The sequence below is a fragment of the Ostrinia furnacalis genome, unplaced genomic scaffold (genome assembly GCF_004193835.3).
Source record: "Ostrinia furnacalis isolate ACB-3 unplaced genomic scaffold, ASM419383v2 OfSCF1653, whole genome shotgun sequence".
NCBI classification, from domain to species: domain Eukaryota; kingdom Metazoa; phylum Arthropoda; class Insecta; order Lepidoptera; family Crambidae; genus Ostrinia; species Ostrinia furnacalis.
Window position 1 is genome coordinate 304935 of NW_021131892.1, and position 144179 is coordinate 449113.

The window sequence follows — 144179 nt, forward strand, 5'->3', positions numbered from 1 at the left end:
CATTTCGATCCACCGTGCACAGATATGGATTCGGACAATTAAAAACAAATGAACGAGGAGTGAACGATTGAGTAATATATGTATAGCAAAATAAACTTTAAGGAAAGGGAATATGGTCGGTTTACAAATACTATTTAAAAATGCAGCATCAGCATGCTCAGTATCATTTTGAGAAATAAGATTAAATATTTTAATTATAATATAATTTTATAATGAATGTCATAGAAAATAATTAAAATTTTCATGGAATGCATTAATGCTTGAATCTCTTGAAAAGCATGAATGGGAAAATTACTTCGAATTAATTTCTTTGAACATGATTACATTCACAGTAAATGCAGTACACTGAACGCACTAATAAATATGTCAAAGGCAGCTGTGATAACCCTACCGAATTAAATCGAATCCCGATTATTATGCTATCTCTTTCACTCTCGTTTCTCCTGATATATGACTAATCTATTTTTACTAAAAGTGACAGTATTTTAACGTACTCTTGATTTTAATCAACGAATACCTGCAGTAGAAAATATTTTCCCCTTGATTTCATTTTCAAAAAGTAGGAATTATTTTGTATTTATAAAGGTTATTGAGATTTCGCAGCTGTTGCGAAAAATACGGTGATTATGTTTTGAAAAGCGACTGCTTCATTGCTGTTCTTAAGACTCAAGACAACGATGGAGTATACAGCACAGCATTTGGAATATGCTGTCTCAGTATTCTATAATGGAGAGCAAGCAGACCGAGCTAAAGCTCACGCGTGGCTCACAGCTGCCCAGAGGGTTCCTGAAGCATGGAACTTCGTGTGGGAATTACTTCAACCCACTAAGGTACTGAACATACCATGCTTCCTAAATGGTCAAATCATTACATCGTTTTTCTGAATTTGCATGGAATATACTGTGATCAACATCTTATAGCAGTCCACTGCTGGACATAGACGAAGGCCTATGTGAACTGGTGATGACCAGTATGTGCTATTTATCCTGAATCCATAATCAATAGTATGATTAACCTTAACTATAACTTCATTATGTGCACAGGGAACCGAAGTTCAATTTTATGGTGCCACAACTCTTCATACTAAGATCCTTCGATGCTGGAGTGAAGTGCCACCAGAGAGCCACGACGAACTAAAAGAAAAGATATTGCAAGCGGTCTTTGCTTATTCAAAAGGCCCTAAAATTGTTACAAATCGACTATGTATCAGTGTAAGTACAATATTATTTGATGATAAAATACATTTGTTTTGTTATGCTATAAGTATTGTAAAAGGTTTTATTTTATGCAGAAATACTTTTAATATTTTAAAAATACCCTACACCTACAGAGTCTATTTTTTATAGTAATTTTCAATTATTATGATTAATATTTTTTTCAGTTGGCAGCATTCATTCTGCAGCAAGGCACAACAGACTTGGCCACGATATTAAGGCCCTTGGCAAGTGCAGAGAGCACATCTTTGCTTCTAGAAGTACTTACTGTGATACCAGAAGAAGTAAGAATTGCATAATACAATATCTTAACCCACTTGTTACGTTAGCGTTCTTTTAAAAGAACGCTAGTTTTTACATAAGTATTTTTACTAATGTGGGTAGTGTAAACAAAAGATGAGGTGTGTCGCAGTACTGTCCAAGTCTTATAAGTACACAGACGTAAATAACTATTAAGTTTTGGAGCGATTGTTTTGAGATAAATTTATCATGACTGATTTAGGTATGTGATAGAAAAAGTGAATTCCGTAACAAGTGGGTTAATCAATATTTGGACACATCAAAAACATAAATTTATTTGATAAGACTATGAAAATATAGTATTATTATAAAAACAAGCTTTAAAAGTAAATTTTTAATAATATAGTTTTTTTTTTCTTTCAGTATAATAGTATGACAATGGGATCAGCCCTGAGAGCTAAAAATCGTGCAGCGCTGCAGCAAGCCTGTCCTGCTGTTTTAGATGACATGCTAAGATACTTGCAAACTGTTTACAAGTAAGTGAAACATATTTCTGCTCTGTCAGTCTTATCAATAACAGTGGCGTAACTATACCATCCGAGGTCCATGGCAAATTCTGTGCATGGGCCCCCTCAGGTTGGGAGCCTATGGCATTTTGCCACCCTATAGTTAAGCTTCTGATCAATAAAGTATTTAAGTTTGCTAATCATGACTAAGCTTTTGATGATCTTCTGATAAGCTGAATCAAGCAAAGCCCTCTGGTTCAAGCAATAAACTTCAAAATACCCCATTGAATAAAAAACATTGAGTCTACAATGACAGAGAAATCCATAATGAAAACATGCAATGGAACATCTCTTTTATAAATATTAAAAAAAAATTGTAAAGGATATTTCTTATCTGTTACAGTGACTACAGCAAGGAACCACCGTCAGACGAGATTATCCAGTCCTGGCAGAACGCAGCGACGTGCGCTTGTAGTTGGTTGACGCTCGGCGGCGAGGACTCGCTCGAGAGAGGCCCGGGGTCCCTAGCCGATCGCATGCCCTTGTGCCGCGCGCTGTTGACTGTTGTTCATCTGTTATATTCGTGAGTAAATAGTGCAACAGGATTATCTTCTTTGTAACATGTACTTGTACAGTTTGTACAGTCGACAGCACGTCAACGTAAACACTGCGGTATCTTACGTAGTTGCGATAGGGGCGACTTTCCAACGAAAATGTATAGTCTGATGTACTGTCGGTCGACTGTACCACAGTTTATTGAGGCGATCATTAGATGTTGTTTCCTCATCAGCCAGATAGTTCAGCTTTTATAAAATAACATAGGTCTGGTGTTCACTGGCTCTTAGTTCATGAGCGACATAGTGCTAGCTAGATTATTGACTGGCGGCGATACAGAATAGTTTGACTTTGACCCTAATGTTTATCTATACCTCGCAGCATCAACGAGCGCGTGAGCGACGTAGAGCTAGATGCGTGACTGGCGAGAGTGCGAACATTTTTAACTTTGACCCTAACGTGTCTATACTTTCTCTCCATACCTTGCAGCATCAACGAGTGCGTGAGCGACGTGGCGCTTGACGCTTGCGAAGCGTGTCTAAAGCCTGGTCCGTGAGCACGGACACAGCAATATAATTACGCGCGAGCGATAAGGATGGGTAGCTTGGGGTCATTGGACAAAATTCTACGTGCTCACGGACCAGGCTTTAGCGGCGGTACAGAATAGTTTGACTTTGACTTGAACCCTAAAGTTTATCTACTATACCTTGCAGCATCAACGAATGTGTGAGCGACATAGCGCTAGATGCGTGACTGGATAGTGCGGAAATGTTTGACTATGTATTTAATCCTATGTGTATTTACCTTGCAGCATCAACGAGTGCGTGAGTGACGTGGCGCTTGACGCGTGCGAAGCGTGCCTAGCGGCGGTCCGCGCGGCGGGAGGCTCGCACGACGCGGCGCGCTTCCCGCACACGGCGTTAGAACTTATCGCTGAGCTGGCAAGCCTCGCCGCGCCCGTGATACAGCGGGATAACGTGCCCAACTCTATTAACGAGGCAAGTGTTAGCGTTCGTTCGTTCGCTCGTTTTAGCCAAATGACGTCCACTGCTGGACAAAGGCCTCCCCCAAGGTTTTCCACAAGGAACGGTCCTGCGCTGCCCGCATCCAGGCTCTTCCCGCGACCTTTACTAGATCGTCGGNTACGGCGCTAGAGCTTATTGCTGAGCCGGCAAGCCTCGCCGCGCCCGTGATACAGCGGGATAACGTGCCCAACTCCATCAACGAAGTGAATCGACCTCCGAAACCTCATCATCATCATTTCAGCCATAGGACGTCTACTGCTGAACATAAGCCTCCCCCAATGATTCCTATGTTAATCGATTGGTAGCCTGCGTTCAGCACCTTCCTGCTACCTTTATGATGTCATCGGTCTACCTTGTGGGTAGATTTCCCACGCTGCGTTTTCCGATACGCGGTCTCCACACAGAATCTTGCTGCCCCATCAGCGTTCTGCGTACTATTTGCCCTGCCCATTGCCACTTCAGCTTGCTAATCCGTCGGGCTATGTACGCCCGAAACAATCATTCATTTTTGTGGGCAGCTGGTTTTAGAATCGCGCTGAAAGCACGCTGATCGTCGGCGCTGACAGATCAAATAAATATGTATGTAATTAAAGGATGCGTTCCTGAGTGATGCTGATCGTTCAACGTCAAATCGTAAGACGTCGGTCCTGTTAGATTTCAGCTGTCAATGCCTACGATCAGCGTGCGTCTTATCAAGCACATCATCATGGCCATCAGTCTTTTAGACTCCACTGATTTCCAATTTGTTATAACTTGCAATCCTTTACATTCCTAGCGAACCATAGGCGCCGTGATAGTAGAGCTCGGTAGAATGGTCCGCGCTGAGACTGTTTGGTTTGTTTTTTTAAGACTACCTACCGACTTTTATGAAATAATAGTTTAGATATTTTATTATTTCTTTGTTTTTAGCGAAGCTCGTGTCGTATAAAAATGTATTAAAATGTTAGTTTCTCAGTAAGTGAATCAAATTTGTATTCTTATGAGAAATAAAGTGTCTTTAACCATAGATCGTCCGGTGTGCCTTCTATTCAAAATCTACACTATTTACAAACAGGAGCTGCTGTCAGCGCTGATCACGTGCTGCGTGGCGCTGAGCGAGTGCCACTCGCAGGCCATGGTCAAGGCGTGCGAGGGCGCCGGCGGCCTGGGCGCAGGCGCGGCTGGTGCGCGGCAGATGATAGAGCTGTTGCTGGCTGCCCAGGGAGCGCCCGGACACTACCCGCTGCACGAGAACAGGTCCAACCTGGTGTTCGGCTTCTGGTACTCGCTACAGGTAAGATGACGTCACGCTTACAGTGGTTTCTAAAGGCTCCTCCCATTGTGAAGGCATGGGCGCGCTACAGATGATAGAACTGTTGCTAGCTGCGTAAGCGCCCGGACACTACCCGCTACATGAGAACAGGTCTAATCTCGTGTTTGGATTCTGGTACTCGCTAAAGGTAAGATGACGTCACGCTTACAGTGTTTTCTAAAGGCGTGTGAGGGCGCCGGCGGGCTGAGCGCAGGCGCGGATGGCGCGACAGATGATAAAGCCTGGTCCGTGTGCACGTAGAATCCTGTCCAATGGCCCCAAGCTACCCATCCCTATCCCTTGCGCGTAATTATGTTGCTGTCTCGCTCGCACACTCACTGCAGGCGCCCGTCGCACAGTCGCGACAGCAACATAATTACGCGCGAGCGATAGGGATGGGTAGCTTGGGGCCATTGGACAAAATTCTACGTGCTCACGGACCAGACTATAGCTGCGCAAGAGCCCGGGCACTACCTGTTGCACGAGACTAGGTCTAATCTCGTGCTCGGCTTCTGGTACTCGCTACAGGTCACGCTTACAGTGGTTTCTAAAGAGAACTGTAATAGAACAGTTGATAGCTGCGCCAGCAGGAGCCCAGATTCAACCTGTGATTCGGCTTCTGGTACTCTCTACAGGTATGTACCTAGAAGGCCATCACTTTAGATAGTGTCTAAAGGCTCCTCCCATGGTGAAGGCGTGCGAGGGCGGCGGGCGCGCGGCTGATGATAGAACTGCTGCTGGCTGCCCAGGGAGCGCCCGGCCACTACCCGCTGCACGAGAACAGGTCCAACCTGGTGTTCGGCTTCTGGTACTCGCTACAGGTATGCATCTAGAAGGCCGTCATACTTGAGATAGTGTCTAAAGACTCCTCCCATAGTGAAGGCGCGGGCGCAAGACAGATGATAGAACTGTTACTGGCCGCCCAGGGAGCGCCCGGCCACTACCCGCTGCACGAGAACAGGTCCAACCTGGTGTTCGGCTTCTGGTACTCGCTACAGGTATGCATCTAGAAGGCCGTCATACTTGAGATAGTGTCTAAAGACTCCTCCCATAGTGAAGGCGCGGGCGCAAGACAGATGATAGAACTGTTACTGGCCGCCCAGGGAGCGCCCGGCCACTACCCGCTGCACGAGAACAGGTCCAACCTGGTGTTCGGCTTCTGGTACTCGCTACAGGTATGCATCTAGAAGGCCGTCATACTTGAGATAGTGTCTAAAGACTCCTCCCATAGTGAAGGCGCGGGCGCAAGACAGATGATAGAACTGTTACTGGCCGCCCAGGGAGCGCCCGGCCACTACCCGCTGCACGAGAACAGGTCCAACCTGGTGTTCGGCTTCTGGTACTCGCTACAGGTATGCATCTAGAAGGCCGTCATACTTGAGATAGTGTCTAAAGACTCCTCCCATAGTGAAGGCGCGGGCGCAAGACAGATGATAGAACTGTTACTGGCCGCCCAGGGAGCGCCCGGCCACTACCCGCTGCATGAGAACAGGTCCAATCTGGTGTTCGGCTTCTGGTACTCGCTACAGGTATGTATCTAGAAGGCCGTCATACTTGACATAGTGTCTAAAGACTCCTCCCATAGTGAAGGCGCGGGCGGACTACAGATGATAGAACTGTTGCTAGCTGCGCAAGGGCTCGGGCACTACCCGCTGCATGAGAACAGGTCCAATCTGGTGTTCGGCTTCTGGTACTCGCTACAGGTATGCATCTAGAAGGCCGTTACATTTGAGATAGTGTCTAAAGACTCCTCCCATAGTGAAGGCGCGGGCGGGCTGGGCGCGTGTGAATAAACAATAAACAACTGTGATATAACAGTTGCTAGTACCGAAGAACAGGTCCAACCTGGTGTTCGGCTTCTGGTACTCGCTACAGGTATGATGACGTCACGCTTATGCTAGTTTCTAGAAGCTCCTCCCATTGTGAAGGCGCGGGCGCGCTACAGATGATAGAACTGTTGCTAGCTGCGCAAGCGCTCGGGCACTACCCGCTGCATGAGAACAGGTCCAACCTGGTGTTCGGCTTCTGGTACTCGCTACAGGTCACGCTTACAGTGGTTTCTGAAGAGAACTGTGACAGAACAGTTGATAGCTGCGCCAGCACGAGCCCAGATTCAACCTGTGGTTCGGCTTCTGGTACTCGCTAAGGTATGTACCTAAAAGGCCGTCACATTTAAGATAAGTGTCTAAAGGCTCCTCCCATGGTGAAGGCGCGGGCAGGCTGGGCGCGGGCGTAAGACAGATGATAGAACTGTTGCTAGCTGCGCAAGCGCCCGGGCACTACCTGCTGCACGAGACTAGATCTAATCTCGTGTTCGGCTTCTGGTACTCGCTACAGGTATGTACCTAGAAGGCAATTAAGATAGTTTCTAGAAGCTCCTCGCATGCTGAAACCGTGCGAGGGCGCCGGCGAGCGCGCGACAGATGATACTAGAACTGTTCCTAGCTGCGCAAGCGGCGCCAGGGCACTACCATGAGAAAAGGATCCAATCTTGTGTTCGGCTTCTAGTACTCTTTACAAGTATGTACCTAGAAGGCCGTCACTTTAGATAGTATCTAAAAGCTCCTCCCATAGTGAAGGCGCGGGCGCAAGACAGATAATAGAGCTGTTGCTAGCTGCCCAAGGAGCGCCCGGACACTACCCGCTGCATGAGAACAGGTCTAACCTGGTGTTCGGCTTCTGGTACTCACTACAGGTATGTATCTAGAAGGCCGTCATACTTGAGATAGTGTGTAAAGACTCCTCCCATAGTGAAGGCGCGGGCGGGTTGGGCGCGGGCGCAAGACAGATGACAGAACTGTTGCTAAAGCCTGGTCTGTGAGCACGTAGAATTTTGTCCAATGACCCCAAGCTACCCATCCTTATCGCTCGCGCGTAATTATGTTGCTGTCTCGCTCGCACACTCACTGCAGGCGCGCGTCGCACAGTCGCGACAGCAATATAATTACGCGCGAGCGATAAGGATGGGTAGCTTGGGGTCATTGGATAAAATTCTACGTGCTCACAGACCAGACTATAGATGCGCAAGAGCCCGGGCACTACCTGCTGCACGAGACCAGGTCTAATCTCGTGTTCGGCTTCTGTTACTCGCTACAGGTCACGCTTACAGTGGTTTCTAAAGAGAACTATGATAGAACAGTTGATAGCTGCGCCAGCACGAGCCCAGATTCAACCTGTGGTTCGGCTTCTGGTACTCGCTACAGGTATGTATCTAGAAGGCCGTCACATTTAAGATAAGTGTCTAAAGGCCCCTGGTGAAGGCGTGGGCAGGCTGGGCGCGGGCGTAAGACAGATGATAGAACTGCTGTTAGCCGCCCAAGGAGCGCCCGGCCACTACTCGCTGCACGAGAACAGGTCCAACCTGGTGTTCGGCTTCTGGTACTCGCTACAGGTAAGAAGACGTCACGCTCATGGTAGTTTCTTAGGATTCTCCCATAGTAAAGGCGTGTGAGGTCGCGGGCGCTCGTCAGATTATAAAGCTGTTGCTAGCTGCGCAAGCGGCGCTCGGACACTGCCCGCTGCATGAGAACAGGTCCAACCTGGTGTTCGGCTTCTGGTACTTGCTACAGGTATGTACCTAGAAGACCGTCACAATTAGGGTAGTTTCTAGAAGCTCCGGCGGGCTGGGCTTGGGCACAGTGTGCGCCAGGCAGATGATAGAGCTGTTGCTAGCTGCGCAAGCACCCGGGCACTACCTGCTGTACGAGACTAGGTCTAATCTCGTGTTTGGATTCTGGTACTCGCTACAGGTATGTACCTAGAAGGCCATCACAATTAGGGTAGTTTCTAGAGGCTAGGCGCCGGCAGGCACGCGACAGATGATAGGCTAGCTGCGCAAACGGCGCCATCTAACCATCACCATCCAACTTGGTCTTCTTGGTTGGCTTGTGGTACTAGCTACAGGTAACTAGAAGTCACAAATTCAAATTCGGATTATTGATTTATTTTTTTATTTTATTTATTTTATTTGTTTTTTCCCAGGATGACGTCCTATTCGTGATGGAGGACACCAAGAAAGTGAGCTTCTTCTGGCGCGAGGTGTTCTCGCGACTGCTCGACGCGCTCGTATGCAAGTCCGAGGCGCCCGACGACGCTGCTATGTCACGTGATGACGTCGAACTGCTGCGTTGCTATAGACAAGACATCGCTGACACAGTCGTAAGTGGAATTTAACCGTTACCTCTACTTTCAAGGTGTACCTTTTCTAGCGCCAATTGTACACGCAAAATTCTTAATTTCAACCTAGTAGTCTAATAATGGACGTAAATTTCCACCAAATAATGGTTGAGAGCGTCAATGATACGACGATTTCTGATTTCTTGTGACTTTACGCCGACATATTTTATAATCAAAGATATTCTGCTGATTCGTCTTGCTAGTGTCTCCTATTCTTTGGGTTTGCCCTCATACTGCAGGCTTAGCTTAGGATGCTATATGCGCTAATAGCATTGGAATAAGTCAGTTGCTTCTCTCCCCAGATGTACTGCTTCGGCATCCTAGGCGACTGGTGCTGGTCGCGCGTGGAGGCGGCTCTGACGTCATCCGAAACGGAGGCGCGGCGAGAAGCCGCTTTACACGTATTCGTGTCGTTAGCTGACGCCGCACCACATCAACGCGCGCCACAAGGGCTGCTAGCGTTACTACAGCAAGCAGTGCAAGCGGCGCATACCGCAAGATCGACGCAGACGTTGCACACTGCGCTCGACTGCCTCGGTAAGTGACTGCGGTGACGTCATCAGAGACGGAGGCGAGAAGCCGCTTCACACGTGTTCGTGTCATTGACTGACGCCGCGCCGCATCAACGCACGCCGGCGGGGCTGTTAGCGCTACTACAGCAAGCAGTGCAAGCGGCGCACACCGCAAGATCGACGCAGACGCTGCATACTGCGCTCGACTGCCTCGGTAAGTGATTGCGGTGACGTCATCAGAGACGGAGGCGCGGCGAGAAGCCGCTTTACACGTATTCGTGTCGTTAGCGGACGCCGCGCCGCATCAACGCGCGCCACAAGGGCTGTTAGCGTTACTGCAGCAAGCGGTGCAAGCGGCGCATACCGCAAGATCGACGCAGACGCTGCATACTGCGCTCGACTGCCTCGGTAAGTGATTTCGGTGACGTCATCCTAGACGGAGGCGCGGCGAGAAGCCGCTTTACACGTATTCGTGTCATTGGCTGACGCCGCACCACATCAACGCGCGCCACAAGGGCTGCTAGCGTTACTACAGCAAGCAGTGCAAGCGGCGCACACCGCAAGATCGACGCAGACGTTGCACACTGCGCTCGACTGCCTCGGTAAGTGATTGCGGTGACGTCATCAGAGACGGAGGCGCGGCGAGAAGCCGCTTTACACGTATTCGTGTCATTAGCTGACGCCGCACCGCGTCAACGCGCGCCGGCGGGGCTGTTAGCGCTACTACAGCAAGCGGTGCAAGCGGCGCACACCGCAAGATCGACGCAGACGCTGCATACTGCGCTCGACTGCCTCGGTAAGTGACTGCGGTGACGTCATCCTAGACGGAGGCGCGGCGAGAAGCAGCTTTACACGTATTCGTGTCATTGGCTGACGCCGCACCACATCAACGCGCGCCACAAGGGCTGCTAGCGTTACTACAGCAAGCAGTGCAAGCGGCGCACACCGCAAGATCGACGCAGACGCTTCATACTGCGCTCGACTGCCTCGGTAAGTGACTGCGGTGACGTCATCAACAAATACAGGCCGCTTCACACGTGCCCATAACGTAGGACAATGCCTCACTCGATTACAATTTAAAAAAAACGAATAATACCCCAATATAAGGAAAAAAATAATAAAAACTATAACAACTGTTGTAATACAACAACGTGTCATTTCCAGGCAGTTACGCGTCGTGGCTGAGCTCAATACCGGGCGCACGCGGCGCCGAACTCGGTGGAGAATGCGTACAAGCCGCGGGCGCCGCTTTACAGCGCTGTCCTGCGCCTGCAGCGCTCGCATTACGAAAGCTCTGCTCAGATTGTACAGCACCTGCGACCGCTGTGGCTTCGGATATCGTACAAATTGCGCAGACGCATCTTGAAGTAAGCACTTAATCTACTCTAGAGGTAACCTCCTGTACAGTGTAGCGTTGCCCTGCGCCTGCAGCGCTCGCGTTACGAAAGTTCTGCTCTGATTGTACCGCGCCTGCGACCGCTGTGGCCTCGGATATTGTACAAATTGCGCAGACGCATCTTGAAGTAAGCACTTAATCTACTCTAGAGGTAACCTCCTGTACAGTGTAGCGTTGCCCTGCGCCTGCAGCGCTCGCGTTACGAAAGTTCTGCTCTGATTGTACAGCACCTGCGACCGCTGTGGCCTCGGATATCGTACAAATTGCGCAGACGCATCTTGAAGTAAGCACTTAATCTACTCTAGAGGTAACCTCCTGTACAGTGTAGCGTTGCCCTGCGCCTGCAGCGCTCGCGTTACGAAAGCTCTGCTCTGATTGTACCGCGCCTGCGACCGCTGTGGCCTCGGATATCGTACAAATTGCGCAAACGCATCTTGAAGTAAGCACCTTTAGAGATATTCTTTCTTAGCAACAGCCCAATAGTGCAGCCTTACAACTTTTGTTCGCGCCCGCTGCACTCGCCTTGCGGAAACTGTGCAGGTTGCCCGGCGCAAATTGCGCAGATGCATCTTGAGGTAAGCACCTAGCACCTAGTCTACTACTCTAAACGTAGCCGCTTTACAGTACAGTCTTGCAGCGCTGACTTGCGCCTGCAGCGTTTGTGGTCTCGCATATTTTGTACAAATAAATAATAATAATAATAAATGCTGTCGCTTTATAGAGAGACTGCGATTATATTCGCACAACCCATTCGGTTGCTTTTTGACACACGTAATGTCACGCATACGCGTCTATTAAACTACATACTACTACCGCACATATACATACAACTGTATGATTAGCGTGTACCAAATTGGAACATCCTATAAAAGCGGGCGCAAGCGCAGACGTGTGTGGCGGACGACTGGACGGGGCTTTGTGTATTATCTACGCACACAAAGACAATGCGTACCCAACCGGTCTGCGATCGCGATCGAACGTCGAGTCTTTCGTCATCGTAGTGCGCACTCGCTGAAATAATATTTTGTATATCTGAAAGTGTTGTGAATGCTTATACTAAAACGTTTGTTTTTATTTGTATAGAGAACAATAGTGTCTAGACAAACCTAAAGAGGATTTAGGACGCTATTTGGATCAAATATGTAATTGCTCAATAATGAATAATAAATAAATAAATAATCGCATGCGTCTTCCGTTTCCGCAGCGTATGCCACAAAAAGCAACCGTGCGTTGTAACAGTTAATTTACCAACAGATGGCGCTGCCTCCTGATATTTTTTTTGTTTTTGTTAATATCATAGTCTGTTAGCGCTTACTGATTATACTTTCCTTATGCAGCAGAGCGAGCCTGGCAAATGCGACGTGTGGGTGGCGCGACAATTGGCGGGAGCGGCAGGTGCTGTGTTGGCGGCGTGCGAGCCTAGCGTAGCGGCCGCGTTGCTGCGGGGCCCGGCGGCTGCGCTGCACCGCTTGCTACAGGCTCAGGTAACGCTTATTACAGTTTGACGATTATAAAGGAGCAGCCATTGCAGCATGTAGGGGGCGTGGCCACGGGTTTGGCTGGCGGAAGCAATGGGCGGAGCTGATAGCGGCCGTAGGCGGAGTCGGTGGAGAACATAAGAATGATTTCATACAAAGTAACATTTACCCAAAATATTTAGGCTTTAAAATTGTTTTTATACGTTTATCTATGTTTAAGTAAATGTTCAAGTACCTTTATTAACTCCAATCATATTTCTTCAATTCATTATTAATAAACTCATTCAAACGTACCTGAAGCCTAGGTGCAGATCACCGATTTTTTATCTGCCGATAGTTTAGTCGGGCAGGCCCAACTATCGGCCAACTAAATGTTGATGGTCTGCGCCTAGGCTAAAACTCAGTTTACCATGAACCAATGTTTTGTACCAGGCTCTGGAGCCGCAGCGGTCCAATGGCTCAGGCGAGTGCGCGGCGGTACTGATCGAGGCTCTGGGCGCACAACCAGCGCTGGCTGACGAGCTGTTTCGTCTTCTACTGCCTACGCTAGCCGCACTAGCACAACACCCGCCATTGGTCGAGGTGAGCACTCTTATTGCGAAGACACAAGGTCTAATATACCACGCCGCAGCGGTCCAACGGGTCGGGCGAGTGCGCGGCGGTCCTAATTGAGGCGCTGCGGTGGTCACACTTATTGCAGCGACATAAGATCTAATGTCCATGCAGCCAGCGCTGGCTGACGAGCTGTTTCGTCTTCTACTGCCTACGCTAGCCGCACTAGCCCAACACCCGCCACTGGTTGAGGTTAGCGCTCTTATTGCGAAGACACAAGGTCTAATATACAACGCCGCAGCGTTCAAAGGGTCGGGCGATGCGCGGCGGTGCTGATCGAGGCTCTGGGCGCACAACCAGCGCTGGCTGACGAACTGTTCTGCCTACTGCTGCCTACGCTGGCCGCGCTAGCACAACACCCGCCGCTGGTTGAGGTTAGCGCTCTTATTGCGCGGATATAAGGTCTAATTTACCAAGCGTTAGAACCGCAGCGATCCAACGGGTCAGGCGAATGCGCGGTGGTGCTGATCGGGGCGCTATTCGAGGTGGGCACACTTATTGCGGCGACATAAGATCTAATGTCCATGCAGCCGGCGCTGGCCGAAGAATTGTTCCGTCTAAAGCCTGGTCCGTGAGCACGTAGAATCCCGTCCAATGACCCCAAGCTACCCATCCTTATCGCGACTGTGCGACGCGCGCCCGCAGTGAGTGTGCGAGCGCGACAGCAACATAATTACGTGCGAGCGATAAGGATGGGCAGCTTGGGGTCATTGGACGGGATTCTACGTGCTCACGGACCAGGCTTTATTGCTGCCCACGCTAGCCGCACTAGCCCAACACCCGCCACTGGTCGAGGTGAGCACTCTTATGAAGTGAGGACATAAGGTTTAATTTACCCGGCGTTAGAGCCGCAGCGATCTAACGGGTCGGGCGAGTGCGCGGCGGTCCTAATTGAGGCGCTGTGGTGGTCACACTTATTGCGGCGACATAAAATCTAATGTCCCATGCGACTGGCGCTGGCCGACGAGCTATTCCGTCTACTGCTGCCCACGCTAGCCGCACTAGCCCAACACCCGCCATTGGTCGAGGTGGGCACTCTTATTGCGCGGACATAAGGTCTAATTTCCAATTTATAAACTGCAGATATTAAGTCTAATTTTCAGTATATTTTACGCGGATGTCAGGTCTAATTTACCTCTATTAACTTTCAAAAGCCGTGTGGTTCTGGCTATACAGAGAAGTAAATAAAAATCATCAAGCTACTCCATCCCATCTGGCCAGTGTGAAGCGTAAACCATGATTTGGCCTAGATTCATTTACCATTTGCTTGTCGTAAATAAGAGAGGGTCTTCCTTCTGCAGTGGAGACCAATATCTCCTTACATTTCTACTCCACCTAGATGTCAAGTTCAGATCGTAAAGTTGTATCTTTTTTCTTGCAGCCATTGTTCCAGATACTGAAACACACCGTGTTGACGTTATCAAACGAATGCAACGCTGTGATAGGAGACATAGCACAACTCACCATCACTAGTTTCAACACACAGCCGTGTCCTACAGGCCTTGATGTCGTAAAACTGGTAAGGCTTTCAGAGATTATAACAAAACTGATTATAAATAAGAATTTATATTTTTACTCAAGAAGAAAATAGGGGGTTTCATTATTTGTTGTTTGATGATTGTCGATGATGGCATTTACTACGCTGCGACCGTTACGTACACGCATGGGGTTAAATAACTTAATTTTTAACAGGTTTTTTTTTCAATTAGAAAGGTTGGACTTTGAGAATGTCTTTTTCATCGGTTTTATTCCTATACATTATACTGGATTATAAAGATAAGGCGGTTATCACACTGCGCCGCGCTCCGCCTCGGAGCGCGTGATTTTCATATAAAAAATCACGCGCGCGGACGCGTTGTCAGTGTGAAGTGCCGCGCGTGTTTTCTATACAAACTGAGGTACTTGCATACAATGATTAAATCTGTCGCCCCGCGCTCCGCGGCGGATCGCGGCGCAGTGTGATAACCGCCTAAGACCGTTTACCAAAACACCCTTTGCAGTTCACCAGCCGATCGACTGAGAATAGTTGCTTCCCAACAGATAACCATGATCCACGGGCGCGAGTGGGCGGATGCGGGACGGTTATTACACGCGTGCGTGGGCGCAGCGGCGCGCGCGGTATTACGCGAGCCCAGCGCCGCGCCTGAATTGGCTGAAGCGCTTTTTGCGCTGTTGCACACGCTTACTAAGAAGCGCCCGCAGTGCATGGACTGGCTTGAAGATCTACTGCCTGACTTGGTCGAGCTCGGTGAGTGGTTATAGTATAGGAGCAGATGAAACTAGGCCCCGCCCTTCTAGCGAGGAGAGACTGGACATGGACTGGCTTGAAGATCTGCTACCCGATCTGGTGGAGCTGGGTAAGTGTCTTTAGCGTCAGGATATGCCCCGCCCTTCTAGCGAGAAGAGTCCCGCATAATGGGACTGGGAAATCAGCCGCGCGAGCCATTACGCGCCCGAGATGGCTGAAGCGCTACTGCACACGCTTACTAAGAAACGCCCGCAGTGCATGGACTGGCTTGAAGATCTGCTACCTGGTCTGGTGGAACTGGGTGAATGGTTACAGTATGAGGAGCAAATGAAACTAGGCCCCGCCCTTCTAGCGAGGAGAGTCTGCGAGAGCCCGGCGCCGCGCCTGAACTGGCTGAAGCGCTGTTTGCGCTGCTCCACACGCTTACTAAGAAACGCCCGCAGTGTATGGACTGGCTTGAAGATCTACTGCCTGACTTGGTCGAGCTCGGTGAGTGGTTACAGTATGAGGAGCAAATGAAACTAGGCCCCGCCCTTCCAGCGAGGAGAGTCTGCGAGAGACTGGCGCGCGCCCGAGCTGGCTGAAGGGCTGTTTGCGCTGCTCCATACGCTTACTAAGAAGCGCCCGCAGTGCATGGACTGGCTTGAGGACCTACTGCCCGATCTGGTGGAGCTAGGTGAGTGGTTATAGTATAGGAACAGACAAAGCTATGCTCCACTCTTCTAGCGTGGAGAGTCCCACATAACGGGACTGGCAAATATGCGGCGCGTGCGCTTCTGCACGAGCCCGAGCTGGCTGAAGCGCTGTTTGCGCTGCTCCATACACTTACTAAGAAGCGCCCGCAGTGTATGGACTGGCTTGAAGATCTACTACCCGATCTGGTGGAGCTGGGTAAGTGTCTTTAGCGTCAGGATATGCCCCGCCCTTCTAGCGAGAAGAGTCCCGCATAATGGGACTGGGAAATCAGCCGCGCGAGCCATTACGCGCCCGAGATGGCTGAAGCGCTGCTGCACACGCTTACTAAGAAACGCCCGCAGTGCATGGACTGGCTTGAAGATCTGCTACCTGGTCTGGTGGAACTGGGTGAGTGGTTACAGTATGAGGAACAAATGAAACTAGGCCCCGCCCTTCTAGCGGGGAGAGTCTGCGAGAGATTGGCGCGCGCCCGAACTGGCTGAAGCGCTGTTTGCGCTGCTCCACACGCTCATTAAGAAGCGCCCACAGTGCATGGACTGGCTTGAAGATTTGCTACCCGATCTGGTGGAGCTGGGTAAGTAAAACCAGCATTGGCTAAGCTCTTTTAGCGAGGAGAGTCCCGCATAATGGGACTGAGAAAGCAGCAGCGCGCGCGGTGTCATGAGAGCCTAGCGCCGCGCCCGAGCTGGCTGAAGCGCTGTTTGCGCTACTTGCGATACAGCACACGCTTACTAAGAAGCGCCCGCAGTGCATGGACGGGCTTGAAGATCTGCTGCCTGATTTTGTCGAGCTGGGTAAGTGGTTATAGTATAGGTGCAGAGTCAGACGAAACTAGGCCCTGCGGGCGGTGCAGGCGCTGGCGCTGGCGCTTCGCCCGAGCTGGTCGAGGTGCCGAAACTAGCGCGTGTGACGCGCATGCGTTTGACATAGGCTTTCAACCCGGACGGTGGACGCACGCCGCGGGGGTTTATTTCCAATTTTCCATACAATAATAGGCCCACTGACGCGACGGGTGCCCACCACGGATGAATACCGTGTACGCGCGCAAGTTTTTAGCACGTTTTCGCACACAAGATTTTACAAGTTACGTTATACTCACTACATTTCGCGCTTCAATGAACGCAACATGCTCACACGCGCGTGCAATCTCGAATCGTTCTAAGCGGTTGGCGCGTACTGAACGCGTCTTCGTTCATGCAAGTTTCACGTATTTGTATACCTACGTGGTAACAAAAATTAACTTAGCTAACTAGCTGGTAAAGAATGCCACATGGCATTAAGTTCTCCTTTTGTACCGCTTTTTTGTGTGCAATAAAGATTTTAAATAAATAAATCTTATTGTACGGGCGGGAGGCAGTGGTTGTAAGGCACCGCTCCCGTGCCCGGGAATGCGGTCAGGAAGGGAACTAACTCCCTAGTGAGCCTAGAGTCCCTATTCCCTAAGACACTAAGTCCCTAGAGCCCTAGCCCTGCCTAACAATAAATACTTAGACATAATAATGTTTGATAGGAAGGAAGCTGTGCCCAGGTCGCCCAGGGCAGCAGCGTTAGGACGGCAGGTAGGCGGCGGGGACCCGCTGCCAGCCCGGCAGACTCACCGGACTGATCATAGCGACGGCTAAGGTTGTCTTGGCCGCAGCGGGGGGAAATGAGACACAACGACGGACGGTTGATATCTGTTTATTGTTATGATTCTATTGCTATTTATACATAAGTTATTTACTGTACACAATGAAACGTATTTGCTAGTGTGCCGTCGGTGTAGAGTGCCGACGGTGCACGTTGAGGGTTCATGGGTCGCCCGGCGGTCGATGCTGACGGTGCAGCAGGATGTACGATCGTACTAGGGCACTATTTAAGTTGTGAGCCTCTACAACATAACGTGTTGTTAGACGACATCTGATACTTTTAATGAAAAGTTTGACATTTTTGACTACAATCTTGTTCAAAACTTTTTATCATTTGAGCACGTTTTGTATTATTAACATTGAATTGAAAATTATCTTGACTACAAAAACATGGAATTGACTTGCGGAAATTTTCGCGCGAAGATTTATTATGACTTTCGACGTGGTTAATCAATACAAAAGTGAAGCGGTCAGCTAAATTTCACTTTTGGTGATAAAGATCTGTCCTTTACCATTGTAAAACGCTAGTTTAACAAGTATAATATTGTATGTCATTGGCTCACCAGTGAACTTTGCGAAAGTCGTCCAAAATGACTAATAGTGGCGGAAAACATTGATGTTGTCAGAAAAATGGAAGAGAAACCTCGTCATGTGATATATCGTAGGATAGAGATAATCCTAGGCATTAATTCCACTAGCAGTAATAAAATATTGTATGACCATATTATGGTTAATACGTTTTTTTCTTGCTGGATGTCACAAAATTTTTCAAACGCTCAATAGGATGCTTGTGTCGTTTAGTCCTTGGAAATCTTTGATAAATACGTTTAAAAAGGTTTAAAAGCCGTTTCTAAAATTGTGACAGTTGACGAATTAAGGATCTATGCAATGATCCTGAAAATAAACAGCTATCGACTATGGAGGTGGTTTAAGATGAACCAATTCCAACAAAAGTCCCATGCGCTCGGAACACTTTGAAACTTACGGTCGCCTATTTTTCCGAAATATCCGATTATATGACAGAAACGTCACTAAAGAAATTTAGAATGGTTAATTCGTAACAGTAAACAGCCACTTTTTTTCCAAAAGTCTTCAGTTTAATAAGGGAAACTGACTTAATAAGGGAAGCGAATCGCCATTCGTAACGAAAATGTGAGCTTTTACACGTCTCGTCAAACAACTGACTATTTGAACACTCAAAATATGAAATAAACAGGTCCAACGCTACAAAATTCTTGCTTGGAATCTAAACACTTCTTTTGGTACCCATATATTAAAATTAAATGCATGAACAGCGATTTATGTAGCCAGAAGCAACTGTCGGTGCGGTCAAAAACCATGTTTTGGAGGTGCCTCAAGCTGAGTGGAAAAAATGCTATGAAAAGTGTTTCGGACACATTAAAAAGTACATAAATCATGAAAGACAATACCAATAAACGCAATCAATACCATTTTAATAATTAACTACTTTGTTTTCATAGTTAGGCTCACAACTTAAATAGTGTCCCACGCATTTCTAAAAGTTGAATCTGCAATACTCCAATGTAAAATCGCTTTCGTATTCTGCAGCGTGCGAGTGCGTGCGCATGTGGGAGGCGCGTGCGGCGCGCGCGGCGTGCGGCTGGCTGGCCGTGCTGGCGCTGCAGCGGCCCGCCGCGCTGCAGCCGCGCGCTCCAGCGCTTACAGCTGCCGCGCTGAGATGCATCGGTGAGTTTTTTTTTGTGTTGGTTTTTCTGCAATCAGTCGCCAGACTATAATCAACCCACCTAGACAAGTTGCACTTTTTGATCGAATCGAAAATCGAATCCGTCATAACTCCATACAAAAAAAAGCATTTCGACCATTTTGCGACTGGTTTGCGATTATAATGTGCACTTTCTAGACCCATCGATGTGTTGAATGTCTTTTTATTATTAAAGAGCAGCTAGCCTATGCTAAGCTGTCTTCTTAAATCACGTAGTTTCTTTTTAGCCTTTTAACCACGTTGTAATGAGAGGTTGTCGTGAGTTACTTAGCTAATTTATTTACTTCAGTGCTTTATCAGAACATACCCTTGGTTTGTTGTGAAACTATTATAATTTAACGATAGTTCAGCAATTTGCGTGTGCGTCTCTATTACAAAAGTAATGGCACCGTTTGTCGCGATTCTTTCCATTTAGTACTTATTGACAAAAGATAATATCGATCCATTTTATCAAAATTATATTTATACGCTAATCTTACTTTTTACTCTATCGGCACATATAGTATGATAGACAGATAGATAGATAGAAAGTCCAAACTTTTACTCACTTTGAATCAGCGCGGTTTTCTTTAAAATGCCATAATACACCGATAGCGTTTTCTGCGCCGCTTGCCGTTCGTGCTTTTTTCGACTTCGTCTACAAAGCAATTAAAAGTTCTAACCCATAGAGATATAGAGAGATGCCTATTAATGCGTTGAGTTCGAAACTCAAGTGTCGCATTAGAAATTCACACACACACAAAGTAATCAAAATAATTTCCAAGCAATGTGACATTATGACGTCGCTGCTGTCATCATTGCTTTTACGAGCAATGTGTTCTGTTTTTGGGCATATTGCTGCGACATCGGCCCCGCCCCCTTATCACATCTCCCTTTAGTTTCTGTGATATGTGTTCTAACCTATCGTTTGTGCACGTGCAGGCGGCGCCACTCCGCGCAACCACATCGAGCCGCTAGCGGAACTATTATTGGCTCTGAACCGCGCGCCGTGGGCGCTGGGCGGCGACCTAGGCGGCTGGCTGCGCGCCGCGCTCGCCGGCGACGGCTTCCCAACGCACCACGCCACGCCTGCCAGCAAGACCGCCTTCATCGCCAACGTCGTCAAGTGAGTGCGCGGTACTAATGTAACACACCACTTAATATAGCACGTATAGCACGCGCCACTCCACGCCCGCCTTCATCGCCAACGTCGTCAAATGAGTGCGCGGTAGTACTATTCTACTAAGTACTACTAAAACGCACACAGCAAGCAAAAGATTTGTCGGTGTACCTCTTACGCACCACGCCACGCCCGCCAGCAAGACCGCCTTCATCGCCAACGTCGTCAAGTGAGTGCGCGATACCATTCTAACACACAACCTAGTATGACACGTATAGCACGCGCCACTCCACGCGAAATCGAGCCGCTAGCAGAGTTGTCAGCGTCGTCAAGTGAGTACGCGGTACTATTCTAACAAGACCGCCTTCATCGCCAACGTCGTCAAGTGAGTGCGCGGTACTAATGTAACACACCACTTAACCTTAAAGCGGGCGCGCGGCGTCGAATCGACCGCGCCTAACACATTTTCGTTCATAACTTTTTTTTACTTGTTACACATATTTCTCATTTTTAGTAGCCTGTCGTTTGCTCATTATGAGTGAAATAAAAAGCTTATCTCAGCTCTCCGCGCTTTTCCCACCCCATGGCTTGCTGTTGTTTTAGTCGCGGCGCCGGCGTCGAAAGCACGCCACGCGCCTGTAGTCGAAAAGGTTACGCGCGACTCTATGCGATATTACATTTCTTCAATATAATTGAATTATGCTTGCTATTTTTTCTTATTAAATAAGTCGTAGACTGCTAGTACAAAGTGAAATAACAGAGGCATTACTAAGAAAAGATGAAAAAGAGAGTGAATCGGAGCTCAGAGACCAAGCTAAACTGAACCAAAATTATAAAATTATGTTTTATCATTATTTTGCCATTTTTATCGTTTTTACCAGGTATATGAACTATTCTGATGTATTTTAAAAGATTTTGTGTTCCAAAATTGGTTATTGATCCAAATAATATATTTGCGTTATGTTAATTGATTAAATAATTGTTTCTTTTACTTAATTCTAATTATTTATGACTTTAATACAATCATAATATATCTGCGTACAAAATAATAAATGATTTTTTGAAAATAAGTGCTTTATTTCTCAACTAGACCCTATAGGTCTTTTCGTTTACGCGCGACCGCTGCCGTTACAAAAGACCGCGCGCCCGCTTGAAGGTTAATACAGCACGTATAGCACGCGCCACTCCACGCCCGCCTTCATCGCCAACGTCGTCAAGTGAGTGCGCGGTACTATTCTACTAAGTACTACTAAAACGCACACAGCAAGCAAAAGATTTGTCGGTGTACCTCTTACGCACCACGCCACGCCCGCCAGCAAGACCGCCTTCATCGCCAACGTCGTCAAGTGAGTGCGCGATACCATTCTAACACACAACCTAGTATGACACGTATAGCACGCGCCACTCCACGCAACCATATCGAGCCGCTAGCAGAGTTGTCCAGGTCGTCAAGTGAGTGCGCGGTACTATTCTAACAAGACCGCCTTCATCGCCAACGTCGTCAAGTGAGTGCGCGGTACTAATCTAACACACCACCCAGTATGACACGTATAGCACGCGCCACTCCACGCGACATCAAGCCGCTAGCAAAGCTGTATAGTGTCGTCAAGTTAGTGCGCGGTACTAATGTAACACACCACCCAGTATGACACGTATGCCACGCTCCAATCCACGCGACGACATCGAGCCGCTAGCAGAGTTGTCAGCGTCGTCAAGTGAGTGCACGGTACTGTTCTAACAAACCCACCCTCTGTGACTGTGTTAAGCAAAACATTTTTTGGTACACGTTTTATCTTACGCACTACGCCACGCCCAAGAACTTCATCGCCAACGTCGTCAAGTGAATGCGCAATGCAATTCCAACGCTGGGTGCGTTAGATTAGAACCAGTGCGACTGCGCGACAACTAACTGCACAATAATGTGTTATTTGCTTTTGTGCAAGCAAAACAATAACTGTGATTTTCTGAATAAAGAAAAATAAACTAAAACATCTCAACAGCGACCCACACATAAGTCCGGAAGGCAGCAATAGCCTTCATTGCAAAATGCTTCTATCGATATCAGTGCGAGGCTGCGAGCGTGTACGTGTAAATGTTACATTTATCACTGCGAGTGATGACATTGACATGACATTTGAATAATTATTCACAATCTGACTTATTTGTTTCAGGGAGAAGTGCAGCAAGCGAAGGCTATTAGAAACAGTCCAAGAATTCTCGTTAGTTTGCCGCGGCCTTATCGGCACGGAGTACGCGCGGCAAACCCTCGCTTCCAAACAGCTCGTGACCTAAAACAAAACTAGTTTTTTATTGATCTCTTTTAATGGTTTCAGATCAGAAACAAATTCACTTATTTTGTACATTTATTATTAGGTTGACTATGAAATTGTGAATATTTAAATAAGTATCCTATATTTTTCCTGAATGACGAAGAATTGAAAGAAAACTTTGGAAATAGTTTTTTGTAGAAATGACGTAGTATCCAATAAGCAATAGTGTATTATTTATACATGTCGCTTTAAAGTATATTGTTTTATTACTATTTAATAAGTTATTTTAGAATACGTGAAAAGAAATAAAAGAACGTATTTAAGAATTTATTTGTTTTATTTGATGTTATATCAATCAAAATGATTAAATATTTTTGTAACATTCAGACGTAATATTCGTGATTAATATTTGTGTAAAACTAATCTACTGTTTTTATATATTTTTTAATTTACAATCAATTACACATATACCAAAATGAGATCATATAAATATATTTTTGTAGAGTACCGTAAAAACATCAATCTTAATTTTATATGGGCACTAAAATAAGCATATGCAGATCCTGGGTGTATCCCACATTTTCATAGAAATTGAAACACACAATGGGAAAAATGGTTTTAACATAATTAATTATATCCTATAAGTGAGAACGTATTCACAATATGGTGCGATAAAGGTGGGATAGGCGGTTTAAGTTCCCTTGTGGCGCTTATAACACTGACTTAAGACAAGGAAATAGTAGGATACACCCCAGTCGATGCAAACAAATACTGACTTATTTTATTACATACGAGAATGAGACGTTATGATGCGCACAAATCATAAGTACTTTTTTACCATTTACATCTATTTTACTGCTTTTTCAAAATATGCCAAATAGGGGACTATTCTCAGATAATTCATTTAAAAATCGGTAATGTATGAGACACTGGCTCATTATCCGTGATGTCGAGTCCCCTATTAACGCATGCATTCGTCATATAAGACGAATATTCACGTTATAAAAGAATATTCGCATTCGCACTGATCAATATAGCATAATCGTATGACACTTTTCTTAACTTGGACTTCGCCATAATTTAATAGTTGATTAAGATCATATAATAAAATATTAAAATCTAGTTCTTCTAAACGCCAACTACATAATAGGTATATGAATATTGTATAATATAATCTAATAACTAAACTAAAGCCTTATAACAGCTCTAGACACTTAGTTGAATAACTATAGAAATTAATCATCTATTGTTCACTAATCATAAAACGGCTATTGCAAACTAACAGCTGTTACATAATAGCTTATATGATAGTTATGTTAGGATCTTCTATCCTCTTTGGTTATATTTACAGTTACTCATTAAAAAGGGTTAGTACTTACTGGTTTTATATTAAAACAAGTACCTGATTCAAGTGTCTTAATGTTAGTATGGTTTTCTTATGCACACAAAATAAGGTCTTACGGCCAAAATCTTAAAACATTGTATCTCGTAGTCGATAGAAAAGTTTTTGAAATAGCCTACATTTTATTTAATATCGAAAATCTAAGTGGCCCTTAGATTCACTATTCCATTAAGATGTTATAAACTTAACATTATCTATTAATAAAAATTTAACAAATTCCGAATTTTTAAACGAAACGATATAAATTAACATGCGTGTAAAATAACATTATATGGATTTCTCTATTTACCAATAAATCGATGATGATAATTTATAGCCCGGGTGCATGATAATAAAAACTTATTTGAGACAGGCAGGACAGTTGTGAACTGCTTTTTCTATTATTTCATAAAATACAATTAACTAAAGGCCGTAATATACGTGCCAGTACTGTGAACGTAGTTACTTTAATGTGTTTTAATAAGATAAACGGCTAGTCAGTCTCTGGCATGCGAGAAGAATGCAAAGATTGGATTTTCTGACATGCAATATGCGTAATCAAGGTGTTACAAACGACATACGTGAGCAATGAACGTACAACCGTAAAGATGAAGGGTTTGCTGCTTACATTTCTGATAAAATATGTTATTCAAATACACTTTAAAACCGTCGGTTGCGCTGGCACATAACTCTAGCGAGAAACACATGCCATCAACTGACATGCAAGTTGCAAGTTACTATTCCATTATACTGGCATATTTATTTTGGCCTATCCCAAGGCGGACGATGCACAAGTTTTCTGTCTGACTAAATTATACAGTTAACTTGTCTAAAATATATGACAGTATTGAACTTATACTAAAAGTTATGTAAAGTCCATTTCTTTGTCAAGCGACTCAATAACGTATACGTCACAACAATCACTGCAGAATTTCATCACCTGTGAGTGTGTCACGCCAACGCCCCATTTCTAGACAAGTATCGCAATCTGTTGTTTGCGTTACCCCCGCAAAACGTTACCTCTTACCAAAAATTTAAATGAATGACTAGAGCACTCAAGTAAATGTACCGAGAGGTGTTTTCACAAGTATTCAAGAAAATAGATTTGACTGAAGGGACTATAATACAGGTATTTTACCTATAATAAAAAATAAAAAAAATGCTACGAGTTCATCTGAATACAAATAAATCGGCATTTTGCTGGGGTTACACATGAATCGGTCATGGCTACGGTATATCATCACAAAAACTTTAAAGAAGAAAGGTGAAAAACAATTCCGCTTAACGTCCTACAAAGAAGATAGTAACCGATAACGATACCTCGTATTCGAGAGCGGACACACATCACAGTTCACTGCATCACTTCCTTGATCATCTCGGGCCATTGTTTCTTGAATTTGGTGCGCCGAGCCATTTTAGTGGCCTTGGCGATGCGCCGCCGGAGCATTTGATTTATGGATCCGAATCAGGAGTCCGAGTCTCTGTTCTCCGTGTCAATCTCGTTGATCTCGACGTGGAAGACGAGGAACTTGTCTGGCTCGCTGTGGCGGTTCTTGATGCGAAGGAAAGCTAATGCCTGGTCGATGGTGAGGTGGAAACAGTCTTGGGAACTGACGTTGAGCGAGTAGTTCTCCAGGTCGCTGTGGGTGGCGCGCGTGTATGAGAGCTTGCGGGAGTTGTTCTGCCCGACTATGGACACCTGGAAATATGATTATACAATGAGGCTATCATTTTTATACTTAACAGTTGGCACCACTGTCACCACTGACGAGTGACAGCAACTTGCTTTACGGTGGCGATATCCTGGTGAGTGTAAATACGATAGTGCTCCTACCGATTCAGCGCTCACCAGTTGGCGTCACAGGCTTAGTTACTTATTTTTCAACGAAAATGATTCCTATGTCGTTTCGAGTTTGACAGTATACTAGAGATGGCCCATAATTAAATCCTATCGACTTATGTATCGATTTTTTTTCTTATTACATTGAATCAATGGTTTTTTTATTATTATTATTTGTTAATTCTTGACGAAGTTGGCTTTCAAATGATAGCATATTTATTCATCAGCTTTAAAATAACAAAAGAGTCCATTAATTCAAGAAGAAAACGTAAGTATAGGAAGTTGAAGCAGAACACACTGTATAAATAGACAGTTTGACACCATACCCCAATAATTCGAAACCACAACTTTTTTAAAAAGACCCTTCATTCTGGTCTTAAAAACTTAATTAATTTTAAATTACCTGTAAATTACGATTTTTGTTCGCATTGTAATTGAAAAAAAGTAGTTTGATTGAGTAGACAAAATAGTGACGTCACTTGCTTGTAGTGCCATACAAAATCTATGGGAGAGTTTCGTTTTGACAGTTTTAAAAAGTATAGATGACCCACGCTGAACTGTCCCACCAAACTCAATGACAGGGGGGCGCTACCATCGTTCAACTATATGGTTTCCAACATGGCAAAAATCTGAACCAGCGATCCGGTATTGACGGTGGCGCCCCACTGTCAATGTCATCGACAGGACAGTCCAGTATTTTGGAACTATACGTCAAATTATTGGTGGTGTGAACATGTCTATTGCGCTCAGCTCACCTCGTAGGTGTAGTGTTTGGCGTGGCACTTGGGCCCGATGTAGGCCACGTGCACGTGCACGCCCCACGCGCGCAAGTCGGCGTCCACGCGCAGCGAGAAGTACTCGTGCAGCGCCGCCACCAGCCACGACTCGTGCTGCTCCGAGTTCACCTTCAGCGAGAACTTGTGCTTGCTGCCCGTCTTGATCATGGCGGGGTGCTTGCTCTGCAGAGAGAGGTGTTGGTAAAACCACTGTCAAGATTGACTACAATGTGATTACACATCATTGGGGACGTCTGGCGGAAAATTGCGCTAGCTAGGGCTAATAAGTAAGCTATTAAGTGGCGTCCTTTTAGCGGTAAGTGCTGTCACTGTCACAAAAATGTATGGGAAACGTCACTTTTGAAGTTTAGCAAACGTGTCCTAGCCGAAAACATGCTAAAGTTTTCGGCGGTTGCCATGGCAATCGCCATTTTGCTAGCAAATTCTAATGGTGCGTCCACATTTGGCGAACGGGCTCGCGCGGCAAACTCGAAATCCTGCTCACTCAAGAGCAGGGTGAGCAGGATGACCAGCAGTGGACGCACCATAAGAATAATAGCAGCCAATAAATACTTGACGTACCACTCTGACGTCTACGCGCATTCACTTTTCCCGCCTTTTCTCGGTGGTTGCAAGTTTGGTGCGGCGCCGCAGCGCACACGCCCCAGATATTTCTATGTAAAACGACGCAGTGATACAGCTCTGGCATCGCTACGCGTCCTGTGTTTTGGCTCTTAATTATTTAGTATTCAGGCCTTAATCTGAAAGTGCTGGTGCAGGCTAACCCGTGGCAGCGGCGCGCAATCGCCGCGCCTCTCACGCCTCGTGGCCGTAGCCGTGCCAGCACGGCTGAGACGAAGACCTATGAAAAACGCTAGAATGGGGAATGCCTTAGCCACTGACAAAGTGCGGTTTGAGTCACTGACCTGGAAGTGCTGGTGCAAGCTATCACGTGGCAGCGGCGCGCGGTCGGCGCAGCCCGGCGCGGGGCAGTTGTAGCGGCGCGCCTCGCACGACGCCTCGTGCGCCGCGCTATGAGACGATGACGTCCGAGTGACGCCAGTGTGGTCGGGGCCTCAGCCACTGACCTGGAAGTGCTGGTGCAGGCTGTCCCTCGGCAGCGGCGCGCGGTCGGCGCAGCCCGGCGCGGGGCAGTTGTAGCGGCGCGCCTCGCACGACGCCTCGTGCGCCGCGCGCCGCCGCAGCCGCACCTCGCGCCCGCAGCCGTGCCGGCACGGGTAGCGAACCATCTCAGCCACCTGCACAACACAAGACTAGAGAGCTCGCACCACGCGTAACACGAGTCCAGTGTGCCTACCATGAGATTACGTTAGGTGTGCTCGCTAGCGACTGCGTAAAAAAATTACATTTAAATGTATGACATATTGTGCAGCGCCGCTAGCGGCTACTTTCAAGAAATAAAATCTTCATAGAATTTTTTGAAGTATTCGCTAGCGAGCTCACATAACGTAAACTCATGGTAGGCACACTGTAGGCCAAAGATGCGCGCCGTGATAACTTTTATCGACGTCAAAATGTATGGGCAAAATCGATTAAATGGTTGTGATAACCGCTTATCGCGGCGCGCATCTTAGGCCTACAGGAGTGAGATAAGGTGCCCGCGACAACTCAGCAACTTGCAAATGAGACCACACACCTATACTCTTTCGCATTCAAACTAGAGACTAGGTAAATTTGATACTAGGTGCACCTATTCCTAGTATTTATTAATACTCGATCCATATACCTAATCCACCTAATACGTAGTAATTTAGCATACTTGACGCGACTAGTGCGGACTACGGCGCGTAATACACGACTACGCATTACGCAATAATAACCTCTATTACTTTGACAGTAGGGTCGGAAATCGTGTAATTTATAAAATACTAGGTGGATCAAGTATTTAAAAAATTGGAATAGGTACCGCCTAGTACTGTAAAATACCTAGTGTGTGGATCTGTTCTAGTAAATACGTCTCATATCTAATTCAAACACCTAAACAGTTGGAAGAGTAGTCGCCAGAAAGCGAAAGGTCGTTCGATTCCCGCCTTAGGCAGTTCGATTTTATCAAGTTGTTTATTTAAAAAAACCGAGGTTTTACGTTGAACACTCGTGAAATTGCGTTAAATATCCCCCACGCCGGACTGTGCCCTCGGCTCCGTCCGCTCCGGGTGTGCCAGCGGCGCTATACTGACCCCCTCCATGGCGCGGTTGCGCACGGACGAGAAGGTGGTCCGGCAGACGGGTGTAATAAGTCGCTATTTAGTGTTTAACAGTAACATAATTATTAATAGTGTCTACAACATAAAGTAGCAGAGTATGCGCTTTAAAAGCATAGTAAGGCAGATTTCGTAAGAATAATTAAAGTAATTTATGTAAATAGATTTTATATCATTATACGTGTAAAACTGGTTGAGAGAAGATGTTTTAATAAACACCTCTGAAGATCATCATTTGGTCATTATTATCTTCGCATGTATATTAATATACATCACCATATTAAAGAAGAACTGAAGAAAGAATACATAATTATGGGCAGCACTCATAAGGTATTTAAAATATCAAAATACAACAACACCTTCGAAATCTTAGCACAATCTCAGTTCGAAATATTTTTATAGCGTCAGTGACATTTACAGGGGGGCGCTGTACAGCATTTTTTCTATGGGGAAATGTCAAAATAACATTAGTTCCGACTTTTGCCACATGCCAAATAACCGTCGGAACCATGATCGAACTTTTTCGCGAAAGTAAAGGAAACGATGCCCATTCAGCCTATTTTGCAAATTTGATAGAAAATACGTAGATTCTGAGACTAAAGTTCGAAGGTTTGCAAGGAAGGCTTAAAATACGTAGATCTACGTATAAAATACGTAGAGTTGGCAACCCTGACTGCGACATCGGCTCCGTCCGCTCCGGGTGTGCCAGCGGCGCTATACTGACCCCCTCCATGGCGCGGTTGCGCACGGACGAGAAGGTGGTCCGGCAGACGGGTGTAATAAGTCGCTATTTAGTGTTTAACAGTAACATAATTATTAATAGTGTCTACAACATAAAGTAGCAGAGTATGCGCTTTAAAAGCATAGTAAGGCAGATTTCGTAAGAATAATTTAAGTAATTTATGTAACTAGATTTTATATCATTATAAGTGGAAAACTGGTTGAGAGAAGATGTTTTAATAAACACCTCTGAAGATCATCATTTGTATTGATTCATCCTCAAGACTCAACATACTTCATGGCGACCCTGCCACTCGAGCCAATGAAATCGTGAAGAAAGAACATGAAATCACATCAAGCAACCCTTTTTACCCTATTGGCGGTCATTATTATCTTCGCATGTATATTAATATACATCACCATATTAAAGAAGAACTGAAGAAAGAATACATAATTATGGGCAGCACTCATAAGGTATTTAAAATATCAAAATACAACAACACCTTCGAAATCTTAGCACAATCTCAGTTCGAAATAATTTTAAAGCGTCAGTGACATTTACAGGGGGGCGCTGTAGAGCATTTTTTCTATGGGGAAATGTCAAAATAACATTAGTTCCGACTTTTGCCACATGCCAAATAACCGTGATCGGAACCATGATCGAACTTTTTCGCGAAAGTAAAGGAAACGATGCCCATTCAGCCTATTTTGCAAATTTGATAGAAAATACGTAGATTCTGAGACTAAAGTTCGAAGGTTTGCAAGGAAGGCTTAAAATACGTAGATCTACGTATAAAATACGTAGAGTTGGCAACCCTGACTGCGACATCGGCTCCGTCCGCTCCGGGTGTGCCAGCGGCGCTATACTGACCCCCTCCATGGCGCGGTTGCGCACGGACGAGAAGGTGGTCCGGCAGACGGGTGTAATAAGTCGCTATTTAGTGTTTAACAGTAACATAATTATTAATAGTGTCTACAACATAAAGTAGCAGAGTATGCGCTTTAAAAGCATAGTAAGGCAGATTTCGTAAGAATAATTTAAGTAATTTATGTAACTAGATTTTATATCATTATAAGTGGAAAACTGGTTGAGAGAAGATGTTTTAATAAACACCTCTGAAGATCATCATTTGTATTGATTCATCCTCAAGACTCAACATACTTCATGGCGACCCTGCCACTCGAGCCAATGAAATCGTGAAGAAAGAACATGAAATCACATCAAGCAACCCTTTTTACCCTATTGGCGGTCATTATTATCTTCGCATGTATATTAATATACATCACCATATTAAAGAAGAACTGAAGAAAGAATACATAATTATGGGCAGCACTCATAAGGTATTTAAAATATCAAAATACAACAACACCTTCGAAATCTTAGCACAATCTCAGTTCGAAATAATTTTAAAGCGTCAGTGACATTTACAGGGGGGCGCTGTACAGCATTTTTTCTATGGGGAAATGTCAAAATAACATTAGTTCCGACTTTTGCCACATGCCAAATAACCGTGATCGGAACCATGATCGAACTTTTTCGCGAAAGTAAAGGAAACGATGCCCATTCAGCCTATTTTGCAAATTTGATAGAAAATACGTAGATTCTGGGACTAAAGTTCGTAGGTTTGCAAGGAAGGCTTAAAATACGTAGATCTACGTAAAAATACGTAGAGTTGGCAACCCTGACTGCGCCATCGGCTCCGTCCGCTCCGGGTGTACCAGCGGCGCTATACTGACCCCCTCCATGGCGCGGTTCCGTACAGACGAGAAAGTGGTCCGGCAGACGGGGCAGGAGGCGAGGCGCGCGCGGCAGCGGCCGCACACCAGGTGCCCGCGCCGGCACTGCGACATCGGCGGCTCCATCCACTCCAGGCACACCGGGCACTCCAGCAGACGAAGCAGGCTCTGGAGTTTTGCACAAATTGTTATGGAAGAAGTGTATGCCATTTTAGGTATAACCACAGAATAATAATAATTACTACGTACAGAAGTTTTACTTCGCGAAGGTATTTAAAAAAATGTATGCTCAATGTCATCTATACTTATAATAAATCTGTAGAAAGGTCAATTCTGTACATGAAATATATTTTCAAAATAACTATCAGGGGGTGATTAGTGATCGATACTGATGCCAAAAATGCAATCAGTAAAATTTTGTCTGTCTGTCTGTCTGTATGTTCCTTATAGAAACAAAAACTACTCGACAGATTTTAACGAAACTTGGTACAATTATTCTTCATACTCCTGGGCAGGTTATAGTATACTTAAGAATTCCCACGGGAACAGGAATTAGCGGGAAAATCCTTTTGTATGCAAAATCTAAACCGCTTAAGTTAGACGCTTGAAATTTGGCATGCAGGTACCTTAGTAAACTTAAAGCTTAGTAACAACAGGATATTGTAAAATTCCCGCGGGAACAGGAGTTAGCGGGAAAATCCTTTTGTATGAAAAATCTAAACCGCTTAAGTTAGACGCTTGAAATTTGGCATGCAGGTACCTTAGTAAACTTAAAGCTTAGTTACAACAGGATATTGCAAAATTCCCACGGGATCGGGAGTTAGCGGGAAAAAACATTTGTATGAAAAAATCTAAACCGCGTAAGATAGATGAAGGGGGTAAAACGGGATCTACGCGTACGAAGTCGCGGGCGGCCGCTAGTTAACAATATGGTGTAATTTAGCTTGTCTCAAGAGTGAAGCACCATTTTGTTGACAAACGTCAGTGATCGGTACTTCGCCGAAGCTATAGGGCGGACTTCGGTAAAATGATGTGACGTGAGGTGCCAGAAGAAACTGAGTCATAGCAGACTTATCAACTCTGATAGGGATCAACACCTTATCGTCTTTCGTGCGCTGTCATCACTTTTCGGGAGTTGTCAAACGCGAAGCGAGGCGTTTGCGGTACGGTGCGGAAGTGTGCGTTGCAGTATGGAGTTTCATACAAATAATACTAACCGCCTCGAGTTAATACGGTAATGATCCTTTTTCGAGTTGATAAGTGTGCTACGTCCTTAAGGGCTTCTGCAAATTAGAAACGTGAGGAAGTGCTGCAGTGACGCCTCTGTGGCGCAATTGCCGCAGCAGTCAGTCGCAGCGCCAATACCGTGACGTACATTGCGCTTCTAGAAATTTTATGTAAACTAGAAGTGGCGCAGTGACGCTACTTCAACGTCTTCGCCTTCACGTATTTAATTTGATGGCGCATAATTTAAACAAAACCTTCATTTTATGTCATACGGTTGGAAATGACATGCCGAAAAGCTAAAAATTAGTAAGCAGCTTGCGAGCGCCGTTAAGCTGCTACAAGAACCGGCGCGCAACTACTCCAGGTGACGCCGTGCAGCATTGACGACTCCGGTGAAATGGAGACTCAACGGCTCTTAGCGACGCTTGAAATCTCATGAAAACTACGCTTTACCGCGCCTCAATAAGTCTGTACTAGCAGGCCTGTTCATCTCCGCGAGTTTGCATCGAAAACAAAACACGCGCGACTAACCCTCCTGAGATACCAAATCGACAGGAAAATCACGAGCGAGTATTGACGCACGCACGTATTCTTCGCCCATTTGCATTGTAAAGACAATAAACCATATGTAAAAATTAATACTCTGCAGTATTTTTAACTGCCTGAATAATATTAGAAACACAAAATATAATTCATGCTTATTCATGTATTTCCTCCGCCATTTTTCGCAGTTTGGCACCTCACGTCACACATCATTTTACCGAAGTCGGCCCTATGTCTTCGGCGCAGTACCGATCACTGACGTTTGTCAACAAAATGGTGCTTGACTCTTGATACAGGCTAAATTACACCATATTGTTAATGACATTGAGCATACATTTCTTTAAATACCTTCGCGAAGTAAAACTTCTGTATGTAGTACTTATTATTATTCCGTGATATGGTTTCGATCCCTTTTCGGGTTGATAAGTGTGCTGCGTCCTTAAGGGCTCCTGCAAATTAGAAACGTGAGGAAGTGCTGGAGTGACGCCTCTGTGACGTGCATTGCGCTTCTAGAAATTTTATGAAAACAAAAAGTGACGTGTCGAGCGCCAAAATGTCGTGCCGTTGTCGTTGAACTTCTGCAACTGAAGTAGGTACGTTGGACTTATCTGGAAACACACCTGATTGAATTCCTTAACGGTGACGGGCTCTCCTTCTTCTGGAGCAGTGAAGGAGTTGCTTGCTTCCCTCTTTCTCTTTCGCTCCGGGCTTTGCAGCCCATCAGTAGCATCCACTTCATTTGTAGCTGCAGCTCCCTAAAATAGATTGAAAATGTATTGTTTTAACTTCCAATTATTACAATAAAGTAGTTTAAAAAGCTGGATTAGACTTATGGGGCGTGTAAAAGCGCTTTAAAAGCCTATTTGCAGAAACAAATATTTTTTGACGTCACGGCGTGTCAATGGAGTGGTTAGCGGTTACCTCGTTGAGAACCACGACGGAGCTAACGACATTGTCGTTGTTATTGTTGTTGTTTTCCTCGGCCGTGGCGTTTGCTTCCGTCTCATCGGGTGCGTCTATTTCGACGATTTCTTCTTCTAACGAGACGCCTCCATTTGAAGAGTTGTTTGATATTTCCACTGCAAAATAGATGAATAGATGGATAAATACTATTAATTCACACCACACAATATAAGAAAATAAAGAAATACACAAAAGAAACGACACCATTGAGGCGGTCTTACGCTATGAAAATTTAAAACAAATGAATGTAATTATTTATCTGCTTCTGCACCTGTACTTTATTTTAATTTAATTATGGTAAAGGTATGAATTAATTTACCATCAATAGGCTCGTCTGATGCGTCAGCGATAACTTCGGCTTCGGCAGCGGGGGTGGTGGTGTTGGTTTCAGGGACATCTGAAATAGAAGGATATTTGAAGTAACAAATTATAAGACATACCCAACTATTGTCCTGCCTGAGACTGATAAATGGACTATCATCTCTCGGTCGGTTTGGCCGCCAATGACTGAATCTCATAAACTAGTGAAGGCAGTGTCGTGGAGTATCAACTACCAAAAGTTACACACCATGATTTACTTTAGTTATCACTATTCAGTTGCAGCGTGTTTTGAAGTAATTCACTTTTCTCGGGCGGGCCAAAAGCGTGCGCAAACCAGATCTAGCCCGTAAGCTGGACGTCGTCTCCCATAATAAGACAATAATATAACCTATTGATTTATAAAGTTAGATCAACAAAGTATCACAGAATAGGGACCCAAATTGGTGTAGTGTGTGACGGTACTTGAAGGAATAATAACATCGTGGTAGAATAAGATGATTCCGCCCACCATATGGATCATTCATTCGATGCTCCAATCAGCCTATGATCTCGGCCGGTGCAACCCGGTCGTAACGTCAGGCAAATACAGGTGATATTTTATTATTACCCAACTGCGTTTAAAACCTGTTTAAAATAATCAAATGATGCAATACGAAAGTTTAAAAATAATTATCACCTCACCTTCAATCTCGACGACAGGAATCGGCGGCGGCGGCGGCGGCGGCGGCGCGGCCGGCATCGTGAACAGCTGGCGCGTCTCGCCGGCCGCGGGCGCCGTGCTCTGCCGAAGCGCGCGTGTCCCGCCCGAAGCTTGCACCTGCTCCGGCCGCGCGCTTGCTGCACTTAACATCCACCGCTCTGTACCACACGCCTTCGTCAGTCAACACCATAAAGGTACAAGTCCAAAGCAGGGTACTCATCTAGCCGTGTATCATGTAATGTATCAAATACTGTATCAAGTCAGTACATAGGCACGAGCCCGCTGCGAGCTGCTCGCGCGAGGTTCGCAGGGAGATCGCAGCGACCCGCCAAGTGGCGGCATCATTGCGAGCACAAAGGCGGCTCGCAGTAGATACGCGATGACCGTGGACGAGACGTACTCACTTGAAGGTTGGATACGTTACATGCTACGTTACGTGATACATGGCAGGTGAGTACCATCTTGGACTTGTACCTTAAAGTTCATATACCTAGCGGAATAGGGCAACGAACAATCGCTCAGTCGAGCGAGCGAGTTGTCACTAGCAGCGACACTGCGTGATAAAAAGAGATGCGTAATGCGACGTCACAGAACCGTTTGTGTAACTATTTGACAGTTCGTTAGCACACATTGGCACGCAAAAAATTTGAGCTCAGACATTCTTTACAGATTTTACGTGAGTGAAATCGCAGATGTTTATGAGAAATGATGTTTCAGAAACGTGGAGACTGGTTCAGTGATTGATTATTATTGTACAAAACAGTGAAATAATGCTGAAAACTGACACACAAATGACATCATGAAATCGGTTTCGTTTGACAGTTCGTGGTTGTTGGTCTATTCCGAAGGAATACACAATGGTGGTTCACAATGGTGGTTCAAAACTAGACCACCTGTCTCAGACCCAACCTTGCAACACATACACACATAATCACACATTGAGCACTAAAGTTGACGTTTAATGTGGAAACAGCATTTTAAACTATACCCCGCTCCAAACAATGGTCTAGAGCTGCTGCAGCAGTTATAGTCTGGTCTGTGAGCACGTAGAATTTTGTCACGCTCGCACACTCACTGCGGGCGCCCGTCGCACAGTCGCGACAGCAATATAACGCGCGAGCGATAAGGATGGGTAGCTTGGGGTCATTAGACAAAATTCTACGTGCTCACAGACCAGACTATAGAACACTGAAGCAGCATTTTCATTTCTGCTAGCGACTAGCGTGCAGAGCTGTAAGAACTGAATACGTTACTGCGAACGTCACGAGTCACCAATATTTCTTTCTATACATTCAATATCAAAAACCGGCCAAGTGCGAGTCGGGCTCGCGCACAAAGGGTTCCGTAGCAGCAAATATAATAAACTTATTATGTCAATTTATACACCTGGTGAATGGAGCCTAAACTCTCCCGATATTTTGCCTTGTACTTTTATGTATGAATATTAATTTTATATATGTATTTATAAATATTCCGAGCTAAAGAGGTGGCAAAAGCAATGGCAAACAAACCACAATCAATAGTATTCGGTTGTCGCTGAACACTTGGAAACTGAATACATGACTCCGATAGATACGGAAACAAGGCTTTTACATATATTTTTTGCGATTTTCCTAGAACACCAACAAGACTATCGTACACACGCAGTATTCCATTAATGTAATAAATACAACTCCAGTGCCCCACTAATCCCACGTCACCGTCATAAATTACTTGAAGGTGCGTCTCATTTTTAGGTACAGGTTCAATCAGTTCAGGGTGTTGAAATAATTCTAGCTCACGCGGTCTAAATGATGTGCACCGAAGTAACTTTTCATGAAATGCGCGAACCACATCATCTTCGATATAGTTATTATAATTCAGAATGTAGGAAAACGTATTATCTAAAGTATCCATTGTTAGATGATATACAATAACCGTTTTTGCCATTTTGGCTACGGAACCCTAAAAATACAAATTACTTGTATGTAATTTTAAAATTTTGGAATAAGACTGTCTAACTCTAAGTTGACATGTTATTATTTATTATTATTAAAAAGAAAAAGACAACGAACCGCATCTATGGCTGTCCCAGCTCACTGTGCTGCGGCTATTTTGAAGCCTCTTCAGCGCCAGTTGGGCCCTGTTCTTCGTCAAGGTCAGGTGGGTCACTTCTGGCGTACTCGTCGACGCAAATACAGGATTACGCGTTGTGGTTGCTAAAAAGGCCGTAAAATACCTTAATCGTAGGTATATGAACGTTAAATTTTGAATAAACTTGACCAAATCGAATTGCCTAAGGTGGGAATCTAACTCATGACCTTTCCCCTTGCCGGACGACTGCGCACACCATCTGAGCTGCATAAACACATTCCCACCTTAGGCAATGCGATTTTTTTCAAGTTTATTTAAAATTTACTTTGAGACTCTTAACGCTAGAAAATTTTAATAGCTAAATGCCGTTAATTTTATTGATTGGAAAAAAATTATGATGTGACGATATCAATTCATCACTTGGTTAACTAAGAGTGGTAAAGACAAACTGAGAGTTTTTGAATTTAAGAGCAATGAGATTGTTTAGTTTGCTGGTGAGCTATTTTTAAATATTGTAATGACAAAGTAGGATGTATCACAAAGGTTCTATTTCAGAGTTAAAATGGAATCTATTAGTTTATAAATGTGGCGCCTGTTTTTATTAGTTGGACCTGGGCACACAGGTTGTTTGATTTGTTAGTAAGCATTATGAACTTGAAGAGAGCTGTATATTATAAGTAAGTAAGCCATGTTGCAAATCTAGAATAAATTTTAATGGTTGTATTAATGATTATGTAATAATGTCGTGTGCCCCGTGACGTTCGCAGTGGCAAAGCAAAACAAAGCAACCACCACTAAAAAGTAGCTTTTAGAAGCTAATATGATACAATGAATGTTGTTAGATCAAGTCATTCAAGAAAACTTTCCAGATAAAAAAGCCAAAATAAGAATTTTAAAATTTTTCAAGTTTTGAAAAAGCCACTTTTTGACATCCGCAGTAGAGGGCATACACACCTTATAGTGTAACCAGCTTAGACAATTTTTGCTGGGTTTTGAAATAAGAAACTGAAGAGACAACGATAAAATAAAAGCTGCATGCACAAGACACTGGTTGTCGTCCCCTGCATTAGATGAAAAATATCTAACGCCCATATTCACAAACGATACTTGCTTAAGTGAAGCAGTAAATCGAACGTACAGCGTTGAATAGAGCTTTGTGATTAGTTGGTATGTCACCCTGTGCGTCCACGCGCACTGTCAGACCTCATAGCAATATTTGTGAAAACGGACGTAAATGTCAACACTTACCACGCGTCGCCGTACCGGCATTGGCGGCGCGGTTCTGCCGTGGGAGAATCTTGGTGAGCTTCTTGAAAGCGAACAGCCGTTGCATGTTCTCAGCGGGCGTAGGGCGCACCTCGCGAAGTTCTGCGGCCGGCGTGTGGATCACAGAGCGCATCGGCATCGGGAACGGCTGGCTTATTGGCTGGATGTCCAGCATCCTGGCACCGCATGTGCTGTAAAGAGTTAGGTCGAAAATGGCCTGAATGAGGGGTATCGTTTTAGCGCTCACCAGTTTGCGCCACTGTAGAGTAAGGTCCTGTCACTTGCTAGTAGCGAAGACAGTGGCGTCAACTTGTGAGCGCTAAAGTGGTAGGAGGACTATCGCATTTGCACTCATCAAGATGGCGCCACTGTAGAGTAAGGTCCTGTCAATCGCCAGGGGTGCCAACTGTTAAGTATAAAAACGAGGGCCGAACCATCCTTTTCTCGAAGCAATGAGGGCTATTGCTTCGAGAAAAGGATGGTACGGCCGTGCCGCTTTTTTGCTCGACTTGGTGGGGGCACGGCAGATAAATGTATCCGTGGCCAACCAGAAAATTACTTGAGCACATGGACTGCAAAGAGATATAAATGTAGCTAATCTGGAAATCTTTGGGGACGGCCTATGTTCAGCAGTGGAGGTCCTGTGGCTCAAATACTGATGTTATCCTTGGACGTTTTACACTGCGCCGCCTAAACCGAAACTAAGTAAAGCCTGCATTATGGGTACCATAAAATAGATAAAAACATTTAGTACTCTCTAAAACACAAATGTATGAGCAAAGCAGTTGGTCATCAAAGGTCAGATTGTTTTTATAGTGAATTCGCTTTAGCTTTTATCATTCAAGTTAAAAAAAAACAAAGATATTATATTACAGAAATACTTACTGTGTTCCAGCAATCGGTTTATGAGCATGAGCATGAGTATGTGTATGAGTGTGTGTGTGCGTGTGTAATGGCCAGTATAAGTCTCTCTCTTGCTTCACTTGGACCCTTTGAACCGGTATAATCGGTGATGTTGGCAGTGTAGGCAGCTGTTGTAGACCTGAATTAAAAAAATATTAGTGTAAATATTGTAATTTTAATGAAGCAAAACAATATTTAATTTTAAACTTTCATGATGCATACATCAGGCAAATACAGGTAATATTCAGTATTACCTGCATATCGCGTTAAAACCTGTTTAAATTAACAAAACAATATTACGGTTGAGAAAGAAGTTTACACTTACCACTAGTACCAGGCATATCTGCAACGCTGGTCCGATTCTCGTAGGTTGTCCTCAACAGCATATTCACTTCTGACATATGAGGATCTTCGTCATCTGTAACATTTTTAACATCCCTCTTTAATCTTAATTATAGTCATTTTTGCCTCTAAGAAGTGGTCAAAAATAATTAAGTCTTTTTGTCAGCTTATTGACTAGTACAAGAAATTTAGTCAAGAATTATGTAGAATACAAGCATGCAAGCTAGGCAAGTGAAGTTCATACTATGTAGGTAGGTATTTTGTGTTTTAAATACTCATACACTTTGAGCCTTCTTTCAATAGGTAAAATAAAGAAACATTGTTTTGAAATATCATAAAAATTATGTCAATTGATTGCTGGTAACAAAATGAACTGCATATTATGGGTGTATCTAACCACCACAACATGTCTTTTAAGTACAGACATATACTCTATCTTTACTAACATCATTACAATTTTTTAACAATATCTGCTCACAGTTTTTCTAAGTTTTACATCTACCTTTTCATCAGTTCTATGTGTGGGTAGTACACATAGAAACTGATTAGTCTATTATTTTTTTAAATACTAAAAAAGTAAAGAAAATAATCCTCAACCCTCTAACCAAACAAAATGTCTTCAGAACAACAAAATCGATTTTATGATAGGTAGGTACTTCACATGAACTCAATAAACATCAAATATTGTTTTAGTTACTAACTAGCAGTAATTTAAGTGTAAAAATGTTATTAATCGATAAATATTACGGAAAATGGGTACCTATTTTACTAAAATAATTTGTGTCAAAATTTTAATACCATTTTTCCAACCCTCATCCCTCCCAAGCTTAATTATTATCCATTCATATTCCCATAGCGTTTTTAATTCAATGTAAGATATTTAAGTAAGTAAATTTGAAAATTTAATGCCAATAAATACGCATTTATGCATAATACGCACCAGAACTCCATGGGTACTCGGTTATACCAAGAGATTTTTTCAAATGCTCTTTTCTGCTCATTCTAGTTCTAAACTATTATTGATTACTTTCTAAATATAAAACGCTGGATATTTGAACACCAATGTAAGATATTTAATACAAAATTGGCACCTCGGCAAAAAGAAAAATTGAGATCCCAAAATACCTATCCGTGCAAAATACAGAAAATTGATTGATGCAGCAAATTGACATTTGACGTTTTGTTTTGTTGTTGTTCAGTTGTTGTCATGATGCTCTATGGTTGTTGTGTTCTACCACACCACAGAAAATAAATAATGCACGAAAAATGAGCGTATGAGCTCCATGAAGCTACAGATAAAAATGGAGGGCAAAGTTGGAACAAAACTTGAGTCAAATACCTACTTATATCTATCTCGCTCTCTGTGGCCCTACCTCTCTTTTTAGTGTGAACTGTAGTATTGCTATCTTCTTATTTAAATCTCCTTGTAAATTCTTCGAAATAGCCAATTCACTAACCAAATAAGAAGTTAAATAAATAAATAATTAATATTTGTAACTTAGATTACCTAGTTAAATAAAAAATCACAAAATTGTCGGCCATTTAGGCTTAATGTGTTGGCAAATCAGGGAATTACAATCCCAATTTCTGAGGTATCGGTAATGTGGCAACATCGGCCGAATCCGGCCCATCATGGCGGTTGTTTACTATGCAGTTGATTTCGATTCTTGAAATAACACCATTTTATAAAATAATTGGTCACATCATCATAACGTGATCAATTTTACGATTTGGCCACGATATAAATGCATATTAGTGTTAAATTTGACTTATTACTTATTAATCAATAAACTTAAATGAGAAAAATTCAATAAAAATAAAGAAAAGATACCAATTGAAATAATTATAAAATTATTTGTTTTCACCCGGTGTAAACACCCACGGGTGGAATGAAACGGGTTTTTATTGGGTTTTTACCCTCATGTGGGTTTTTACCCGGGTGGAAACCCATCTCTGGGCATAGCGTAGCCAAAAAAAAAAAAAAAAAAAAAAAAAAAACAGTTCCGTTTTTCTTCGATCGTATCCACAGATTAGAGAGTATGTCTAAAGAATCGTGCGGATGTTTTGCGCGCCGGCCGCCGGTTAATGCTGAACAAGATACAAGTGTTTGATAAAAGCAATATTCTACTATCAGAATGGCTGATCTTCCTTTTCAAGCGGAATATGCTAAATCAGGGCGAGCCTCATGTAAAAATTGTAAACAGAAAATTGATCAAGGGACCTTACGCATAGCTCGTATGGTGCAGGTTAGTACATGAATCCGTGAATCCGGTATTCTACGTAGTAAGAAAAATAACATTTACCTATTTATTATGATTTACATATATAATATAGCTTTAATTGTATTTGAAAGCAATTGATTTTATTTCATTTATGATGCCATTTATTGCCAAATCTGCATGCAGTCAATAGAAGTCTGTTATTTTTTATGACTTGTTTTTGTTGACCAAAATCAGACACATTTTAGTAAAATCAATGGTAAAGGTTCAGCAGTTTACGTCCTATGGCTGAAATGATGAGGCTGAAAGGTTTATCAGATTGATTTACATGGAATATATTAATGTCTTTTAAATAGCTGTATTGAAAAAACAATATATCCTAAAACATTATTAAGATTTTTTTATAAGAATTTGTAATAACCAATAACTATGAATATACAAGAATTACAAGTATTTGTTTTCTACTGAATATGAATAAATATTGAAATAAATAAATAAATAAAAAAAAATATTTATTGCCTTCGAACCTGCAATTTAATGAAGAAAATACCGTCGAGTTTAAGGATTTCCAAATCAAATAATTTATTTCCATCATGAATGCCATCACTTAACACTAGCACGGTAATACTATCTATACAGTATTCCAACTCGGCCATATTTTTGAAAAAAATGTCAACGGCCCCGCGGTATGTCACGGTATGACAACATGCGATAGGGCTGCTTACCTACAGTACCCATTCTAATAAAATTACATCTGTCTACTTAGAATTTCTATCTAGTTTTGTGATTGTAATTTTTTTTATTTAGATAAACAAAAATACTTTGTGAATGGAATAGGATAAAAATGCGTGTTGTTTTGTGATTAGTAGATTTAATTTAAAAAAATATACTAAAATAATTTTGAATCTACTAATCATAATGAGTACTTAATGACCTGTTACTTTAATTTCAGGCGGGCGAAATCGTTGGCAAAAGCTGGTTTTATACAATATATTTTATAATTTTCATTTCAAATCAAACTGACTGAAAATGACAATTTCTGACAGTTAATGACTAGTTTTTGACAAAGATCGTAAATGACGGTCAGTCAAATTCAATCACCTTAGTCATTTTCAACACTAGGCCATCGACGTCCGTTCGGCACATTCGCGACACCCCTAACTTTTGGATTTTGACCACATCCCGAGATTTGAAATTCGAAGGAAAGCTCGCGTTTCGTCGGTTTATATGAAGTTACAATACTGTATGATATTATTACCGTGACACTAGAGTACACACGCGGCGTACTATAGTAGACCAGAGTAACGGGGTAAGATTTGCAACAAATGGATTTACCCCGTGTAGCAAAAAGTCTTGAATACTATGACAGATAAAAAAACATATTTTTCCTGTAATTTTTTATTGTTGATATGGATCTCAGAGTGCAATTTTAGTCCAAAAATTTTTGATTCCAAATAGTTATTTAGAGAATCTATTATAAATTAAAGAACTATAATAAATACTTTTATCATTTACATAGTAATTATATTCATTATTTTTTTTAAAATTAGCCCCTCTTACTAAGCTAAATATGCTTGTATCTCGAGTGAGCTCACCACAGTAGTCGAGCGGCGGCGGAGACCGAACCCGCGTTCCCCGGATCACGAGTCGGCCAGTCCGACCCTTTACGTTCGGCTATCGTGGCTTCTAAATTGCTTACAAACTGATTTACAGTGTTTTAAATTGGCTTACCAGGGTAGGCCGCGCTTTTATTGTGGTGTAAAAAAAAGGGGGCGCGTGTACTGTTAATGTTAACTATGTACTCTCACTTATTTACTGTTTGTAGAGTGCTTTCCATGATGGTATGCAGCCCAACTGGTACCATGAGGACTGCTTCTTCAACAAGCAGAGACCCACCAGCCACACTGAGATTGGCAACTTTAATAGACTCAAAATGCAGGATCAGAAGAACCTCAAAGCTAAGATAGGTAAGCATTGTTTAGCTTTATTCTTCGGCAGCAGCTTTATACAGGGTGTTTGTTTAATGTTTATAGTTGATCAAATAAAAAGGGTTTATACTTCCACTACTTGAGTAGTGCTAACTACTATTTCTATATCTGAATTGTACAATATTGTTTGTTATCCTAAATAAAAATAAAATAACTAAATAAATAAAATATCCAATTCTCAAAGCTAAATGACTGTAAGGAAAGACATTTTTTTTAATTAATTGAACTTCAGTATGAAAATAAAACAGTGTATTAAAAAATATACTTTAAAAAATACTTTTAATAGGTATTATTTTCATTGGTTTTGAACACTCATATCTAATTTGTAGAAGAGTCATCTGGCATTGTAATGCCAGAAACAAGTGCGAAAGGAAAAAAAGGGAAGGCAGCTAAAAGACCTGCGTCTGCTGCGCCAACTGGCGCGCTTAGAGACTTCGCTGTTGAATACTCAAAGAGTAGCCGGGCGACCTGCAGGCATTGTGAAATTAAGATCTGTAAGGTAACTAATAATGCTGTTTTTTGTTTTCCTGTGCTTTATCTGCAATCAGTCCCTTTGTTAAGTGTCTCCTCCACTGAGAATACTACTTATTTGTGTATTTCTACATTCTCCAGTGCAGATTTAGGATGTCATGCCTCTAAATAAAATAAAGGGTATTTGGTTGTATGTGGAACATATTCTATTCATGAAGTAGTTTCCATCATTATGTAATAAATTTTTGCTGGTGGCCAATGAATTAATAATAACTAATTTGCTGGTCTATAGAAAGTTCATCATTCATGAATTAATAACAAATCTCTACATGTAATCTAACAAACCTCACTTCAATAATAGACTGTCTACAAGGTGTTAAATAAATTTTAGGATGAAGTTCGCATAAGTAAAACTGTGTTTGACACAGAAGTGGGCAGTAAATACGGCGGGCAGCCGCTGTGGCACCATGTGAAATGCTTCGCCGAATGCAGGAATGACCTATTGTTCTTTGCGGGAGGAGAAAGTCTGCCAGGTTTCAAAACCTTATCTAGTGACGATCAGAAGATGGTTTGTGAAGAAATCAAGTAAGCATAGTTTATTAAAATTTGCATCTTTTAGTTAGCTTTGATGCTGTCTTATAATATTTAAAATTATCTTTTTTCTCAACAGACCATTGAAGACAGATGAAGTTCCAGTGAAGAAATTGAAGGACGAACCTAAAGATGCTGCAGAGTTGAAGGAAGAACAAAAGAAAGAGAAAAAGATGGAAAAACAAAACAAATTATACTTCAAGTATCGTAATTTGTTGAGCCAACTATCAAAGAGTGATTTGCATGAGTTACTAGAAGAAAATTCTCAAGCGCTTCCTGCAGGCAAGGATGAGGTATTACTCAATTAATTTTTATATATTTTTAAATAATTAGTTTAGTATACAAAACTTTTTTCTATTCTTTAACGATTTGTTCCAGTGTTTGGACCGTCTAGCAGATTGCATGGCATTTGGCGCTCTTGAAGCTTGCCCAGAATGTAGAGAAGGACAACTTGTACTAGAAACTTATGGATATAAATGCACAGGTACTGCCTTTTATTTATATTCTATCTAAATAGAACAAAGTATTTTGACCCCTATTTAAAATTACATTTTATTTTACAGGTAGTGTCAGTGAATGGACAAAATGTACCTACACCACCCAAAACCCAAAGAGGAAGCCAATGATAGTGCCGAGTGCATACAAAGAAGGTTCCATATTCAACAAGTATAAACTAAAAGTGGACGTTCGTGAATTCATGGCTGCACCGCCGCCACCCGTGATTTTGACTGTAAAGTCAGAGGCAGGACCAAGGTAATGTCGTATACAGGGTGATTTGTAACAAGTGAACATTTTGTAAGGGATTATAGTACATTTCATATGCAACCAATTTTGTTATGTATATGCCTTGGCAAAGTCAACCATTTATAAGATATTTTGATTTTAATTTTGTATGGAAAAATCGTAAGTTGTCTCCTTATGATTTTACTATAATCCCTTACAAGGATGTTCACTCGTAACATATAACCCTGTATAAATCTAAGCTCTTATTAGCACTATGCCTTTCGATCATTTATGGCCCTGGCAACAAAATCATAATCCTGTTATTTTTAATGTTTAAACTTTTTTACCAGCGTTAAAAAAGATATCCCGATTCCGCCGCTGAAAAACTTGCAATTCTTCATATACGGCAAGCTGAAGACGCCCAAAGAGGAGATGAAGAATCGCATCCTGAAGTTGGGCGGGCTCGTGGTCAACAAGCTGACTGACACGCTCGCGGCCGTCGTCTCCACTGAGAAGGATGTTGAGAGGATGCCCAATAAGATGGACGAGATTAAAGAGAAAGACTTGGAGGTAATTCATCTTCAAAATGGATACATAATATTCATTTCACATTACACTTAATAGTCTTGGCATGGGTGAGACATGCAACCTGATCGAGCTAATGAGGGCTATCGTTTTAGCGCTCACCGGTTAGCGCCACTGTAGAGTAAGGTCCTGTCACTTGCTAGTAGCGAAGACAGTGGCACCAACTGGTGAGCGCGAAAGTGGTAGGAGGACTATCGCATTTGCACTCATCAAGATGGCGCCACTGTAGAGTAAGGTCCTGTCAATCGCCAGGGGTGCCAACTGTTAAGTATAAAAACGATAGCCCTCATTGTGCACCTCGCTGGAATGCGACTTTCCCGCGATCGCCCCGTCCGTACCAGAGCGTCGATGTGACGTCACGGCTACCAGGTGCGCAGTTAACTAGATCGGGTTGTAACTCACCCACGGTCTTAGGCCGCATTCACATTAGGGCGTGAGAAGCGTGACAGCAGCGCGGCAGCGGCATTTTTATAATGTTAAGGCAGGCATCCGCTGTCATAGTGCTTGTTCACGTTGACTCGCGGGCGCGGTGGCGGGCGCGGTGACGAAATATCAAACATATGTAGTGATTCCAAGTGTTCACGTACGAAACGCACATGCGGTCTAACTAGCGGGCAAGCTAGCGACTGGTGCGCGCGGAGCGCTCGCGGTAATTTCAACGGTTGAAGATGTTTGTGTGTGTTCATGTCAAACTAGCGGCGGCGCGCGCGTTTCACTCGCGACGTCAGATAAGTTCAACCAGTTTGAACTTGTCGCTAGAAACGATAGTACGTCACACTCGCGCGAACGCCTGGTGGTTAATGTGAACACGAGCTCGCAACGTTTCCCGCGCCCGCACCCGCGCCCTCGCGTGCCTACGTGAACAAGCACATATAGTACGAAATTATCGGCAGTGCGTCTGTCGCGCGTTTGTCGCACTGCTAAAGTCGCCTAAATGTGAAAGCGCTCTTATATTTTCCTAGTAAATGCTCTAACACTGAGTTACTCAGTAGCTCATTTAACTTATTGTTTCCTTTTTATTGTTCAGGTTGTTGATGAGGCTTTCTTCGATCTCATTGACCCAAAGACAGGAACCGTCTCCAACACGTTGGAATTAATCAAGCAGCATAACATCGCCGAATGGGGATCTGGTGTAAGTTTTCTGGACGATTAAATAATCAATTTCTTTTTTTATAAACTGCAAGAAGTCGTGGTTTGAAACTAAAGATGCACTTATTTTGTTTTTATTTTATTTTTATTTTGTTATTCAGCCAGAGAGACGTATTCCGCAAGATGTCGTTGACGGGAAATCGATTCCTAAATCTGGCAGCATGTACGTTAAGTCTTCAAAATCGGCAGTCAAATTAAAGATTCAAGGTATCTAATCAAGCTTAAAATGTACTCACTTTTCATTTGTTTCGTTTTATTGTGTACTTTACCTTTTTTCGTTTTTCCTGCTCTACTTTCTATGGTCATCATGTCAGGTTTTCTTATATTTTTTCACGTCTTATGTTCAGCTATATGTACCGACTTCTTTTTGAGCCTTTAAAATTTACTCCAAGTTTACAATCTTGCTCCTTCTTTCGTAAATGTGCATATCAACTTTTTTTTATTTATAAAAAGATTATTAGCAATTTGTGTTGCACACTTTACTAATAGTCCCGTTAGCCCCTCGTGTTAAGCTAAACAAGCTTGTATTACGAGTGGGCTCACCACAATAGTCGAGCGGCGGTGGGATTCGAACCCGCGTTCCTCGGATCTCGAGTTGGCCAATCCGACCACTTCACCGTTGGGCTATCGTGGCTATAACTTGCGATCTCATTATAATTACATCTGTCAGTGTTTAATTGTATCCTACTTTTAGCAGATTTTCTTCAAGGGTTTCGCACACCAGTGTGTGTACGACAATACTGTATTAGACACAAGTACTATCAGTCAACTGCTGAGTTGAGAAGTGCCCGAAAGTTATGCTTTGAGATACAAAGCTTAACTTTCGGGCACTTCTCCACAACAACATAGATAACAAAGTCTTTATACAATTCCAATTTTAGGAGGCACCGCAGTGGATCCCGATTCGGGCCTGGCTGAAACCGCCCACGTCTACAAGGATCAAGACGGCACAAAGTATACCGTGGTTTTGTCCAAAACTGATATCGTTGCAAAGAAGAACTCCTACTACAAGCTACAAATATTGAAGCACAACTCAAAACAGAAGTAAGTTCATACATCTACTTGAAATAAAAATAAAGGGCTTTATTTTATTAGAACTTATTTTCACTTATTTCACATCCTTGACTCCGTGTAAGTAAATTTCATAATGATACAGCATTAGTTTTACCGCACAATGACCTCAACTAAAATTAAATAAGTTACTTAGATAGCCCAATAACAGACAAAAAGTAAATGCTTTTGTCTATAACTATAATTGTTATTTCGTTTTAAGATTCTGGGTGTTCCGCTCATGGGGCCGCATCGGAACTACCATTGGAGGTAACAAGGTCGAGGATTGCTCGTCTGTTCATGACGCCATCCACAAGTTTGAGGAACTCTACTTGGAGAAAACTCAAAACCCATGGGAGGCACGCCACCACTTTGTAAAGGTGAGTTTAGTTGTTTCCAGAACGTCACGACAATTCTTTACAATAAAATGCTTGAAGGCTCACAGAAATGAGAAAATTATCACTTCACGGGATTTATTGCAACAATATCTATTTTAACGGTAAATAAAATATTTACCCTCCTGACGTTTCGGCTCGGTTGCACGAGTCATGGTCGCGGGCAGACTGAAGAGATGCGGCGTCGTCTGCTCCGGCGCGATGAGTTTTCTTCACCCACCCGCATTTGCACAAAAAGAAAGAAAGAAAGTCTAAAGCGCAAAGGTTAAGTACTATCTGTTTTTTTATATTACTAGCTTTTATCTGCGGCTTCACCCGTGTGAATTTTGGCCAGTCACAGAAAGTCTTTTTCGCTCGCAACTCGAGGGATTAGAAAACTATCCCAAGTTTTACGAAATATCATCGTCGCTGGGGCAGAAAAGTTCTCGAGTGGCGACCACGAGCCGCAAGATGTAGTGTGGGCAGACCTTCTACTAGTTGGACCGACGATCTGGTGAAGGTCGCGGGAAGTGCCTAGGCCCTGGATGGGGGCGGCGCAAGACCGATCATTCACTGTGGAAATCCTTGGGGGAGACATTTGACCAGCAATAGGCGTCATTTGGGTGAAACGAACGTTCGTTCGTTCATTTCAGCCGAAAGACGTCCACTGCTGGACAAAGGCCTCCCCCAAGGATTTCCACGAAGAACGGTCCTACGCCGCTCGCATCCAGGCACCTCCCGCGACCTTCAGCAGATCGTCGGTCCACCTAGTGGGAGTCCTGCCCACGCTACGTATTCCGGCGCGTGGTTGCCACTCAAGTCAAGAAACGAACGACGAAGTGTCAAATTACTGGTCAAAATTGAATATAGATATCCTACACTGAACCTTTCCACCCGTGACATTGAAATGGCGGCGTCACTGTCGATACCGATCCCTGGTTCCTAATTTTGCCACGTTTGGAAAATACTAAAATATCATTTACAGGAAGGCGCTACTATCAATGCGGGTTACTATTTCCGATCTTTGCCATTTGACGTTTCAAAATAGTTTCATTAAATTTGAAACCATTTTGCGTTGCCTTACCAGTTCCCCGAATGCTATTACCCCATCGACGTGGACTACGGCGACGAGGAAGCGGCGCCGGCGGCCCTGGCCGAGGACCGCGCGTGCGCGCTGCCCGCGCCCGTTCAACAGCTCATCGTCAAGATCTTCAACGTGGATACTATGAAGAAGGTGCTGCTGGAGTTTGAGGTACGTTGCATTTATACAGGATTCTTTTTAAGCAGGTGGTAATAGATGAGTGGAGTTTGAGGTACGTTTCATGAGTGCAAAGGTGTCTATCTATCTATATAGGTGTAAAGCTTTATATTCAGATAGTTAATAAGTCAATTAACACTGTTTGTTTTCCGAATAAAGTAAAATAAAATAAATAGTAGCCTTTGGGTTCGCCTTCGAACATAGGCCTCCTCTTCAACCCTCCACCGACTTCTGTCCCTGGCCACACGCATCCAGTTCACTCCAGCCTGTTGCCGGATATCGTCTGTCCACCGTTTAGGCGGTCTTCCCCTGCCGCGGGTGTTGTTGCGGGGTCTCCACTCTAGGGTCTTTCTGGCCCAGCGATCCTGGTTCATCCGTGCAATGTGCCCTGCCCATCCATCCCCAACTCCATCTCCATCGACGCTGACAGAAAAGTCTGCTGAGAGACTCCGAGTCGCACAACGAGCAATGGAAAGACAGATGCTTGGCGTTTCCCTACAAGATCACAAAAGGAACGAGTGGATCAGAGAAAAGACGGGGGTTAGAGACGTGGTAGAAGTGATTGAGAGCCGCAAAGGTGTAATGTATACAATTAGGTTTCTACCAAGGCGGAGCGGTGCGAAGACGAGAGAGTGCGACGAAGCTGGCACTATTTCCACCAATCCGAAGCGGAGACGGAGGAAATGCGTGATCTATGAGGAGTAGCTGTCAGCTGTCAGTCTACTGCCGCACCGCACCGCCGCCGCTGTCAAATTCTATATAGAAAAACATGTGCGCCGGGCACTTCTCCGCTCGATCCATTTCCACCGTAGCGGAGAAGAGTGGAGATATGCAAATAATGGAATCTGATTGGTTATTCAAAAAACTTCTCTGCACGCGCCTCCTTGGTAGAAGCCGGGCCTTACACACGCGTGTGATGTGTTTGGTTTTGGCGGAATACGGTAAAGAAAACGCATTGCATTTAATGCGCACTTGCCGTGGATTACGTAGAACCGCAATGCAATGCGCGTTTAATCGCTATGCATCTTATGCAGGAATCTGCGAAAAAAGGAACTGCGCTCTTTAAAACATTGTCAAGTTGATGCAAGGTCCAACTTCTCCTAACACCAGTTTCAGACCTTATAAGAAACACACTGTATTATTCATTGTCACACACTTTTTACAGCTTGACACAGAGAAAATGCCACTGGGAAAACTATCAAAGAAGCAAATTAAAGCTGGATATCAAGTATTATCGGAACTGATCAAACTCCTTGAAAAAGGCCAAATCAACCAGAACAAAGTAGTCGACGCTACAAATAGGTATGTACAAATTATTAATGTTTGTTATTTTGTGTATTTGTTATGATATTTTTAATTACAATCAAGGATAAAAATTAAAATGTTGATACTTGTTGTAGATTCTTCACATTGATTCCACATGACTTTGGAGTGAACAACCCGCCGTTGTTGGACAACGTCGATTTGATTAGAAGCAAAACAGAAATGCTGGACAACTTGTTGGAAATAGAGATTGCTTACAGTCTAATGAAAACAGGTAAGTTTTTTACAATATGGGAGTTTCCCCATCTTCTCTAAGCTCTGACAAACAGGGGTATAATATTTGAATTTTTATAATACAATGCTATTTAACGCATAATATTATTATTAAACATATTGGCGCCATTATTCGTCGCTGTTTATATTTTGTTCGTGAATATGCGTAATTTTTTTCTAAAGTTAACACAGCAACGAATATTATTTACACGCCCGTATTCATACATACTATGAGGTCTCACAGTGCGCGTGGACGCACATAGTCACAAACAAACCAATCACAGAGCTCTATTAAACGCTGTGCGTTCGATTTTCTGCGTCACTTAAGCAGCATTGTTTGTAAATACGGGTGTAAATCCATTTCAATACGACGAAAATGCTGGGACACCGTGCTTCTAAGACAGTTTATTTCTCTAACTGAAGACAGTTACAACTTGTTTCAGAGCCTCAAGAAGGCGACAGTCCCCTAGACGCGCACTACAAGAAGCTGAAGGCCGAGATCGGGCCCCTAGACTGCTCCTCAGAGGAGTACCAGATGATCGCCACTTATCTGTCCAACACGCACGCCGCCACCCACTCGCACTACACGTTGGAAATTGACCACGTGAGTGTTGCCAACGTTTTAATACAGCGGGGTTACTCTGAAAAACGTTAACGAAGTTTCAAATGTTGCTATCCCTCTCAGGCAAAGCGAGATGGCACGACCCGAAACAGCATTTTGGAGTACTCAATACTCAATACTTTTATTGCATAACCACATTAGCATTCACATTTATAGGTCTTACAATTTAGGCAGTTATACAATGTGTGAGTAATCCTGCAGGCGCGGATACAACCCTGAAAAAAGGTTAAGGTTACATCACAACCTTACATTTTTGTTGCAAACTCGCCCCTATTGCAACAGTTTGTCAGTGTTTTGCTTGACGTGCCACCGTATATTATTTTTAAAAATATCAAGCATCACAAATCGTCATCGCCGTTGCGTCATTTAGTCTCCACTTGAAGGGGACCCCCTCTAATTTATCCGAATGGAGAATTAGGCCTACACTTCCTAAGCTGGCCAGAGAAGTTAGGGAAAATCTTTGGTTTAGTTACATTCTTATGTGAAGTTGGGAGTTTATCATTCATCTATCATCACTTCGTCGTTTCAGCCGAAAGACGTCCACTGCTGGACAAAGGCCTCCCCCAGGATTTCCACAAAGACCGGTCCTGCGCCGCTTGCATCCAGGTACTTCCCGCGACCTTCACCAGATCGTCGGTCCACCTAGTGGGAGGCCTGCCCACGCTACGTCTTCCAGCTCGTGGTCGCCACTCAAGAACTTTCCTGCCCCAGCTTATGAAATTATTATTCGAATATTTTAAATCATTTAAAGCAAACCGCATAAAAATAAAAATGAATATGACAAATATTGACCGTGACCCTCGCGGGGCGTCAGGTGTTCAAGGTGCTGCGGGAGGGCGAGGACAAGCGCTACAAGCCTTTCAAGAAGCTGCACAACCGCCGCCTGCTGTGGCACGGCTCGCGCGTCACCAACTTCGCAGGCATCATCTCGCAAGGTATTTATTTATTTATTTTATTTATTTATACTTCAGCACACAAAGTAACAAATGCACTGTGGCGGACTTAATGCCGGATGGCATTCTCTGCCAGTCAACCACGGGTCATGCAGAAAGAGTAAGGCGGTGCAAAAAATTTACATTTTTTGATAATTTAACCTACTTACATAAGATTACATAAAATAAATAACATAATACAAATAAATATAATAGACATACACATAAATACATAAACATAATAATAATATAGATGTACACATCACTCATGTCTGAGATAGCGAGAAAATGGAGAAAAAAAGGTCATTTCTTGAAATGTTTGCGCAAAGCCTTTTTGAAAGTAAATTTGGAAGAAGGTTTGCGTAATTTGGCCGGAAGGCCGTTCCAGAGCCGTACAGCGGAGACTAAGAAAGAGTTGGACATGAAGCCAGTGCTATGATGAGGGGTGGCAAGCTGAAGAGACTGACTAGAGCGAAGATTTCTATTGTGAGTGGAGTGGAGGTACTGAAATTTATCTTTTAAATAAGATGGAGAGCCGGGATTGAAAAGAATTGAATGAAGCATACAAAGTGAACGAAGATATCTACGCTGTCTGATGGGAAGCCAACCAAGCTGCGAGCGAAAAGGTGAGATGTGGTCAAACTTGCGGAGACCGAAGATAAATCTGATGCAGTTGTTCAAAAGGCGGTCCAGCTTGTTTAAAAGTTCCTGTGAGATGTCCGTACAGCATACATCACCATAGTCGAGGATAGGCAGGATCAGAGACTGAGCAAGTAAGATCTTAGTGCTGGAAGGGAGGAAATTTTTAAAGCGGTAGAGTGCCCGCATTGAGCCGATCACCTTCCTACTGACTTCCCTGACATGCTGGGACCAACTCAGAGTGCTGTCAATGAAGAGTCCGAGATTTTTTACGTATGGAGAGAAGTTAACGACAACTCCGTCAAAGACAACACTAGGGACCGATCCCAGATCCAGTTTAGCCAGTTGCCTGGAGCTCCCCAGCACTATCGCCTGACACTTGCCAGGATTGACCCTCACACCGAACTTCCCGGACCAATCGGCGATATTGTGTAGATCAGCATTTAGCCGCGAAACCGCATCAGATATCTCAGAAGGGTCAGCCTGCACGTAGAGTTGGAGGTCGTCAGCGTAGAGATGAAAGGATGAAGAAAGGTGAGAAGTAAGAATGTTGATGAAGACGGAAAAAAGGATAGGTGAGAGTATGCCCCCTTGAGGTACGCCGGTAGCAAGGTCCTTCCACTCCGAGTATGCTCGACCGAATCGCACCGCCTGTCTCCGACCGCGTAGATAGGATGAGAACCATTCCGCGGCCGGTGATGAGACTCCGAGGTGGAGTAGAATGGCAACAAGGATGTCATGGTCGACCGTGTTGAAGGCGTTAGAGAAATCGATCAATACAAGAACGGTAACGCGTGACTCCTCCATGCCGGCTCTGACGTCATCAACAATTTTCAAGAGTGCAGTGGTAGTGCTGTGTCCCGGGCGGAAGCCAGACTGGAATTGGCTGAGGAGATGGTTTTCTAGAACAAATTTAGAGAATTGCTTGTGAGCAGCAGCTTCGAGGACTTTAGAGAGAAAGGGTAAAATGGAGATAGGACGAAATTGGTTTAATGCGGTAGGGTTGGAGAGTTTGGGTAAAGGGATGACATGGGCGAGTCGCCAAGTGGAAGGGAAACACCCACGATCAAATGAGGAGTTGATGATATGGGTGATAACAGGAAGTAAGTCGTCCAGGATAATGAGTATCATCGCTCTACTAACCTCATCCGGGCCAACAGCTGTTGATTTTATAGAGAGGATGAACTTTTTGGTCTCATCGACGGTGACAGGGGAGAATGAAAAGGAACTTGGAGAAGAAATAGGAAGAGAGTTTAAGTAAGAGATCGTAGAGAGTTTGGTAGTGTCATCCAAGAGAGTGGCCGAAGAGAAGTGTAAGTTGAGTTCGTTGGGAGTGAAGGATGAGGAAGGGGCATTACTACAAGAAGCCTTACCAAGACCCAGTGATTTTAAGAATTTCCAGACGTCGGAGCTAGAAGAAGATAGCACACTATCATGAAAGTGACGGCGCTTCGCAGCTCTGGTCAAGTTGTTACAGCGGTTCCTGGCGTATTTGTACGCGTTCCACTTGTCAATAGAACGGTCACCCTTGAAGTTGCGGAATGCCCGGTCGCGCTTTGCCATAGCCGCNAGGTATGCCACTTGATCACTGCAAAGTAACATGAAATGTGCATTATATCTGTCATCGTAAAATTGTGAATTTGGTCAGATTATAATCTGACGTAGTTAAATTACAATCTAACCTAACCTAACCCACTGTTAGTTTACAATCTAACGCGTTATATTATAAACTGACAGAGTTCACAATTTCACGTTGACATATCCAACTCCATCCTGTATTGTCTGTAACTTCTAGTACATAACAGCATCGTATCGTATGATAAATCAGTCAACTGTATAGGAAGACGTGACTGTAAGGTACCAAGATGTAGTATCATGTATGCTATTGCTCTAGGGAATCCTTGCATCCTTCACTTTATCTACGTATCTATTGTTAGGTGGGGCATAAGGCTAAGGCCCGGTTTCCACCAAGGCGGAACAAGGCAGAGAAGAGAGATGTGTCGGGCAGACTAATTTTTCTATAGAATTTGACAGCAGCGGAGGCGCGGCGCGGAGCGGACAGATGTGGAAATAATGAAATCTGATTGGTTATTCAAAACACTTCTCTGCTCCGCCTTGGTATGAACCGGACCTAAAGCATCTTGGGGATAAGGGACTCTACGCTCATTAGGGAGTTAAAACCGTCCTAACCTTATTTTGGGAACAGAAGCGGTGTTTTACAACCGCTGCTTCACCTGTACATGAACTAACTGCAATGTAACTATCCCCAGGTCTGCGCATCGCGCCGCCCGAGGCCCCAGTGACGGGCTACATGTTCGGCAAAGGCGTGTACTTCGCCGACATGGTGTCGAAGTCGGCCAACTACTGCTGCGCGCACCCCAGCAGCCCCGCCGGCCTGCTGCTGCTGTGCGAGGTCGCGCTCGGGAACATGTTAGTATGACCAGGCCTGTTCATCTCCGCGAGTTTACATCGAAAACAAAACACGCACGATGGCCCACCTACAGGATACTATTCGACAAGGCCTCACATACGAGCGAACATTGACTCACGCACGCGTATTCTTGTGTATGATGGAAGAAAATAAAGAAAATGGTGTACTAAATACTGTGCAGTATTTAACTGCCTAAATAATAAGAAAAACACAGAATGTACTTTTTAAGTTGCCTCAAGACACTGAGAGGTAAATAAGTAGTTAATATTATTCATGATAATTCATGCTAAATCATGTATTTCCTCCGCCATTTTCCGCAGTTTGGCACCTCACGTCACATCATTTTACCGAAGTCAGCCCTATAGCTTCGGCGCAGTGCCGATCACTGACGTTTGTCAACAAAATGGTGCTTGACTCTTGAGACAGGCTAAATTACACCATATTGTTAATGACATTGAGCATACATTTTTTTAAATACCTTCGCGAAGTAAAACTTCTGTACGTAGTACTTATTATTATTGACATATACTCGCGGACATGTGTCGCAGGCCGCCAACTACTGCTGCGCGAGGTCGCGCTCGGGAACATGTTAGTATGACGCGCGACATGTCGGGACATATACTCGCGGACATGTGTCGCAGGCCGCCAACTACTGCTGCGCGAGGTCGCGCTCGGGAACATGTTAGTATGACGCGCGACATGTCGGGACATATACTCGCGGATATATGTCGCAGGCCGCCAACTACTGCTGCGCGCACCCCAGCAGCCCTATTGGTCCCATTCCTGAGCCAAAATGCAGTGTTTTGGGTGTTGGCGCTTGGCACCACTGGCGAGTCACGGGAGCTCATTCTACAATGGCGCCGACCAGTGAACGCAGATTCGGTTGACTTCATCTAGATACACTTTATGACATTTCAAAGCTTTATTTTAAGGACTTCACTTCTGGCTCCTGTTTTTACGCTGCCAACCTAACCTCATAAAGATCAACCGAACAATAAAAGGAGTTCCTTTCAGGCACTCACCGTCAAACCGTGCAAAATCTTTTTAATGCGAAAAAGTAAAACCAAGCCTTTGTCTTAGCCTTTTTCTGCAATTTGCAGCAAATTACTTCTTACCTTTACCATATATTCGCTTGCAGGAAAGAGTGCACCCAAGCCGAGTACGTGGAGAAAGCGCCGGCGGGCAAGCATTCTCTCTGGGGCCGCGGACGCACGGAGCCCGACCCGGCGGCGGCTCGCACGCTTCCCGACGGCACGCTGGTGCCGCTTGGCGCGCCCGTCACCAGGAACATCAACACCTCGCTGCTGTACAACGAGTATCCTTTTGTAATACAGGCTGTTGTAGGGACGTGGCGACAGACGTGATATTTCTACAGTGTGAGTCACGTTACAGTGTACATATGAAAATAGATGAAACTAGAACTATTTTTATCGACAAAAAAGAGGTCAAAAAAATTTTGAGATTTTTTTTATAGAATTTTTTTTCTTCCAATTACTTATTGTAAAGAAAACGTAATAACTTTTAAACTAAGCTGTATATCCTGATAAAATAAAACAGTAATAATGCTAAATAACAGGCGATACTAAAAAAATACATAAAATACACAAAAAAGGTCAACAAATAATAAAAAATGATACTTTTTGAAAAAAATCTGCTTTTAAATTCGTATTTTTTTGGTTATTTGATAAACTCCAAAAAATGCCCGTATAACAGGTGGTCATGGAGATTATGGGGGAGTTTGCCAAAAAAACTGATTTCCCTAGGGTACACCCATTACGCATATATCGTGTTACGTGATAGCGCTACATATTTTAATTACAATATTTTCCTGAGCACGCATTTACAGATTCATCGTGTACGACGTGGCACAAGTGAACGTCAAGTACCTGATTCAAGTGAAGTTCAACTTCAAGTAATTGTCGACTCGCGGTTTCTTTCAATCCATTTGATTTTCTTTCAAGAATCTTCTTTCTTCAACAAACTCATTATTTTGTTTTTATTATTTAAGTGTGTAATAATAATTAAGTCCGCCGTATTCGTGGTTATGTGATATTCGATTGTTAATGTTAATTGTATTGCATTTTAAGTGTCATTCCGTACCATATTGTTAATTAAACTGAATAATGTTGATTTTTATTGAAGTAACTATGATTATTAAGTTTCTTATTATTGTAAAATTCCCAGTTTTAATCTTAATTTGTATTGTTTCGTAATAAATCTTATTTTTCTTAAATAATTCTGAATGAATTTTCGTTGTTTTGCTTACTTTTTACCTGCTTCCTGCACCGCTCGCACTTAACCAAAAAGGCTGAATCTCTAAGCTCATAGTCAAAGTGAAAAGGTATAGATGACCCACGCTGAACTGTCCCGCCAAACTCAATGACAGGGGGGCGCTACCATCGTTCAACTATATGGTTTCCAACATGGCAAAAATCTGAACCAGCGATCCGGTATTGACGGTGGCGCCCCACTGTCAATGTCATCGACAGGACAGTGTCGATGACATTGACAGTTCAGATTTTTGCCATGTTGGAAACCATATAGTTGAACGATGGTAGCGCCCCCCTGTCATTGAGTTTGGCGGGACAGTTCAGCGTGGGTCATCTATATACTTAAACCAACTAAATTACAAGGCTCTAGATAGAAACTGCCATAGTCAAGTACACTTCTTATAATAGCATTGTATAAAAGTCTTAATGACGCTGGGTGAGCACCCCACCAGACTCCAGAAACACATCTTAAAATATTTAAAAGCTTTTCAGATTTTGCAGCAATGCTATAACAAACAATGAGGAAGCAATACTTTTTAACTACCCTAAAACGCATGTCGCTGCTCCTGTTTCCTTCATATTTTCATTTTATTCTTAATTAAAATATATTTCAGAATATTGTTAATTACAATGTGAAAACTTTTTTTAAAATTATATTAATGTATTAAATTGAATATTATATATTATTAAATTATTATGTAAAATGTTTGCATGCTTTTATATAAGTAGATTTTGACGAACAAACTATTTTAAGAACACCTTACTGTATTACTCAAGATTGAAGCAAATAAATATATTTCATTTCATTTCATTTCATAAAATGAAATTAATTTGTTTTAATTTAAAACTGAACGGTGACATTTTTTGTTATAATTTACTTAATAGAGTAGTAGAAATTACTATTTAACATATGGCAACTTTGTTTTTCCTCCAAAATGGCCGGTGTTGTTTTTGTTAGGTTGAATGCATTCTTGTTTTCTTAGCCATCGTTTATGAGTTCTGTGGNGACCAAGTCGCATTCTAGTTAAAATGGTAGTAACTGTTTTGGAAAGATTCATTTTAACAAACCATGGTTTACAAAGGATGGATGGTTGAATGAGCTTGTAATGTTTCCCCTTAGATTGGCTAGTGAACTCCCAATTCTCATCCCAGGCAGATTTGAGATAAGCTTTGGGAATGGCTGCCAAAACATTCTCCTGTAAAGACTGATGATTCTGGAGGGAGTTTTATTTTCTGGACAATATGATATTGTTTATGGTATGCGCCAACGCCAACATGACCCGTTGGAGAGTGCTTAGATGCATCGCAATAGATATGATGCCAATCGCCCCAGTGTTCGTCTACGATCTGATTGAACTTAATGTTAGCATTGTAGTCATCCTTATGTATGTCTAGGTTGAAATGAATTGTCGGAGTAAGAATAAGGGATTCAACAGAAAATATCGGAAGAATCGCCGTGTGGTGACGGCAGAGTAGAATACATTTGTCACCAACCCCTACTCTTCCCGCGGGTGTCGTAAGAGGCGACTTAGGGACTACACAACAAACAGAGAATGGGCAGCAGCGCTCTCTGAAAAACATCAATCTTTTAAACTGCGATCTCCAACCCGCCTGCCAAGCGTGGAGATTATGGCAAATCCCTCCACCATAGTGGAGGAGGCTCATAGTCCAGCAGTGGACTGTAAAGGGCTGTTGATGATGATCGGAAGAAAGGAGGTTCTGTAGACTGGGGCTTGGATTGATATAAATTTACGAAAACTAATAATCACACAAGGAGGAGATTTACGTGACCAATAAGAGGAAGTATCAATTAAATCATTAAGTCTGTTGAGTTTGCTATATTTATGATGGTCAGCAAATTGAAGTACACGGAAAAGATACTTGTCACATAAATATTGGCGGCGTAATTTCACTGGGGGCTCAACACATTCAGCTTGCAAGGCATTAATTGGACTCGATTTCATAGCACCAGCTATAATCCTTAGCGCTTTAGATTGAATCGCATCCAATTTACTTAAACCAACTAAATTACAAGGCTCTAGATAGAAACTGCCATAGTCAAGTACACTTCTTATAATAGCATTGTATAAAAGTCTTAATGACGCTGGGTGAGCACCCCACCAGACTCCAGAAACACATCTTAAAATATTTAAAAGCTTTTCAGATTTTGCAGCAATGCTATAACAAACAATGAGGAAGCAATACTTTTTAACTACCCTAAAACGCATGTCGCTGCTCCTGTTTCCTTCATATTTTCATTTTTTTCTTAATTAAAATATATTTCAGAATATTGTTAATTACAATGTGAAAACTTTTTTTAAAATGAAATTAATTTGTTTTAATTTAAAACTGAACGGTGACATTTTTTGTTATAATTTACTTAATAGAGTAGTAGAAATTACTATTTAACATATGGCAACTTTGTTTTTCCTCCAAAATGGCCGGTGTTGTTTTTGTTAGGTTGAATGCATTCTTGTTTTCTTAGCCATCGTTTATGAGTTCTGTGGCCCTATTAAAGTATTGAAGAGTCGAGTCAAATTCAAGTTCATTCCTTCGTACCTGCTGCTGTTCTGGTTCATCGGAGTTTTGTTCGTTCCTTCGTGAATCGCGAAGAAACTTTCTGTTATGTTAACAAGTGATCTGAGTTTTCTCAAAGTGCAAATGCTTTTTTAGTGTTGTTGAAAACTTTGCGAAAAGACGCTTTTGGTGTATAATATTATGTGTGTTCATAAATAAAGTAAAATTATTAAATTGAAAAGTTTTTGTTTATTTGCATTTCCATGTGCAATGTAGAATTTTTCCAAATCCATTGTTTTGAAAATAATACAATACGTACACCATAAAGATAAATACTTTCAAAATAATGGATTTGAAAAAATTCTACATTGTACATCAAAAAAACAATAATTCTTTGAAGTTTATGAGGGCCTATGTGTGCGTGAACTGTGTGTATGTGTGCGTGGACTTTATGTATGGATGTGTGCGTGTACTATGTGTGTATGTGAGCGTTACGTACGTAGGTTAAGTACAGCGAATTTAACACCAGGCTGTCAATTAGTAGGCTCAAAAATTTGACAGAGAGGGTTCTCTATTTCCTATGTATTACTTTTCTCTATGGTCAATACTGTCTGTGTCAGTTTGGTTTGCATTGCATTTGCAAGGGAATTTCTAAATTTTAAATAAATTAAGTACAGTTACTTAGTAAACTTCATTGTATCTTTAGACTTGATAGTTTCTACTACAGTAAATTTATTCAAGGAAAATATTTAAAGTGCAAATGTGCGTCTAAGACAATTACCAATACATAAGTTCAGCCACAATGGAATCGGATATCATCAACTGGACTAACAAAGAAGTGCAAGATTTATTACATAAAGAGAAGATTTCCGGCCTTGTGACAGATATCTGTAGAACTCATGATTTAGATGGACAGTGTCTTTTATCTTTCGTGGATCGGGACTTTTATGAATATCCTTTTGATCAGCTCAAGTTGGGCGAAAGGAAACGTTTCATACTTCTCGTTAAAAAGTTACAAAGAAATAATCGCAATGCTATGTACGAACTAGGTTTATGTGACGATCAAATGCTCGCCAGTGCGTCAACAAATATAAATTTTCTGGGTACTAATTTGTCACATTTAAGTTACAATCTTCATAACAAAATTCCGACGGAATATTCACGTGGAAGAAATCCAGAATTTGTGTCGACATTCACCCCAGATGTAAAGGCTTCCAAGTTGAAGCCTGAAGTGTGGAAGACAGCGATAGCCTTGGGTAAATATAACTTTTCCTGCAGCATAATTTTACAAATAATCGTGTGATTAATAAACTGGGATTGTGTCCAAGATGCCATCTACAATGTCAATGTCTCGCAAGTGTAAACAAACATGATTTGATATTTTGTAAACTTCCTATTTGAGTTCTATCTGTTGTCTGTTGGCAGGCTATGTGTTCCTTGTGACGTGGGTGACCGCGGTTGTGATGGTGATAGTGCACGACAAGGTGCCCGACATGAAGAAGTATCCGCCGCTGCCGGATTTATTTTTGGACAACGTTCCACACATTCCTTGGGCTTTTGACATGTGTGAGATCACTGGCTCTTTGTTATTGGCCATATGGCTTACTGTTTTGTTCTTCCATAAACATAGGTAAATATTGTGATACATTAATTAATTCTTTATCTTATTTGTTACACTGTATGAAAATATTTTAGTTAATTGCCTCAAATGTGTATTTATAGAGCCCTTGTTTATACAGATAAGAAACTAAAATATCTACAAGTCTTTTAGTACAGTAGCATGATGTAACTTTTTATTGTATAAACACTTTGGTATTCAGAGATCAATAAAATGTGAAAACAATGGCTGACAAAACAATTGTATGCAGTCTGAACACAAAGGTGAAAGAGTACCTACCTACACCTGAATTGTTTTTCTAAGTATTCCTAAACAATAGCCTTTAAAATAAAATCAGATTGTGTATAATAACCTTGAACATTTAATATACCATAGTAACGGTTTACAGATAAGCATAGTGGAATAGTTTAGAAAACTTTTGGTCTTATACTTACCTACTTTCCAAGAAAAAATAAAAATAAATATCCCTGGACGTTTTACACAACGCTTCTAGTCCCAAACTAAGCAAAGCTTGAACTATGGGTAGGTACTAGACAACGGATATAACTTTCCAAGAAAACGTTTATCATGTATGATACTGTTCTTTGGTTTTATGATTGCACTGTTAATAGTGGATAGGTTATTAATAAATCTAAATGCAAAAAGGAAATCATGAATTGGTAAATCAGTATGATTAGTATCATATAGACTTTCATGTTATGTTATCCTTGAATCGACAACAATTTATTAATTTCGTTGCAGGTTTATTATCCTCCGGCGGTTTTTCGCCCTAGCCGGTACTGTTTTCCTGCTGCGTTGTTTTACAATGCTGATAACGTCTCTATCGGTGCCGGGGTCGCACTTGAAGTGCGAGCCTCGGTCTTACCCGCCGGCGGACGACCTGACGGTGTGGGGCCGGCGCCTGCGGCAGGCCTACGACATATGGAGCGGCGCCGGCATGTCGGTCCGCGGCGTGCGCACCTGTGGCGACTACATGTTCTCAGGACACACTGTAGCGCTGACTCTGCTCAATTTCTTCATCACTGAATGTGAGTAGTTCTTTCTTTTATAGGTTTTATGACATTGTTTGTATTTGTGTTATTCTTGATTCCAGTTGTAGGCTATGATTTTGTATATTTTAACTTTGTTTGACATTGTAATGTCAAATAAACATTGTTAATTTAACTTAACAACGCTAATTGCCCACCATAATCACTTGATTGAAAAGTGTTTTTAATTTGAAGTCAATCTATAAAAAAACTGACTAAACCAAACCAGATTTTTTCGAGCTGACTGGGAATCGAACCTGGTAGCACTAGGGTTAGCGATCCACCGCGCCACTACACCATCGGACTGTGAGATAGTTGAAAAACTAATGAGTTTTCGTTAACCTAAACAAGCTCTGCTTAGTTTGGGAGTAGAGGCGCAGTGTAAAATGTCCAAGGATATTTATTTATTCACTTATCTAGGAGCGACACGCTTTAATACCATGCGCAGTTGTCTTGTCAATAAGTTATCTGGGTATTGGGTTAATGTTTACATTGTCGTTAATGTATACCTGTACGCTTTAAGGTCACACACAAAATTGGAGCATATCACGTCGCGTGAACACACTGAGCACGCGACAGATCATTTTAATGTCAAAGTATGCGCTACACCGGGGCGCGGCATCAATTAGGCGGCGTAATAATAAGGGCGTACCTACATAAAACGCACGCGGGTCAAGTCGTTTGGTGTTGAGAAATTATGACAGCGCAACTGGCGCGGCTACGTGTGACGGTTTTAGCATAAGCATACCTCCTAAATATCGCTTGCAATTCAAGGCCGTATTACTAGGGCGAGCCCATGGAGTACTAAAATGAGGTGGGAGCAACAAAAACTAGTCCAAGTCCGGCGGGGATCTAGGTCTCTTCAATAAGGAACAATGCAAAGCAGTACGTCGAAAGTACAGCTCATGCCGAAAGTGTGGCGGGGGTAGGTGAAGGTTGACCCTGCCCACGACCTAATCACAGGAGTCTCAGGACAAGGCCCTTTACTATGTCCTTAAAAACTTAATCATAGATTAGACTATAAGTAAATATTCACAACATAGATAGAGCCGAGAAAACTTTATGACTTCTGCGCAAAACTGGAAATGTATCCTTTCGATAATTATATTGGCGTAAATGATTCATCATCTTCAAAAACATGAATAACCGAATATTCATAAGTTCACTAAAACTTGGTTTAAGTAATTACAGTTGCGAAAAACAGAGTTTCTCAGGTCATAGCTGTAAATAAACGCCTGTTAGATTTCAGTTCAGAAATACTTCACTTTGCGCAAAATAATTAGATAGGTAGGTACTAGGTAGTTTCATAATTATTACGCTCAGTAGAATTTCACCAATGGAAAATCAAGTTGGAAATTATTTTCGTAAATTGCGTCGTAAAAAGTCTAAAGTGGTCTAATAATTTTCACCTCGCTCTGTTGATTACGTAAACGATAATGTTGGTAAATGATGAAACTTACTACTAATTTAAGAGTAGCTGTGTTTTAGATAACCACGTAGTTATGATAATGAACATGGATTTGTATGAATTGAGATGATAGCAATTTGGAATCCTAATATGACGAAGTCACGCACCCATTTTACAATAATTTCCCTACATTTTAAAAAAAAAGCTCACCAAAAGCATCCGATTTCTACCGGTTTTATGCCTTTTTTTGCGAAGAAAACGAAAAATTACGCTTTGTTATGGTGGATTTATTTTCAATAGCCGATCATTGAACCTTCCATATTTTGAAACAAAGAAAGGGTTCCACTTCTTTACTGGTATCAGTATTTGTAGACAGTTTATGTATAAATATCGGACAAAACGGTTACAAAAGTGATACAATTTATATTGAGTATAATAATATGTATGTAGAGGTTTTACCGTTTTACACGTGTCTTTGTTTCAAGTTATTTACTTACTCCTTTGTTTTATCAATTTCTTTGTGTTTGCGATGATTTTTATGTCGATCTTTTAAAGTCATGAGGTAAAACATGAATATTGATTGTTGTGCCAGTATCTATAATCCAGAGTTAGCCTCATTAGGGATTAAAACATCATTAATACTGACTCTATCTTAAATCCACTTAATGTCCATCTTAGATTACAGAAAGTGGCACAACTATGCGTATGGTGCAGTGAAATTAAAAGTTTTGTTCGCTTTACCGACAAAATGTCTTCACATAGCTTTGACATACGAAATATAGAGTGTGAGGTTCCTGTAGAGCACATAGTTCTCTGCACAATAATATTACTTACCTAAAGGAGATGACGTATTCTACAGAAAAATGTCTCTCAGCTCGGTCGGATATGAACTCACAGTATTAGCTTAAATGTTATTTCGATACAAAACAGTTAAACACGTACCTATCTTCCTAAAATGAAACGTCCTTTTGTCCTGTTAAAAATAACAGGATGTATTAATAGCATGCGTGAAGATGTTTTAGCGGTTGTTGTTACTCAAATTATTTATTCTGCGATGTTTATAATACGTAATTTTTTGAATAAAAACCATTTATTAAAAAAATTCTAGATTCTGAAAAGTGTAGGTTAACTTAGCAGTAAAACGTAGCAAATTAATGTGAAGTGTAAACAACATAAAAATATAAATGTAAGGTATTAAGAATGTGTTCAGGGTCGCATAGTATTTTATGCGTCTAATTTTCGTTCCTTGCAAATAAATAAGCTTTGCAAAATCGTATTTATGTTATTGTCTTCTACCTACATAACATAAAAACAAGGAAGCGATATCGTAGCTCGGTGACGCATTTAATGTTTACATTAGATATTTTATCGCTGAAGTTGTGCCCTATTATTTAACGACTTATAGTATTTACACTTGGAGTGGTATTGATAAAAGAGATATTTTATCAATCACATAAATTTTAGTTGTCATACAATTTTCATTGTATTTTGCACTTTTTTGATAAAGAGAATGAGCACTGGCAGGCTACAAGCGAGCTTTTTGATTCGATCGAATAAATAGAAAATAAATAGGTGTCTTTTGCAAACAGATAATGGCTAGAACTCCCGATTTTTAAAGTTATCTTTTAGCTGACTTTAGTAATCCCCAATTCCCCACCCGACGTTAATAAACTGTTTACAAGCAATTTTATTAGAGCTTCAGTGGTATTTCGCAATCTGCGGCACTTCACAGCTTATAGCCTTTCAGATCCAGAGATTTTAATATTATAAACGACTCTAGAATTGATACTTTTCGAAACTTTTCTTTAGTCTAGGGCGCTAAAGTAGAAGTAAGAAGTACACCACTGTCACTGACCACACCATTGATTGAAGTCACTCTTCCTTCTCAAAGATTCGTGTTACAACTTTAGAAACATAAGTAATGCTTGCTGCCCGCTCCCGCCCGCCAATTCATTAAACTGAACTTCAGTATAAACTGAAGAGTTAATATTTTTTGTAAACCTATCGAATCTGTCGAGTTGGAAATGGAGGGATTTTTACTAATTATACAATGGCCAACTTAGCAAATTCTTTTTACCATACAGGAAAATCGATTTTCCTCGAACTACAATGACCTTTGTAGTGGTCTTAAATAATCGAAATGTTTACACTACGCTCTGCGCACAAGAAAGACAAATATTGTAGTTAAATCATACCTACGTGTTTTTGTTTTCTGAATAAGACGACACGTACGTCTATTCACCATCTTAAATTATTATTATACATAACGTTAAGTTCTTATCGGTTGTTGTTAACTGCATGCGCATATAATAATCGGCCATCAATAATATGAATGATAAAGATAATACTGATACAAAGTTGTTGTGAACGCGCAAATCGCATCCAGCGTGACTAAACATGTGCTTTTACAGTTTCATCGTAGAAACGAAATCAACCGAGCGAGATTGACGATAAATTCTACCATTTATCGCAGATTTTTATTGCCGATCAATTGTACAATAACACGAATCGGTACCGTAACTATATGTTTGGTGAAAACTAACTTTAGAAATATTAAAGAAATACACAAATAACAAAAGAAATACATGTCTCTTGAGATTTTAGCTTCACATTGCAGATGTATGAATGTCGGTCAAATTCTGGTGATTTATCCAATAAATATCAGGTTCAAAGAGCAATGGAACAGTTACCGCTGCTGGTGTGTCAGCAAGTGACTCAGCCGCAGACAAATACATCCGCTTTGTTCTTCGACCCTTATTTAATTAAATCCCAACTAATATTATAAATGCGAAAGTAACTCTGTCTGTCTGTCTGTCTGTCTGTTACGCTTTCCCGCTTAAACCTCGCAACCGATTTTGATGAAATTTGGCATAGAGATAGTTTGAGTCCCGGGAAAGAACATAGGATAGTTTTTATCCCGGTTTTTGAAACAGGGACGCGCGCGATAAAGTTTTTCTGTGACAGACAAAATTCCACGCGGGCGAAGCCGCGGGCGGAAAGCTAGTGATATTATAAGTTACTTTAGAGCAACTGGGCAACGCCATAGTCCGTGTTTTGGGATACCTTCCTTCGTCCCTGTAAACTTATGATAATATACTGCCACTGTTCGAAAGTAATAGATAAAGCCATGATATCTTTGTTAGAGTCCATTCAAAATAAAATCCTAATATAACGGGGATTAATGAACTTTTTAGTTCATTATTCCCCATTATAAGCTCCAATTGGCGTTAACGGGGATTGTCAACGGGGAATAGTGGAATAAGCCTCATTCTGGTCTATACTCTTAAATAAAAATTGGTGGAATTGTTATCTACGAGTACTAGAGCAATCACTTCAATATTTTAATTGAAAAGGACGCACCTACATGTGCGTGTGCTGTGCGATATTTAGGATTATAGCCTATGACCTAAGATGTTTATGATATATGTCATTGCCTATGACGTTAAGTTCGCATCTTTTATGTGGCATTAACTTTTAAACAAATAAATAGATTAGCATATAAGTCTAGGCGCAGACCACCGACTTTTAGTTGGGTGATAGTTAGGCCCGATTCTACTTTGTATTCAGAATCAGCCGATACCAAATCGGTGGTGTCGCACTTTCATACATATCCATACTGATTATTATCAGCCCAACAAAAAGTCTGTAGTCTGCGACTAGGGATTAGGGAATAAATAAATGAAAGCTTTTTGAATACTCACATCCATTAATCGTTGCAGACACGTCGCGCAACCTCTACCTGCTGCACATCCTGACGTGGGTGATGAACATGTTCGGCATCTTCTTCATCCTGGCGGCGCACGAGCACTACTCCATCGACGTCTTCATCGCGTTTTACATCACCTCGCGCCTCTTCCTTTACTACCACACGCTGTCCAACAACCAGGCGCTCATGCAGAACGACTCCTCTAGGTTGGTTGAACGTTGTTTTACTTCTATATTTTGTTTAGCTACCTACAATAATTGTTAGTCGCATCTTCTTCATCCTGGCGGCGCATGAGCACTACTCCATCGACGTCTTCAGCGCCTTCTATATCACCTCGCGCCTCTTCCTTTACTACCACACGCTGTCCAACAACCAGGCGCTCATGCAGAACGACTCCTCTAGGTTGGTTGAACGTTGTTTTACTTCTATATTTTGTTTAGCTACCTACAATAATTGGTAGTGGCATTTTCTTGATCCTGGCGGCGCACGAGCACTACTCCATCGACGTCGTCATCGCCTTCTACATCACCTCGCGCCTGTTCCTTTACTACCACACGCTGTCCAACAACCAGGCGCTCATGCAGAACGACTCCTCTAGGTTGGTTGAACGTTTTTTTTAAATTTTATTGTAGGTATAATTTGTTTAGATACCCACAATTGGTAGTTGACACAACACAACCAGTATCACCTGACGCCTGTTTCTCTACTACTACATGCTATCCAACAACCGGCGCTTATGCAGGACGACTCCTTTAAGTTAGTCATAATGTTGTCTTATTCATCAGATGCATTCTCTTCGTGACCACTAGGTATAATAGATCTGCGCCCGCTTCTTCTACCTTCTATTTTGTTGAAACATCTACCCGCAATTGGGTAAAATAAAGTGGGAATGGGCCAGACAAAGATCTACCCGCAATTTGGGTAATTGGTAGTGACGTCACTTGTTCAAAAGATTAGACGTTATTTATTTCAAAACAACTAAATTATACCAATTAATTAACAATTGTCTTTAACGAAGAAGGTCAACTACCCACTGTTATTGCAATTAAAATGTTATTTCTTATATTCCAGGACGAGAATATGGTTTCCGTTGCTCTCATTCTTCGAGTCTGAAGTGGACGGCATCGTGCCCAACGAGTACGAGGGTCCCGTGACCGTCATGAGCAACCTGCGCCAGTGGGCAGTGCAGCTGCTGGCCGACGTCAAGGACTCCTCCATGGCCAAGATCGCCGGCTCCAAGCTACAAGAGGGCGCGGCTATGGGAGAATACTCCGTCGTGCGTCTAGTGGACGGTATCAAGCGCAACCTCAGCCTCGTCGAAGAGTACAAAAACACCCGCCAGAGACTCGTCACCCTGGACAAAAACATCCAAGCCTGCATGCTCGACGACCAACTCGACTCCGAGATACGCCACCGAAACATAGCGGAGCTCGCCGGCGAGTCCCTCCTCAAAGACTTCAGCGATCCCCCGTCACCGGTCCTAAAAAAGAATATATGAAATATTGTTTGTACACTTCCTAGAGGCTATATTTTATAGAAAATGATCATTGTAGTTGTATTTGTACAATGAAATTATTAGATACCTGATGTTTTACATTTCCATTATAGATTTTATATCGTGTTATTCCGTAATTTATTTTACTATGATAAGTTAAACGTTATTACAAATTATTAAGGAGATTTATTTGCTCAAATAATCAAATAAAAATAATTTCGCTTATTTGGTTGTTTCATTTCATATTACACTTTCAGCTAAAGTTCTGTAATGATTTTATCTTCTGTGATATAAACTCAAATGGGCATAAAAACAAAATCTGCTTTACCATAAAAGCTCTTTGCTGTGGCAGACCGCTGGATAGAGCATCCACTACTTTTTAACTGACTTCTTACTTCCTATGACTCTTATTCTCACCGTAACTAAGTTAAAGGGTCCACAAATTAGTAAATGAAAAGAACTGGTTTTAAATAATTTTATATTATAATTTGTATGAAAATTAGTTTAAAAACTGTCTTTAATAACTTAAAATGTGTTAAATATGTCATGAAAATGCCTAAAAGATCATTACAACCAAAAGAAATGATTTTAAAAGAATGCTCAATCAAAAAATACACAGCGTATTAAAGATAGCACCTACCAGACCTAGCGAACATCATGTTATGATTAAATCTTAATTAAATAATGCAGATGATTTTTAACACGATGATCACTAGATTATGTTCAAAAACAGTGATAGAGCACTCTTAACAGCATTTTAATCTAACAAGTATAAATAACTTTTAATACTTTTTATAAATAAAATTTTGACTAAAGAAAAGTCCATTAATGTGTAAAAAAAAAGAATATTATTAATACTTTAAAATAATACAAGCCTTAATGAAAGATAAAAATGTTAAATAGAAATCTTATTCTGGAACTTCATATAAAATTGATTAATATATCTAATGATAATGACATCTTCGTGTAAATAGGCCACTTTTGTAACTGTACATCGCCACATAAAACAAGTCCTCAACAAACTCTTCTTTGTGTTATTTACAATGACTAATTATATCAAAGAAGTGAGAGATGCATCATAAATAACAGAACAGACTTAATGAATAGTGCTCGCTTAGTGCTAATGGGGCTTAATTTGAGCTGAGAAGCAAAGATTAAAGTCCAGTCGTTTATTCCGCAGAAGCAGCTTGCTCGCTTGCGATTAGAGCTTCTGAAGGGTTATCTTTTTTGCTTTCCACAACATCTGTGGCTTCTTTCTCCTCAGATTGCTCACGAGAACTTACAGTACCATTTTCATTGACAGATTCATCTTTTTCTGGAGTATTCTCCTTTGTCGATGGCTTAGACTCTACCTGGGATTCTTTTTCTGGAGAACTTTCTTTTTCGATTGGGGTTTCTTCTTTCTCAACAGACTTTTGCCTCTCTGGAGACGCCTCCTTGGATGGAGATGCTTCCTTAGCTGGAGAGCCCTCCTTTGCTGGCGAGGCCTCCTTGGCTGGAGATGCTTCCTTAGCAGGTTGTTCTTCATCATCTTCCTTGGCAGGAGAGGGTTCTTTTGAGGCGACCCTGTCAGCAGGAGTGGCCTCCCTACTGGGAGTCTTCTCTTTGACCTCAGCCTCAGCACTTTCATCTGCTTTATCGCCATCACCAGCTTCTGAATCTTGTGTGTTTTCTTTTGATTCGGTATCTTCAGCTGGCTTTTCAACATCTCCATTAACCACCTTTTCCTGAAATGAAAGAGTATGATTATAACATTGATTTTGATCCGAATGTTATGTGAAAGTTCACATTCTAAGGCTGGGTTGGAACATCTAACTTTAACTTTCACAAACGTCAAAAATCTGTCAAACTCCATACAAAAAACACCGGTTATCGTTATATTTATGGTCAAAGTTAGTAAGTGTTGTGCATTATTATTTTACCGGTTCAGTCTCTGGTGCTGGTGGGTCTTCAGGTGGCACTTCCACTTTTAAGAATTGCTCCAAAGTGTCTACCTCATTTGCTAGATCAAACTGATCATAGTCCTGCAAACATAAGTCTTGTGTTAGTTTAGCAGTTGAACAAAAACTAATAATGTGACCTATGTAACACTTCTCTACATACCCCACAGTACTCTTCATCGTTGAAAATCTGAGGAGGTAAAGGCGAACGCGGATTTGGATCGCTCACTGTACCACCATTCGACTTAGAATTGTTTTGCATGAAATCTTTGTCAGTCTCTCTTCCTGGTTCCGTTATGTCAATGACATCATATTTTATGTTTTTAGAATCTAGTATCATCAATACACGTTGTTGTCTCTTCTTCACCTAAAAACATGAATATTCACGTAATCAAAAACAACAATTCGTGAATCAGCCGTACAGTGTCGTGATAAGCACCCGGCCGACCCAGGAATTTTCTAATATTATCTTACCTCCTTGTTTCCGGAAATACCACTTATGTATATTTTGACAACCATATTTGATAATTTGTCTTCTCAAATTACAATATTAATTAATAAAATCGTAGAAAAATTAAAATAAAAAAATAGGCTTGGCCATTCGTCAATCTGAAATAATAATAATTAGTGGATGGGTGACAGTTGCAGTGTTGTCATCAGTGAAACAAAAACTACTAACGAAACCAAACGAATTATTTTTTTTGGACTACATTAGGGCATGAATATCGGAATCTCGGAATCTCGTAATATCGGAATCTCGGAAGATGAGATCCGATATTACAATTCCGATATTGAGCAACCCAATATCGTAATATCGGAATCAGATAAAGGTTTTAATTGAGACTTTAAACAAAGCGTTTAAACGCGCCAGAACCTGCTACAAAGCTCAAAGTACATAATTGGCAAAGACCAATGATTTTCTCATGTCTCTCAACATCACTTTTTGTCCCACTTTAAATAATTACTAACCATAAAATGTTCTAAAACAATTTTAGCACTTACCGTACTTGGTCTTAGCAATTAAAAACGACATCTCAACTCCCTTCCAAACATTAATAAAATTGGACTATGACCCGTCAGTTCTGCGTACTATGTGCCCTGCCCATTGCCACTTCAGCTTGCTAGTCCGCCGGGCTATGTCAGGTCAGCGACTTTAGTTCGTAAACAGGGCTTCTCATTTCTGATTCGAACTCGTAAAGAAACACCAAGCAGAGCCCTCTTCATAGCACGCTGTGCAACTTTGAGAGGCCACGTTTCCGAGCCGTATATTATCACTGGTAATCTTTAAGTGGTGGTAGTCTGGTGGTCTTTAAGCACTGAGGTATTTTAGACGAAAAGATGTTGTGTATATAGTTTCCCGAACGCGGCCCAGCCGAGTAGGATTTGACGATTTACCGCTTTCTCGAAATTGAATCTACATAGCTGAATCGTTTATCCGAGGTTGACATACTTGTCAACAATTTCGAAAATCAGGTTCCCAACCGAAAATAGGTAGGGCGGAACATGGTCATAAGCTTCGTTTTGTCCATATCCAAGGCCTACCTGTTGGGAGACTCGATTAGGTCTTCGAGCATTGTGCCGAGGTCTTCCAGCGATTCTGCCCTAGTTAGAAAAACTGACGGCCGATGGGGCAGCAAGGTTCTGGAGTGGAGGCCATGTACCGAAAAGCGTAGCATAAGGCTGCCATCCACAAGGTGGACCGACGACCTCATAAAGGTAGCAGGAAGGCGCTGGATGCAGGCCGCCACCAACCGGCCATTGTGGAAATTATTGGGGGAGGCCTATGTTCAGCAGTGGACGTCATATGGTTGAAATGATGATGATGATATCGCCTCGTGGTTTTGTGAGTTGTACATCGATATCAAAAAGGAAAAAATTACAAGTATATTCAAGTTTTTACCACTGTCTAATATTTTTGTAACATATGACTTGAATGACTCTACAAATCGTTCCGCCAGTATTGGTTGAAGGAGTAAAAGTTTGTTTGATACCTGTTTTACAAAAACACTTAAATTCTTTGCTAGTCCATTTCCATAATTGGCCCATTATCAGTTACCAATGATTACCCTTAACACACAAAATGGTTTTAAATACTTCAATTTTATAATTTTAAGAAGTGCTCTTTTGTAATAAATTAAAGATTTTGATTAAAATCATTATTTTACTGTATACAATCGAGAAATTATACGAATATAACCAAATATTTAAAATTTATAACACAAACTCAATTCCGATATTAATATCGGAATTCCGATATTGAGATCTAATATCGGAAACCAATATCGGAATTCAAAACCTTCCGATATTACATGCCCTAGACTACATCGTCTACATCCCGCAGAAAATCCTTTAGAACAATACCTTTCGTGGTTATTATAGGTATGAATGTGAAATTTTTTTTTAACATTTAGTAAAAAGAAACATTATTGTAATACATTTACTAAGCAAAAATAAATAGTTATTGTTGTTAAATAACATCAGCGTGAATCGCTATGGGAAAAAAATCGATTATACACAATAGTTAATGTCGGCCGTTTGGTGTAGTGGTTCAGAGCCCCGATTACGGTAACTTTTAACGTCTACAATCCAGACGCGTTTCTGATTCTGCAATACGATTGGTCAAAACAGCTGACGTACGCTGTTGAACGACCAATCGTATCGCAGAATCGAGAAGCGTGTCTGTATTGTTGACGTTAAAACTTTCCGTAATCGGGGCTCAGAACGGACTACTATGCCGAGAGGTCCCGGGTTCGACTCCCGGCCGGGCAGAAATTGAAATGATGAATTTTAATTTCTGTGACGGGTCTGGGTGTAACTATGTATAATATGTATGTATTTAATTAAAAAAAAAGTATTTAAGTAGTATATCCGTTAAGCTAGCACCCATAACACAATCATTGAGTTGCTTACTTTGGGGCTAGCTGGCGCTGTGTGAAATTGTCCAAAGATTTATTTATTACTAGCTGACCCGGCGAACTTTGTTCCGCCTTAATGGCAATAAATAAGCAGACTTTTTTTTTTATTTCGAACGGGATAAAAAGTATCCTATGTCCTTCTCCTGGCTCTAAACTACCTCCCTGACAATTTTCAGCTAAATCGGTTCAGCCGTTCTTGAGTTATAAGTGGAGTAACTAACACGACTTTCTTTTATATATATAGATTTATTTATTAGTTCAAATAAATAATTCCGTTAAATCACTATGAAACCGTGCTAGGTATATGAATGCTATGTAAAGCATGAAAACTATTTAGGGAATAGAGTCAAAATGTTAATGTTACTCTTACTACCAAAATGCAGATAATGATGTCAGCGTTTGGCAACATTAGTTACGTTTCGGTTTACGCAAAAAATGTTTCTTAGAAGTAAGAAGTAAATAAAAAAATCAAAATACATTTTATGCTATTAAAAAACATTTAATACATTATGATTTGAAATAAAAATTAACTTATTGAGTTGGCAATAAAATCATGCCGTTTATGAATAAAGTCCTTCAACATGGGTTCATGGCTCCAACAACAAAGCCTTGGGTGGTCATGGTCACACACAGGTTCGAATCCAGGGGAAAGTAATAGACAGTCCTACTTTGTGATTACATAAATGTACTATTCTATTCCTATGGCAAAATAAATGGCTTTGCTTATATGAATAAACTTATTTTAAATAACGCAAAGTCATGTTTTGTTGTAATAGGGTTTTACAACAAACATATTTGCCGCCGTACATTTATGTGAGAGTTGAGTTGAACCGCAAATGAAACACTTTAATATAGGTACAAATTTAATACATATTATAAGTATAATACATAGGCGTATTGTCCTGTAAATATGAAAAACGGTGTGCACTATCGCGGCAAATCAAGGCGATGCGTCGCGAACTTGTGAAATGCCCTGCGCAGTCTTCATACACAAACACACTTTGAAAAATTCCTAACGATCCATTCACGCTCTTCATAGTTTAATTAATTACATACATCAATTTATTTCTATTTTGAATATAAAAAAAAGGAAATTTGATAAATAATAACTATCCACTAGTTTACATTAACAGCTTTCCAACATTATTCCAAACACATTTTATACATTTTTACAATCACATTATTAAATAAATTTGATAATACTTTTAAATCATTTCTAATTCCGATTCAAGATCTACATTCATGATAAGGACACAACGAAATGTATCAGTAAACAAGCAGACTTCTGGTTCGGTAATCTCAGTAAATCGTTTTACAAACAAACCTTTCTACAACGTCGTAAGCAGAATGGTGTGAATACCTCATTAAGGTGATCGCACACCTGTCCTATTGCAAGAAGCGTACACGCATCGCAGTGATAGATTACTGTTACATTTTACTTAGTCTTATGGAGTGACGCGTACTAAAGGCGCCGAGTTAGAAGCACGAAATTGCCAAGGAAGATTGCTTTAGCGCGGTTGGCGTGGTCGAGTGTACGTCCACCTTTGTGCATTCGCGTTACTAGGAGTGTCGGCTGGCTGGCGCGCGGCCAGGCACGGCGGCCGCGTGACGCTCTAACTATTTATCGTAATAATAGATCCAATTAACGATGCGACAACCATTTAGCTGACGGGGTTCGTCGTTGCCGACGGCGACGTCAATTTTCTACCAACACTCATTAACGCCGATTTAATAATATAAGTTTGATTTAATAATAAGAATACAAATAAATAATAAATACATTCGTGAAAGGAATGACTGCACTGGAATGCTTCTAGCTTCATCCAATTTCGCAGTAGGATGTCGTGCCAATTTTACGATGAGATCATATCATACAGTAAATCATTATAAAAAAATAATATAATTATAAAAATACAAGAAATATAGCAGCGTAAAAATACACATAATTAACTAAAATAATAACATTTGGTAACAAAATAAAATTGCGATTGGATATCAATATAGCACACATATCACTAGATTTATTTCACAGATTTCGAAAGTGAATGATTAATTGATAATGTTTGCGATTGCATTTATTGCTATAATTGGTTTATTCACCCCTCATTTAACTAAATGGCAATGCCAGATTTAGTATGGAAAGTGGCGTCTTTTTTTTTCGCGCGGCCATCGACCAAACTTTGTTTTTTGATTACAAAATAGTGTAATAAACCAAACTTAATATGGCATGTATACCTCTAAACTCAGTCTGAACTGAGTTACGAGCATTAGAAGTTTGATGATTTTCATACTAGATTTGCTTTTTGTGCGCAAGTTTTGTAAGAAATTGCAACAAAATATTGCGCAATTTTTTTATTGCGCTGATTCTGCTCCAAATTGATGTCTGGAGCCTTTAATGGATGGTATTGTTTGTTTACACATACAATCTCACTATTTTGTTGCAATTTCTTACAAAACTTTGCGCGCAAAAAGCAAATCTAGTATGAAAATCATCAAACTTCTAATGCTTGTAACTCAGTTCAGACTGAGTTTAGAGGTATACATGTCATAGTAAGTTTGGTTTATTAAAGTATTTTGTAATCAAAAAACAAAGTTTGGTCGATGGCCGCGCGAAAAAAAAAAGACGCCAATTTCCGGCATTGTCTTTTATTGACAAAGTCTAACATATAAATAAATATGTATTTGATGTCGTTATTTGTGCAGCAAGAGTGCACACTCTTGCGTGACTCTTTATCAAGCCACATTGAGGAGTCGAGGATTTTGTACTGTATAACATTTTCATCTATTCACAGCATTTTAATGACAATTCTCGCATGGGGCAACATTATTCACCGTCAATGTCATGATGATGACTCATCCCATTACATAAATAAATACTGCATGATGCGACTTTGCACTAAGCAGTAATTACAAAAACTAAATTTATCATGATAATCTTGATTACTTTTACGAAAATACTAACCAACCACAAAAAATACAACGTGAAAGTATGTACAGACGACAGCACATCAAGCTGTGTGCTGTTGACTGTACTTCAAAGGACTTTGAAGTTCTTATAATTGCCACAGAGCGTTCTTCGCACGTAACAATGCATTCAGCTACGAATTGTTGCTAAAACATATTAAAGTACGTAAACATGACAATGTATTAGTCTATGGCTTGTTTACTCTAAAAGTTGTCAAGAAAAAGTATAGTTATATCTAAAAAAATAAAATAAGCACCAAAAGAAAATTACATTCGAGCGATCACTACTCACATCGGACTCGATAGGCCGTTAGGCAGAGCGTCTAAGCTTCGATTCTCGACTACTTTCAAAATATACACTCATTGACATGGCTATACACAATAAATAATAACTTAATTTTGTGATGTTAATCAATATATTAAATTCATAAATAATTTTATACAATATCTCAAAAGGGAATACATATTAACATCACCGCATACATTCTAAAAGATAGATATTTTTATAGTTACATGTTTCCATTTGGGAGACTTTATGCGGATAGTTTATTTTTATAAATAGATAATTTCCCCTATTACTTCACAGACCAGTTCAATATTCATTATTATTTTGCATATTACTATCCAAACACAAATCCAGGCAAGCAGATCCTAATTCTTATTTACAAAATTGCTCATTCCATCATAAAGGAGTGACGTCATCCTTCTTAACTTTTATTCTAAAAATCACTCGTAAATGCCTCCAGGCAACCGCGCGAGCGTTAGAGCCAAAGGACACGATGCGTTACGGCGCTATACCGCAAAGATTTCTCCGTATTGCGTCGCGCCAAAGATAAAATATTCGTATGTAAGACAACGCAGCGACACCGCTGCTCCGGCGTCGTGCCGCCGCCGAATCACATCGTGTGCTTCGGCTCTTATTGTGTATCTAACAGCACCACGTGCTACAAAACTTAGTTTTAGCTAGCTAGTCCTATTACTGCTATTTGACGAGGTAAGCGGCAATTCTATTTTGTCTGTGCGTTTCAAAGAGGCACCGGGCAACATACCGAGTGTTTGAACGAGCTGTTACAATAGAATATTCTCACTTTAGGCCGATATTCACTTGTTCTTCACAGACCTCCTGCGCAAAACGATTTCGAGGCGGTGTACGATCCCGCATACATAGAACTTTGAATATTAACCGAAGGAGTATTTTTGGATACAGTTTCATCAGTTCCTGATAGTTATTGGACATAAATGTTGCATGACCTAATCTGTGAGATGTCTATACAGGAGAAATATGAAACCAAAAGTTGTAGTGTATATGAAGGAGAAATTCCTAATAGGCTATCAGGGACTTTGTCATCAAATGGTGAAACATTCCCTAATAAAAGGAAGAAAATACAATGCAAAGATTGCTTAGATATTTAGTTATTAAAAAATAAATAACATTCTCAAAGTTAAATGAAGCATTGACATATTTATACAATGTGTAATTTAATTAACGCAAAACATGAATTAGAAATCGAGAGTGAAATCACATTGCTTTCAATTATAGATTATTTTTACAACATTCTGAGTCTTAAAGTTGATTGGCGCGAGAAGCGCAAATACAGCTATCGACATCTGTGAACGTGCGTCTGACATTTTAGCTACTGATGAATGTTATTGTAGACTAAATAAAAAAGTAAACAGATCTTGAACAAATAAGAGTCTGTGTATCAGTTTAGTTTTGCGTCATTTTAGTTACACATTGTAAAGACAAAATCAATAACATACCCAAATTCGATTTAGAGTTGAAAATTGCGGAATCTTACACTGCACAGTTACTCGTACATCCGCCGCTCTCATCGACCATAGAAGATAGAGCAGGATGGATTCAAAGACTTCTAAGTATACTACTAGACAAGTTTTCGATGAAAAATGGCGTAAAATTCACACGTACACGTACAAATATTGACAGTGTTATCGGTCATATTCAACTATTGTTAAGTTAGTCTACAACTAACCTTCGCGGTGAGCTTCTCAGTTCAACACATCCCGTCTAGTAGTACCAAAACGACAGCACATCAAGCTAAATGGCATCTAACAAAGTTGTAATAAATGTTCTGATGTGTTGTCGAATGTACGTAGAAGTGTTTGGATGCACGCATCGAACGGTTTTGCCCGGGTCAAGGGTTGCAGCGGTTCAAACCGGCGTGCCGAAGTCCGGGTCTCCGTCGCCGGCTAACAGCCGCGCCGGAAACTTGCCACGTTCGGCGTCGCCGTTCGTGACTACGCCGCCCGCCGCCGCCGCCGCCATCGCGTCAGTCACGCGCCGCGCTGAGCCTATCCTGTGGGTAAAATAAACGGAGGCTTTTGAAATAAAGTAAGAGTAATTTATTGGCCTTGGGGGCTTATTTCTAGCAGTGGATGACATTTGGCTGAAACGAACGAATTTATATGGCACAAAAAGTTAAAGGAATAAAAAGAGCGAAAATAGAGCAGGAATAATAGTTTCTGCAAAGTAAAGGTCATTTCAATTTTTTAATAACACCTTTGTGAAACATTTTATTAAAACAGCATTTTTAAATTGTAAACAACTTGAAAAAATCGAACTGCCTAAGGCGGGAATTGAACCCACGATTGAGATGCGACTCTTAACGCTAAAATTAAATAACTAAGATTTTTCAAATTTGATAAAACTGAAGTGGGAAGACTAGTGGTCACATAGTGTAACTACAATACTACGAAGGTTTGGAATCATACCTAAATCCCTTAGTTTCTCTCCGCTGTGGCTTGACGTCACCATTGGTGGTACGGGTCGGTTTGTGTTCCGCGTCCGGCGGCGCTTCGGGCGCAGGCGGCGGCGGCGTCTCAACAGATGAGCCCAACGGCGTAGGGGCTGCAGTCGCTGGGACCGCTGGCAGGGGGGCCACTGGGGCGGGGGCCACCGGGGGGGCCACGAAGGACATATGCTCGGGGGTCATATCCGAAGACGTCATGTGCGCGTGGATTCCATAGGGGTCCGAGGGGGCCAATTGCGCGGGGGCCAGATGCGCGGAAGCCTGGTGTGCGGAGGACAGACGCGCGGGGGCCATGTGTGCGGGAACCGAAGGCGCTGGGGCCAGCGCCGGCGTGGGCCCTATGATGGGAGCTGCTGGCAACGGCGCGGTGACAGGCGACCCACCAACTGCTGTGGAATCGTACGTTTTTTGTTACAACCCAGTCCGACATAATACAGATTTTCATACAAAAGCATTGAGTATAATAATTTGTGTTGGACTTCGAACCATAAAATACAGCCCTATATGGTAACTGTCAGTAAAAGAAATTTATACGATTTTGGTTCACTTCAAATCACTTCAAAAGATACTGCAACGAGGATCAGTACTGTTGTAGAAAATTCAATAAAACTAGTATCTACGTTAATCTTTAAGACACAAGAAAGATATATCTTTTTGAATTATCCAAATCGGACCATTACTTACGAAGATATTAAGTAATAAACATAGGCCGTTTTTGCCGCTAAAAGTCAACGTACGCAGGGCCGCGTGACGTCATTATATCCGAATCGAGCGCAGCCGGCGTACTATTGGGATGGAAAATATTTTTTTCCAGCTAAACCATCAGTTTTAGAAAAAAACTTTTAATAACATTTATTCATCAAAATAAAGTAACCTATCGACCAGTAATTTAAAAAAATAAAAATTGTGAAAATTAAGTATCGCTATGTCCAAAAACCACATTTTCATAGGATTCGATGCAATGCGGAGACGCGGTTGGGGTGAGTGTAACTTAATGATTGTTTGTATTGAACATAATAATACATAATATGATGCTAATACCCAGTTTCTGGCCCACCGCGGAGACCCCAATCGCGTCTCTGCGTTCCATTGAATCGTATGAGCGTATGGATTTTTTGCGTTATTTTTCACAATTTCTATTTTTAAAATTACCTATCGATAGCTTACTTTATTCTGATGAATATATGTCATTACAAGTTTTTCTCTCGAACTGATAGTTTGGCTAGAAAAAAATATTTTCTATCCACGCAGTACGCCGGCAGCGTTCGGATCGGATACAGTGACGTCAACGGTCCCGCACCGGGCGGTCAGTGAACTTTTTTAGTAATTTGGCCATAACTTCGTCAATTTTTGTCGTAGAACAAAAATTTTTGGACTGTGTATTAAGGATTTCTTAGCCCTATAAATCTGCATTCACAGCTAAAAATCGAAATGATCCTCACTGAAGGTTAACGCACGTACCGCATTAGTATGAGAGGTGGATAATAATCATCTATATTTATTTCAAAATGTTACATGATATCAGTAAAGTTAGGCACTGGTTCCCACACTAGGATTCCCCATGTTGTGGGATCCATCATCATCATCATCAGATCATTTAATCTCCACTGCAGGAGAACGACCCTCTGTAATTTACCAGAGGCCTGGCCAAGCGGGGATCTTTCAACTTTCAACTGAATAAAATAAAAGAGGATAGACTAACGCCCGTATTCAGTTTCAGCTTGCTTGCTTAGTTCTGTGATTGGTTCGTGTGACACCCTGTGCGTCCACGCGCACTGTGAGACCTCATAATAATGTTTGTGAATACGGGCGTTAAGCTTCAAGCCTTACCCTTGTCCACGATGGCTATATCGCGCGGCCGCTCGCGAGGAAGCTCGAGAGGTTCGTCCGACGACGCGGCGTCCGGTTCCACCGCTCGATACGCTCCCTTGGTGCGCCAGTCCTAGCGTAGCCAACAAATACCAACCGTCAAACCTATAGCCAACTCACTTTAGGGCTATTTTTCAATCGCCAGGCAACTTCTAAACAAATTAACAGCTATTTCTGCGAGGGAAATGTCTAAGTAACAATTTTAGTAATTTCATTTCAGTTAATAGTTATCTAAAGATTGAAAAATCAACCCTCAGAAACATAAATTCACATCGCCACATCATGGTAAACGTTATACGAATGTGGTTCGTTCACAGCGCGCACAAGCGTACATTTACGAGAGCAATCTATTCCTCATTTGATTCGATCTGTTTCACACCAAATAGATATGAAATGAATAATGAATCTGAATATTAGTGAGTGAAGGGGGTAAAAAAAAACAATCAAATGAATGAGAATTAATGCATTATATGGAAAAGGATACGACTGAACAGGAATTAAATAATTCGACATTTACTGACCGGATTGTGTAGAAGAGTTGTCGTCAAGTCCAGATGACCGACGATAAGGATATGCAAATGATGATTTCACGTGTCCTGGCTGGCAGTGAAAATAATTACAATCATCGCTCCGTGAAATATTTAAATTAACTTTAGATCGGTACAACGTAAATGTCTTCTATTGTAAACTATTTTTATAGATGGTTTACTATTTTAATTTTACCATGTGCTTAGATTGTGATTGTGTAGCACCCAGCAGCGACCATTTTCTTAATAAAAGTCGATACTTTACAAATTTCGTAGGCGTTTTTAAGCGTACCCAACTGCGCATATCTATACGCATTGCATACACGCCCTCGTTAACAACGAACCACGTTTACGCCACTAGTATCGTTTCACGTACATAGTAGTAACGATCTACATGTATGCAAAGCGTACCTACACGCCCCTAAGTAGCAACGTGCCACGTATTAGTATCACGTATACATCCCTAGCAGTAGTAACGTTCCAAAGATAATTATAACTAAAACATCTTACCACAAATAGGCACCTCGTACACGCCCCTAGCAGTAACGTTGCCCATATATCCACCGCATACACCCCCATAGTATGCGGTGGTTATAATAGGCACGCACCACGTCTATGCTCCTAATATCTCTAATACTAACGTTCCTCATAATAACACCCTCACAGTAGTGACGCACCACGTTTACATGTACCATCAGCAAAGTTGACATATGGCCACCTGGTTTATATTTCTGGTCATTTCGTGGAAATGAGAAGTAGTCATCATACGTCGACTTTGTTGATGGTATAGGCCTAGTTCAAAATTCAGTTAGTGCCTGAGGTATGGGAACGGGACGGGAGGAGGGTGTTGTTGCCGTAAAACTTCAGGGAGACTTCAAATGTACTTTAGATCTGTATGCTCTGTTACGTCATAAGGGTGCGTCCATTAATTACGTGAGACAATTTTGGCAATTTTTCAACCCCCTCGCCCCCCTTGGTGAGATTTGGTGAGATTTTTCTAGACACCCTCCACCTCCCCACAATCTCACGTGAGATTTCTTTAAAAAAATCTTTTTCTTCTAATTTATTTCATGTTAAGACGCTTCAGAATAAAAAAATGAATTATTTTTCATTATCATCTTAAAATACATATTATATTTATTTTTTTAATTTAAAATCACCCAGTTCTCTCGAAATTTGACCTTTTTTGTTGCTGTAAAAAATTACGTGATATTTGTCGAGACCCCCTCTCCCCTACGTGAGATTTAGTGAGGTTTTTATTGAACCCCTCCCCCCCTAAACGTCTCACGTAATTAATGGACGCCCCCTAATGTACTAATGACAACCCTCCCGTGCCTCTCCCATATCCCAGATAGTCCAGGTACTGATAGTGAAGCGCTTAACCTATGAAATCACGAGCACAAAAATGTATGCATGAACTACTTAACCTATTCCGCTGTAACAAGGTTCAAATTCGAAGAACAGTCCAGATCCCTAGCAGGAGCGTGACGTACCTGCGGCTTGCGCTTCTTCTTGCCGCGCTTGTGGACGGGCGTGGAGTGCGGCGAGTCGGACGAGCCCACGGCCGCGTAGCCGCCGCGCGACAGCCCCGGCTGGCGTAATGACAACGCTACGTGAGTGACGCTACACTAGTATACAGCTACTTATAAGTTATAGGTCGCGCAACGAAAGTTGAGGCGAATACATAATCCCACTGATGTATTTGAATACAGAACATAAAGTACGGAAGCGATACCAAATGTAAACAAACCCAATTTCATTGTGATTCGGAATAGTAGGGGTGGGTTGCACCACCTATCTTTAACGGTAACTATGACGATAACCGGTGCTTTTTGTGTGGAATTTGACAGATTTTTGACGTTTGTCAAAGTTAAAGTAAGATGGTGCAACCCAACCTAAGGGTTTGACTTTCACATATTTTGGCGGGAGAACGAGACATTACGACAAATACACAAGATGGGAAGAAACAGAATAGATTGTCAATTCGAAAGTCGAATCGACCTTTTGTATCGCTTCTCGTTGGCCGTACTTTACAAATAAATCGAATACGTCAGCGTTTTATTCGTTTGTGTTGATCGCCTCAACTCTTGCTGTGCGACATATACTATAGTGATTGGATATTGAAGAGGGCAATTGTGTCTTGATCATTGCAAACAAGCAAAATTTATTGGCAAATTGGCAGCAACATTGGATCAATACGGCACTCAGATTCAGTGTTATATTGCCTATGAATGCAGATATCTATCACGAGGATACGAGATTACATTAAGCCAATCAATAAATTGCCAAAATTTTGCTCGTTCATAGCACGATTTCCAATCACATGTACATACTAAAGTTGACCTGGCAGGGATGGAAACTAAATGAATGAATCTATCAAATCATGTTCTACTTTGTACGTTTATACGAGTATATTGTTGTTGTTGTTACCTACTGTAGGTATCCAACTTTCAAGATTCAAGACTACTACGGATAGACGATTCACAATGTGCCAAAACGGGAGTTGGATCCACTGCTTGTTGTACTTATTCAATAAATGTTTTGATTTCTTTGACATTGTATATGAAGTACTTACAATCAATTGTCAGTGACGTTTTCACAGACAAGAACAAAAGACAATACAATGCAAAATGCACGACAACCATAGACTAGGATAATCTTAGGGTTGCTACACACATAGCGGGCCGGCATTTTCGGTTCAGCACAAAGCCGGCCCGAAGAAATTACTTTACTCGTTCGGCATACATTGGCTAATACGTAAGTATGCGGCAAAGTCGAGCGCCAATTTTTCTCGAGCATTCATTCACATATACACGATTTTATTGCGTTTTGTGTGTAGCAGCCCTTATTTTATCACTATAATGCTGGTTCTCACCTCAAGGCTGACCTCAAGCCGGGCCTCGATCTTGATGTTGTCGTCATCCATGTCGAGTATGGCCAGGTTGTTGTTGATGTGGTTGTAGTCGGGGTAGCGCCGCGCGGGAGACCGGCCTTCCGAGCTGGGTGATGCTGAGCGCGCGTCCGATGTGCGTCTGCGCATACGTGGAAAAATAGCGCTTATTACAAATGGCTTAAGGTTGCGTTTATATGATGCGACAGGCCCTCCAACTTGCCAAACGCTGGCGCGCGTTCAACGCACATTTTTGAAAATAAAGCTTAATACAACTGTTTGAGGTTGCTGTTTATATGATACGAGAGAATGGTAAGGTTGTGGTTGATATGTAGTGGACTAGCGTCGCGCCGGCGAGTGGTCCTCCGAGCTGGGTGATGTCAAGCCCGCAACCGCATCCAAAAATCGCATTTATTATAACTGCGTAAGGTTGCGTTTAGATGACACGAGATCACAGGCACTGGTCAATCGATCGACTTGTATAGCAAAATGCCCTATTACGCGCAAGTGTTTTCTTATGTATCACAATCGCTATGATTAAAGCCTGGTCCGTGAGCACGTAGAATTTTGTCCAATGACCCCAAGCTACCCATCCTTATCGCTCGCGCGTAATTATGTTGCTGTCGCGCTCGCACACTCACTGCGAGCGCGCGTCGCTTAGTCGCGACAGCAATATAATTACGCGCGAGCGATAAGGATGGGTAGCTTGGGGTCATTGGACAAAATTCTACGTGCTCACGGACCAGGCTTTAGTTGAAATGAAATGATGGTTAAGATGACTGACCGATTGTAGTCAGGCGTCCTTGGCGCGGTGGGCGTGGCGCCGGAGCCGTCGGGCTCCACCCCAAACACTTCGCCATCTTCTGGGTACAGTGGAAATCTGGAAACAAACAACGAGACATTTGCAAATTTGACTGTTATTGATTCCTTAATAAAGGAGCATTTTCCACATACAGTATTGTTACATGCGATTGTGAATCTACTAGCTAGAGTTATAGACTTTTTCCTACCGATCATAGCGGTAGATAAACCAGATCAGAAGAAGAATAAAATGATCTGTTTTAATCGTCAATTAGCAATTATAGCAAGAATTTTTTCAACAAAGAAACAAACCTGTAATTGTCTTCAGAGAGCCGGTCGTCGTCGTCGGTGGCTATAAACTGGACGCACAGCGCGCAGTCACCCTTCACGCTCTGCAGCGCTTGCACCGCTTCTTTGTGGCACGCCTGAAGAACATCCAAAATAACGCTTTATTTTAGCTTTTACTACGCAATGCAAGCAGGCCAATGTGAATTTAAATCAAACGTCTTCACTAGTGACTGCGAAAAAAATTACATTAAATGTATGATGGATTGTACAGCGCCCCTAGCAGAAACTTTGAAGAACTAAAATCTTCATATAGCACTCCCTCAGGGCCGTTATAACCTACCTAGCCTAGTGACTAGGCCCAGGACTCTCAGCAATGAGGCTCCCTTATCCTACTAGGGATTCCCGCTGAGAAAAAAAGCCTGATAGCGGGTATTTCAATAAACAACAAGGCTGCGTTCCCACCAGAGATGTGCGAGGATGCGTAGCGAAGGATGTTGGTAAAGAACAAACAATCGCTTCTATCTCTAAAAGATCTAAACATACAAATCGCAGGAGCGACTGTTTTATACGAAGTAAAGAAATAGGGACTGGAAGACGTAGCGTGGGCCGGCCTCCTATTTGTTAGGTGGACTGACGATCCGGTAACGGTCGCGGGAGGAACCTGGATATAGGCAGGGCCAGACCGTTCATTGTGGAAAACCTTGGGGGAGGCCTTTGTCCAGCAGTGGACGTCATTTAGCTGAAACGAACGAAAGAAATAGGGACCTTACCTTTTTTTTTTAAGCATAACAAGGCAGGTATTTGACCACAATCGCACCTGATGTTAAGTGGGATGCAGTCTAGGATGGTACATATCTGCCCTGTAAGTGCTTATTCACTCTCGCCTTGAAGAGGCCCGGATTATAGTTTTGGGGAAAGACAGCAGCAGGCAACGAATTCCAGTCCCTAGCTGTTCGCATTATAAAAGAGTCATCGAAACGCTTAGTGCGAGCTGGTGGAATGTCAACAATATAGGGATGGTACGCTAACCTGCGTCTGGTTCCCCGATGATGGAAGGGGGCTGGTGGAATTAATTCGTCTAATTCTTTCGCACATTCTCCGAAGTGTAGCCTGTAGAAAACCGAGTACTGTACCTGTGTGAGATCAACGTCATTGATGGCTAGGATGGCATCTCCCACGTACAATTCCCCAGTGAGCGCAGCGGGCCCTCCCGCTTCCAGCTCTGAGATTAGAATCGGCACGCCGTGCTCGCGTCCGCCCTGAAATATAAGCAATGGATGCAGGAATGAATACATAATCGCTGCATTTGTCATTCAGTGGCATTCTTTATAAGGCGCTCGTTTACAACTTAACACATTGCTGGTGAAATTATTAGGGATGTACGGTAAGTAGTAGTGAGCGAAACAAAGAAACAGCATCTTCAGATCTGCCTATGGTATCACGCTCTGTTCTTTTGAAAGTTATAATTGGGGGCGTACAAAAATACCCTGAAAAGTACCTACATAAACAGGATGAAGCACGTTTCCATTTTTGACCTGACTATCACTCTTCATTAGGTGAGATTCAGGCCAAGAGTTTCTACTGGGTAAAAAAGTAAAGAGTTTCAATATTTTTACACGCCGGTTTCTTGGGCCGGCCGTTAGGGAGAAGCCACACCGCACCGCAAACATTTTGCCGCATCACTGTACATATGCGGCGCCGCAACGACACCGTCTCGGTCAATCGAAGTGCGGGGCGTACCTGCAATGCGGCGCCGGAACGCACCATCTAGCACAGTGGTTCCCAAACTTATTTAGTCTACTGCCCACTTTGAGAATAAATTATTTTTTAGCGCCCCCCATTTTTGTAGTCAAGAGTCGAGCTCAGTCGATGTCTAAGAGTCCTCCTAGTAGATGACGCCTCCCAAGCCTCTACACAACGTCCCGATTTTTTTTCTGGGTCTCTTACCGCCCCCTTTTAAGCCTGCAGCGCCCACAAGGGGGCGTTATCGCCCACTTTGGGAAAGACTGGTCTAGCATATCATTGATTTTTATATGCAGGACCCTTACATAAGAACTCTGTACCTACATACGTTAAAGCACACAGCGGGCAGCGGGTACTGCAATATGCAAGCTCCAGCTCAGCTCTGCACTCACCGTGACAGAGATGCCGAGCCCGAGGTGCGGCGAGCGGCGCACGCGCACGGTGCGCGGACGCGGCCGGTGCGGGCGGCACACGCGGCTAGTGTCTTGTGGCGCTGCAGCAGTATAAGCTCTCGGCTACCCACCGTGACGCTGTGCGAGTCTGCACTATGCCCATGCGGCGAGGAAGTCGAAGAGAGCCGCGATCACGCACTTTGGGAATGTAACCTCTATGACGAAGCTCGACAGAAGATGCTGGATGCGATACGGAGAGCCGAGCAAGTACCTGTTTATCACCAGGACCTCACGAGTAGTCGCAGTAACTTGATCGCGCTGCGCGAGTGAGCTGGCACACAATCGGGCGAAGTTATGAGAAGAAGTGATGACATTTATCAACGATAGCAGCCCGACGCGAAGTACCGTATTTGTGGTGTCAAGCCCCAGAAGGGGGTGAATTGACTGAGAAGGGATATGGATCAGAGAAATTTGTAGGGAGTCAAGCAAAGCGCCCGAGGAAAAGAGCCCAGAGCAAGTACCCGCGCGCTCTCCCGAGATTCGGTTCGTACGCCGTGAGGCAGATAGAACCATGGGTGGTGGTGAACTGGTGAGTAATACCACAGAATAATAATAAGTACTACGTACAGAAGTTTTACTTCGCGAAGGTATTTAAAAAAATGTATGCTCAATGTCATTAACAATATGGTGTAATTTAGCCTGTCTCAAGAGTCAAGCACCATTTTGTTGACAAACGTCAGAGATCGGCACTGCGCCGAAGCTATAGGACTGACTTCGGTAAAATGATGTGACGTGAGGTGCCAAACTGCGGAAAATGGCGGAGGAAATACATGATTTAGCATGAATTATCGTGAATAATATTAACTACTTATTTACCTCTCAGTGTCTTGAGGCAACTTAAAATGTACATTCTGCGTTTTTATTATTATTTAGGCAGTTAAATACTGCACAGTATTTAGTACACCATTTTCTTTATTTTCTTCCATCATACACAAGAATACGCGTGCGTGAGTCAATGTTCGCTCGTATGTGAGGCCTTGTCGAATAGTATCCTGTAGGTGGGCCATCGTGCGTGTTTTGTTTTCGATGTAAACTCGCGGAGATGAACAGGCCTGGTAATACCCACCGTGACAGAGATGCCGAGCCCGAGGTGCGGCGAGCGGCGCACGCGCACGGTGCGCGGACGCGGCCGGTGCGGGCGGGGCGCGGGCGGCGCGGGCGCGGCTGGTCGGGGCGCGACGCCGCGGCACACGCGGACTAGTGTCTTGTGGCGCTGCAGCAGGATCTCTGCTTCCACCTGCGAATATTTATCGTTATGACATAGCCCGACGGATTACCAGAGTAAATACAAATGAGTAGGGCATCTTCATAGAAACGCACCGGGCGCGGTTTGTATGTGAGCGCGCCAATACGTATGCGCACGCACACACTGACAAAATTTAGCGTGGATTAGCGGGATGTTGCGCCGAATTTTGTCAGTGTGTGCGTGCGCGCCGCATACATATTGGCGCGCGCTCACATACAAACCGCGCTCGGTGCGTTTCTATGAAGATGACCTACTCATTTGTATTTACTCTGGGATTACCAAGCTGAAGTGGCGATGGGCAGGGCACATAGTACGCAGAACTGACGGCCGATGGGCAGCTAGGTTCTGGAGTGGAGGCCGCGTACCGGAAAACGGAGCGTGGGACGTCCACCCACAAGGTGGACCGACGACATCATAAAGGTAGCAGGAAAGCGCTGGACGCAGGCCGCTACCAACCGGGTAACATGGAAAGCATTGGGGGAGGCCTATGTTCAGCATTGGACGTCTTATGGCTGAGATGATGATAATGATGATGATGAAAATTGGCGACACGACAGTAAATTTTCTGTTTCTCAATGTTTCTTTCTTCTATTACTGACAGACAGCTATTTCCTCTCCCCGGGACTACGTGGAGTCCAAACTGTAGACTACTACTGGAATTGATATGTAGGAAATAGCGATGGGATTAGTCCCGTTCTTTATCACAGACTTTGTATAAAGCAAGTGTGTTTTAGTGCCTCATGCCACGTTTTCTTCAGATTAGTTTCACGCAATCGAAAATGCGCTGTGTACGCGATCGTTACAGTTTCAATTCAAAACAAAGCACAAGGTTTTTTTTTTAAGTTTGGAGCAGCACAATTAACGCACACTTGTAAAACGGGCCTAAAATCATGGTGTAAATGGGTCTCTAAAATTAACTTTAACTAGGTCGTATACTTTAAAATTTTATTAGCATTTTTCTTGTACTATCCATCATCGTGTTTCTACTGTCTGCTATTTAAAATTTAATAATAAAATTGATGAATGACTAAGCCTTGATAAACGACAGATTGTTCAACGACAAGGTAGCTGACCGTAAAGTGCTGTAACTAAGCAGAGCTTTCACTTTCCGACATAACGTTATTGTATGTTTTGTTTAAACTTTAAAGGCATGTAATTTATCACGCATTACCATATCCAAAGTAAAATCCTGACCTAGCAATTTTCGCAGGCCGCCACAACATGAAAGAGTATAAATTAGGACCATTACACGCTGCGGCTGTCAATCAATCAATATCCAACACTTATGAGATAATGTTTGCATAAGAGCTCTATTATTAGCACTTGCCAAGTCAAATATAACGCGTATGCAGTAAAACTTCTACCATAATAATAAGTTGGATATTTCAAAAGCAAACTAAATGTTGTCCCTTGCAGTTATTTGTATACACTGTGCATCTTTTAAAGTAATAATAGGTGCTATTTTCTAACAGCATGACAGTCCGATGATGCTGTCAAATGAACATAATTTTAATTTCAAAATAATAATACCTGTGCCCATAGAGAATCTCTAATATCAGACCGCATATCCCTCCCGAGGAGTTGGAGCTGTTGTATCCTGCCTGCCAGTTCCTTATCCAGGTATTTTGTTGCTAATCTGCAAAATTAATATGTGCACTGTTAAAATCTTTGAATCTTCAAACCTAAGACTTGAACAGGAGCTGTTGAAATTAATTTAGAGCATAATACACAGTAGTGGTAATATTGAAAAGCAAATGCCTTGAAGACGCAATGCGAGCTGGAACGCTTAGAGCTTTGTAGCAGAAGTAAGAGTCCTCCCACACTACCGTTTTTAAGCGTCAGCAAGTTAATTTCCTCTCATCACATTTTTTTCTGAATGAGCTATACTGGAAGCAGAAATCGGTTTCTCCAGCTTCTCCGGGCAACAGTGTAACTATACTAATACCCCTGGGACTTCTCAACATTCACTAATTGGGTTTCATTGGAGGCCAAGCTGTAGATCCAGGCTATACAGGAGTTGCAATGGTGGGAAAGATTCAAGGGCTCTCATGCTTAAAATTCAGGTAGGAACCAGTTTAGTTATAGCACTTACCTAGCTCCAAAGAGTTCAGAGTGCAAAGCGAGCACGGTCTCGCGCAGCGCGGCGTTCTCTCGCGCGAGCTGAGCGGCCTCGGAGCGCGCGCGCGCCGCCTCCGGCACGTTGCCGGCGCCGTCGCCGCCGTCCTGGCAGCCGCCTGCGCGACCAACAACGGGGGGTAGCAGAAATACTTTTCTATAGCAGTAGGCTTAAGATGCGCGCCGCGATAAACGGTTTTCACGCTATTTTATCGATTTTCCTCATACATTTTGACGTCGATAAAAGTTATCACGGCGCGAATCTTAGGCCTACTGTAGACCCTGATTATACAGGAGTTGCAGCGGTGGTAACTCCAGGTGGTAATAGCTAGTCCCGTAGCGGAAATCTACATACATATTCTAATTGTTCTAGGATGGATGTTCTAGGATGATCTTAAAGGCCACCTTCTATCAACGGGAGCGCGTGGTAAGTAACTTGCTTCTGAATGTATTGTAACTTCCTACTTTTTTATATTTTTTAAACCGGCAGACAGTGGTGACTGAGTTTGTTGCGGCGCTTCTTCTCAGCACTTGCCAAATGTTTGTCTCGAAGCGCTGGTAGGGCAAAAAAAGAATGAGACATGTATAGGCTCCTTAAGAGCATTTGACGATTTGCAAGAACTAATTTAATTAGTCTAAACAAATAAAGAAAATTTTGATTTTGACTTTGATGCGCGCCACATTACAATCTTAAACGATTTTAGACGACAAATATATGGGCGTATGGTTCTTGTTCTCGTTTCAGCTAAATGACGTTCACTGCTGGATCCTGGTACTTTCCGCGACCTTCACCACATCATCGGTCCAGCTAGTGGGGGGCTTGCCCCACTAAGTACATCTTCGGGCTCGTGGTCGTCACTCAAGAACTTTTCTGCCGCAGAGGCTTTTATTAGCTTTACGAGCTATGAGTCCTATCCACTGCCACACGATTTTAACAATTCTGCGGTGTAGTGAATAACATCATTGTATCTAAGCTAAGTAATGCAATAAATCGGTTCTAGAAACCGTACCGTCAGACTTTGCTATGAAAACAGATTATTTTTAGGAAAAATCCCAGGATATTATTTTCACTACTATTTATCATTAATTTATGTAAAGTAAACGTTAATTTATTATTGATGACAAAATTACATTAGCACTTAGACAGCCTTCCAAGCAATTAACATGCACGATGATTTGGTTCCGTGAAGATTTATTGGATGCGATAAAAGTGACAAACGGTGATAAATCATTAGTGGTCAAGCGCGAGGAGCAATGCTCACCTGCGGAGGCTGCCCGCGCGTGAACCAGTTCGGCCCGCATGTCCACCAGCTCCGCCTGGAATGTCAATCAATAAATATTTATTGCAGGGAATTTCATATTTTGTCACGATAAAAAAAGGTTGAGTTGTCAGTGAATTCATTAATTATTTTTAAGGCGCGTTTCCTTTCGATTCTGGTAATTCCAATAAGAACTCAAGAATAATAATGAAAAAAAAATACCATAAGAATAATTAATCCCATCAAAAACAATACTTGTCAAAAAAACCAAGTCTCGCAACTCAGTTGTTCTACGGTAAAAAGTTGTGAGATCCATGTAATACCAAGTCCAGCAGGGCTAAGATGCGCGCCGTGATAAACTGCTATCGCGGCGTTATATCGATTTTGACGTCACTATATCGTTTTATCTACCGGCGCTAACATGGCACCCCGAAAATTATCATGTCATCTGTCAAAATGTGATAGTGATAGATTTGTTTTTTTTTGTGATAAACCTGGCAAGCCCTAACATGAAGCGCTAACTATATCATATTTTGACATCACGATAGGATAGGATGTGGTGTTTTTATCGTCCTCGATCCTTGCCCACGATAGCAAGACGATAGGAGATTAACTTTTTTGCAAGCTACTTTAACTCTATTTATTTATCATTTATAATGGTAAATGACATTTTACGACTAATTTGAGGCTAGTAAAATTCAAAGAAAGGAATCTAGCACCTTTGTGATACTTTTACTTCTAGGTGGAGATTGAGTTCTAGTTCAAGAGTTTATCAGTGTGAGGCGAATCTTGCGACAGTTTATAATCGCTAGCTGCAAAATCTTAGTGCTCCCACAGTCCCACCCACATATTAATTATTACATTACCTACCTTGTAAAATAACCATTACTTACCTACTTAGGTAGGCAGTCAACAGTACATCAGACAATACATATTAAGTTGCAAATGTCGTGAGATACCCCACAGTGTTTAGCTTGATTTAAGTACCTACTGTCATCTGTACATAATCTTGTAAAATTATTGAAAATGGGGCGGAATGTGGTGACCGAGCTTCTTGTGTCTACATCAAACAGTGGCAAGGTCATTGTCAGAAATTAGCATTGGGTGGGATGTGTAATCAAACTTGCTATAATAACAATGAGAATAAATAAATTTTACAAATTTTATAACTTGATGGTGATACCATACATACATTCCACATTACTATCAATCTAATTCCTCCATGTGGTCTTTTTTAGGGCTTTAATGTGACAGGATGATAATCTTGTACAATTTATTCCATTATAATAAATTCATCATCATCTCAGCCATAGGACGTCCACTGCTGAACTTAGGCCTCCCCCAATGCTTTCCATGTTGCCCGATGGGGCAGCAAGGTTCTGGGGTGGAGGCCGGGTACCGGAATACGCAGCGTGGGACGTCCACCCACAAGGTGGACCGAAGACATTATAATGGTAGCAGAAAGGTGCTGGACGCAGGCAATAAATTCATTATTGCAGTGTAATTTCAAAATAATTCAACCATTACTTACAAAATCTTTATTTGGAAAACTTTTAGTTTTACAATAGCTATTTATAATTTCAAATACCAACAGAATTCCATGAATTGGTTAGCCTAGCCAGTACCCTTGAAGTTTTTCTTGCTGATTGTTATTGTAAATTTTCATGATAGTGAGGAAGACTTGATTATGTCTGCTTTAGAATGAAATAATCACTCATAATCCCACACTTCTTCATCCACTGTCTGAAAAAAGAAAGAATATTATTTAAACACAATTATAAATAAGTATTACAATTACATAAACAGTTCATAAATAGAAACATTTACTTAATCCTATTTGTATTTTAAGTTTACATACAAAATATTGATCACAGTATTATTACACGGTGAAAGNCATAGCTAATGAAAATTCAGCCTTCTAGTTGTATCCACAACGAAGTTACAGGCGGTCGAAAATGGCCTGAATTGCTTCGAGAAAAGGATGGTACGGCCGTGCCGCTTTTTTGCTCGACTTGGTGGGGGCACTGCCGTGCCCCCAGATAGTTTCCCGTCAGAACATTGACAAGACACAGTACCTAAGCCTAACAATGGGCAATATTTTGAACAAAATTAAAGTGGAAGTGATCGATCGAGATATAGTTTTTTATTTCTGTTAAAACTAGTTCTATGTGTCAGGAACTACTGGACTGATTAAATATAATTTATCTAACTCGTGGGTTGTGCATTTGAAGGTGTAATTGGTATCTTGCAGGTGAAATATTGCACGGACACAGACAAGCAATCACAAACCCACAAAATACGGAGAAATCCGCTTCCAGACTTTTATGATGTTATTAGGGTTCAATAAATTCGATATGGAATAGTTGTGTCATAATGATAATGGAAATCCGCAAGCTTTCCAAACAACCCAAATATCAAATAACAGATTCCGTATACGGACGCGAGCGGCAAGAATAAACCGGGTCATATATCACGCCAATTGTTATGGGATTCATGTTCATGGAGGCAATTCGATAGGTCACGTTCAACAGGGCTACTTCGAAACGCTGTTTACGTAGATTCAGGTCTATTTCTATCTATCACCGCGCTCTTGTTGGCATCTGGATTTGCGTGAGAGAGATGGTAACAATCGAAACTTCGGATAACGTTCTTCGGAGTAACCCCACAGTAATCCGGGCGCAGTCAATGGAGTAGGCGTAAATCCAAATTACTGTCCCCTCGGACAGATGGCGCTTGTGGGCAATGACAAACGCGTAAATCTTACCAATTCAGCACCCCTTGTCTACCGAGTATTTAACGCACCTACTTTATCCCTATTGACTCATTGATTATTGCCTCTTCACTGCCGTTAGCTTTGGAACATTAGCAGTAATAGCTTACAATTTAACGCTAAATTAAACTTTGAAATTAATTTAACCCATTGCGTACCTACGTATAGTTAAAGCATAAGAATAAAACCTATGTTACATTAGTCATTAAGTCTTTAGACATTTTCTACTCAGGCTTTGGACATTTTCCGTTTTTCACGATTGTGGCAAATCATGCTGTAACAGATAACTTAAGTAGTTTAATACTAGTATCAATACTATTAAGGGATAAGTAAGTATGTATTAAAAATAACACGATAATAAGATGACGAGACAATACTACAGTTAAAGATGACTAATGCACGCCCTTGCTTGCGCGCACAAATAGAATCGCAGCGCCCTCATTGACTCATCATATTTATCACCCCAACCTAACTGCTTGACGGGACTGTTTAAACTTGAACCTGTAAATACGCAATAAAGTAAAAAGAAAATCTAAATCCCTCTAATAAGATGCACGTATGTAGCACATCTAACATACTGTCAAAGTCCATACCAAATTCAAAGCTCAAAAGCTTCCAGACAGCGAAAAGACCCTAATGACACAATCGAACAATTATTCTTAATTTTTACTTGATTAGTCCAGTCATTATAGTAAGTTCACCTCGGAATTCGAGATACCCAGCTGTAAGTCTGTAAATACGTGTATATTGACACCCTAAAAGTTGTCTCAAAACCTACATATGGTAGGGTGTAAGCAACTATTAAATTTCAAGGTCAACGGTCACAAAAATCGGTTTTTTGCGCTTTTTTTAGAAATATCTCATTTCCTGTGGGTTTTTTGCTATTTGTATTTATTATCAATATTGTAGAATACTAAATTCTCTACAAATTTTGTTTAAAAACTTTTTTTATACGGTGAACCGTTTTCGAGATAGAGGGCGGAGAGCGCGCGGTCACTGCATCACTTCAGGTCTACTTAAGCGGTTTAGATTTTTCATACAAAAGGATTTTCCCGCTAATTCCTGTGGGAATTTCGGGAATTCCTTGTTGTAACTAAGCTTTGAGTTTACTAAGGTACCTACATCACGGGAATTAGCGGGAAAATCCTTTTGTATGAAAAACCTAAACCGCTTAAGTTGACCTGAAGTGATGCAGTGACCGCGCGCTCTCCGCCCTCTATCTCGAAAACGGTTCACCGTATAAAAAAAATTTTTAAACAAAATTTGTAGAGAATTTAGTATTCTACAATATTGATAATAAATACAAATAGCAAAAAACCCATAGGAAATGAGATATTTCCAAAAAAAGCGCAAAAAACCGATTTTTGTGACCTTTGACCTTAAAATTTAATAGTTGCTTACACCCTACCATATGTAGGTTTTGAGACAACTTTTAGGGTGTCAATATACAAGTATTTACAGACTTACAGCTGGGTATCTCTAATTCCGAGATTCTTACCTAATTTAAGCTTAAATGACTGGACTATGATATGACAAGACTTGTTCGAAGTTGGATAAACAAACAAGCCATACGAGGTTGGTATTTGGATTAAAAAAACAACAGGCCACAGGACGCTATCTATTTTAAGATGAAGAAGTAGCGTCCGATCGTGGCATCTTGCAGATTGAGGGTTAAGCATTGTAGTAATTGTAAATAGCATAACATAACAATCTGTGTGGGCCGCGATCCGGAGATAACTGTTTGTGTAATATCGGTGTCTGTAACACGGAAGCGTAATCCCATCGCTCGCTAGGCGGGCGGCGCGGGCGCATCTTACTATGAGTGGATCACTAGCATGCCAATCGGTTTACGTCTTACGCCCGATCGCGCGTTATACTACGCTTGTATTTTAAAGCCAAGATAGCAAACTAGTGCCAGTTTTGACCAGTGAAACCAGCTTAATATTGAGCTTTTATAGGTAGTAAAGGTAGAGATCTGTTTTAACGATTAGACCACCTAGATCGGGTTGTTTTATCTGTTATACTGTCTAACCGTTTATTTAGTGTATTGTAGCATAAAGAGCTTCTACTATAACTAGAATAACCTTTTTAACACATTCTTTCAGTCTGTTTTTGAGCCCCCCTGTAGCAATACCTCGGATTGTGATGTAACATACAATGCCNTTAATTATGAACTGTCAAATATTGATTGGGAGAATCATCTAGACCCAAACGACATTTTAACTGCTGTGAATAGCTTTTATAAGGTTGTCAATGATCTAATAAATAAGTTTGTTCCTCAAAAGATTGTTAAAGACAACAATAGGTACCCTGTTTGGTTTGATAAACGTCTAATTAAACTTCTAAATAAAAAACTTAAACTTCATAAAAAATGGAAAATTTATGGTAGACAGTGTGACTATGAGAACTACTCTAATGCACGTCGTGATGTTAAAAAGTATGAAATTTTGTGTTATGATCAATATATTGCTCGCGCTGAGGGAAATATCCAGATCAATACCAAGTACTTCTGGTCTTTCATAAAATCAAAGCGAGATAACAGTAGTATACCTGACAGTTTATATCTAGGGGATATGCATGCATCTGAGGGTCGAACGATTGCTGACCTTTTTAACACATTCTTTCAGTCTGTTTTTGAGCCCCCCTGTAGTAATACCTCGGATTGTGATGTAACATACAATGCCTGTATTATTAATTCTGTGGACATTGATAGCGTCACTGTCGAAAAATATTTAAAGAATCTTGACGTCACCAAGGGAGCTGGCCCTGATGGTATACACCCAATATTTCTCAGGCAATGTAATAAGCTTATGGCAGTTCCTTTATCTTTGCTATTTAATATGTCTCTAAAACAGGGTGTGATGCCCTCGATCTGGAAGCAATCTATTATTGTGCCCATACATAAGAATGGTGACAAACATAATATCGCTAACTACCGTGGCATCTCCAAATTGTCTGTAATACCAAAACTCTTTGAAAAAATAATTTACGATTCTCTTTTCCCCGCAATTAAACCGTTAATTATCCCAAATCAACATGGTTTTATACCGCGTCGTTCCACAGAATCTAATCTATGTGAATTTTTGGATTTAACATTGCAAGCTATGGAGGATGGCTTCCAGGTGGATGCTGTGTATACGGATTTTTCGAAAGCGTTTGACAAAATTTCCCATAACTTATTGATTAGCAAAATCGGAAGGGTAGGTATACACGGCGATCTCCTGAGATGGCTGACCTCATACTTGCGCGAAAGATCCCAGGCAGTTGCGATAAAGGGCTATACTTCTAGCTTTGTTCCTATCACATCTGGCGTGCCTCAGGGCTCTCATCTCGGCCCTCTTCTCTTTAATATATTTATTAATGACGTCATGAATTGTTTTCTTCATTCCAAAGCATTATTATACGCCGACGATACTAAAATTTTTACATTCATTAAATCTGTTGAAGAATCATTGCTATTTCAAAACGATTTGAATAATTTTTATGATTATTGCTCAGCTAATAATCTAAAATTAAATATTGATAAATGTCATACTATTACCTTTTCACGCAAAAAACGTCCGATTAATTATAATTATACATTTAATGACATTATGATCAAAAGAGTGGCCGAGGTGAGAGACCTGGGAGTATATCTAGATAATGAACTTAACTTGGCGTCTCATATTGATAGAGTTACTGCGAAATCTTATAAAATGTTGGGTTTTGTCTTTCGTCAATGTAAAGATTTTAAAAATATAAACACCTATATAATGTTGTATAACTCCTTAGTAAGAAGTCATCTCGAATATGCATCAACAGTATGGAACCCAATTTATGCCACTTATATTGATCAGATGGAAAGGATACAAAACAAATTTTTAAAAAGACTTAGATACTTGTTTAGGGATCATTCAGCGCAGCTTCAGTCATTAGAATTAAGACGTGAACATAGGGATCAAGTATTTTTGTTTAAAATTTTAAATGACTACATAGATTCATCCTTCCTTCTCAGCCGAGTGTCATTCAGGTGCCCCAGGCTCAGTGCCCGCTCCAATGCAGTTTTCTCTGTTCCTATTTGTAGAACTAATTATTCAAAGAATAGATTTCTTGTTCGTGCTTGCAACACACATAATGTTCGATACAGCCACATTGATATATTCAATTGTTCTCTGCGTGTTTTTACTTCACATGTTAAGAAGGTTGACCACGTTTAAGTGGGATTATCTTGTTTCTGTTGAACGAAATTACCTAGTTAAATTACTACGAAACTTTTTATAATATGTCTTCGCTATTGACAAATTAACATTGGAAACTTTTTTGGCTTATGAATAAACTAAACTTTTTCCTGTACCTATATGTAATATAAAAGCTGTATGTTTCTTTCATTAAATAAATAAATAAATAAATAAATAAATCATCCAAACTCTTCAGTACAACAACTCATGACCATTGAAGGCTTCCTATTCAGCAGACTGCAAAGAGCTAGTGTCAGGGGTCTCCTTAATAGATTCCATGACAGTTGAGAAACCATGATCACTGAGGGCAACTGAGTCACTGGACTCCACCCTACCCATGACAAAGAACAGTGCAAACGGACACAGGAGTGGATTATTGTACTTCCCTACAGATTGCCGCTGGGACCACGGATATAAGAGAAAAAAAAAAAAAAAAAATTGTGAAATATATAGGAAAAAGTTTCACCGCAATACCGCTGGAAAGGTGCCAGGACACTGTTCGGCCTTGATCCTGGTTATAAAACGATTTGCCTAGAGTTAGCCCGCTTTTTGCTGGGATTAGGAAGTATTACCTATCCAATGTATTTATCCAATGTATGCTCTTTCAAATACTTAGACCTAGGTATTAGTTATTGAGACTTGAAACATTTATAAGGCGGTAATCACACTGCGCCGCGCTCCGCCGCGGAGCGCGTGATTTTCATATAAAAAATTACGCGCGCGGACGCGTTGTCAGTGTGAAGTGCCGTGCGTGTTTTCTATACAAACTGAGGTACTTGCATACAATGATTAAATCTGTCGCCCGCGCTCCGCGGCGGAGCGCGGCGCAGTGTGATAACCGCCTAAAACACGTTTTTACTAATAATAATGCGAATTTCTTCTTCTTCTTCGTCACTACACTCTTGACATAGTGGTCGTGGTCGTCTCACTTTGTTTGGTAGCAAGCTTCAGCAGGACCCATCACCATGCTACATTGCAGTCTTCTGCATAAAGTTTATTTCTTAAGATATAATTTGTTGTGTAAGTTGGAATAACACAATTCAGACAGTTTTATCGCTGGGAAACGATATCCTCCAGAAAACCCGAGGGACAGTTGTTTGCAATAAAAGGGGTTGTTTTCAATATAAGGGTCATGTTGTCCCTTATTACCTACAATAGCGAAACAACTGCCCTAGCTGGGGTTTGAGCAGCTGCTTTGAGCAAATGCTTAGGCAGTTGAAATAAGTTAATAGGTAGACCCCTAGACAAAATGCACTTTTTGATCGAATCGAAAATTGAATCCGTCAAAACTCCATACAAAAAAATGGCTTTTCGACTGGTTTGCGATTATAATGTTCACTTTGTCTAGACCCACTACTCCTGATTCCTAATGACAGATAGACAGATAGAGTTACTTTCGTATTAAGTCAGATCAAATGTTAAGTACTTATCAGGAGTTCAGAGCCTGGTTTTAGTCTAGAAATTCTTTACAGTCAGTATGGCTTGCTCATAACTTGATAACAATCTCACCCAAGGTTTACAGATACGATCTCTGAAGGAGTGATTTAATTTTTTATTTTATTATTAAAAGGTTTTTACATAGAATGTGTTAAATGGCAACCCTAAAAAGATACACAGTGAAGAGTTATCGGGACACGGATAATTGTTTGGCGGAATATCCTTTTTCCGCGTCGTATTTACGGGTATTAGCAGGAATAACGGTATTACGGAAACGTTATTCAACGTATCATTACTCGTATTTTTGGAAATATTCGCGCTTGTGTTATTCAGCTTATATCTTTAAGTAAAGTGAAATGTGACTCCTGATAGCTAGGTATAGAGTACGAGTAGAATATGGTCCGTTTTTGCTCTCGCTCTGATCAAATCGTGATTCTTTGCGATAGAACGAGACGACATGACCGGCAATGGGCAGTTAACACTGTTGCCGATAGTACCTACCTACAATATTCTTAAGAAGGTTTTATTTATAGGAATACAGTATTAGGTAAAATCTGTTTTTGTAAAAAACAAGAAAAGAGAGATTTTTTAAGTTAAGTTTTCATCTGATGATTTCTCAAAACGTTACTTTAAAACTTTCTTTTTCATTAGAATGAGTTTCTTAATGAGATGTCACGATGATCTTTCCCTAAAGTCTCCTTTTAACGAGCCACTTGTGAGTTCGGTCTTAAAAGACTCTACCGCCTTAATGAATAAACTATTCATTATAGCCAGTTTCCTCACATGCAATCTTCTATATAAACTGAAGGGATGGTCTCATAAAGTTAGTCGCTTATGGGCCCGCTTAACACGTCATATCCCGCCGCTCCGCGCGCGTTTCCGCGGGCAATTTAACCCGTTAACGGCTTACGTGCGCGAGTTCCCATCTTTGGTATATTCAGTACTGCACCGGATATGGGACTGGAGTTATTAAGCGAGTTTAGAAGTAAGTAATGCGATGTTTAAGCTAGTTAAATATTTTTGATATATTTTCTAGCTGCATTATTTTGCGAGAGCCATTATTTTGTGAGATGTTTACCAGGCTGAGCTACTTTTGATAATTCATTTCAAAAAGAGTTTACAGATCTATGAAAAATATTTGCATACAGAAAAGTGAACTATCCTACTATTATAAATGCGAAAGTTTGGATGTCTGGATGTTTGTTATTCTTTCACGCAAAAACTATTGAACTGATTTTGATGAAATGTTACAGTATTATTGTTTTTTTTTTTTATGTGATAGGAGGCAAACGAGCAAACGGATCACCTGTTTATAACCTAGAATAACTTATAGGCTATAATTTATGACGATCTGTGACAAACGAAATTTCACGCGAGTCAAGCCGCGGGTAAAAGCTAGTAGGCTATAAATACGATACGATATTTATTGAAAACCGGTATTTTATCAATTTTAAAATTTATTGCTTGTGGTTAAAATTATAGCATTGGACTTTAATTTTAAACTAGCACTTTCCATAATATTTATCCTTATACTTAAATAGCGTTAACCCATGGGGCCCTATGGGGCCGGCTTAATGAAACTAATCGTAATAATGTATGGGCTAAAGTTGTGGGAAATAATGGAAATTAGTGTAACCCGCTCAAAATTATGGGTTTTTGCAAAGTAATGAGAATGACTGGTGCTATTCATTTTAACTGAAACCTGCAGATAATTTAATAGATATGTTAAATAACATTATAGCTGGTGGCTTATTCCCAAAGGTCCACGACTCTATTGTTCTTCTTTTTTTCCACCGGGTTCATAAAATTTTAAAATATTTTTGTTTAATAGTAGCCCAAATTTGCAATATGTACCTTACGCCCGTATTCACAAACGATGCTTGCTAGTGAAACAGCAAATCGAACGTACAGCGTGCAATCCAAAACCGTGTTAAAGTTAATTCGATTTCGTTGAAAAGCAAACAATTTCTCTGACTCGTTTAATATTTGTTTATTTTTAGAAACAAATTAGTTTTTTCTGATACAAAAACCCGTTTACCTTTTTCAATTTTATGTAAATCTATCTAAACTTTTTGCTTACAACTATTTTCAGCAAACAAAGCCAACTATAAAACTGGACTTTACCTTGCTACATACTTTAAAAAATATAATTACAAAGATAAGGCATTTTATTACCTACTTATATGTATGTTGACTACTAAAAAAATATTCCACATTTTGGTTCCGTATTCCATTCTTATTGCCAATTACAGACAAATAAATTGTTATAAGTATGTAATGCAACGGTATGGGTTATTTAATACCTGTATCCTACAACATTCCACAAACAGAGAATACTCGGAAGTTACTTAAAGGAATGTATAGCGCAATTTTATTGAAACATTTCATCTGAAATTATGTAGTTGCGTAACTGAAGTTATACGCATTAATTAAGTGTAGGTAGGTACTCGAAATTTGTTTTATATAGAAAAACGCCTTATTTCACGTGACTGAATCGACTGAAAAAATATTAGACACAATGACAAAATACATTTCTACAATATCAAAGGACATCACCTATATTTTAGTTGCAAAAACAACTAATAAGACGTCGTAGTCCTTAGCACGATATGCTGTGATTTTTACATTTATGATTTAATTGTCGAGTTTCCTAAATTTTGGCTTATTGCAACGATCCTTGGTCACAGAAAAACATCAATAAATCTCATAATTCTTGTGACACTTTTCGAAAGCGTTATTATTAGTTAATAATATTCAATTATCGCGCTGGTCCCCGCTTAATCGCCGCCATCCAGTGTTAATGGACTTCCAATGTCCGGATTACGTCACTATAATATTTCGCTGGGCCAAAATATCGCTGAGCCATCGGTTCGCTGGTGACGTCATTACAAAAATTAATAGCTTTTGTGTATAATAACCTGTTTTGCGTGTTACTTATTAATGTCGGTGGTTCGTGCTTTTATATTAGTTGTTAGTGACGGCTCGTTTAATGTTAGGTCATTTCAATTTTCTAGGAAAGTAATTTGTGATAGTTTGTTGAATGTGATTACATTTTAAGGTTAATTTGTTTTCGGTTTAACCAAAATTTGTTTGACAGTTAATATGAAATAGCTCACGCAATATAAATGTTGCCTGATTATTTCCAAAAAAAAAAATATAGAAAAACACGGGTCTCAACGCGACATTGAACAATGACGCAGTCGAAACGTCAAGCCGTGAATATTATGTAACTCATATAAAAAATTACGTGTTAAGAGATTGAGAGACTATTTTAGTTGAAATGGAACGCGAAAGTTAAAAATTTTATAAACAGCTCACATAATAAAAAAGTTTGCTAGATTTTTGAACTTTAATTACATAGTATACAGGTAGAAAAAAAAACTATTTTTCCTTCAGTATTCGTAGCAAGTTCTCGCTTGTTTGCAAACTTTTGACATTTCGTAAGATGAATTCCTTCTCAACTACCGTCGCCTCACGTCGTCTAACTCAAGTGGAGTGTTTCTCCAAGTGCTGGTCTCGTTTGGCGAGTAATGCAATATTCGAGCGATGCGAGAATACACTCCCAGAACGAAGTCCCTACGGTAGGGTTGGTAAAAACTGAATAATAAACCGAAGAAATTATAGCAAAATCGTTGTCTTTATTTTCTTAGTTACTATTTTTGTTTAGAAGTGTTATTTGTAATGACGGTTTTGTGCTAAATAAATAGAAAAAAAAAAACTACCTTTAAGGTTTAGGTATTTTTGCGTTAGTCCTTGCGAGATTTAATTTAATCCTTTTAAGAATTAAGCTCTTTAATATTTATTTAGCCTTTTCCCGAATAAATTCTTCTGAGAATTAGTCCATTCGCGAATGAATGCTTTCAAAACTGGGGTGCCATGTTGTGAATTGTGTATTATGCTACTAAAACTTCTTTCAAAGTTTGTGTTTTTTTGCTTTCGTGTTTTTATGTTACTTGTCACGTTACTAATACACGGAAAGTAGGTGATAATAGGCAGTCTAGGGCAGGGTTTCCCAATTTTTTTTGTCGAGGAACACTAATTGATTATACTTTTCCTTGCGGAACCCTACTTTGATAAATGGAAATTTAAATGAAAAACAATAAAGTTTTTTTTATGCAATTATTTGTAAACAAGTCGGTGCGCGCGAACAACGTCGGTCACGAAACGTGGGATAATATTTTTTACGGAACCCTTGCGGCCTTTCCACGGAACCCCAGGGTTCCGCAGACCACCCACCTTTCGGGAACCGCTGGTCTAGGGCATGGGGCTATTATGGATGTTTAATACTCTCTTCTTCTTCTTAGTCGGACACTCTTGTCAGAGTGTATGTGGTTGCGCTGACGAGGTTAAAACTCTCAGGCCTATACAACGGCAAAGATTTAAGTTTCGGATTTAATGAATAAATAAATAATAAATATCCTTGGACATTTACACTGCGCTTCTAGTCCCAAACAAGCAAAGCTTGTACTATGGGTACTAGACAACGGATATAAACATGCTTAAATACTTTTTTTTTGTAAATACATACTTATTATACATAGAAAACACCCAGTCCAATACAAACAAATATGTTCATGCACACAAATGTTTGTACTGTGCGGGAATCGAACCCGCTACCTCCGGAATAGTAGTCCGTTTCGAACCACTACACCAAACGGCCCACATCATTTTTACAATTAGATTAATAAATACTAAAATTTCATTAATCATTTTAAATCATTGTATGATCGTAAAGCTGTAAGTATAAAACTTAGTCTAAACTCAGATTTAGAAGGAAAATGATCCTTAATGATAATGAAGATACTTATTTAAAACAGTAAGTCTCAGCCCTACCGCGAGAGTATTCCACGCGGGTAATTCAATCCGCGAGCCGCGCGGACAGCTGTCCGGACCGTCCGGGCCGGGTAACGTCGTTACGGATATTGTCCGTAATTGCCGCGCACTGTCCGGACATTTTCGCGACTCGTAGTGGCGATTGTGAGGTTATTATTTAGCGAGTGACTGACAGCCGCTTTATAGAGTTGCGGTGTTTCATATAATTTTTATGTGAAACATAAAACTAATATACACATTCTTGGATAAATACGAGTACAATAATAGCACCATCTAGACCTAAACCAAGCATAGCTGCTGACAATGGAAATACCTAAAAGCATTTTTTCTAAATGTTTTAAACATAGATAAACGCACAGATCAAAACGAAAAATAATGTTTTTCACACAGTACAGATACAAAAATAATAATTCACAAGTTTCGTCGCCATGCTTGATGAAAATATCTTATCGATTGAGTGTTCCCAGCAACATATAACCTACTTATTAAAAAAAACATATCAACCGAATTGAGAACCTCCTCCTTTTTGAAGTCAGTTAATTATTTAACCCGCAATCTCTGGCATAATTCGTCGTTATGTGTACCTAAACCGTGCTAATTTATTAGTATAATAGTAATATTTTCATTTTCATTTTAATTCACTAGTTTCGCCGCCTTACTTGCTGAAAGCAGAGGAATCAACTAGTAATGGATTGTGAACAATATCGATGAAGTGTTCCCGTCGGACGTGTCTAACAGGCGATGCTGCGGCAGCTAATCTGGCTTTATCCGCTAGATAACCCCCAGATAACACTCGACGATAGCGTGGAGCTTTCGGTAAATTACTCGGTTGCATTTCGTATGTATACGGCATTTATTTAAACTTGTATAGTTTTAGTAGGTGAGATATCACAACAAAAAATAATGAGAGATTGTCAGCAATTTTCTCGGCTTACGTTTAGTTACAAATACAAATATTTTATTTGCCATTACACACACAACCTACATTCCTGATGACCCCACGAAACTGGTTGAAAATCAAGAGTGTAATGACTGAGAAGAAGAAGAAAGGACAAGTACATAGTAGTACATAGAATACATGAAAAAGTTCATTAATCTACTCGCCTATTTTAAATGATATCAGGAATATCTTTTGATAATACGTGTACATTTTCTGTTTGTTACTCCGTGATCATGGTAAATAGGTATATGGTAGCAATCCTGTAGATAATATCCTAATATTAATGCCCAGGACAGTTTAAAACAATATATCTGTTTGATAAGTTTTAAATTACACCAGGAATCAATAAACTCCATGGAAAAACACGAATACCCACTAAGCGCTCAACTCCTGTCTTTATTTGTATGTTGAATTTATCTATCAGCCTGAAAGCTTTTATCCCCGCCTGAACCGAACAAACACTGAAATTTACGAGTCCCTGTAATTACAAACGAAACTAAATAAGAGCAAGAGCAACCATTTTGTTTAGCTGTGTACTCCGCTGTGTAATCAAAGGATTTCCTTATTTACGCTCCTTCATTTGAACTTAATTACAAAGCATTTTTAACCGCAATCGCATTACGGTCGTTTATTAGCTAGCTTTTGTATATGTATTTAAAAAAAAAGTATATAAGTAATAATATCCGTTAAGCTAGCACCCATAACACAAGCATTAAGTTGCTTACTTTGGGGCTAGCTGGCGCTGTGTGAAATTGTCCAAAGATTTATTTATTATTATTATTTTATACAGCTTTAAGCAATAACAGAGGGGTAATCTCTGCAACAACGCGAACAATGTCGCTAATCCGCCATTGTGCGGCTCTACAGCGGGCCATAAGTGGCTGCCGGCCACCGGAATGCTTATTTTCTTATTTTTCTTGCCCCAAATTCGCTGGAGGAATTTTATTTTTTATGCATTCAAAGAACGAGCCATCGGTCGCTGAAATTTAAGCTATTGTTCGATGTCACTTGCTACCGAAATCGTGTTTTTTCATGGCTTGAATACGAATATTCTATTTAGAGAGTTGTAAATTGGTCGTAAAGTAAATTTTGGCTTTTGCATTAATTATTATAATTTATGGATATGTACATACATATGACAGACAAATAGACAGTGTCGAAAATGTATGGATACATAAATCTATACTGTTCTAAATAACTAAAATTGAGTCATCACGTCTACAATCAATTTAAAAAGTAATTTGACAATTTGTCATTAATTTTAAAACAAAATAACAATTTTAAATGGCTAAGCATAGGTTTATATTGCGAAACCTTTTCGCAGCGCATTATTATTGCATAAACCTCTCATTTACCTTAAAACAATCCAGTCCCCACACAATGGCTCATTGTGCCCGCGGCTGCAGCGGCAGATAAAATATTATGATCTATGCAAATGCATATAAGCTTAATGGATTATGCCGGACCTGAGGACTGGGGAATATGGAAATGGCTTGCTGGAGTGGTTTTAGAATACGTAAATGTTTCTTGACTTTAAGCACAAATAATAAAAGTTACTATGTAGTATACCTTGAGTAACTTTGAACTATTAGGGTAACTTGTTTACTGAGCATACGAGCACCTTGAGTAACTTTGGATTTTCAGGGTTACTTTAATGTTCAGTTGCCCTGTAATTCAGCCGAGGTTTACTGAAGTGGTTTTAAAATGAATACGTTATGTTTCTTGACTTGCCAGCAAAAATAATAATTTTTTACTGTAATTCAGATAAGTTTTAATTTCCGTAAAATCGAACTCAAATTAAAAAAATCAGGTAAGTAATTTGGGAAAAATTATACAGTGTGAGTCACGTTAAAGTGTACATATGAAAATAGATGAAACTAGACCTATTTTTATCGACAAAAAAGAGGTCAAAAAATTTTTGAGATTTTTTTTAAATTTTTTATAGATTTTTTTTTCTTCCAATTACTTATTGTAAAGAAAACGTCATAACTTTTAAACTAAGCGGTATATCCTGATAAAATAAAAACAGTAATAATGCTAAATAACAGGCAATACTAAAAAAATACATAAAATACACAAAAAAGGCCAACAAATAATAAAAAATGATACTTTTTGAAAAAAATCTGCTTTTAAATTCGTGTTTTTTTGGTTATTTGATAAATTTCTCCAAAAAATGCCCCTATGACAGGTGGTTTTTATTACTTTGTATTATTTTCTATCGTATTATCTTTGTAAAACCAAAAATCGCATGTCTCTATCCCTATCACAACATTTGCTATGATCGTTTGAACAAAGGCCTGCCACAACATTATTCTCCGCTACAGGTAGAGACAATTTTAAATTTAACTAAAATGCTTATTTTACTTCGAAATCTTTTGTTTTTATTTGAAATCTAACTTGTCTTTATCAAAGTTACACATCTAGAGCCATTTTCAGTTTCGTTGTTAACGAAGCTTTGAATGGCGCGCCCGGAGAGGCTTAGTTCAAACGATCATTGCAAACGTTGTGATAGGAATAGAGACATGCGATTTTTGGTTTTACGAAGGTAATACGATAGAGAATAATACAAAGTAATAAAAACCACCTGTTATAGGGGCATTTTTTGGAGAAATTTATCAAATAACCAAAAAAAACACGAATTTAAAAGCGGAATTTTTTCAAAAAGTATCATTTTTTATTATTTGTTGGCCTTTTTTGTGTATTTTATGTATTTTTTAGTATCGCCTGTTATTTAGCATTATTACTGTTTTTATTTTATCAGGATATACCGCTTAGTTTAAAAGTTATGACGTTTTCTTTACAATAAGTAATTTTAAGAAAAAAAAATCTATAAAAAATTAAAAAAAAATCTCAAAAATTTTTTGACCTCTTTTTTGTCGATAAATATAGGTCTAGTTTCATCTATTTTCATATGTACACTTTAACGTGACTCACACTGTATACTTACGAGCAAAAGTATGGAATCACCCCTTTATGTTCCGAGCGGTCTTAAGAACTGAATGACTATGTATTGTATGTATCTATGGTATCAATTTTAAGTTTATAATATCTCCTTTAAAATGGCACCATTTTTATTGGTTTTCTATTAGTCATTTAGTTCTTATGATCGCTCGGAATAAATAGGGTGATTCCATATTTTTGCTCGCAAGTGTAGTTCCCAGTGGAAAATGGAATATTCTCTTTGGCCTTTTGAAATCCACTGAAGGTTTGGCTGGGTCCTATTCTACTCTACAAGAACCATATGCAGGTATTGCGATAGGTACTCAATTCTAGCTCTTTACTTTCACTACGCCCTTTTGTTCATCATCGAAATAAATTAATGTTAATTGTTTTTTGAGCCCCGCCCGTCGGCATTGTTCGTCGCGTTATTTTATTACGCGCCCGTCAAAGCAGATTGTGAAGTCTAGCTTATAATTGAATCGCCAGCCGCAACTCAATAAGCCCAACAAAAACGACGTGAACGCCTGTAAACTGCAATAGTGATGTTCTATGACTTTATGTCATCGACTCTATATCGATATAGATGGTCTTAAGTGCATAATAAAGGGTTTGTTTAAAAAAAAATGCTAAGTTAGGGTTGGTGTTGTCTTGATTCATTATACCCTAGAAATTAAAGTTCTCGAATAATCACTAAACTGCGCTAGACTGAACTTTGACATTAACTTTTTGTCAGCCTATTACATTTTTGTGTTATCGGTTCTGTTGTCAAAATAATAAAAAGCTTTTATACAAACTCAAATAGGCTATCTATTTGCAGAGAAGCTCTACCAATCGATAAAATGACAATGCTTTCATCGAGCGAGACAATAATTCAGTCGTCGGAGATCGTAAACGATTGTGACATTAAAATTAATCGTAAATCGTTACGCACGGTAGAGACAGACTGCGCAAACAATCTCGAAAAGTCATCTACACAAAATTGATGGTATCGAAGGTTTACTACAGCTTAGTGTAATAAAATTAAAAAGATATGATACGAAGCTCATAAATATGCATGTTGTCATACTTTTTATGACCTATTAACTCGATGATTATTATTCATAGAATTAGAACGATAAATGTAGCGATTTAACACCTATATTACACGTGTTCTTGCTGCCTATATTAAAATTTGGGTTAGAAATGGCATCACTTTCATCGATGTCGTGTCTTTGCTTACATATTTTATCGATAATCTCTTGTGTCAAATCCCATCACTAGCGCTAGTGACGCAGTGCCAGTCCTGTGAGTAACGACGCAGAAATTCCAGAAAAATCCCTTCATAGAGGGCGGTAAAGAGGCGTTACTTGCACAAAATGTTGCGGCGATGTATTGGGGAATCGCTGGAAGTAGGGCGAAACGAGAAATATTGCTTTTAACTAAGTAGTTTATTATTCTACCTAGTGATTTATTGGTTAGGGATTTTGATTCCCGGTTGACTTTAATTCATCATCATCATTTCAACCATAGGACGTCCACTGCTGAACATAGGCCTCCCCCAATGATTTCCACAATGGCCGGTTGTTGGCGGCCTACATCCAGCGCCTTCCCGCTACCTTTATTTACCTTTATAACTCATACCCCCTTATTAATAAAAATTTACACCTAGGATGAACTCTGGATTAAAATTTCGTTTCCATACTAAATGACAATTTAAGCCAGAGTTCAACTAGGGTGTAACTTTTATTAATAATGAGTATAAAAAGTCATTAATTTCTGTCTGAATAATATGACTTTTCATGTCCAAAGATATTAATGAAGTGTCATTGTGTATTCTATCATCCGCTTTGAAACTAAATTAAAATTTATCCATATCTTGGAATTCTTTTTATTTTCTTCAGGTTAATATCGTCGGACTAACTAAGTATGCCTTAAATACCCCAACCTTATTTACTTATATCACTTTATTCAAAACAAACCTCAATTATTTGGTTTTAGCGTAGCTTAGGTTTTTAGTGATGAGAACAAGAGGTAGTAACAGTCTGTTACATACAAGTATACATTAGGTACACGCTATGTCAACGCTCGACCTGTGTGTTTCCAGGTGGTCAATTGTCGATCAAACCGCTGCAATCAGAGCGACCGCGACGCGCCCGGTGTTTAGATTACGGTGACAGGGTTGGTACATGACACGTTCCCTGAAGAAATATTTTGAAACGACTCAAAACTCTAGATACTAGCCTGTTATTAGTTCGATTTCAGTGCAATAGGTACATTAGTTATTTATTAAGCACTTTAAACTTAAAGTATTATGTAAGTAAATGATGACAGTCAAATAATAAGGCCGGTAACTCACGACCTCACGACACGCCCACTCGGACGATGACGGAACGCCGGTAGCCACCAGGTTTTCAGGGTGCCGGCAGTCCCACACACCACCCTGTCCCTCGGCGGTGGTGATGGTGCGCAAAGTATTTTTTCCGCGTCAAAAAAGTTCAGATACCACAGTGTTTTGTTTGATATGCTGTCAGCTCGTCTACTTATTTATACAGAAAGCTCAAAACTCAAGTAAAATTTTAGCATCCTTTCTAGAAACCTAAATTTTACCCGCAGTGGCAGCCCTATGTTCAATTTCCCGACAAGGGTCACCCGGGCCGGTCGGTTCCGGTCAGCGCCGCCAGCGGGCGTGACGGCGCGTGATACTCGTCCTGTGATTTCACTGTTCTTTCAATAACGTTCCGTGAAACGGGCGCTTCACTAGTGCACGATAGCGATGTTATTTTAACAATGGAAGATTTTCTAATAATAAAATAAAATTGTTTTTAATATTTTTGGACGTGAAAGGAGCTTTTACATGTCTTGTCTCATGATTTATTTGCCCCTAACATCGTTTCAAATGAAACTTTTGGCAAGTGCTGAAAAAAGCTCTGTAACTCAGACACCAGTGATGACTTATGGTGTTACCAGTGATGACATATGGTTCGGAAACGTGGCCGCTCTCTATAGGTCTTATACAGAAGCTCAAAGTTGCAAAGCGTGTTATGGAGAGGGCTATGCTCGGTGTTTCTTTACTTACAAGATCGAATCAGAAATGAGGAGATTCGTAAACGAACTGAAGTCGCTGACACAGCCGGACGGATTAGCAAGCTGAAGTGGCAATGGGCAGGGCACATAGTACTACATAATAAGTACCGGTGGTACCGGCTTTAAAATAAAGTATTTTTCTCTATCGAATCCATCATAGCTGAAGAGCAGCAGCTGGCAGGGACAACATGTCATCACACCGTGTGATTAGAATCTGCAACCAATTATTGCTACCATGACAAAATAAGGTCAGGGACAATATTTTTACAGTAACAGTGTGATTAAAACAATGTATTATGACTAAAGTAAGGCCCAATACATCACTCTGCTTTGTAGCGTGTTGGTTAATGGAAAAATTATTTAAAAAAACCTACGCGCACACACACACACATACACACACAAACTCACACACTCTCTTACAGACTACACACACTCACACACACACTCACACACACTCACTCACACACACACACACTCGCTCACACCCAGGCTGTCTTTGAACTTTCTTTTCTTTTATTTTGTGTAATAATAGTTTAATTTCACGAACTTACATTACCCGCGAACAACATTGAATAAAATTCAAATTCCAAACTCAAGTCCCCATAATACAGGATTACCTAGTTTGGGGACTGCTAGTAAGTCCTAAGTTATCCAATTGTTTATATTACACCAGTGAAATTTTTGAATTTGTTGTGTACCTTTCGGAAATAAAGTTTTTATTATTTTTATTATTATTTTTTTTAATTGTCCTAGTTTAACGGACACAATACAATATTGCAGAGTCACCTTGGTGACTAATAAATTTAAAAATACAATTAAAAGCGCCGGTCGCTAGTTCTACAGCTAAAATTAACATACCTATTTAAAACCTAGCCCCTTAAATTATGCACGTGCATTGAAACGTAGTTGAAGTGAAGTTTAGTATGAAAAACTAATTTTAATTAAACTACAGTTGAATACGCGTGTAAGTCTATAAAAGTGTTTAGATGTCCACCAATAAATCATAACTGAAAGATCAACCGGACAAGTGCTCTGAAGTCTAGCTTACAACGTTCTGACGTAACGAAAACTGTTATGAAGCAATTGGATCACCGCTCTTTTGCCACATTCGTCTATGGCAGCGTATTACCCGCAAAATGGTATCACTATCCCTTACAAAAATAAACCCTCACACTTTCAAATAAAGTTCAATTTAGCTTGTAACACAATTCGCACGGATCTCGGTAAAATTGAGTTATAATATTTCGTTGCGGATACAGTAGTTTAAACTAGTTTTATTCGCTGGTGAAAATCCTGGACTGAGTGTAATAAAGACTATAATTGGTTTAACGCTTTCTGCGAAAAAGTTTTTAACTCAATACGCTCTGACCCCATTCTGTCGCTACTGAGAAATGTTATTGTCACTTCACTACACCACAGAAAATAGGAACAGTTGGTGTAGAGGTCAATATATCAAGTTTAACACTAGCATCTTACATTGGAATGTTTAACTGTCTAGCTCGCATCAATGTTTATGTTGCAGTAAAAACTCATAATCAGTTAAATCCACTTTAGACCGCAAAAATCAGTCAAAAGTGGTTTGACTGATGCTCTTGGTCAATATCACCTTTGACTGATTCTTCCAGTCAAAAGTGGTTTTGACGAAGGGCATTAGTCAGGAAAAATCAGTCAAAAGTGATATTGACCAAAGTAGTAACTATGTATATTTTAACAACAACCTTTAGTAGAAAGAAAAAAATAATTCAATACGATTATAAACTTAATGCGAAAAAATTAAAAAGGGTAAATGAGGTGCGAGATCTGGGGGTTGTCTTGGATAGCGGACTATATTTTGAGCAACATATCAATAAGATAATTGCTAAGGCATATAAATTGTTGGGTTTTATCTTTAGACAAAGCACAGATTTTAAAAATATTGGCACCTTAAAACTTCTCTATAATGCATACGTCCGGTCGCAATTGGAATACGCCTCTACTGTGTGGAACCCTATGTACTCAAAGTACGTAAATATCTTGCAGAGTATCCAGGACAAGTTTGTAAGGCGTTTGAGGTATCGTTTTAAGGATTCCGAAGCCGTGGATAAAATTGAGCCCCTGGCCATTAGACGCGAATTTAGAGATCAATTTCTTTTATATAAAATCATAAATAGTATTGTTGACTCGCCCTATTTATTGAGTAAGTTGTCTTTCAGGTGTTCTAGACCTAACGCAAGACACGGAAAAACTTTTATGACGCCACTATGTAGGACTAATTATAGAAATAACTGTTTTGTCATTAGAGCCTGCAAAAAGTATGACAGTGATTATGGTCACGTTGACATATTTCACGAGAGGCCGATGCGGTTCCGTAGCCTAATAAAGGCATAAAATGTGTATTAATACACCTTACAAATAAAATTTGCGCATGGTTTTAAATGTTTAAGTTAGATAATTAAGTATTGTGAATCTGTCTTTTCAATTTTAAATTACCAGTGAAAACTCATAGGCTTGTGTAAGACTTATTATTTTTATTCTGCATGTATCATAATTTAAGCTGTATGTTTTCCTAATAAAGAAAATTAAAAAAATTAAATTAAATTAAACAACTGTAAACCCTAGAAAAAGAGACTGACCATTAGTGACTGGTTTCTTGCGCTGCTTCTTCTAAGCACTGGCCTATATATTGTCCCGAAGGGTAGGGTTAATACTAGGACGTGTAAAATGCTTTTTAAAAGCCTACTTTCAAAAATAAAATGAGTTTAGTGAGTTTTTTAATTGTCCAAGATATTTATTGAACCTTGTTCCAGAATATTACTGTTTCAAATTTTATTTATATTTTTTTTGTTACAGGTAAGTGCTATATTTGTCTACAAAGGTGAACTGCATACTGTGAGTCTTTTTCAAACTTTCCTTTTAGCCGAATTGTGAATAACCTGATGCTCACCTCAAAAAGTTATTTCTTAGATGATAGACTAAATTGCGTTTTCGGATATTTATTTATTTATAATTTTATACTAAAAAAAGTATACCATTAGGTTTAAACAATTCCTTTACTTTCTCTTAAGGCGATTAGAGTCCTCAATGACCTTGGGCGTTTGACCTTCACGCCGCGAGCAACACCCGCGCACCCCGCACCAAAAACTCCGATTTGACACCGATCAAAAATACACGGGCATAGGTAGATACAGAATAGAAGCTCTTTCTTCATACATTACTGCCTATTATTTTAAACTTAAATTGATGAACCTTGATGTCGGTGTCATTTAACTCAGGCGTAAAGGTATTTAATAAAAATAACAAAATCCATGAACATTTTGTGCGGGATAAAATTTTATTTTATTTTTTGTAAATTTTCTAATGCTTTTGTCGGTTCAGTCGTTCTCGAAATTTGAACAAACCCGACTTTATTACAAGCTTTTATTTAGCTTGCAATTTATGATGTACCTATGTAGGTAATTACATAAATGTTTGTTCGGGTGGAATCTTGCAAGCTGAATTAGTTGGACACTAATATACTTAACGCGCTGTTTCGATTTATAAACATACAGCTGAAAAACGGCACTGTAGCTGAAGGCGGCTGTCAAAATATTATCGGGAAATGGCGGATCTCATTTTCGTTACAAATTGGGAAATAATGAAACTTTTATGGCGCCGTAAAGTGGGGCGGAGGTGTAATTGTTTCCCTTAACCCTGTATTTACTTGTCCAGAAAGTATCCGACTATGTAGGAGGAATATAATTTAGCTGACAAACTGCCTTAGGTGGGATAGGGGTCCATGACGTGGTTAATTACCACCGAGCTGTCAAAACATTGATTTCCTTTAAGTGACTTTTACGTCAAAAATCCAGAATAGATAACTCTAGTATATTTGTTCAGCAACAAGTCTGTTGAATAAATGCGAAAATTACCTTTTTTATATGTATGTATGTATTTATACGTGCACTAGTCAATTCAAAATTATTTTAATTATTTAATACCAAGACAAAAAAATTACCTTCGTAAAATAGACGCACAATAAGAAACAACGGTCGGATACTTTTGGGATAGCTTCGTATTTCAGTTTACGGCCGCATCGAATGAGTTTAACCTTTAGTAAACTTTGAAGGGCTTGAGATTGATTGTTTATTTTCATCATCATAAAATACTTATGCCATGATTTCATTTGGCACCAAGTTAACGTTTGAAGCATGGACCTATAAAAAAAGGCGGACGGAACTCGCGCTACAACAAAACTGTGACGCAAAATTTTGGCGTCTGTCTATTGTGTGAGTGAATTTAGGGATGCCATGTTAGCCAAAACATTTTACCCATTTACTTTAAGAAAAACATAGATCGGCAGATGTTACTTGGAAATATAGACAGAATTATTCCGTGCCATTTGAAAAGGATGAAAGGTGAATGCGTTGAGGTAGGCGCGAAATTTTCATTGTTCAAATTTTCTAACATTGTTTGCAAGTCAGTGTGTCAGGGTATGTACATAATGTTGATCAAAAATGATTCACGCAGTTACAAATTACGAATCTTGTGTACATTATAATCATAATCTTATGCATCATCAATATATTCATATTATCTCTGATAGATTTTAACATACAACCTGACACTGACTTGCAATCAATGTAAGAAAATTTGAATTTCGCAGTTCCGCATTTTTGGGAAGGATCAAATCTGCCTATGAAAATATATCCCAATAAAACACAATTATTATGATAAATTATTTTATTTCTATAGTATGCGTAATAAACAATTAAAAAGTCCTAAAATTTTAATCATTTCCCATATTTCGGGTAATTTTCCCACGTAAATAACTGAGAACACTGGTCTTTGACGTATTATTTTTTCGAGTGTGTGACGTTTGATTTCAATTAATTTCAATATTTTAATGTCGGGAAATAAGTGATTGCATTATTATTTTACCTGTGAAATGTGATTCCTTAATTTTTGTTTGTTCGAACAGAACGGTTTTTACACAATTTCATCACACAAGAAATGTCGTATTCGTGTTGTTTTTTCGCCGCCTAAATGTGTCAACTGTGTGAAGTTTGCACTCGAAGTGGTGCGTCAGGGTGTGAATGTGTGCGTGCCGGCCTGTACGTACAGGCAAGCTGGTGTATCCTAATGTCACAGTATTTTGTTGATGAGAATCCGTCCGACTTTTTTTATAGGTCCATGGTTTGAAGTAATAAGTCTGTAATGACGTCACATCAAAGTGTCAAGCTGTCATTGCTATACAGCTCACACTGAGCGCTTCATTAAGAAGCTGTATAGCAATGACGCCCGTATTCACTCTCAAACATTAATATGAGGTCTCACAGTGCGCGTGGACGCACAGGGTTACACACGAACCAATCACAGAGCTCTATTCAACGGATGTGCCTTCGATTTGCTGCTTCACTTAAGCAAGCATCGTTTGCGAATAACATAACTCTTTTATAATGCGAACAGCTAGGGACTGGATTTCACTGCCTGCCATCTGTCCCGAAAATAGGCACTTACAGGGCAGACGTCTCTCATAGACTGCTCTCACTTCAGGTGTGATTGCGGTCAAATACCTGCTTTGTTCTGCATAAAAAAATCACTGGCACAGCTCTGCTGATCTATCACTAGTATGGATTATAAAGATCTTAATAAGGACCAACTATCTCTACTTATCGGATTGAAAATACTTGCTATTTGTACAGAAACGTAATATAGGGAAGGGTACGTAGGGAAACTTGTTCAGTATCTAACCATGTTGTCTATAGACATAGAATACCTATGCATGAATACGCCAGTCTACCTCCGATTCTAAGGAAAGTTACCAGAATCCACAAACTGAAATGAAAAGCCACTTCACTCTAACTTCAACTGGAGTGAAATATTAAAAAATCATGATTTGTTTCAATTCTCACACCAGTATGACTTCGTTATTATCACATATCTTTCTTCTTACTATGTAAGTATTAAATGGAATTAAATTAATAAACTAGTTAATAGGTAAGGCGGTTATCACACTGCGCCACGCTCCGCCGCGGAGCGCGGGGTGACAGATTTAATCATTGTAGGCAAGTACCTCAGTTTGTATAGAAAACACGCGCGGCACTTCACACTGACAATGCGTCCGCGCGCGTGATTTTTTATATGAAAATCACGCGCTCCGCGGCGGAGCGCGGCGCAGTGTGATAACCGCCTAACTGTAGTTGTAAGCTGTGTTCTGTTTTGTTTTTGCAATTTTCGAGAAATAAACTATTTTCAGATTTTTTTTAACCACAACGAGCTCTTGGCCTACAGGCCAAGTCGTCGTCACTTACCATCAGGTGAGATACATCTCACCTGATGGTAAGTAACGATCAGGCCGAAGGTGTAAGCGAGCTTCACCCGGAATCCTCAACCACAGAGGAACTGGATATCTTGCCTATTTATTAATCATACCTATGTGCTGGCCGTCTTCACCAGGTTGTGTACAATCACCGAGCTAAGTTTTAACAATACAGTTAGACACAATGGCTCGAATATTTGCTCGAACTCGCCCCGGACCGGCACCGGACTGCACTTAGAAATGTAACTTATCTCCTCTTTATCGATCCGAGCTTTGAATCTAACGGTAGAGCTTTTAGTAGGTATTTTAACAATGCTTGTTTTTTTTATCCACAACGAGCAAGCTCTTGGCCTGTATCTCACCTGATGGTAAGTGATGATCTTTGGGTCTCAAAGATATTTTATCTTCTCATAGATAAAATATTATAACTGTTTTTGCCTGTCTCGTTTTGTTTGCCACGTTTTGTCTTGATAAAATTAAATTTTAGTCAATCACAGGCGGTACATCCGCCACGCCAGCTACACTCTATGAGACCAAAAGATAGATAGAGCACACTGATGCTGCACTGTAACTGTAATTTAGGCTGTCTGATCTTAGATAGAAAGCGATATTTTCTAGACAACCAAGGTTCTAGACTGCAATCAATCAAATTAAAGATTAATGAATAAAAATGGTCTACGAACATTTAAATGAAATAATATAACTTTTGACTATTTTCTTCCATCCTAGTATTCCCCGTTCATAATAAAACCCCATAGAAAAAAAGCCTTTGAACAATACGCTGTTGTTCTCGTAATTTTAATGACGGCAAAGCGTTGTTTGATTTTAAAATATACAGTGTGAGTCACGTTAAAGTGTACATATGAAAATAGATGAAACTAGACCTATTTTTATCGACAAAAAAGGGGTCAAAAAATTTTTGAGATTTTTTTTTAATTTTTTACAGAATTTTTTTTCTTCAAATTACTTATTGTAAAGAAAACGTAATAACTTTTAAACTAAGCGGTATATCCTGATGAAATAAAAACAGTAATAATGCTTAATAACAGGCAATACTAAAAAAATACATAAAATACACAACAAATGCCAACAAATAATAAAAAATGATACTTTTTGAAAAAAATCTGCTTAAAAATTCGTGTTTTTTTGGTTATTTTATAAATTTCTCCAAAAAATGCCCCTATAACCGGTAGTTTTTATTACTTTGTATTATTTTCTATCGTATTATCTTTGTATAACCAAAAATCGCATGTCTCTATCCCTATCACAACATTTGCAATGATCGTTTGAACTAAGCCTCTCCGGTCGCGCCATTCAACGCTTCGTTAACAACAAAACTGAAAATGGCTCTAGATTTGTAATTTTGATAAAGACAAGTTAGATTTCAAATAAAAACAAAAGATTTCGAAGTAAAATAAGCATTTTAGTTAAAATTAAAATTGTCTCTACCTGTAGCGGAGAATAATGTTGTGGCAGGCCTTTGTTCAAACGATCATAGCAAATGTTGTGATAGGGATAGAGACATGCGATTTTTGGTTTTAAAAAGATAATACGATAGAAAATAATACAAAGTAATAAAAACCACCGGTTATAGGGGCATTTTTTGGAGAAATTTATAAAATAACCAAAAAAACACGAATTTTTAAGCAGATTTTTTTTAAAAAGTATCATTTTTTATTATTTGTTGGCATTTTTTGTGTATTTTATGTATTTTTTTAGTATCGCCTGTTATTTAGCATTATTACTGTTTTTATTTTATCAGGATATACCGCTTAGTTTAAAAGTTATTACGTTTTCTTTACAATAAGTAATTTGAAGAAAAAAAATTCTATAAAAAATTTAAAAAAATCTCAAAAATTTTTTGACCTCTTTTTTGTCGATAAAAATAGGTCTAGTTTCATCTATTTTTATATGTACACATTAACGTGACTCACACTGTATAAATATAAAAGCTTTGTAAGCTCGCGACTAATGCAGCCTCGTTAGCTGGGGACTTGAGTCGAGGTACAGTCAGGTTCATGTACGGTTTATTGAAATAATTGCTGAAGTATTACTGGAAAGTGTATTTTTGCTTTTAAGTTTTACTAGCTTTCCGCCCGCGGCTTTGCCTGCGTGAAATTTTATCTGTCACAGAAAACCTTTATCGCTCGCGTCCCTGTTTTAAAAACCGGGATAAAACTATCCTATGTCCTTTCCCGGGACTCAAACCATCTCTATACCAAATTTCATCAAAATCGATTCAGTGGTTTAAGCGTGAAAGCGAGACAGACAAACAGACAGAGTTACATTTATAATATTAGTATAGATTGATGCTAGTTGAAAGGCAATAGAATCTTTTAAGTATACTTAAAAGATTCTGTCAATAGAATCTTTTAAGTATACTTAAAAGATTCTATAGTAGGTACTTATGTTAAAGATTTATCCATTTGAAGGAGCTTAAAGATGGTTAGGAAAAGGTTGCAACAGATTTTAATTAGGTTTTTTGGCCTGCGTAGTAAAGGTAAGGTAGTAGGCCATACCTTGTACGAGCGTATTCTATAAAATTCCATGACTCTGTAATATTAATGTTCGCACTCATCCATTAAGCTCCCACCGAGAATCAAACCCCCAACTATATTTAGCTTTGTAGTCCAGTAGGTACGTAGATCACTATATTCCATCAACTGATACAATTTTGCATCAAACGAAATCCATTTGTAAAACAATTTAAAACCTCTCGAACAAATTGCAATATTGAATAAAATCTACATACGAATCCAAAGCATTTATAATATCGAACGTGTCCTTAAATGGATCAAATGAATGCAGCTCAGAGAGTTTAAATAAAAAAGGTGTACTATAATAGTGATGTCCTCCTTGCAACGGTTTAAATATCGATAATTTAATATTTGTACTCTGGCACACATGGAAATCCTTGGGGAGGCCTTTGTCTAGCAGTAGACGTCATATTTTGACTGAAACGAACGAAGCCAGCTGTGTGACCGATAATTTCACACTTGTTATGACTGTCAATATTTAAAATTGTTACGTTCCATGCCTGCTTGACCACCTCTCTGCTGGGTTCGAAACGGATAAGTAATTGCAAAACACGTTTTTATTATAAACATTACTAAATTAATTATAAAAGAAAATTAATTTTCGTGTTTGATTTTCATGTGCCCGTGGTAGGTGTGTTTCGGTAGTGGTTTTATGAACTGACTAAGCACGAGGTACTCAATTCTTCTGTTTATTCTTTGGGTTTTTAGACTATCGATAAAAGTGATTTAGTCACATCACTAGCACAACTCCGTACCTATTTGCAGTTAAAAAGTGCAGGTGTGTTTGTGCTCTCATCTCGCGAACTGGGTTATCCGAGAACGTGCGTGAATGATTTTTTTTAGCGTTCCGCGGGTCTAATAAGAAAACCCCCTTGAGACATTTCACACCTAGAGAAGGGAACATTAAATTAATATACAAAATTGGAAAGAGAAAATATAAAGTTCAACAGGACATTTATAGTAGGCGCACACCGCTGTTTTTTTCGTCGGCCGATAGTTTAGTCGGGCAGTTGATCAGTATGGGCATGTATGGGAGTTTGCACACTACGCCGATTCGATTTGGCCGATTCCTCAAACAATTTAAAATCGGGCACAACTATCGGCCAACTAAAAATCAACGGTGTGCGCCTACTCTTAGACAATCAGACATTTGTGGCAGATTTTATCTCGTGATCGAAACGTTCCTGAGTTTAGTATCTACAAACAGTAATTTAGTAGATTATTTTGTAGAATCAAAATCAGTATAAACAATATTAGTTACGAATGTTCGATTGTCTACCTACAGGAAAATACAGATTCTTTTACTTGCTTTTCGTCGTCTATTCGTTAACTGTAAGAATTAAGCTGCTCTAATTCCTTATTCCTTAAATATTTCCGTCCAAAAGAACTTATGCCTTACTTATCCAGGTCATACGATAGTAAAACATTATATACGGAATCCTCATTCCGCCTGATTTTCACCCTTGTAATTCCACAAGAGGCGCGGGCTCTGATTTAGTTCCGACCCGACGTACTCGACGCTCGCAGACGCCTTTTGTCGTTATTTTGATGACGTGTGAAATATTATGTTCGTTTTTTAAAGGATTATGATACGAATGTAAAGTGGAATTGGAATTAAAAAGTATGTAAATAAATGAAATTTAAAAGAAACTAAAAGCTATTTCTATTGTAAAAAATAAAAGTTAAGTTGCCTTTCCTAGCTGGATAGCTATTTGTTTGCCTTTTTTATTCGTTAGGTGCCTACCTACTCGAGTATTTTCATAATTGCGGAAGTCACACAGATAGTATTATTTTTCTTTAAGATGAAATAAATTGCAATCACACTGACAATAATTCAGATAAAATAACGTTTCTAATAAAAAATCATCTCTTTCGATGTTAACATAGAAACAGTACAAATGTGATTGCCTGTTATTCGAGTTAGTCTTTGATTTCGATTTATCAGCTCGATTTTGGTTCGAGAAATCGAGTTTGTGACTGAAATGAGTAAATAAACCACTTCATTCCGAGTTTGTTATGTCGACACAAAGAGGCATTCGCGGCCTGTGAGGCCTCCACAAAAGAGGTATAATGCAGTGGGTTAGGTATCATCTCCTCGAACAAAATTTCCATAAAACGGGACTATTCCCACCTCTCGTTCCCACCACTGCAACTCCTGTATAGCCAGGATCTACAGCTTGACCGCCAATAAACACCCAACCAGTGATAGTCAAGTCAAGATTGTAAGTAGTGAACCCATACCCCTAACTGAAAAAAGAATTTACAAACCAAACCGAATCGTCAAGCTTTAAGTTGCAAATACCTACCTAAACCTCAATTATTTACAGATCAATCTTAGCACTTTACATTTCAGTATGTGAGTGGTTATAAGCCACTACTACTCCCCTGGGTAGGTACCTATAAACTTAGGACGGACTAATAAAAGTTACAAGCCTTTGAAGTAACGTTTAGTAGTTACTTACTTTGTAACTTTTCGTTACGACGTATCTAAAGGGGTTAAAGTTTGTGAATTTCACTGTCAAATAAGTGTTTATTCCCAGAAACAGTCTCATATTTGATTGTTTAGAAAGTTTAGTTAGATATTTCTCTTAGGGTGGATTGGACCAAACAAGAGTAAATATTAATCTTAGAATAAATCGTCAGTTATTTGAATTTTTTGCATAATATTTCCCACACTGAAACTGTCAGTTTGCCAGTTATACCAGGAGTTGTTCTCGGATAAAAGTTTGGCGAATCGGGCCTTATTACTTACTTTTCTTTTTTGAGATTTTGGGATACTTCTACCATCTCCACTTTAGTTGTGTCTTTCGGGCAAATTGACGCCGCGAGCGATGTCGAGATTACAATAACATCGAGTAATGGAGATGTATCGACGACATCGAATATAATAGATAATCATAAATAACACGTGACAATGTACATTCCCCTCCGCGAAATCGGGTTCTTCTGATTGTGATCGATAGAGTGATAAGGAAGTAAGGTTCGTTGGTACCAGTTGATACTAGTTATTTATTTTAGGACAGCCAACAAAGCATATACAGGGTGGAAACGATAAGTGATCTCACTCGATTATTTCTAAACCATACAAGATATCGAAAAACTGGTTCCTGATCCTGAAAGTGCTTTACGAGCTCTTTCAAACGGTACCAATAACAGATTACAGAATAAACTGGATCTATCCGAAAATTCAATGTTTCCGGCTTCCATACATTTGGTACAGCCTCATAATATTAAAAACTACAGAAGGTATCGTAAAACTGGTTACTGATCCTAAAGTGCTTCACGAGCTCTATCCAACGGTATCAATATTAAGTTACAGAATAAACTGGATCTATCCAAAAATCCAATGTTTCCATCCCCCATACATTTAGTACTACCACAGTCATGGCATTGATACTTGATACAACACTTTATAGCAAGTAAAGCCTAAAACTAATTTTTTCCTTGAATAATTTTAAATAAAAATGCAATTTACGAGTTTTTTTAGGTTCATTATTTAATTTTTAAAAATTACACTTAATATTGTGTGGTTGGCATACATTTAGTATGGAAGCTGGAAACATTGAATTTTCAGATACTTCCAGTTTATTCTGTAACCTGTTATTGGTACCGTTTGAAAGAGTTCGTAAAGCACTTTCAGGGTCAGTAACCAGTTTTTCGATATCTTGTATGGTTTAGAAATTATCGAGTGAGATCACTTATCGTTTCCACCCTGTATATACCTACCTAAACGTTACAAAAATACACTAAGGGGTACATTGAATAGTGTTGCCTTAGCTATAGGCTGCCACGACATGCATAATTGCTTAGCATTTGAACGAGCAGACCTATCCACCTGTTTGAAACAAACACCCACTTACAAGGAAAGGATAACGTTCTACTTTAACTCTAAGATTTTTTAAGCAATTTGCCGATTTTGTTTACGAGAATATCCCCTAAATTGTTAGACACTGTGTACTTTCAAAATTTCATATTTTAGGTACTTGCCAAATGACTTTGAGTCTGGATTTCGAAATAATTTTCTTTCATTGGTTCTTTCGTACCCAGATTCAAAAATATTCATTAAGCTTAAACAGTATAACAACTTTCTTATTTATTTAACAGAATATTCGGGACAGAGAGATACCTATACAGTGTGAGTCACGTTAAAGTGTACATATGAAAATAGATAAAACTAGACCTGTTTTTATCGACAAAAAAGAGGTCAAAAATTTTTTGAGATTTTTTTTTAATTTTTTATAGAATTTTTTTTCTTCCAATTACTTAATGTAAAGAAAACGTAATAACTTTTAAACTAAGCGGTATATCCTAATAAAATAAAAACAGTAATAATGCTAAATAACAGGCGATACTAAAAAAATACATAAAATACACAAAAAAGGCCAAAAAATAATAAAAAATTATACTTTTTGAAAAAAATCTGCTTAAAAATTCGTGTTTTTTTGGTTAATTGATTAATTTCTCCAAAAAATGCCCCTATAACTGGTGGTTTTTATTGCTTTGTATTATTCTCTATCGTATTACCTTCGTAAAACCAAAAATCGCATGTCTCTATCCCTATCACAACGTTTGCAATGATCGTTTGAACTAAGCCTCTCCGGGCGCGCCATTCAACGCTTCGTTAACAACAAAACTGAAAATGGCTCTAGATTTGTAATTTTGATAAAGACAAGTTAGATTTCAAATAAAAACAAAAGATTTCGAAGTAAAATAAGCATTTTAGTTAAAATTAAAATTGTCTCTACCTGTAGCGGAGAATAATGTTGTGGCAGGCCTTTGTTCAAACGATCATAGCAAATGTTGTGATAGGGATAGAGACATGCGATTTTTGGTTTTACATAGATAATACGATAGAGAATAATACAAAGTAATAAAAACCACCAGTTAGGGGCATTTTTTGGAGAAATTTATCAAATAACCAAAAAAACACGAATTTTTAAGCAGATTTTTTTCAAAAATTATCATTTTTTATTATTTGTTGGCCTTTTCTGTGTATTTTATGTATTTTTTTAGTATTGCCTGTTATTTAGCATTATTACTGTTTTTATTTTATCAGGATATACAGCTTAGTTTAAAAGTTATTACGTTTTCTTTACAATAAGTAATTGGAAGAAAAAAAATTATATAATTTTTTTTAAAAAAATCTCAAAAAATTTTTGACTTCTTTTTTGTCGATAAAAATAGGTCTAGTTTCATCTATTTTCATATGTACACTTTAACGTGACTCACACTGTATATGATGAAACATGACATGTCCTGAAATCAAACACAAAACAAAATATTCCACTCCCCACTAAACATTATCAACAAAAAACCATGAAAACACCCTTTTTCAACCCTTTATCATATTATTACACGCCCCACGCCCCTGACCCTTTTTCTGGAGAGGACGAAGTCTCAAGTAATCTGTTCCCCTCATTCGAGAGACAAAACGAGGTTTCTTTTCCAGGTCCGGATCCAGGGTAGATTTACGAGGTGTGCCACAATCCTAAGCCTTCATTATTGTTCTAAATTATCAAAGTGCTTCGCTAGAGAGTGGGGTGGGAACTTATTATTCCCATCTTCCTGTTTTGTATCATGGCACTTATTGACCACGACCAAAACTAGACTATCCCCATCGCATTCCTCGTTGCTCAAAGTAGCTAGCCAGATCATCCCTTACAGGTGTTAAAGCATTTATTTATTTTATTTATTTATTTATTTAATTAGGACAACCAACAAGACAGACACAAATTCAAGCAAAGGGGTTTACATACATAATTTTGTCTTAGGACTAGGTGCTATCTTAATTACAGGCTGCCACGGCATGCAAAAGTGGACTTTGACAGAACATTAAACTTAAACGTACAGCTGATTTTGACACAATATTCAATTTAATTTAATTTATTTCCATTCTGAACAATTTTAAACCTCAAATTTAACTGGCAGATCTTGGCTAAACGGACACATGTTCAAATGAGAGTTGTATTTTTTTCTTAAATTTCCCCAGCGAGTCAGAAAAGATATCTATATCTCCCTCCTTACTGCACCTATTATATTGCCTCTGAAGCCTATTCATGGTGGCATGATGACCCAGGTTGCTTTTGGAACCCTGCACTAAAAAGGGTACGTATCTTGCGCGTCGAGGTAACTTGAAAGGGGCATTTAGGTTGATGGATTCCAACAACTTTGGACAGTCCACCACGCCGTTTATGATCTTGTGCAGAAGTATCTGATCCAAGAGTTGTCTGCGATCTTGCAAGCTGTGCAGTCCGAAATGAGCCAAACGTTCCCCATACTTCGGAAGACTCCTGGCCTTCCCGGTCTGATATGAGAGATGCCACATGAACCGCTTCTGGATGCGCTCAATTCGCTTCACATGAACATCATAGTGAGGAGACCAAACCTGACTACAGTACTCAAGACCTGAACGAACAAGAGTCACGTACAGCAGTATTTTAGAGGAAGACTTTTTAAATTCCTTTGCGTTTCGCAATACAAAACCAAGCATCCTAAACCCTCTTGTGACGACATGATCGATATGCTTGTGAAAGCGCAGGTTCTTATCCATAATGACCCCCAGGTCGCGAATCGACTCCACTTCCTGCAAAATTTGCCCGTTGACACTGTATACCGGCGATGGACTTTCCCTACTTCTCGTGAAACGAATAAATTTACATTTCTCCGTGTTTAGGTACAATTTATTTAAACTACACCACTGAGACAACCTATCAAGATCTTTTTGCAAAAGATGTGAGTCGCTAACATCTTTGATCTGCATACAGAGTTTCATGTCGTCTGCATAAAGGAAGCAAGAGGCATGGTCGAACACTGTAGTCATGTCGTTTACAAATATATTAAAGAGTATTGGCCCAAGATGCGAACCCTGCGGCACTCCTGAAGTAGCATGAAACGACTCCGATGAGAAACCTCTCATGACGACTCTTGACTCCCGCTGTCCGAGATATGATTCAAACCACTCAAGAAGACTGCCAGTAATGCCAAAGTTAGATAGTTTATTTAGTAAAATTTTGTGATCGACTGTGTCAAAAGCTTTGCTTATGTCAGTGTAGATAGTATCGACCGGGATACGGGAGTCGAGAGACCCAGCAACCAGTTGGACAAACGGGATGAGATTTGTTGCAGTGGAACGTGATACCATGAAGCCAGATTGCTGAGGTGAAATCAAGTGTTTTATGTGGCACGATAAATAAGGGCAGACTAAGGACTCGAATACCTTGCTAAAAACTGACAGTATAGAGATGGGTCGGTAGTTTTTCACAGAAGCAGCGTCACCGCACTTGAAAATCGGAATGATTCTTGCTTCCTTCCAGATAGAGGGAAATACTCCCGTGGACAGAGAAGCGTTAAATATGATGGTCAACGGCAAAGACAAACAGTCGTAGCATTGGGCCGCAAACAAAGAAGCATAAAGGGTTTTCATTCCAGAAGGTGAATCTTCGTCTGCAGAAGAAGGGAGGGAGTCTCTCATATTATGTGATCAGTTTCAGTTTCCAATGGTTCATATTGACACACATGTGTTGGGTTTCTTCCAGCACTTCTCAACACCAGCTAATAAGCTATATTTGGGACGTGCTTAAGTGCCCTAAAAAGGGCCAACATACTAATAAAGAATTTTAATTCGTCTCTGCAACGACCAACCCCTGTAAGAGGAGTCGGTTGTGGGTTGTAGAAAGGGTTGCGAGGTGTCCGGCTTTAGCCGTAAATGTTTGGCTTTTTATGGTCTTGTCCGGCCAAAAATTGTCTTGTCCGGCCTGTCCGGCTTTTTATTTAACTGGTGCGCCAGGCAAAAGTCGAGCCACAGAATAATATGAAGCGCAGTAATATGATGTTGGGCAACCGATGATGATAGTAGTCACTCGTGAGCTATGACACTAATTCCNCGTCACATGTCCGGCCAAATGAAGCACAGAGTCCGGCTCTTGTGTTTTTGAACCTGGCAACCCTAGTTGTAGAGCATGTTTTTTCGTAGGAAGCCGTTCATGTTTCCCCTGGATCCACGCCTGTCCTTCACTCACACCTCGTTATGCTAATGCCTGCGTGAGTTACTTGGATTCCACTCATCTTCGGTTCAGTTTGCCTTTTCCTATAGAAGATAACGACCTGATGGTTGAAGATTGGGATAAAGCCATAGGTTTTTCGTAAGACTTCAATGCTTTTGAAAGAAAAGCATTATCAGGTGCGTTTTATAAGACAACTAGCTGTGCCCGCGACTTCATACGCGTGAAAATAGTTTGAATAATATTTCCCGTTTTTGCAACATTTTTCTCTACTGCTCCGCCCCTATTAGCTGTAGGGTGATGTTATATAGCCTAAATCCTTCCTTGATAAATTGGCTATTCAACACAAAAACAATTTTTAAAATTGGATCAGTAGTTCCTGAGATTAGTGCGTTAAACCAAACATACAAACTCTTCAGCTTTTTATTATTAGTATAGATAATTGAACGAATGAGAAACTGTAACTATTCTAAAAGGGTTTAAGATCTTTTACCTTAAGATATTATGCATACAAGCCTCTCGCCGCTTTATACATACGAGTATTACATGACATAAAAAAATGTTTATTCAATTTCCGCCCAACGCACAGCGGTACTTTAGGATGTCAAACTAAAAGACCCTCGAGGACATTTTACCTTTCTCTTTATCTTTGGGCCCTTCCAAACACGAACTACGGTACTCTCAAGATACTTAATTACGTCAATTTAATGCAGCTACACAAGCATCTCTGATGCTCGTTTTCACCATCAATCCCTAATTTTAAGTGAGCCCTATGGTAACATTCATCAGGAACTTTGTATTCACAGAGGTCACTTAAAAATTAGGGATATAATAGGGGACTTGGCATTTTTAGTTAGGTCCATGGGCCAAGTCGCCGGATTGAATTTTTAAACATTTTTTCTTCCGGAAACTGAGCCCACTAAGATTCTAGAGAGGATTTTTATTGATTTGGTATTTAATTTATTAATATAACATTGAAGGTAGCCAGTGAATCTGCTGGAAGAACAAGTATTTAGTAGAGGTAAGATTGCCAGTTCCACCGTGGTTGAGGATTCCGGGTGAAGCTCGCTTCCACCTTCGGCCTGAACATCACTTACCATCAGGTGAGATACAGGCCAAGAGCTTCCTCGTTGTTGATAAAAAAAAATCAAACCTTGGATTTGGCCCGTGGACCAAGCTAAAACTGGGCAAAGTCACTGGAAGACTCTCTTTTACATATCCAAAGATGCTTTCAAGATAGAACGAGATAAATATGTAAATAAAACGTGGAGACGTTATATTAAAATTGTTTTTCATATTCCTACATGTGCCTACATACGTTTGGCACGAGGCCCGTCTACAAATTGACGTTTAATTTCCTCTGATGACAGCAACCGCGTCTGACACGCGCCGACCCGTCCCTCCAAACATTGTCTTACATTTAATGACATGGAAAACATTCAATGATAAAGGGAAATTAAGGGATCTCTTTGAACCCATGAGGTATTTTTCACTGTCTCAACAAAGGAGATTGTTTAAGGAAATTGTAATTGTTAAATTTTCCGAAAGCATTTTCTTGAGCTTACAGTTGGAACTTTTAATTATGTGTCTAGGATATGCTCTTTGTTATATTCTGGACAAATATTCCCTTTATTCATTCCGATGAGAAATTAATAAACTTTTTTTTTATTATGCAAAACAAGGCAGGTATTTGACCACAATCGCACCTGATGTTAAGTGGGATGCAGTCTAGGATGTATGTACTAGTAGCACTTTGAGTTTTCACATTGATAGAATTAATGATGCTGGTGGTTAGGATTTTCAAAATTCAATGGCTCAGCGATGAGAGTTATCCACCAGCAAGAGAAAGGTTGTGGGTTCAGGTCTCGTCTGGGACATAACTTATAAGTGCTAAAGTCATGTTTAAGATACTGTATCCTGTAGTTGAATCATGAAAAATTTATCAATTGATTACAGGCAAAAAAGGCATTTGTTGAATTAGCCACGACGAAAAATGTTAGAAACACTTTGACTTCAAAAAATGTTTTGATCAATTTGCTATTAAGATATAAATTGTAATCAAATAAGTTTCCGAGCGATTAGTCGTGCGACATACTTGCAGATTTGCTACAGCGGAATTTAATTTGCCACAAAAATCGGGAAACACATTTTCTCTGGAAGAATTTTAATAAAATGTCGCTCTGCGCGCACAAAGAGTGAGGGCACAGTCGGGAATAATATTGCTCGTTAAAATAACCCTCATGTCTATCGTGATAAGGTTGGCAGCTGTCGTTCGTTACTCCCTATACCACGGCCGGCCCTGGAATTGCTTGTGAATTCTTTACAATTTTCAATGGATACGTCATTTGAAACAATTCCACGAGGATTTCCAGGAATCCCTCTGTCGTTTATTGCGGCTTGAGTTCCACGAATGTAGGAACATGTTGTTTTTTTCAGATATTAATTTTTCTCGATTACTTTTTAAGCATTTGGCGCTTTAATTTTTAGCAATTACATAATAATATATTTTTTTAAGAAACCCGTTAATTACTACCTAGCCCAATAAACTTACAAAAACATTTTTGAATACATAAGGAGACACTTCTAAATAACCTAAACTACCAAATACCTACTGCCCGTGAAATTGCAATCCATCCAATTTTTTTCGACTTTTAGAAGCAGATGAATGTGAGAATCAATATAGGTATTCTTGGTGTCATGTATTGTATTGTATTTTAAGGATAAACAAAATTCAATACCTACTATGGATTTTTCTCATCAAGACAAGTTGGTATTGACACACATATCTACTGAAATACTACGAATTTGACTTAAGTAAATCTTCAATGCTTCACAACAGTACCACACATCGTGTCACTTTAACCGTAAACACAGGCTCATAATCAATTCCAAACCTAACCCTAATAAGCATAAGGTTCAAGTTTAGTCTAACAGTGTTACATACGAAAGATTTGCGCCCTTCGCCCTTGATATGTTGTCAAAATAAACGAGCACACTCCAGTTAATTTTAGGTTGCACCAGAATTCGGGATAGGGCACGGTTTTAACAGATGCTAACGGGATTTTGAGACATTGTCTAATGACTGGATTAAAGTTAAATATCTCTGTTTATAAGTGACTTAGCTATTTGAAGCTCAACTTAAAATTTTATTAAACCGTTTTTAGGGTTCTGTATGTATCCGATCATATTATTAAACCACCGCTGTTCGTTTGACGGCTGTTGTTGTTCGTTGTTTGAAATTTTTTACTAAATATGTATTGTCTCTATAAAAACAAATAATAAGACTCTGACACGTAAAGTGTCTAGAATAATAATAATATCTTTGGAGTCTATTCCAGCGAACTATCATCAAAAATCATAATACCAATACAAAAACTCATCTCTGACTATACCACATTCCAATTTATTCTTTTTCCATAAACAAACAATGTTCCAAATCCGTCATCATGTACCCACTTCGACTTTACAACAAAGAAAAATAAATTTCCCTATTTCCGAGTACTCCACGTCTCCACAATTTGCAAGTGGCAGAAACGTGCAGTAGTGACAAGTAGGTACGTCCCTGAACTATCTGCATTTTTAACAAAAACCTCGACTTACTTCGAACGTAACGCCTTTTCCGATGTCAGACTACTCTGCGGCGATAAGTGAGGCTACGAAAGTAGGAAGTGGTTCGATTGGTTTTCTAACAGAATAATNGGCTACGAAAGTAGGAAGTGGTTCGATTGGTTTTCTAACAGAATAATCCCAACTAATATTATAAATGCGAAAGTAACTCTGTCTGTCTGTCTGTCTGTCTGTCTGTCTGTCTGTCTGTCTGTTACGCTTTCCCGCTTAAACCTCGCAACCGATTTTGATGAAATTTGGCATAGAGATAGTTTGAGTCCCGGGAAAGAACATAGGATAGTTTTTATCCCGGTTTTTGAAACAGGGACGCGCGCGATAAAGTTTTTCTGTGACAGACAAAATTCCACGCGGGCGAAGCCGCGGGCGGAAAGCTAGTAGTAAATAAGTATGAGTATTTGTAGGTACATAGGTGCCAGAGAATAGTTACCTCTATGTAGTTGCAAAGAAGATTTCTTTCTTAGTTACGAGTTACCAAATAGTTCGTGACACCCAAAGTGGCTAAAAAATTGACAAAAGAACATTATTCTAATTGTAACAAAGACGTGAACTTTTTGGCTACTTTGGGTCACACGAACTAAGAATTTGACGCTGACTGTATATGCCTTTTTAGGGTACCGTATACGTTTAGAAAAAAAAAATAGCGGGCAGCGCAGGACCGTTCATTGTGGAAAACCTTGGGGGAGGCCTTTGTCCAGCAGTGGACGTCATTTGGCTGAAACGAAACGAAAACGTTATCAAATAGAGAGCTTAAAAAATGTTCAGTTCGTAACGAAATATGCAGTTAATTGTAGTACGAGTATAAATTAAAACAAAGAGTATGACAAGATTCAGGAAGCTAACAACAACCTTAACATAAAGCAATTTATTTCCCCGACAGCGACAAATTCACAAGGAGATTCCTTCATACGACCAGCGACTGAACTGTATGGTTTCAATTTCTCGGCGTTGAGTAATGCTCTCATAACTTACAATCTAGAATCTAGAACTAGACGCTTTAAAGGCTTCCACAGACCAAACGCGGGTCAGAAGCAGTGCGGGTCAGTTGCAGCGCGGCAGTAGGCACACTGAAGGCAGCGGCAGTTTCAAAGCAGTTGCAACGCGGGCGGTTGTCAAAAAATTCAATATTCGAAAACCGCTTTCAACGCGCTGCTACCGCCCTGCCTCCGGCGGTGTGTCATGCTAATATGGCCGCCATAGTAATACAACACTCGCGCCACTTCTGTCCCGCTCCTGCACCGCCTGGTTTGTCGTTCGGCAGTTGCAGTGCGGCGCGGTTGAAGCGCGGGCCCGCGTCAAATTTGGTGTTACACACTTCAAAGAGTTTCTTGTATTACAACTTGCGCGAATTATAACTTTCAGGTTTAAAATTAACTTTTTAAAAAGCTTATTATTAATTAAAAAGGACGAGTACCGATTTGGATGGATGCTCGATCACTTCTGTCGCCTGGGCTGCGAAGCTCTGGTGAGGTTTCCATTGGAGTCAGCATTTCTGTACTTCGCCGCCCGCTCTTCTTGCTTGTGACGTCACGGTAGGTCCATACATAACACCTCCCCGCCGAGTGTGAAGCCTCTTTTTTCAATTTCTTGTAAAAAAGGGCTGGTTCGTCTGTATTTCTATATTTTCAGGTTGTTGGGCGGAAATCTTCTTCAAGAGAAATCGTTTGTACGCCCAGTAGGTGAGTATTATAATAAAAACGATGTAAAGTGGCGTATTCCAATAATAGTGAGTATTTGAAGGTTCTGGTTCCAAAATTATAGGCGTTTCTTTATCTATAAGATTTTTCAGTTTGTAGAGTTTACTCATAGGAACTTCCTCGATCTTCAGCGGCTGGTTTGCGTTTTTAATAGTAATATTAGAGAGTTCAAAAGATAGCAGCTTCACAGCGTGACCTCGAAGTTTATTTTCGGCGTTCTGAATGCTATTCGTTTCGGTAATGAGTTTACATCCTTTGGGAATCTCTACCAGGTAAGTGCCTTGTATCGACTTGAAGCTTTCCTCGGCACAAATTAAACTTATTTTCGTCTTTAGTGGACACGTAATGAGATAATGGTAATCATCAATTTTGTCAATAATTTCGGTTATAGCTTTATATTGTATATATGTGCATTTGTCTGTTATTGTTTGTTTCAGGATCAGTGTGTAAATACAGTCGTCGTTCCTTTGTGTCTTCGTAAAGCTTATCCTCTTGCAATAATAAATATCTTGAAATTTGTTGCATTCTTTGTCCATGTACCAATATTTCTCTTCATTCATGGCCAGATAANCGCACGAAAATGTAAAATGGCTCTTATGCCTGAATTATATTTATCTAGAATGATTTTTTGATTTTTCTGCAAAACAGAAATCGCGTTGTTATATTTGATTGCGTCTTGATAGTCCAAATTACCTGTGATGCTCTTTATAACCGAGCCGAGTGCATCAATCAAGGCTCTCTTATCTCTACGCACACTATGATAACTTAGCGAGCTATACTTTGTATGGATCAATGCCAACTTACCCAATAGAGCTTGTCGGATCGCGACCGAATCACCGATGGTCGCCGGGTCGACTGCGCCGACATAGCTTATTAGCGAAGCTATATGGCTCTCTATACTATTTATGTAGTCACTAAACAAACTCAAGTCGTAATAATGGATGAATGTATGTTTACTAATCTCTAACTTGCAAGTACCTAACTTAAATGGTAGTATACCAGGATTATTGGTCAGGGGGGTCAGGGTCACGTGATGTGCTTGGGCCAGCACCGGAATCAGCATCCTGAAATTGTTTTTGTTTAGTTAGAGGTTTTCTAACATTACTTTTGTGATACGTAACGTCTCTACTATCTAATATTTTAATGCCTAGGTCTCTTTTAACTTTACGAGTGACGTAGCGGGGTTGCGTTTTATGCCGAGCCGCAAGTGGGTTTTTAGAGTAAAACTGTGTATTTTCGGGATAAGTCTCAGGTTCTTTCCTGGATTCGTTATGTTTGGTCATAGTTCGTGTTTGGTTTTCTTGTAACGTTTTATTGATATTTGCATATAAAGTTGAAGTCAATTCTTTGTGTTTATCGACATAGTTTTGTAAACAAGTTGTCTCGATGTTGATATCGAACGGATCCCTATTGCTTAGGTGGCCGTTTATTATCTCTACGGGTTTTTTATTCGTTACAGAGTGTATAGAGTTATTATATCCGAGTATGGCGTACAACATAAGCTCTGGCGTATTAAGTTCAGAGCGGGTCTGAGATAAAATTCGGATATGTTCAAGTAATGTTGAATGGAGTCGTTCCACTGCACCGTTCGACTGTGGATTATTTACGCTGATAAAATGAAGATTTATTTTATGTAATTGGGCAAATTCTTTTATAGGTAAATTTTTAAATTCGGTCCCTTGATCTGCGATAATGCTTAAGGGCAGGCCGTGATGGGTCATGAATATAGTTATGGCGTTAAGTACACATACACCGGTTAAGCTCTCGAGTGGGTATGCTTGTGCGTATTTGGAAAAGGTGTCGACAATCGTTAGGAATTTTTGTCCTTTCACAGTTAATGTATCAATGTGCAATACCTCGAAAGGTTTTTCGGGAATTGGGACAATTTGGAATGCTTGTTTATTTGGGTGCCTTTCGTATTTACTAGTCTGACATATTTCGCAATTGTTTATATATTCGGTTAAGAAATTTGTTAATTTTGGCCAATAATATGTTCTTTTGATTCGCTGTTCTACCTCTTGGATGCCTCTATGGTTTGTTTTCCCTTCATGATAATTTTTTGCTATTAAAAACTGACGATCCCTGTCAAGAACGTCTTCCAATAAAATTTTATGAAACGTTAGTTTAAAAGCAGAATTACTAAAGGTTTCTTGCAACGTGTTTGTTATTGATTCGTAATAGAATGGATTTGACAGCCAAATGCCGTATTTAATGTTGGGTCTAACGAATTCTTTAAACAGTGATATTATTTCGGGGTTTATACTGTTTTCCGAAATCTGAGCTACGATTCTGCGTTTTCCGGGAAATACATTTGATATAACTGGTTTGGATGGCGAGTGATGGACAAAATGGATAAGTAACTGATTATTACACGAGTTAATTGCGTTTTCAGATATTGGGATTTCTAAAATCGGGTTTTCTAATTCGGTATGTACTAGGTAAATTTTTAAATTCGGTCCCTTGATCTGCGATAATGCTTAAGGGCAGGCCGTGATGGGTCATGAATATAGTTATGGCGTTAAGTACACATACACCGGTTAAGCTCTCGAGTGGGTATGCTTGTGCGTATTTGGAAAAGGTGTCGACAATCGTTAGGAATTTTTGTCCTTTCACAGTTAATGTATCAATGTGCAATACCTCGAAAGGTTTTTCGGGAATTGGGACAATTTGGAATGCTTGTTTATTTGGGTGCCTTTCGTATTTACTAGTCTGACATATTTCGCAATTGTTTATATATTCGGTTAAGAAATTTGTTAATTTTGGCCAATAATATGTTCTTTTGATTCGCTGTTCTACCTCTTGGATGCCTCTATGGTTTGTTTTCCCTTCATGATAATTTTTTGCTATTAAAAACTGACGATCCCTGTCAAGAACGTCTTCCAATAAAATTTTATGAAACGTTAGTTTAAAAGCAGAATTACTAAAGGTTTCTTGCAACGTGTTTGTTATTGATTCGTAATAGAATGGATTTGACAGCCAAATGCCGTATTTAATGTTGGGTCTAACGAATTCTTTAAACAGTGATATTATTTCGGGGTTTATACTGTTTTCCGAAATCTGAGCTACGATTCTGCGTTTTCCGGGAAATACATTTGATATAACTGGTTTGGATGGCGAGTGATGGACAAAATGGATAAGTAACTGATTATTACACGAGTTAATTGCGTTTTCAGATATTGGGATTTCTAAAATCGGGTTTTCTAATTCGGTATGTACAGTCATTAGCTCCTCTAAATCTGCAAGTTCGGGCATCTCGGTTCGCGGATTTGCAATAATAGAAATATTTTGTTCACCTACTTCCTCGTCGTCGGAATCCAATAAGGGCGTAACATCATTATTTTGAATCTGAATCCGGGATAATGCATCTGCGTTTACGTTAGATTTACCTTTTTTATAAGTGATTTTATATTCAAATTCCTCCAATTTTAAGCGCCACCTAATCAGTCGAGAATTAGCGTCTTTCATGTTAAACAAATATTGCAATGGTTTGTGGTCTGTTACAATGTTAAAGCTTCTGCCGAACAAATAGGGTCTAAAATACTTAGTCGCCCAGACGATGGCGAGTAATTCCTTTTCGATCGTGCTATAATTTTGCTCGCTATCATTCAAGGTACGCGACGCGTAGGCGACGGGCTTATCTGCGCCTATGGTTCCTTGGGATAGAACTGCACCTACAGCGACGTTCGAGGCGTCCGTACGGAGATTAAATTCTTTTGAGAAATCTGGGTATTGTAATACAGGGTCATTTGTTAATATTTGTTGGCATAATTTAAAACAGTTGACATATTCCGGATGAGTGATATCAATTTTAGATCCCTTTTTTAAACATCTAGTAAATGGCTTTGTCAAATGCGCAAAATTTGGAATAAATTTTCGGTAGTAACCCAGTAATCCCAAAAATGATTTGATTTCTTTTTGAGTCTGTGGAATCGGGAATTTGAGTATGGCATCAACCTTTTTAGGGTCAGGTTTTACACCATTCGGCGTAATAATGTGGCCTAAAAACGCGGTTTCTCTAGTCAGAAACTCGGATTTATCTAATTGCAATTTTAAATTGGCTTCCCTTAGTCTTTGAAATACGGCTTCCAAGTTAGCGATGTGTTCCTGTAGGGATACGCTGTAGATAATTATATCGTCCATGTACACCATGACGTTATCAAGCCCACGCAGTACCGAGTCCATAACACGTTGGAATGTCGACGGAGCGTTTTTTAGTCCGAACGGCATTCGAAGAAATTCATAATGACCGCGATAATCACAGTCTACACTGAATGCTGTTTTTGCAATGTCATCAGAATTTAGCTCAATTTGATAAAACCCAGAAAATAAGTCTAGCACACTAAAGTATTGACTGCGGCCTAATTTGTCTAGGATGTCGTTTATGTTAGGTATAGGATACCTGTCACTAACTGTTTTCTCATTAAGCTTCCTATAGTCGACGACCAGACGCCACTTGGTTTTTCCTGAGGCGTCGGCCTTTTTCGGGACAATCCAAATCGGGGACGACCATGGACTATCTGATGGTCTAATTATGTTTTGTTTCAGCATCTTTTTTATTTGCTCGGATACCTCATTTTTATGTATTTCAGGGTAACGATAATTTTTGGTGAAAACTGGCTCATTATCGGTAGTTTTGATATTGTGTTTTATTTTATTTGTGAAAGTCAAAGGTGAGTTTTCTGTATAAAATATGTCGCTATAATTTTTACACAAACGAAGGAGGTTTGCCTTTTCTTCGCAGTTTAAGTGGTCAGTCCGTAATGAAGACTCTAGGTCGATGTCATGTTCAGGGGTGACACACTCAAAGTTATGAATGGAAAAGTTATTGTTTATTAATTGAGCTTGCACTGGAGATGCTAGGCTGATTGTGGTGTCGTTTTTGGTCGGATTTTTTATTTCGACGTGTGCGAAACCTTGCACTGCTCTTGTGACAACGTCGGGAATATAACATTGATTTATGTATGTTTGAGGTAAAAAGATATCACCCTCATTAATTGAGACAGGAATCTTAACTGGTTTGCTACTATTTGCTCGAATTAAAGCCTCGAAAAGGTTTTTCACTCCTGACTTTAGCATGTTTATGTCATTGGTAGCGTTCGCCGTTATCAGTTGTTTATTGCAGAGATCAACTTTCGCTTGCAATCGCTCTAACATGTCGAGTCCAATGAGTCCATCGAATACATTATGAAATTTGTAAATATAAAATTTAGACATCGAATCCTCTTTGAATTCGGGAAATGTTGGAATATCGATTGTGTAGTTATTTTGGGTGGTAACATGTAAATTGGTTACGGTAAACGGTTCATAATTTAACCGAAAATGTGGGTAAAACTTTTGTATGGATTCGGGTGACAAAAACGATTGATTTGCACCGGTATCAATTAATAATTTAAGCGGGGGATTTTTAATTTGAATGTAGGGAAGCTCCCGTTTTATGTGAACATTAATTTCCATTATCCGTGGTTTATTTCCTCCGGATCCTGGTAAAAATTTTCATTGGGGATATCCTCAACAAAGTTAGACGAGTCGTTCTCGTTTTGATTTACTTCATATCATTATCGGTAGTTTTGATATTGTGTTTTATTTTATTTGTGAAAGTCAAAGGTGAGTTTTCTGTATAAAATATGTCGCTATAATTTTTACACAAACGAAGGAGGTTTGCCTTTTCTTCGCAGTTTAAGTGGTCAGTCCGTAATGAAGACTCTAGGTCGATGTCATGTTCAGGGGTGACACACTCAAAGTTATGAATGGAAAAGTTATTGTTTATTAATTGAGCTTGCACTGGAGATGCTAGGCTGATTGTGGTGTCGTTTTTGGTCGGATTTTTTATTTCGACGTGTGCGAAACCTTGCACTGCTCTTGTGACAACGTCGGGAATATAACATTGATTTATGTATGTTTGAGGTAAAAAGATATCACCCTCATTAATTGAGACAGGAATCTTAACTGGTTTGCTACTATTTGCTCGAATTAAAGCCTCGAAAAGGTTTTTCACTCCTGACTTTAGCATGTTTATGTCATTGGTAGCGTTCGCCGTTATCAGTTGTTTATTGCAGAGATCAACTTTCGCTTGCAATCGCTCTAACATGTCGAGTCCAATGAGTCCATCGAATACATTATGAAATTTGTAAATATAAAATTTAGACATCGAATCCTCTTTGAATTCGGGAAATGTTGGAATATCGATTGTGTAGTTATTTTGGGTGGTAACATGTAAATTGGTTACGGTAAACGGTTCATAATTTAACCGAAAATGTGGGTAAAACTTTTGTATGGATTCGGGTGACAAAAACGATTGATTTGCACCGGTATCAATTAATAATTTAAGCGGGGGATTTTTAATTTGAATGTAGGGAAGCTCCCGTTTTATGTGAACATTAATTTCCATTATCCGTGGTTTATTTCCTCCGGATCCTGGTAAAAATTTTCATTGGGGATATCCTCAACAAAGTTAGACGAGTCGTTCTCGTTTTGATTTACTTCATAATATGTTTCGTTTACCGGGTATTCCGGACATTCCGGATATTCCGCATCTTGCAGTTGCGCTTCCGCTGTTTCCTCGGAATGCAATTCCTCAAATACAAAATTAGGATTCTGACGAACTGGTTGGAAATGATTATAATTCGATGGTCTCAATGGGATATCTCTAGATCTGTAAGATAATCCGCTCATTGGCTGTGGTACGGCGTTTGTACGATTGATGTTAGAGTTATTTTGGCCGTTATAGTTGTTGAAATTGTGTTTATTTTGAGAATTTTGCACCCATTGTGGCCTTGGGAAATTAAACGGATTGTTATTGAATGCATTTTGACGGTTTTGACCAAAATTAAATTGATTGTTTCTGGGAAATTGAAATTGGCGATTTTGATTTAAAAATGGGTTGTTTTGCCGGTTTTGATATGAAAAATTATTAACTTGGCGATTTTGGTTCATAAACGGATTATTTTGCGAAAGAACATTTTTACCGAAATTATTTGGTTTGCTTTGAGGTGGATGCAACTGTTGTTGTTTGTTAAAATTAACGAACGAGTTGTAATTTGGACGATTATTTTGTAGATACATAATATTTTGCTCTTCTTTAATTAATTCAATTGCTGTTGGTAAATCGGCGGGCCTCATGGCTCGGATAGTAGAGCCTAGTGGCTCTCGCAAACCGGCTAAAAATGTTTTAAGGGTTTGCGAGGTAAAAAATTCGCGTTTACACAGTTTAACAGTTGGATCCACTTCATGTAAATTCACATAATTAATTATAGTATGTAAAAGATGCATGCAGCGGTCATAAAAATCTTGAGGAGAGCTATTGTCTTGACGAAGGTTTATTAAATCCCTGGTTAGTGAATTTTCATCGCGTTGATCGGAAAAATTTTGTAACAAAACACGCTTAATTTCCTGCCAAGTAGAGGCTCCATTGATGGTAACAACCTCCTCGGCCTTGCCTTTCAATTTTCCTAATAAAGAATAGAGAACCATTTGGCTCTGGAAGGCATTTGCCTGCTGGTCATCATAGTATTGCTGTAAAATAGCTTCTGATGTAGTAATAAATTTGTGCAATTGATTTGGACTACCATCGTAATCAGGAACGATGTTAATGGCGGCTCTAAATAAACCGATTTCCATTTTTCACAAATATAGAGTTTGTTTCAGTTTAACGTAAATTAATAAAATCACAAAAAGTAACAGTAGAGTCAGAAAAATTCGAACGATTCTGGTCTTTCTAACACAAAATACACAATAAAATAATTAATAAAATGTG

General features: G+C 40.2%; 6 protein-coding genes across 13 annotated transcripts; 3 read left to right on the top strand and 3 right to left on the bottom strand.

Moving 5' to 3' along the window:
* The first annotated feature begins 491 nt into the window (after window positions 1-491).
* cdm (importin-13-like protein cdm) lies at window positions 492-22856 on the top strand. Of its 3 annotated transcripts, none has more exons than XM_028305274.1 (18): window positions 492-830; window positions 1044-1211; window positions 1382-1498; window positions 1878-1990; window positions 2364-2543; window positions 3327-3513; window positions 4595-4813; window positions 8813-8989; window positions 9310-9384; window positions 9962-10121; window positions 10684-10886; window positions 12253-12399; window positions 12826-12975; window positions 14387-14524; window positions 15046-15253; window positions 19147-19284; window positions 20243-20426; window positions 22592-22856. In XM_028305274.1, the coding sequence occupies exons 1-18, from the start codon at window positions 678-680 to the stop codon at window positions 22710-22712; spliced, it is 2838 nt and encodes a 945-aa protein (XP_028161075.1). In that variant the 5' UTR covers window positions 492-677; the 3' UTR covers window positions 22713-22856. The 3 variants fall into 3 exon arrangements, with proteins under 3 accessions (XP_028161075.1, XP_028161077.1, XP_028161074.1); XM_028305276.1 differs by lacking the exon at window positions 9962-10121 and adding an exon at window positions 10156-10315; XM_028305273.1 differs by lacking the exon at window positions 9962-10121 and having other exon boundaries at window positions 9310-9544.
* Window positions 22857-23145: 289 nt separating this feature from the next.
* Window positions 23146-40880, bottom strand: LOC114353325 (uncharacterized). Of its 4 annotated transcripts, none has more exons than XM_028305280.1 (14): window positions 40645-40880; window positions 39688-39780; window positions 39345-39501; window positions 38442-38650; window positions 37175-37318; window positions 35102-35257; window positions 34419-34496; window positions 34058-34215; window positions 33757-33891; window positions 31418-31534; window positions 28886-28936; window positions 27776-27946; window positions 26667-26870; window positions 23146-25770 (listed from the first exon to the last, which is right to left on the bottom strand). In XM_028305280.1, the coding sequence occupies exons 1-14, from the start codon at window positions 40703-40705 to the stop codon at window positions 25537-25539; spliced, it is 1968 nt and encodes a 655-aa protein (XP_028161081.1). In that variant the 5' UTR covers window positions 40706-40880; the 3' UTR covers window positions 23146-25536. The 4 variants fall into 4 exon arrangements, with proteins under 4 accessions (XP_028161081.1, XP_028161078.1, XP_028161080.1 ...); XM_028305277.1 differs by having other exon boundaries at window positions 35102-35278; window positions 40645-40879; XM_028305279.1 differs by lacking the exon at window positions 28886-28936 and adding an exon at window positions 30501-30543 and having other exon boundaries at window positions 31410-31534; window positions 35102-35278; window positions 40645-40853.
* An 874-nt stretch (window positions 40881-41754) lies between these two features.
* Parp1 (Poly-(ADP-ribose) polymerase) lies at window positions 41755-58430 on the top strand. The gene is made up of 20 exons (XM_028305302.1): window positions 41755-41950; window positions 43749-43890; window positions 44241-44410; window positions 44774-44967; window positions 45053-45266; window positions 45352-45457; window positions 45537-45726; window positions 46047-46266; window positions 47309-47413; window positions 47532-47637; window positions 48312-48474; window positions 48704-48860; window positions 49942-50106; window positions 51278-51414; window positions 51513-51649; window positions 52092-52252; window positions 53085-53205; window positions 56112-56271; window positions 57411-57587; window positions 58119-58430. The coding sequence occupies exons 1-20, from the start codon at window positions 41840-41842 to the stop codon at window positions 58186-58188; spliced, it is 3006 nt and encodes a 1001-aa protein (XP_028161103.1). The 5' UTR covers window positions 41755-41839; the 3' UTR covers window positions 58189-58430.
* Window positions 58431-61659: 3229 nt separating this feature from the next.
* LOC114353327 (sphingomyelin synthase-related 1) lies at window positions 61660-70381 on the top strand. The gene is made up of 5 exons (XM_028305283.1): window positions 61660-62315; window positions 62485-62689; window positions 63419-63705; window positions 68833-69025; window positions 69891-70381. The coding sequence occupies exons 1-5, from the start codon at window positions 61862-61864 to the stop codon at window positions 70315-70317; spliced, it is 1566 nt and encodes a 521-aa protein (XP_028161084.1). The 5' UTR covers window positions 61660-61861; the 3' UTR covers window positions 70318-70381.
* Window positions 70382-71040: 659 nt separating this feature from the next.
* On the bottom strand, window positions 71041-72889 carry Sh3beta (SH3 domain binding glutamate rich protein Sh3beta). The gene is made up of 4 exons (XM_028305284.1): window positions 72729-72889; window positions 72418-72621; window positions 72237-72338; window positions 71041-72041 (listed from the first exon to the last, which is right to left on the bottom strand). Exons 1-4 carry the CDS (start codon window positions 72771-72773, stop codon window positions 71484-71486), a joined length of 909 nt encoding a protein of 302 aa, XP_028161085.1. The 5' UTR covers window positions 72774-72889; the 3' UTR covers window positions 71041-71483.
* Window positions 72890-77877: 4988 nt separating this feature from the next.
* LOC114353342 (uncharacterized) lies at window positions 77878-94150 on the bottom strand. 3 transcript variants are annotated; one of them, XR_003655929.1, is made up of 13 exons: window positions 94095-94150; window positions 92810-92951; window positions 92248-92353; window positions 90538-90708; window positions 88410-88535; window positions 87301-87413; window positions 86972-87067; window positions 86173-86329; window positions 84791-84889; window positions 83292-83370; window positions 82732-82843; window positions 80864-81290; window positions 79683-80448 (listed from the first exon to the last, which is right to left on the bottom strand). XR_003655929.1 is itself a non-coding variant. In XM_028305305.1 (12 exons), exons 1-12 carry the CDS (start codon window positions 94132-94134, stop codon window positions 80304-80306), a joined length of 1734 nt encoding a protein of 577 aa, XP_028161106.1. In that variant the 5' UTR covers window positions 94135-94150; the 3' UTR covers window positions 77878-80303. The 3 variants fall into 3 exon arrangements, 2 of the variants coding, with proteins under 2 accessions (XP_028161106.1, XP_028161107.1); XM_028305305.1 differs by lacking the exon at window positions 83292-83370 and having other exon boundaries at window positions 77878-80448; XM_028305306.1 differs by lacking the exons at window positions 83292-83370; window positions 84791-84889 and having other exon boundaries at window positions 77878-80448.
* Window positions 94151-144179: the final 50029 nt, after the last annotated feature.

What these genes read in the sequence shown, in the direction of transcription:
- cdm (XM_028305273.1), top strand. Translation starts at nt 678, where the DNA reads ATGGAGTATACAGCACAGCATTTGGAATATGCTGTCTCAGTATTCTAT. An exon ending in AATTACTTCAACCCACTAAG is followed by an intron (nt 831 to 1,043) that starts GTACTGAACATA and finishes TTATGTGCACAG; the next exon opens with GGAACCGAAGTTCAATTTTA. An exon ending in GCCTGACTTGGTCGAGCTCG is followed by an intron (nt 15,254 to 19,146) that starts GTGAGTGGTTAT and finishes CGTATTCTGCAG; the next exon opens with CGTGCGAGTGCGTGCGCATG.
- LOC114353327 (XM_028305283.1), top strand. Translation starts at nt 61,862, where the DNA reads ATGGAATCGGATATCATCAACTGGACTAACAAAGAAGTGCAAGATTTA. An exon ending in GAAGACAGCGATAGCCTTGG is followed by an intron (nt 62,316 to 62,484) that starts GTAAATATAACT and finishes GTCTGTTGGCAG; the next exon opens with GCTATGTGTTCCTTGTGACG. An exon ending in CAATTTCTTCATCACTGAAT is followed by an intron (nt 63,706 to 68,832) that starts GTGAGTAGTTCT and finishes TAATCGTTGCAG; the next exon opens with ACACGTCGCGCAACCTCTAC.
- Sh3beta (XM_028305284.1), bottom strand. Translation starts at nt 72,773, where the DNA reads ATGGTTGTCAAAATATACATAAGTGGTATTTCCGGAAACAAGGAG. An exon ending in GTATTTCCGGAAACAAGGAG is followed by an intron (nt 72,622 to 72,728) that starts GTAAGATAATAT and finishes TCATGTTTTTAG; the next exon opens with GTGAAGAAGAGACAACAACG. An exon ending in ACGATGAAGAGTACTGTGGG is followed by an intron (nt 72,339 to 72,417) that starts GTATGTAGAGAA and finishes TTATGTTTGCAG; the next exon opens with GACTATGATCAGTTTGATCT.
- LOC114353342 (XM_028305305.1), bottom strand. Translation starts at nt 94,134, where the DNA reads ATGCGGGCCGAACTGGTTCACGCGCGGGCAGCCTCCGCAG. An exon ending in GGCTTGAGGTCAGCCTTGAG is followed by an intron (nt 84,890 to 86,172) that starts GTGAGAACCAGC and finishes TCATTACGCCAG; the next exon opens with CCGGGGCTGTCGCGCGGCGG. An exon ending in AGAAGAAGCGCAAGCCGCAG is followed by an intron (nt 82,844 to 84,790) that starts GTACGTCACGCT and finishes TGGCTACGCTAG; the next exon opens with GACTGGCGCACCAAGGGAGC.
- Parp1 (XM_028305302.1), top strand. Translation starts at nt 41,840, where the DNA reads ATGGCTGATCTTCCTTTTCAAGCGGAATATGCTAAATCAGGGCGAGCC. An exon ending in CGCAGGCATCATCTCGCAAG is followed by an intron (nt 53,206 to 56,111) that starts GTATTTATTTAT and finishes AACTATCCCCAG; the next exon opens with GTCTGCGCATCGCGCCGCCC. An exon ending in GAGGTCGCGCTCGGGAACAT is followed by an intron (nt 56,272 to 57,410) that starts GTTAGTATGACC and finishes ATTCGCTTGCAG; the next exon opens with GAAAGAGTGCACCCAAGCCG.
- LOC114353325 (XM_028305277.1), bottom strand. Translation starts at nt 40,705, where the DNA reads ATGAGCAGAAAAGAGCATTTGAAAAAATCTCTTGGTATAACCGAGTAC. An exon ending in GCCTGCACCAGCACTTCCAG is followed by an intron (nt 26,871 to 27,775) that starts GTCAGTGGCTGA and finishes CTCTCTCTGCAG; the next exon opens with AGCAAGCACCCCGCCATGAT. An exon ending in CCAAACACTACACCTACGAG is followed by an intron (nt 25,771 to 26,666) that starts GTGAGCTGAGCG and finishes TCATATTTCCAG; the next exon opens with GTGTCCATAGTCGGGCAGAA.